A 121,896-nucleotide genomic window follows, 5' to 3' on the forward strand; every position below is an offset into this window, starting at 1 on the left:
GCAATTATCATTTTCCTATTGAAAATATTGCACATTACCAATCTCTTCCACTTGTGGACGCTTCCATGTGAATGATGATCAGGCCTCAACCTTTTCTTATGAATTCCTTGTGTGTCTTTTAATGTGAAAAATATCATACTATAGAGACTCCTTTATTCCTTAAATACATTTTTTGGAGTTGGTTCACACTTTTACTCTTTGGCCCCATGAAAGTTGTGCAGGTTGCTTTGACCATAGTTATGCTTCGCTTAACAGCAATACAAAAATAAAATAAAATGAACCTACTAAGGTTATTGTGTACAGGCCTATAACGTATGGCTGACATCATTTGGAGAGATGAGGCACATGACAATGGCAACCAAGTACTGTATCAAAGTAAATACTTACTCAGCCTTTAAAGTACAGCACAGAGCAATCAGCGGGGTATTTACAGTACAGAGCAATCAGTGGGGTATTTACACCTGCTTTTCAGGTATTAAAAAAATAATAATCAGCCACTTCTGGGGGGCGTGGCTTGGAGGGGGTGTGGCCTAGACGCTCATGGAGTAGGCAGCAGACCTCTTGAGTTCCTCACATATATCCTGATCTGCTGCCGAAGTGGACCCTTTTTCCTTACAACGGGTGTGAGAGACCCTGCCTGCTATTTTGTACCCCCGCTGGTGGAATATTGCGACCTCCTGGAGGCTGGATTGGGGGAGACGGGAACTGCGACCTACATCTCTGCCGAACCCTGGACACCACTGACCTCCGTTGGTACTGGCGATGCTCCACTCCGGCGCTGCCTCCCTGACATGGGCACTTTTAGTGTATACTGTCCAACTCTGCAATACGCATTCTGCAGGACGTGTGCACTGTCACTGATTGAGATGATAGGGGAGTCACATTTTGACCTGTTTAAATATTAGGTCTGAGACCACTACCCCCCGATGTATCCTTGATATTATATCCTGTAACTAAAGGAGGGGGGGGGGGGGGAGTTAGATAATTTATCACTGTTTAGGAAGCTAGTAGGGTAGGACATGGGATCCAGGTACGCCTCAGTTGGGGGAGGGTTGTACAGGGTGGGGGGTTTATGGGAGGTTTGATTTGGGCTTATGGGGGAATTATTTTATTAGAGATACTGGGTTTAGGTTTCCCGACAGTAGACTACCTTTCTGATGTGCTTCTTATATATAGTGTTGCGGTACCATTTATAATAATACTCTGTGACTATGACCTATTCTTCTATATAGGTGTGTGTGCCCAGATGGGGCCTTCGGGTTACTACGCTATATCCTTAGAAGTGGAGGAAGTCGGTATTGTCTAATTTGTCTTTATTCATATATCACCCAGTGTATGTTTAAGATATTACTTATCACTATGCGACATTTGTTTCTTATGTCTCTGTCGGGGTTTTTGTAAGATTGTTTACATGTTTTGAAAATAAAATATACTCAATTAAAAAAAAAAATCATCCACTTCTACTTTGTGTAGACTATACTGTAGCTGCAAAATTACTAACACAAATTGACATCAATAGATTAGGGCAGTGTTTTTCAACCACTGTGCCGTGGCACACTAGTGTGCCTTGAGCTGTTCCCAAGTGTGCCCCCAGATCTAGAGATGCCCAAACCAGTTTACAGCCACCACCAGTTCAACTGTTATTTACTGGTCTTTTCTTTTCATTTAAAGATCCAATGTATTTTATTTTTGTTACCTGTGTGGACCAGTGTGATTTATTTTATATGGGGGCCAATAGGTTTGTTTTTTCCTGTGGGGGCCAATGCGTTTTGCCCTGTGGGGATCTCATGGTGTGCCTTGGCAATTTTAAAATCGTATTTAGTGTGCCGCAAGGTAAAAAGGTTGAAAATCACTGGATTAGGGTTATGGGGAAAGGAGGGTACTGTAAGCTTACAAAACAAATCTGGGTACTTGTGAGTTATCTGGGCGCCCGATTTTTGATCGTATACGCATCGCATCGCGTCGCATCGTGTGTTAACCAAATGGCATGCGATGCGACGCGACGAGATCACCACCCGAACCCGATTTTACATCGGGTACCATCTAATCTGATCACGTCGCATCGCATGTTAACCACATGGCATGCGATGCGATGCGACAGCACCCGATTTTAGCAGGGCAAAACCCCCAAAAAGTGACACAATGCCAATCCCATCCCCATTGTTAACGCCACTCCACTATCAATGTGAACCCGAAGCGTGGCGAGCGCAGCGAGCCCGCGAGGGGCAGCGGTACGTGTCCTCCGACCTTTTCATGCCCTACTATCCACTAGGGCGTGGAGTGAGAATAGAATAGTGTGGCGAGCGCAGCGAGCCACCGAGCCCGAAGCGTGGCGAGCGCAGCGAGCCCCGCGAGGGGACACGGATACCTGTGAAGCCCATGAAAGTATGCGCTCACCTGTGAAGGTATCCGTGTCCCCTCGCGGGGCTCGCTGCGCTCGCCACGCTTCGGGCTCGGTGCCTCGCTGCGCTCGCCACACTATTCTATTCTCACTCCACGCCCTAGTGGATAGTAGGGCATGAAAAGGTCGGAGGACGCGTACCGCCGCCCCTTGCGGACTCGCTGCGCTCGCCACGCTTCGGGTTCACGTTGATAGTGGAGTGGTTGTGAACATCCAATATCATTCATCAATATCATTCATATCTGACACATTAAGGACAACTGAATTTAAGGGAATAACTGTGTAATTAACATATCTCAGAAATAAATTATAATAACAATCAAAACATAGCACACAATAATTAATCACCGTAATTATTTATCTAGCAAAGTGAGCGCATGTAAAATGCGGTTAAATGCGCTGTCTCCCGCCAGGCACTTTCGCCACACAAACTCCTGCATGTAAGAGTCCAGGTGATGGCGGGCTGTGCCCCGCTGGCGTTTGTTCCGCCATTTTGCACAACCCCACAGTCTTTCGATGTTCTGGGTGTGTGCACCAGTGTCTGGGTCCACAAAATTGTAGCGATGGTTGACTCTCAGGTGACTGTAACCAGCCCGCTCCAGTTCTGGAGTTTTGTATGCCCGCCAGCAATCGCTGACAATTGTGCTTCCAGGCGCGATGTGCTCCACAATTGCATTGATCAGAGTTGTCGCATCTCGCTTGGCAACTGGTAGCATAAAGCAGTCCCCTGTTTCCCGGCACACTCCTCCAAACACCCACTGCTGTGGGAGAACTCTGCCGACATTGGCTTGTCTTTTCGCAAAGAGTGTCTCATCCACTTCCACTATTTTCCCTGGTCCACCAATCTGGCGTTGAGGCTGGGACATCAGGTCGCATTGACATGCCTCCCGCATCAATGCATTATAGAAGATTGTACTTTTATTACAGATTTTCAAATTCTTTGTACAAAACTCTATAGAAGTGAGTTCATCACACCAACAGTATATGAAGCGCAGTATTGTCATAAACGGCAGCCTGCATCCGGGGTAGAATAGCGAGGCCCGCAGACTCTGCTTTTTCCCGCAACTTTTTATGTAGCAGCGCCATTTGCGCTCTTTTATAGACAGGCGCATAGGGTGGCCATTTGGACATGTGGCTGTAGATGGAAGCAGCCCTTTGTCCTGCAGGAATTGAACTGTATCTTCTTCAGTTTTAGGGAGGCTGAAGATACCGTCCACCAAAGCCATATTGGGAAATAGGGTGTAAGGGGCAAAATTTCACCTCACAAATAGTCTGAGACACACCAACACTGGAAATCACCTGTTCTCTCCTCTCAAAACTACCTCACACTGATTTTCTGCCAGATGTGGCAGAGGGCGGGTTTAAAAATGGGCGGGAAGTGTTAAAATCGCGTCGCGTCGCATCGCATCCCATTGTATACCATACAATAAGCATACGATGCGACGCGATACGATGCGATGGCAAATCGCGTTGCATCGTATGCTTATTGTAATGACATTCAATTACCACATCGGGCGCCCGGATAACTCACAAGTACCCAAATCTGACTAGTGACATGGAAACAAAGAATTTGATTTGACGATAAGAACCTCTTGTCTGAACCTTTTACCATTTTGGTAACATCAACACTATTTGTTCCTAGCAATAATACAAATAATACTGCTTATTTTAACCCTTATGAATGATATTGTTTATAATATAATTTATTGTGTCTGCTCAATATTATTAATGATGTGAGCTCCTGCATATTGTTTACAACCCCCATGTCTTCTGTATATACAGCTCAATTTGACTATGGGGGGAATTTACTAAAGGAAATTTGTAAAAAAATAGGTGTATTTGTATCCAGAAATACACTTATTTTTGACATTTACTATCCCGAAAATACGGCAATTCGTATTCGTATTGATGTGCTATCTATACAAATACGAACTGCCGTATTTTCGGGATAATAAATGTAAAAAATAAGTGTATTTCTGGATACAATTTTACAAATTTCCTTTAGTAAATTCCCCCCTATATGTCAACAACTGCATGTTCAGCGTGGGGCCGGTGATGTCACTGAGGGATATCATTCAGTGTGTACGTCGTTCAACCCGGGAAATCAAGGCGAAATCCTAGCGAATTCAGTATAGTTTGTATGCACCTTTTAGTTCTTTGTAATGATATTCTTATGCTTATCCCCAGAATATTTATCTTGCTGCACTGTCTTATCCTCTCCCACCTATGATGGGAAGCTACAGATGAGCATCTCACGCGCACTCATGTCCCAGTCTCTCGGCAGCTGGGCGGTGGGTTTTGGGGGCAGCAGTGGGGACCGGCGATGATGGCGGGGAAGTGGCGTGGAGCTCTGTCACATTGGGGCGCACAAGTGCTGGCGGGGACTGGCAATGGAATCGCCAGCTCCTGCAAGAATGAGCGGCGCTACATCTGTACACCACCAGTAGCGTAAGTATAAATTGAGCCCCCCCCCCCCCACGCCCACGCAAAATAAAGTCCACCCTCCCCCCCAGCCCTGCCGTAGCCACGCTTCTTACTGCCGCCACTGGGTCTGTGGCCGGGACCCGCAGATCTAATTGTCTGTGGTCCCGGTTCTCCTCCTGGCTGGTTCCTGCTAATGAAAATGACCCTCACAAAATGGCTGCCCCTAACAGCAGACCATTTTTGAGAATGCTAGAGGAGGCCGCCACCAGCAGCAGGGCAGCACATCAATAGCCCCGCAGACTCCCGGCGCCCACACTTAAGCAGCGCCTCCCTGCAACCGCAGGGTTTGCAGGGCTATTGTTACGCCACTGTATACCACTTATCTGCTACCCTTTCTGTAAGGTAATTTTTCCTCACATTTCCTCCAGTCTCAGTGCATGTCCTTGTGTTCTAGTTCTTCTCTTCCTTTCAACAATGTTGCCTTCTTGGACCTTGATATATTTGAAAGTTTCTATCATGCCCCCTCTTTCCCTTTCCCTGCTCCAAACTATACATATTAAGATACATCCTTATCCATATGTCCAGTTCACTAAAACATATGTTTGCTATATATAGCCTTTTATTAAGCATATCAACTTCTACACTCATGATATGGAAAGGAATCTATATATACATTGAATGTAATCTTACCCCTTCTCTAAAATGTTGGCATCAACAATTCATTTGCTGAATCCTTACCTTGGAGTGCAAATTCAGCAGCAGATAATAACCGGAGAGGAAAAAGGCAAGAAAACACAATGAATATTTTACGTAGAGGAGTTGGCTTCCTCTAATTCCAGACGCATCAGTGCTTTATTTGCTATGTTGCGTGGAATAGAACTCTTTGAGGACATGACTATATGACTTACATCTCTCGGTGGATGTAAATGACAGGACTCAGGTTTATCTCTCATCATTCACATGAAATCTGATTGCTGCAGAGGCACGTGGGAGATTGGATCTGCCAGCAGCGCTAAGGAGTAAAAATGAACTACTGAAACTGAGCTATTCTTTATAGAGGTATTACTGGGAAAGTTAATTTATTAAACCACATACATGATAAGTGTGCAGTAGATTCTAACAGCCCACTATTAAATGGATTTTAAATTGCCCTTGTCAATCTCTAGTTATTGGTGAGATCAGGGCATGTTTTGGCACTCTCATCCTACTGCATGATGGAACATGGGGTATATACATTATTTCATCAATTCATTTTGATTTGAAAATAAAGTAATGAAAGAGAGGTTGATGTGATATCTTTCTTTTGGTCTTTGGCATCTGCTTTGTTTAATTATTTGATTTGTTTTTTTCCAATGTGATCAAGGCCATCACAACTTTCAAATTATATGCGGGGTAGTGTAATGGGCCCTACACACGTAACGATATAAAGGCATTTTCTGAGCAATGTTACTTAATTTAACTATATCGCTCGAAAATTCCCAGCATGCTGGATAAATTAAGTTAATTGATGGGGTCGCTGGGGTCAGGGCCAGTGTTCTCAGCGGAGAACCTCAGATCGCTCAGCACACAGCGCGGGCACATTGCTGTGTGCTAAGCGATCTTGCTGAGCTTTCTGAGCAACCTAGCATCGCTCAGAACGGTAAGCAAATTCCCTGCATGTGTAGGACCCATACCAGTGGAGGATCACAATATAGGGGGATTTAATGGGTGTGAAAAAAAAGGTTGGTAGCCTGGGGCTTTAACACCAGGGGCTATTAATTTTTTCTCCCTGGTAATAAATATTTTTGGCATCAATACATAACGTCCTGGATAAGCTCCCCGACCTATGTGTTAATGGACAGCATCCGAAAATAGGCAATTTATCTGGGATTTCTTTTTGGATCTGCTCAGACCATACCCAGAAATCCCAGTTTACTGTGTGTTGCCTTCCAGGAGGATAATTAATTCCAGGGGGATCAAGTAGCCCACAGTAAATTAATGCAAATATAAGATCTTCTACAGTCCATTGGCATGTAAATGCTGTTTATAACTACAAAGCAGCATTTGCAGATGACTACTTCACTTCTGGTATGAAGGTGGCAATAATTTTAAGTGCAAAGGATCGACTGAGACATGATTGTGACACATACAAATTTAGGCCATACACCTAATAAATATGGAGTTACTTGCTTTTCTGCTTTACTTACCAACATGAATCATGTATGGGCATAAACACCCAGAACAGAAATAAATGCAGGTAATATAGTTCTACTAAGTTGACCTAATGAAGTCAATACACAACATGTTGAGTGAAGCTAATACACCGACCTAGCTACTCCTGTTCCAAAATTCCAGCAACCTGTTGGTACTGTAGCTATAATGGTCAGGAAATTGGCCATGTATAACAGTGTCGGAACTTACGAGTGGTTGGCCCAGGTGCAAAACTAAATTTTTTGGCCCTCCTCTTCCACTCCGAACCAAGTTCACAATATACCACACAGCAGTGGGTGTCAGAAGTGGGCCCCTTAGTCTTCACGGGCCCCGGTGCAATGCACCTGCTGCACCAATGGTAGTTCCGCCTTGATGTATAACCCTTCCTGCCTGGAGTAACTCTAGACCTACTGTAATTTATGATTGGACGCAACGGCCTTTTGAATTTTAATCTTCTAGACTTCGGAATGCTATTGCCAGCAAGTGAAAGTCATAGATGCCCGCCGGAGTTATACCAAAATATATTGTTTTTCCTCAGCACACTGAGGGCCTGATTCAGACCTGTACGCTAGGCTGCGTATGTTCAAATGATTTTTCTTCCCTTGAGCTGCATGCGAGGGGATGTGTTCTCAAACAAATCTCCTTGCATGTTACACAGGGGAAGCAGGCGGCACTGGTGGGGGGAGTAGGTGTTTGTTGGGATGGTGGGAGGTGCTTACCCGCTCACTAGGCAGTGAAAGAATGCAGCTTAGCGGGTGGGTCTGAATCAGGCCCTATGTTGGCGATAAACTCAAGAACTACTCTAACAAGTTGGATCAGTGTTTAACTGAGTTGTTCCTTGAGATCCTGTGAGTCGTTGGGTTCTGTGCACAGAGGGAACTAATAACGTTTGGCCAAGGCCTTCATGCTGCTGACTGCAGTGATGCTGACATGGGTGGTGGCCATTTTGTAGTTTCTGGTTGCTTAAGGTCCTGACATGAACAGTCTCCTTTCAGGATTCTGAGCAGTCAGCCAGAAGCTGAAAGATGGCCACTGTCATAATATGTGACCAGGAAGTAAAACACTGCTATACTCTAAGTATATTTCTGTCACAAGGTGGGATGTATTAATATACATCGTCGCCCTTCGCCATGCCCCCGCCGTGATGCCAGCGCATATGTACTAACATATGCGGCTGGCATCGCGGTGCGATGACAGAGGCCCCCCGCGATACCTGTAATGTGGTCTTAGGGGGTCTCCGTCAGCATCTGGGAGCCTGCTTCTCCCCTGCAGCCAGGACAGCTCAGCGTTGCTGTCCCCGGCACCTCCTTTTCCCCCTTCCGGGGTCCAGGAGGACCTGGAAGAAGGTAAGCCCAAGGGAGGGGGAGAGGGGGGGTTGGTGAGGCGGCAGGGTTGCAGTGGAGGCGGCGAAAAGAAGCCCAAAGGTGGCGATACCCTGCCCGGCAATATCGGTGCGGCCGGGTAATAGTACATAGGAAAATGCGGTAAAACGGGGGTCTATATACCGGAATTAGGCATATTTCTTCCATGATTTGTTCCTTAACTTTAATATAATATTATAATAATATATATTACTGTTTGACATCTTTTTACTGTATGTACTCTATTTTGAAAGAGTTGAAATAAATAAACATTTTTAAAATATTTTTGAACTGTTTGAGCCCCTCAATACGGATGCGCTGGATAATTTGTACTGTATGAGGCAATATGGCTGCTGGCCATAGAGTCAGCACTGCAATGAGTTCCCTCAGCACACTGCATCCCGTGGCACTGACTGGAGCCCATTTGCCCAATATCAGAGCTTTCATGCAACAGAGATAGATGTCACATCCTCACCGTACACACCTGTTACATAGACATAGAATACATAGACCTTTCCCTCAGATTTTCTCCTTAACTAATATTGTAGACAATTTATGCCCCTTCTGTAGAACTAGGCGAATTGCCGGTTGGTTCGCTAAATTGACTCATGTGCTAACTTTGAGGATCTCTGCTCCTGACCATTTGCTTGGTGAGTGGTTCTAAATCCCGGCGGTCGGAATCCCAGCGTTCAAAATCCAGATGCCGAAATCCCGACAAGGAGGGGATGTGGATCGCCACCCCCCCCCTTGCGGGCTCGCTGCGCTCACCACGCAGCGGGCCCCGTGCCTAGCTATGTTCGGCACACTAATTTATTCTCCCTCCATGGGTGTCGTGGACACCCATAGAGGGAGAGAGTGTCGGGATTTTGGCGGTCGGGATTTCGGCGTCGGGATTTTGAACGCTGGGATTCCGACCACTTGTGCTAGTTACTGTATTAATGCTTAAGAGGGTGGGACAACCAGTAGTGGAGCCCATGGACAACAACTATCAGGTACATATCTAATTCCATCAAGGCTTATGACTCCAGAAATATAACTTACCATTTCTATATGTTCTGTATAGTGGCTTCTTACATCGCTGTCTTGAGCAGAGCTAGGAGGCTTTCTCATCTGGTCATACAGTACAGGAGCCAATCTGAATGACAGTAACATACAGTGCTCAACCTGAATGGCCGGGTCTGATGTGACATTACGATGACTGAATAATCACATGGTTGGATTGAACCCTTACCCTCCTTGGCATGTATACGTTTGGGATGTCGGCTGTCAGGAATCTGACGGGTGTCGGGATTCCAGTGTCGGTCTTCTGACTGCCGGTATTCCATCTCTCGGGATGCCCACTACATTTCTTTTAGAAGGTTCTGCTCATAACCACATAAACTTATCCATTCCTGCAGCATGGGGTTACATTCCTGATTCAGACCTGTTTGCACGGCTGTGAATATGCACGGTGGCTGATTATCAATACACTTTGCATGCGTAGGGTTTGCAGTCCTGCAATGCAATCCTGCTCCTGTTTCTATATGAATGTCATTTGCAAGATGATTGACAGGAAGAAGCATCTGGGGATGGAAAACGCCCATTTAGTGGGAAAATGCAGATTTGCCGGAAAAAATGCTGGGAGTGTCAGGCAAAAAAACACTAGGCATTCCCAAGCATTTTAGGGGAGGGTGTGTGATGTCAGTAGCAGGCTGGATACGTATGTCTATTTTAATTGCAGCTGCCTGCCCTAATGTTCCTTTGTACTGTTATTACTGCAGTTATATATAATCCGCTTCTGATGTCCATATAGCAGAACAGATAAAGGGCAAATACATCATTCACTAGCTGTAATTTGGAAGACTATTTATTGCTATTGTCACTGTTCCCACCCATGATTTCCCCTATCCATCCTATTACGTATGTTTATCTATTAAGTTATAAATCATTGTCGCTGTGAATATATAGGCTTAAGGTGCGCACACATCTGCAGGTTCCATCTCCAAATATTCCATTCTGCCATCTGGATGTGCCAATCAGCTGTCAGCAATAATTGCACGCTGTTGGCGATTGGGGATATTAATCATGTAAACATTGGACTGGGTGATCAGGATTTTTTCAAGTTTTAATATCCCCAATCGCCTGTCTCGACCATCAGGTGATTGAGGGTTTGCCCCAATACAATGCTGATGTATGGGCACCTTTAGTCGCCAGAATTGTTCCATTTTGCACAATGGACTGCATTATGTATTAATTGACAGTGGAAAATGCAGGGTTTTTAGAGGGGGGTTTCCAAATGTAATCCAAAATCTCCCATTCTGCATTGGAGTAAGAATGGCAATCTAGGGTAAAGGTAACAGCCCTAAAAATTGGTCTTTTTATACACTGGATACTGTATGAAATAGAGTATTAATATTTAACAGTGCAGATAGTCTATAGTATAGGCTGTTTCAAATATTTTAATAAAATAAGTGCATACCTCCCAACTTCTGGGTTGACGAAATAGGGATACTCGCGCGGCGAAAAGGGGGTGGGCGTATGCAAATGAGGGTGTGGCTTATGCTAATTAGCCGCAACCTCATTTTCATACGAGAATAGATAGTGTGCGCATGCGCACAGCGTCTATTCTATTAGATTGGGGGGGTCTCCCAACTGCCACCCCCCGCAGCGGGACAATGCCTGCCGTGGGTGGGACAGCGGGACAGGACCCGAAAATCGGGACTGTCCCGCTGTAATCGTGACAGTTGGGAGGTATGTAAGTGGTCAGGAAAAGGATAAACATATCATAATAAATAAATACACAAACATTATAGAACCAGTACGGCACATTTTAAGCTCACAATCTTGCACGTCATGGTAAGGCTCCTGTCTTCCTCCTGACAGCTGCTCTCTGGTCCATTGCGATGTTTGAGGGCTCAGATCCACACATTCAGTAAATGTGATAGAAGAAACTGGTACACTGGGCATGTGCAGTAGCTCTGCTCTGTCCCTTACACTGCATAATGTGGTGGCAGCTCTATTGGTCATATTATATATCAGTGCTATTGTTGTTGCCTTATAATTTAAGGCACTTGCCAAAAAGCTCTCTAACATGACACCATGAGCAGGACAATGGGAATAAGCACCTAAATTGCTATAAAGCATCTCTCTGTGGATTGTTAAGATTCACGACAACCTGCGTCCGTTTTCATCAAAACGGACCGACTGCTTTTAAAGTCAGCTCCATTCGGTCGATCTGCCTCTTCAATGCTGTCGGGAGTGACAGCATTGAATAGGCACCCTGCCACTATTTCCCCTGTTGGAAATAGTGGCGGGGATTAAATCTCTCTCTCTCTTTCTCCCCCCCCCCCCTCTCTCTCCCCATGGTAACCAATCAGATTCTGTCTAACATGTTCTAGGCTCCAATAGATTAATGATAAGGCAACATATCTTCTTTTCAATTTTATAAGCTTTAGTAAATTTGCCTCTATCTATCCATCCATCTACTGTATCTATCAATCCAGATGTGGCTCATGAAGGTTGACAGACCTTAAGTCGACACATGAAAAAGGTCAATATGACTTAGGTTGACAGGGTCAAAAGATTGAAAATGGTTTTTCACATTTTTTTTGTCCTGAACGTTGACACAGTCAAAATGGACACCTAAAAAGTGCACTGTGTCCCCTCACATGCTTCGCGCTTGGTACCTCACTATGCTTGGCACATTATTATATTCTCCATCCACACCCTAATGGATGGTAGATCAGGAAATACTGTCTGTCGGTACTAAGGTGAACTATGAGGTGAACTACCGCCTGTGACCACTAGAGACCACTCGTCAGACTAAATTTCACTGATCTATTTCAAACTTGCTGGATATGGAGAGAGGGAGCTGTGAAGACAGAGATTGGAGTTAGGAGCAGATAGGGACTGGGGGTGGGTGGAGATTTTGTGGGTGAAAAACGGTCACAGCGCCAAGTGAAAGTAAAAACTGTAACAGCTCAAAATGAAAGTACCTTGCAGAAGCCATCATGTTTATGTTCCGGAATAAAGTCAGGGACGTGAGCATCACGTCTGAAACTGTCAATAACTAAATTAAGTTTGTCGCTATGGAATAGACAAACATTGAGTTGAAATAACGGTGGCAGGTATTTATTACCAATGGATGGATGTCAGCAGCAGAGATGACCTCATTTGGGCTGATGGTGATGACAAATAATAGACCTGAGCAGGGGTTAAAGTGAGGGGGAACGGGGTGGAACTGAGTTCCACCACCTTTAATGGTAGGGGGAACTGAGTTCCACCTCTATCACAGTCCTGAACAGTAATTCCAACAGAAAAGCCTGTCCCAGCGGCTTCATCATCTAACATGGTGTATGTAATGTAAAGTGAAGATGAACAACTGTGGACATTATGGGGGAAATTTACTAAGATGAATTTGTGAAATAAAGTCGTATTCGTACATTGTCGTTTTCGTATTTTCTTAATTTACTAAGTTGAAAAAACGTAGATTCATATAAGGCGTAATGTCGTCTTAATAAACGTATTAATGTTGGATTCGTATTTATAAATACGAATATGAATGTCTACGAATGACTAGACTACACTATCGATAGAATACGCCTTTTTTTAACATTGGATAACCGTATTTTCTAACAAGTCGTAAAACGGACATATACGAATAAATACCTACGATTCGTAAACCAAATACGAAAAAAATACACGTTCTTTTTGGAGGTGTATTTGGAAGTGTATTTCACCTGCTTTAATTGGACACATGTTTTTTTAGTTAGAAATTAGTTCACAGACAATTACAGTATAATCACAAATGTGTGCCTTATAAAAGGGAAATAAGCACCTACACACTTCCCAGCTTCTAACATGGCAGACTTTGTACATTATGCGAGTCTTTCAGTGTGGGCTTTCAGACAGCTGATGTCCTGTCAGTGGCAACAAAGAAGATGCCGCCGTCATTTTTGATCAGCAGGTACAGCAGGTGTCCCAGAGGCTACATAGGCCTCGTTGATTTAGAGAGCGTTTGTGCTTAGACGCATTGCCGGATTATGTGGTTATACAGATGTTCCGGCTTAATTGTAACAACATTCTCTGTCTGTATGATCTCATTAGACTGGAGCTAGATCCTGTGGCAGGACTCTCATGCGCTGTCTCAGGCTTGCACAAACTGTTGGCTGTGTTGTACTTTCTGTCGTCCGGCAGTTTTCAACATGTCACTGGCAGAGGCATTGGCATATCTCAGCCCACACTGTCCAGGTACATAACCCAGGTGCTTCAAGCCCTTGAGCCGCATATAGATGCTTCAATCTGCTTCCCAAGCCAGGAGACAGAGTGGCATGATGTTAGGGTAGCATTCCATCGCATTGCACGCATGCCCAATGTGCTTGGTGTAATTAAGGGGGCACCCCGGCACCGTTGTCCATCACTTCTATGCTGCGGAGCTCTGCTTAGTTCAATTTCCTGAGGTAACTGCGCAGCAGCCGTTACCTGCTGTGTCCTTTTATTAACTTTTCCTCGAGATCCACTCTGCCCGCGAGCTGAACAACTTTGTTAAATTAGTGTTAAACACCACAAGTTCTGTTCCCCTCCAGACGGGGCATTTGAACTGACCCTAATGTTAGTTTGTTCTGGGTAGTTCAGTCCATTCTCCTCCGGTGGGGATCCACAGTCTATTATTTACTAAAATATATTCTACTCCCTATAAGTCTGTGTTGCCCTCCATGTAGGATGCCCTCCATGAAGGCATATAGTTATCAACCTAACATACCCTTAACTTCCCCTATGGGGATAGCATATAGTTCAAACTAATTACAGTATCTTACATTAAGGATACTTGGTATGGCATTATATTCCCATAGTCCACTTTATACACATAGACATTTTAAGACACTCCATTCCTACTATATATGAGATTATCACATTTTACACAGGTGGAATCTTGCGTGTCCTCATGCAATTTACTATGTACATTGCAAACATCAAAATCATCACTACATGTATATATATTGAACATTACAAATCATTACATACTTTTGAATCAAAGAGAGTTTACATTTTCATCATAAACCATTTTTCCTTTTAAGCAATTCTGATCAGTCTCTGAATCGGAGGGGTTTCACCCCTCTGGTACTTCTGACTGGCCAGGCTGACTCTTGCTCTGAATTGACTTCCTTGTCAACCAAGTAAGGTTTAAATGAACGCAATGTATCTGAGGCCACAGCATCACTGGCAAGGGGGGGCGTTACTGCGTTGTCTCTGATAGGTGGAGTTGCACCATTCATGAAAAGCAACAGGTCCATGGGGTCTTGCAAAAAGCAGTCCAAACTTGACTAAAGATTCTCTGTCTCTGGATGATCTACTTCTGTGACGTTTGGTTCCATGCTGGCTCGGCACAGTTTAAGGTTATTACAATGTATCATCTTTACAGGGCCACCATCTTCTCCTTCCTTCCTTATCCCATACACGACAGTCTCTGTGGAAGGTACTGTAAATTAACAACTTCATACGGTGTGACTTCCCAGATAGGGTCTAGTTTGCTGCTTCGATGATTATTTTTCTTTAGAACTCGATCTCCCACTTTTAGTGATTCGGCTTGGGCATTTTGATTATAATCTCTTTCCCGGCGATCATGAACTGCTTTCATTTTCTTGGTGACTATTTCTTTGGCGAGATCAATCCTGTGCCTGTGTTCAGTTACCCAATCAGTTTGAGATGGAATTGGGCTCTCCGTTATAGCATTGATTTCTAGCTCTGCGGGTAATTTTCCTTTTCTCCCAAAAAGACAGTAGTAAAGTGTATGTCCCGTTGAAGCATGTTCTAAGTTATTATACAAAAACATGAATTCAGGCAGTAAGGAGTGCCAATTCTACTGTTGAGCCAAGGGCACGGCACGCAGCATTCCCAGCAAAGTCTGATTAGCCCTCTCACATAGTCCATTGCATTGTGGGTGATAGGGCGTAGTTCATATCTTTTTATACCCGTATGTAGTACAAAGTTCTCTGAACAATAGTGAATAAAATGCTGGGCCCTGATCAGTAAGCACTGCTCTGGAAACCCGTAAGGATGGATATAGTTCTTTAGGAACGTGTCTGCTGTGGCTTTAGCGGTCAGATCCCGGACTGGCACAGTCACCATAAACTTTGAGTAGTGGTCTACCATCTTCAAGTCATATTGATAACCTGCATGGCTCGGCCCCAATTTGACGTTATCCAATGTCACAATTTCCAACGGGAAGTTACTGTGAATGGGATGTAATGCTGCTTTTTGACTTGGTTGCACATTTTTATTAACTGCACACTTCTCAATCCAATTTTCAACATCCTTATGCAACCCTACCCAGAAGAAATTCTTTCTGATAGCATCCTGTTTTCTTCGTCCCAAAATGCCCAAATCTTTCATGGTAAGCTTGCAGGATCAGAGTTTGTTGTTCTAATGGAACAAGTATTTGATGCAGGTGGTCATGTGTACAAGGATCAATACTACTTTTAACCAAGACCCGTTTACGAAGCTTATTCGGTCTCTGTACCTCAATAGTTGAACCAATTCTGTAGGAAATCTTTGCTGCTCCTCTCTGCTGGGGAATTTTTGTGAGACGATGAAACTTTTAAATTGCTGCAGCACATTACTTTTGGCTTGTAATTCTTTTCAGTTCCATTCTTGGTGGCCAGGTGCATTCTCCTGTACAGCCGAAAGAATAATTTCGGTGTCTTGGAGACTAACTGTGTGTTGCTTGATGGGCATGGGCCCAAATAAGGGAATCTAAACTTCTTCCCATTGGTCTTCCTTCTCTGGATAATCTTTACATTTCTCTGTCACTGCCCATATTAAAGCCAATAATTCTAGTTTGAAGGCACTATAGGTCTTCCTCAAGCCCCTGCTAGCATAAGCTCTGACCCTTTCTTTGCCATCTTGATCTTGTGCCAGAACAGCACCTAATCCTAGGTTGCTGGCGTCGGTGTAGACTTTGAATGGGAGATCGTAATTTGGATATGCCAACAAGGGGGCCTCAATAAGTAAATTCTTTAATTTCTTGTCTGCTACTCCAATCAACGACGGCATTCCCTCTAACTTCCTTTCCAGATACACTTCTCAAGAGTTCATGCAGGGGGGTGGCAATCTTCGCAAATCCAACTATTAATCGCCGATAATACCCCACAAACCCCAAATATTTGACAGTGACTGGTGTGGGCCATTCTCAGACTGCTTTTATTTTTTCAGGGTCTGCTGTCACTCCCTCAGAGGTGACGATATGTCCAAGGTATTCAACACTTGTTTTAAGGAGATGACATTTCAAAGGTTTTAGCTTGAACCCGTACTCTGCAAGCCGTTCTTCCACCTTCTTTAAGGTGGTGAAGGTGTTGTTCATAGCTGCTGGAAAAGACTATAATGTCATCTAAGTGGGATGCAGTCAAAATCCTGACGGTCAAAATCCCGAATGGGTCATAATACCGACAAGGACAAAATCCCGACAAGGACAAAATCCCGACAAGGACAAAATCCCGACAAGAACAAAATCCCGACATTTAAAATCCCGACATATAGAATGTACAGGTGAAACAGTCAACATGACTTTCCGTCGACAGGTCGCAAGGTCGACATGTTTTTTTTTCACTGTTTGTTGACCGGACATGTGCAGACAGGCGGTATTTCATGCCCTACCATCCACTAGGGCATGGTGGGAGAATAACATAGTGTGCCCGAAGCATTGCGAGCGAAGTGAGCGATACGAGTGGCTGCGGTTCACTTCCAACTGCGTCCATGTTGACTGTGTCAACATTCGGTCAAAAAACAGTGAAAAAACCCATGTCGAGGGAAAGTCATGTTGACTGTTTCACCTGGTTCAATAGGATAATATTCAGAGGACTCCTTGCAAAGGATATGGTGACAGTATACCCCACTTAAACACTCAGATTTGCAGCAGAGGGAAAGTCCAGCATGTATCAATTGACACGTCAGCTCTGAAGTTTTAGCCCACCTTGCAGGCACCAGTAGGTGTATGGCAGAGGTAACCGCTGAGCCCAGCACAGGAACAGGTCTATAGATGCCTCGCAGCCAGCCTAGAGACAGGCAAGCAAGATGGCGCCCGCCCCTCCATGCGGCCTGAGCGGCACGTCTCAAGCGAGGCGATTTAATTTCTGTATCTATGACATCTTAAAAATTTACTTCATAAACTTGTGGTAGGGCTTGGAATCTTGATACCTTAAGTGGCGGATTCAGGGGGGGCACCCAGGCACGTGCCCCCCCCTGTAGCTGAGGACCAGGGCTTTCCAACGAGCCCAGCCCCGTGTCTCTAGACCCCCGGGAACCGGAGATATCGCCTGGCAAAGCTGTAACGTTTTTTTTCCATAGGATATTATGGGACCCGGCTGCCAGTTCCCCCCCCCCCCCTGGCATCACAGAAGCTTGTGGTTGATCTCATTCTATTCCAAATCGCTGGGCCGTCAATATGATACCAGGCTGGTCCATATCGGTCGATCGGTTCAGAGATATTGCGTGTAAACCGATTTTATTATTATTTTTTTTTTTTATGTAATTTCATGGCTGTTCATGTACTTTGAGGGCAGATTACTCTGGAACCAAAGTTCCAGTTTCACTGGACCAAAATCATTCAAAGCCCACTCAAAAGTTCTTCAATATGATACTTGTCTCATGTAAATGGGTCAGTTGGTTCTAAAGATATAGCCGCTTAAATGAGATAACTGGTTAAAGGGGGCGGAGGGGTGGTTTTCTCTCCCCCTCACACCAGAAAATGCAGGAACAGGGCTGGTGTAAAAGGGGCCAACCTGGGAATGCATTTTCTGGTGTGAAAGGGGTATTATTTCAAATAGCTGGGACCTGCAGTGCTCTGAATACAGCCAGGCTCTGCCACTGTCAGTGGATTTCACTTCTGCCTGGCGACAGCTGTCCCCCATTTACCGTGAGCATGTATTCCCCCTTGGCAATGAGCATGTAATCCCACATGGCAACGAGCATGGAACCTCTGGCAATGAGCATGGAACCCTTGGCAATGAGCATGTAGATAAGCAGCACTTATGTAGCATAATTTTTAATAGGCATTATGGTGTTTGGCATAATACATAATGGGCATAATGCGTGTAACTTAACGTGTAATGGACATTATGGTGTAAATGTTTAATGCGCGCCTAGTATTTTGTTGCATAATGTGTAGAAGTTGTATATGGTGTTGTACACTACACTAAAGGACATGCCCCCTGTTGAGTGGCCACACCCCCTTTTCCGGAGCGCGCCTTAGGCGCGCGCACAACTACATCCTTCACTTTTGTTGCCATGGTGGGCCTGCGCACTTTAAATGCCAGGGCCTATTTTTAATCCCATTCCCACCCTCTCTCTGCTTCTCTCTTAGCATGTACACTGGCACCACTAACACCGCCCCTCCCCCACCTATACCCTCTTTTATCATGGTGCCCCCCCGTCATTTTATCCTGGATCCGCCCCTGGATACCTTGACAGAATGATTATGGGGATGTAATACCCTTACTGGAACTCTTTCTTGTATCACAGTTACCAAAGCTCTGGCCACTACGAACTGTTCAGCCCAAGCTTTATGTCTCCTTTGGATGATGGCATCATAGTCTCTTCCTCTTGGCCCGATTCTAGTCTTCCACCACAATACAGTTTCTGAATTAGCTTTTCTGCAATACGGACACGTCCAATTTCCCCTCTGTTATCAGCGAACGTTTGTTGACTCTGTAAGAAGCGGATAGTCTGTTGCAGGGGTCGTCGCTCAGTGAGATTTCTAGTAGATAACTTGTTGGAGGGCACTAATTAATTCCTCTGGGCAATTCTTTAGGACATTCATACCAATAATTATTGGTGGCAACCATTGGTCTTTGACGGCTGTAATTAAGCATCCCTGACTGAGGAGTCGAGCTTGTCCTATTTCAATCTTAGCCTCCCAATATCCACAACATTCAATGCTTTGTCCATTGCTTGCTAATAGATTCAGCCAAGCCGGTGGTGGGGCTATGATGTTATCCTCTCGCCAGTGCTTAGTAAACTCATCCCATTGAATTGTAGTCACTTGTGACCCAGTATCCAACAACGCTGCTAGGTTAACTCCATTTACTTTGATTTCGATGATGGGGCAACACCCAACAAATGTTGGCATCCATTCCTGTGATGTGGGGCCTTCTACTGAAGAGTCTCCCGTAGGTTGGTCCCTGCCCTCGGGATTTCTTCATTTAAATGTTCTGCGCTTTGGCAAATTCGCTCTATATGCCCATTTCTCTGGCAACGCCTGCAGATGGGTCTTCCTTGCTTATTAAATTTGTCCGTAGGAAGTTGACAAGAGCTCCATGAAGCGCCTCTCCCTGCATTTCCATAAAATGGTTCTCTACCCATCCGCCAGGATCTCTGTGGTGTCTGCGTCTCTTTTAATGTTCTCAATTCTCTACATACTGTAGATCAGTCATTCCTTGTGTCAATTCAGCAATTTGCCCTTTCATTTCTTTGATGGAGTATTTGGAGGCAGTGGATTGAATTTGCTGAAGAGTGGTTTAACAGGTACATTTATATTTCCTTTTTTGGTTTATCGCCTAAAACTTTCACTATCAACTCTCTGAAGGCCGCAAACCTTATAGGTGATTCTTGATGATGTAACATCTTTAACTGCCCTTTGGTATTTGCATCGTAGATTCTGTAGAGGAATTGATTTGGTAAAGTTTCATCTTCTTCAATCAGTTCCCTTGGGGCACACAACTTAATATCTTGCAATGCCTCCTGGAATTCTACTGCATATTCTCGTAGTGTTTCATGGAATAGAACTGGGTTTTAAGTTCTGATAAAGTCTTAGCATTGAACACTTTTGCTAACTTGTTCAATATATCTGTTGCCGATTTCTTTTGACTTTCTGGCCACGACTTCACTTCTCTTTTAGCAAATCCTTTCAGTTGAGCCAATAGTATCTCTATCTGTTGACTTTCATTTAATTCATATACCCGGAACAAGGTTTCAATTTGGTCCCTAAAGTCGAGGAACACAAGTTCTGTCTGTGTTGCCCTCCATGAAGGCATATAGTTATCAACCCAACATACCCTTAACTTCCCCTATGGGGATAGCATATAGTTCAAAGTTATTACAGTATCTTACATTAAGGATACTTGGTATGGCATCATATGCCCATAGTCCACTTTATGCACATAGACATTTAAAGACACTCCATCCCTACTGTATAGGAGATTATCACATATATACACTCTTTTGCAGCAGGCCATATGACTACCAGGCCACTGGAGGGCGGTACTGAGCCGCCGAGGTACCAAAGAGAGGTACCAGAAAGCAGGGAGCAGGTGAGTCTGTAATCCTCCCTCTCCCCTCCCTGACCCCCATCCTGATCCTGCCCGTTAATCAATGGTGCCCCCCCCCCCCCCCCCGTGGCGCGCCGCCCGCTGGGGAGATTTCAGCACGACAGTATCACCCGCCACAGTATCGCCCACCCCCCGTGCCGCATCGCAGTATTGTGTGTCCAAACAGCACTGCTGTTGCTATGGGATACAACAACCATTGTGTCCACAGAATACATTCAAGACACATGCAAAATCACCAAATTATGCTACAATGATGTTAATTAAACACTGCATAAGAAAATGCTGCCTCAAACATCCATAACAATTACGTGGATAAATGACCAAAGTTAAAAAAAAATATAATTATATTTAGGTCCGAACCACACTCTAAACAGGAAATGTGAGTATGTCCATACATTTTAGCCTTCACATTACACAAATTCATCACCCACAACTGGAGACTAACCATAATCCAACCACTTACAATTAATGTTGGTAACAATAGTTGATTAAGTGCTAATTTACACACACATTAATGATACATTTTTTTAGATGTTTTAAAAAGCATAATGTGTACTATAAATAGCCAGTAGTCTGCCTATGTAAAGGAACTAAAATGAACACACTTCACCCAAACATGATAATTACTGGTTAAGCAGTGAGGGCCCACATGAAAAGTGCTAAAATGGAGAGTGATAAAACAACCCACACATAAATGTTATGTTACAGGCTGTGTTTGTAAATTACCAGGTGAAACCTGATTGACGAGTGGTTTGTCTCTCAATATTTTTTCACTTTTCAAGCCTAAGTACATCTCCACCATAACATGTATAGTTATTTCAGCAACATGATCATGACAATTGTAAAAAAAAAACATTATCCTGTATACAGTCACTGGGTTAGCAGCACCTATGTGGAGACGCATTATGGGCCTTATTCTAGTTCACTCTTAGAGGCAAATTCCTTCTTAGCTGGACAAAACCATGTGCACTGCAGGGGGGCAGATGTAACATGTGCAGAGAGATTTAGCTTTGGGTGAGTTATTTTGTTTGTGCAGAGAAAATACTGACTGCTTTATTTTTACACTGCAATATAGATCTCACTTTGAAGAAAACACCCACCCAAATCTAATTCTCTCTGCACATGTTACATCTGCCCCACCTGCAGTGTACATGGTTTTGTCCAGCTAAGAAGGAATTTGCCTCTAAGAGTGAACTAGAATAAGGCCCCAGGTGAACAGTGGAAGGAGCATTTACATGACTGTGACCTTTGGGGTTTGCATTGTTTGTGCACACCAAATCTATGTTATTGGGTTGTAATGCAAACAGTGTGTGCTTTACAATAACCCACTCCACTAAACATGTTTGCATTACATGTTAGTCCCTTCACATGTCAACATAATGCTTGTGTCGACAATATGTCTGAATAGAAATAATTAATCAGAATCCAAAAACATGTGACCTTTACAGCATGTCTACATTACATTGATCATAAAAAGGTTGTCTGGCTCATCGCTGACTAAACAATGCTAGTTAAGTATGATTAAACATAACATTTATGTGGAGTTCGCAATTGATAAAATCAACAATACTGACCAGCATGTCGGGCATCAGAATCAATAACACCAGGGGGATTGATGACTTCCTTTGGGATTATCAATGGAGGAGGGTACAGTATCCCCATACTTTCAATGGTGCTTTGCTTACTTTGACAGTTTCTCCTTGACCAGCCGCCTAATGTCATAGAAACGCTTCCGGCAGTTCTCCAGGTCCTGGACAAGGGTGCCCTCCACATTAACGGCTTCTACTGCTCGGTGCCAGATTTGGGCCTTCCGTGCTGCAGACATTGGGCGCAAAAAGAGCTGCTGCTTATACTTTAGAATAGTGCGCACAAGTGCAGAGCTCTCAGCAGCGGTGAACATCGGCATCTTCTTCTTCTTTGGTGCCTTCTCTTTACCATGCTTAGAGCCAGCAGGGGTGCCAACAGCCACATCATCATCATCATCCTCACCCTCCACATCCTCAGCCACAAATTCCTCCTCCTCCTCCACCATCACATCAGCCACCTCCTTGATCAACCAGTGCCGTCTTTCCCATTGGGCACAGTTGCCCGGGGGCCCTAGGACCTAGGGGCCCCCGGCCCAGCCCAATGGGAAAGATGGTGGCCGGGGTCCGGGAATCCGCTCACCCTCGCTGGGGGATCCGGGCAGGGGGATCAGGGCGGTGGCGGTAGCTAGAAGCCTGATTCGGCGAAGCTCTATTTGCCGGCGGGGCGGGAAGCACTGTTGCATTTGAATAGACTGACCGGACGCTGATTGGCTGAATTCAGAAAATCAGCATCCGGCCAGTCTTTGAAAAGGCAACAGCGCTTCCCACCCCGCCGGCAAATAGCGCTTCACCTCCTAGCTAGCAGTGAATTTAATTTCGGGGGTCCGTGTGCCGGGGTTCTGATCACCCTCACTGAGTAATCCGGCAGGGGGATCAGGGCATCGGTGGCGGTAGCTAGGAGCCCGAAGCGGCGAAGCGCTATTTGCCGGCAGGGGGTGCGAGAAGCGCTGCTGCATTTAAAATGACTGGCTGAATGCTGATTGGCTGAATTCAGCCAATCAGCATCCGGCCAGTCTTTTCAAATTCAACAGCGCTTCAGTTCCCGCCCCCGCCCCCGCCGACAAATAGTGCTTCGCCGCTTCGGGCTCCTAGCTACCGCCACCGCCGCCCTGATCCCCTTCCCCAGCGAGGATGGTCGGATTCCCGCCACCCGGCCACCATCTTTCCCATTAGCGCTATTTGCCGGTGGGGCGGGAAGCGCTGCTGCATTTGAAAAGACTGGCCGAACGCTGATTGGCTGAATTCAGCCAATCAGCGTCTGGCCAGTCTTTTCAAATGCAACAGCGCTTCCCGCCCCGCCAGTTAATAGCGCTTTGCCACTTCAGGGCAGGCTCCTAGCTACCGCCGCTGCCCTGATCCCGCTGCCCGGATCCCCCAGCGAAGATGATCGGATCCCCGGCCGCCGGAAGCTGACTGGCTGCCGCACGGAGCCAGAGAGGTGAGGGTTGGGGAGGTGACTGTGGGCTCCTGGGCAAACTAATTTGGGGGGGGGGGTCCAGTGAACTAGGTTGCCCAGGGGCCCTTCCTAATGTTAAGACGGCCCTGTGATCAACATCACCCATCTCCACAAGACTCCCACCACTATCAGACATTACAAATAATGACTAACAACACAAAAAAAAACCCACTACAAAACACACTCCTCACACACACACACACACACACACACACAAACACTCACAAATATAGGTGGGATTGGTTAAAGAATTTTAGTATATTTATTGTATACAATGATAAAATACTGTAAACACTGTTACAATCAATTGAAAAAATCCATTAAAACTCTCTGCTTTGATCCCAATGATAATGACTGGCTGGTTTTTATGTCCTCATCCAAGTCCACTTAATTATAGCAATCAGTTTAGATATTGCATCTCACCATATGTTTGAAAAGGGTGTCCGGCTAAGGTCCCACAGAAGTCCTCACTGGTGTGCGGTGTGCATAGATGGTACCAGGCCGCTGGAGTTACTCACTTGGACCTTTTCTGATGCCTTCCCTTGGATCTGAAGAATGGTGTCCCCTTTGCAGAGGAGTGCTGGTTTTGGATTGCACCCTAATTAGGGTCTTTGCGGATATCTGGATGGGTTCTTTTATGCCAGGATGCAGTGAAGTGTCTGGATCATGCAGGTGGTCTTTTAAAAGGCCAAACACTGACGCGTTTCGCTGTGTTAAATCAGCTTTTTCAAGGTGGGACTTCTGTGGGACCTTAGCCGGACACCCTTTTCAAACATATGGTGAGATGCAATATTCAAACTGATTGCTATAATTAAGTGGACTTGGATGAGGACATAAAAACCAGCCAGTCATTATCATTGGGATCAAAGCAGAGAGTGGTCATATATATATATATATATATATATATATATATATATATATATATATATATATATAGATAAAGGAAATAGCCGGCACTCCAAAACAGCCGTACATCAGTTGCGGTGCCTTCCGATATTCAGTGAATAAATAGCAACAGTTCAGCCAGCGGCACTCGCATATAACAAAAACACTGACTCAGCGAGCTCAGTTGAATGACATGTTTCGGTTTTATTAACCGTCCTCAGATACAACAAAATAACAAAGAAAGCTTACCTTTATAACTGTGCTCAAAAACCATCACCACCCACACCATGCTGGATACCGGAAGTTCACTGTGTCTCAGCAGAAACCTTCCAGACAATCCAGGGAAACACCAGATCATAGCATAAACATTCCATCAGTCTGTGTGTTAAAGTGACAGGACGTATTAAAATATGCAACCAGTGACAGAACATAAATGACAGCTCAACACTGATACACAAAGATATAATCATATGGCAGTACATCCATTAATGCTAATAAGAAGAACTCAGAAAAAATCAGAAAAAGTAATTTCAGAAAAAGCAATTATAGTTCACATATTCATTCAGACCCAGCGGTGCCACTGTTTTTAACCGGTGAATCCACCGTTGTTCCTTCTGTAGAAGGAGCCTGTCACGGTCACCTCCTCGCCTGGTTTCACTCACTTGATCGATAATAAGATAGCGCAAGCTAGCTAAATTGTGCTTGCAAGCTACAAAGTGTTTGGCAACGGGTTGGTCTACCACCTTACCCTCCAGGGCTAGTTTGATGGCACTCCTGTGCTGTGCCATCCGATCACGTAGTTGGCAGATTGTTTTGCCAATATAATACAAGCTGCACAGGCAAATTATGCAGTATATCACATATTTACTCGTGCATGTGTAAACTTGTGTTAACTTGATCCTATGGCCCTGGTGCGGGTGGACAATGTAGTCTTGGGTAAGTAAGTGGTTACAGGTTGTGCATCCCAGGCATTTATAATTTCCTGGTTTTTTAGTTAAAAAGTGGCTCACTGTGGGTGTCACAAAGTCTTATACATCAGTGTGTACCAATAAGTCACGGAGATTGCGACCCCTGGTATAACAGGGCAGCAATTTGCGTCGACTGAACCCTTGCAGGTCAGGATCAGAGGTTATTACAGGCCAGACTTGTTTGGCCATCGATGTTATAATTGAAGATTCAGTGGAATAATTATTGATCCACGTAATAGCATCTTTATTCTGTTCTGACAATCTCCTGGCTCCATGCTTAGGTTGTAGTAGGGCTTTGTTTGTGGCGACTTGCAGCATTTTCTTCGAATAACCCTTTTCTAGAAATTTGTGCTCCATCAGGTCGAGTTGCTTATTCTCTTCTGCTGGATCGCTACAAATGCGGTGTACCCTCAGGTATTGAGAATAGGGTAACCCCTTTTTAAGGGGTACTGGGTGATGACTGGAGTATGACAGCAGACTGTTGCAGTCCGTGGGTTTACTATACAGTGAGGTTACAAATTGACCTTGTGATATAGAGACCTGAACGTCCAAAAATTGAATACATTCAGCCTGAATGTTGAATGTGAATTTAATATTGTCATCAGCAGCATTAATCTTTTGCATCATCTCCTCCAATTGTTCTTTAGACCCCCGCCATAAGAAGAAGATGTCATCGATAAATCTGGTAAAGAGTTCAATGTTCTTACTGTGCTCATTCTTGAAGAATAAATTCTCCTCCACCAAAAACATGAACGCATTAGCGTATGTCGGCGCTACCGCAGCGCCCATAGCACACCCCAGTACTTGTAGAAAATATGATCTATCGAAGATAAAATAGTTCCGTTCTAGAACAAGGCGTGACAAGGTCAAGAAAAATGAGACAGCAGGACCCTCGTACATGGGGTTGTTGTCAAGCAGCGTCCCGACAGCCTGTATACCTCTTTCATGAGGTATGTTGGTGTAAAGGCTGATTACATCTGCAGTACACAGCCAGGTACCAGGTGTTATCTGACCGTGCAACCTCAATTTTTCTAGGAAGGATGTCGTATCTTTAAGATATGTTGGTCTAGCTTGGACCGGTGGCTGCAGGTAAAAGTCCAAATATTTGGCAATTTTATAGTATAACGAGTCCCTCGCGGACACTATAGGTCTGCCCGGGGGTTTCAGGCTATTCTTATGGAGTTTTGGCAAACTATAAATAACAGGTACTCTAGGGTGGTTTTCAAAAAGGGCCATTTTAACCGATTCAGTAATAACTCCATTATTTTCCGCATCCTGAAGAGTGGTCCATAATTCAGATGAGAATTTCTTGGTGGGGTCACCTTCTAGCTTGGTATAAACAAGGGGGTCTCTTAGCTGGCGATAAATTTCATCCTTGTAATCCTGAATGTCTTGTATCACTATAGCCCCGCCTTTGTCAGCGGGGCGAATAGTGATATCTTTATAGGATGCCAGATTTTTCAAAGCCAGAGCTTCCACTTTAGAAAGATTATGTACCACTTTACTAGGTTTCTTTTCACACTTCTCAATTGTATTCGTGACAGTACGTGTAAATGACCGTATGGCAGGATTAAGTGACACGGGGTCAAATGTAGATTTTGCCTTAACTGGACATGTGGGATTTACAGCCGGCTGGGTAGGGTGCTTGTCAAAAAATTCTTTGAGTCGTAGTTGACGATTCAGACGGGCAAGATCAATTTTGCTCCGCAGACCATCATGTGGGTTGGTAGGCACGAAACTTAAACCTTTAGAGAGTATGTTTGTCTCATCATCCGTAAGGTTTCTGGAGGAGAGATTGATTATCTGATGTTTTTCCTTGTGCCTCTTTTTCCCTTGCCTTTCACATTGGCCTCCTCTTCGGGTATATCTGAATCGGTTAAAATGGCCCTTTTTGAAAACCACCCTAGAGTACCTGTTATTTATAGTTTGCCAAAACTCCATAAGAATAGCCTGAAACCCCCGGGCAGACCTATAGTGTCCGCGAGGGACTCGTTATACTATAAAATTGCCAAATATTTGGACTTTTACCTGCAGCCACCGGTCCAAGCTAGACCAACATATCTTAAAGATACGACATCCTTCCTAGAAAAATTGAGGTTGCACGGTCAGATAACACCTGGTACCTGGCTGTGTACTGCAGATGTAATCAGCCTTTACACCAACATACCTCATGAAAGAGGTATACAGGCTGTCGGGACGCTGCTTGACAACAACCCCATGTACGAGGGTCCTGCTGTCTCATTTTTCTTGACCTTGTTACGCCTTGTTCTAGAACGGAACTATTTTATCTTCGATAGATCATATTTTCTACAAGTACTGGGGTGTGCTATGGGCGCTGCGGTAGCGCCGACATACGCTAATGCGTTCATGTTTTTGGTGGAGGAGAATTTATTCTTCAAGAATGAGCACAGTAAGAACATTGAACTCTTTACCAGATTTATCGATGACATCTTCTTCTTATGGCGGGGGTCTAAAGAACAATTGGAGGAGATGATGCAAAAGATTAATGCTGCTGATGACAATATTAAATTCACATTCAACATTCAGGCTGAATGTATTCAATTTTTGGACGTTCAGGTCTCTATATCACAAGGTCAATTTGTAACCTCACTGTATAGTAAACCCACGGACTGCAACAGTCTGCTGTCATACTCCAGTCATCACCCAGTACCCCTTAAAAAGGGGTTACCCTATTCTCAATACCTGAGGGTACACCGCATTTGTAGCGATCCAGCAGAAGAGAATAAGCAACTCGACCTGATGGAGCACAAATTTCTAGAAAAGGGTTATTCGAAGAAAATGCTGCAAGTCGCCAGAAACAAAGCCCTACTACAACCTAAGCATGGAGCCAGGAGATTGTCAGAACAGAATAAAGATGCTATTACGTGGATCAATAATTATTCCACTGAATCTTCAATTATAACATCGATGGCCAAACAAGTCTGGCCTGTAATAACCTCTGATTCTGACCTGCAAGGGTTCAGTCGACGCAAATTGCTGCCCTGTTATACCAGGGGTCGCAATCTCCGTGACTTATTGGTACACACTGATGTATCAGACTTTGTGACACCCACAGTGAGCCACTTTTTAACTAAAAAACCAGGAAATTATAAATGCCTGGGATGCACAACCTGTAACCACTTACTTACCCAAGACTACATTGTCCACCCGCACCAGGGCCATAGGATCAAGTTAACACAAGTTTACACATGCACGAGTAAATATGTGATATACTGCATAATTTGCCCGTGCAGCTTGTATTATATTGGCAAAACAATCTGCCAACTACGTGATCGGATGGCACAGCACAGGAGTGCCATCAAACTAGCCCTGGAGGGTAAGGTGGTAGACCAACCCGTTGCCAAACACTTTGTAGCTTGCAAGCACAATTTAGCTAGCTTGCGCTATCTTATTATCGATCAAGTGAGTGAAACCAGGCGAGGAGGTGACCGTGACAGGCTCCTTCTACAGAAGGAACAACGGTGGATTCACCGGTTAAAAACAGTGGCACCGCTGGGTCTGAATGAATATGTGAACTATAATTGCTTTTTCTGAAATTACTTTTTCTGATTTTTTCTGAGTTCTTCTTATTAGCATTAATGGATGTACTGCCATATGATTATATCTTTGTGTATCAGTGTTGAGCTGTCATTTATGTTCTGTCACTGGTTGCATATTTTAATACGTCCTGTCACTTTAACACACAGACTGATGGAATGTTTATGCTATGATCTGGTGTTTCCCTGGATTGTCTGGAAGGTTTCTGCTGAGACACAGTGAACTTCCGGTATCCAGCATGGTGTGGGTGGTGATGGTTTTTGAGCACAGTTATAAAGGTAAGCTTTCTTTGTTATTTTGTTGTATCTGAGGACGGTTAATAAAACCGAAACATGTCATTCAACTGAGCTCGCTGAGTCAGTGTTTTTGTTATATGCGAGTGCCGCTGGCTGAACTGTTGCTATATATATATATATATATATATATATATATATATATATATATATATATATATATATATATATATATTTATTTATTTTTTTAATGTATTTTTTTCAATTGATTGTAACAGTGTTTACAGTATTTTATCATTGTATACAATAAATGTACTAAAATTCTTTAACCAATCCCACCCATTACATTATTATATATTAGCGCTGCTCTTTTATATGTTTTTTGTCTATTGTCTAATCGTGGTGGCTCACTATAGCCACATTTGAGCAGCTGCTGACCCAAGCACATCTGAGAGGCAACACATAGTAGCGCCCGGTAAACCATACCCATTGGTAAAAACAATCTTGTACTCACAAATATAGACTTGGGGACAAAAATCAAAAACACAGACTACTATAATGAAACAAACTTTAAAATGTACAAGACAAACAATAGCACAAGACAACTTACACAACAATACACACTCACCAATCAATTAACAAATTCACCTCTCCTTAACACTCTCCACAGCAACACTCTCCTCCACACTCCAAACTACACCCACGAGGAGTTTGGGCGCGTCCACGACTTATATATGGCCTCTGAGAACCCTCCCAAGTTGAAAAAGCACACACCAATCACGATTCTGGTTTCATTTTCGTAGTGACGCATGTGTTTAAAAATACAAATTTTCGTATTTTTAAACATGCCGATTCGTACTGTTTCTTGCAAAAAAGTAATAGTTTAGTACGTCATTCGTATTTAACCATACGAAAATACGACAAAACGACCGCGTAACTACGACTCCATACGCCATCGAAAAACAACAATACGACACCTTATTTATTAACAGTTTCTTATATAGCGCAGCAGATTCCGTTGCGCTTTACAATAGTAGACAGTGATAAAACAAACTGGGTAAAAACAGACAGACTTGGAGGTAGGAGTAAATTACCCTCCGGAACACGAATTTTAATACAACATGAACATGAGTAATCATTCGTAATCGCTCGGATTTGGAATACGAATACGACTTTTTCTATTCGGATGCTTAGTAAATTCCCCCCTATGTGTATAAGGGGCATTACTGATTGATGTAATATGAATCAAGGGCACTACATGCAGTGTAATGTGTATTGGATTGTGCTACCGTGTGTTGTGGGACCATTATCCCTTTATGGGTGGTAGGGCACAAATTCCCTGGCACTGGTCTAGGCTCTGCCTAATGAGGGGGGGGGGGGGGGGGGAATCGGTGTTAGGGGAACGGATCAAAATCGACACAATCAAAAGATCAACATGGAAAAGGTTGAGATGGAAAAATGTTGACATGAGTTTTTCACAGTGTTTGGGCCAGATGTAGCAAGCTTCAAAAAGTAATAAAATGATAAAAGTGATAAACAGCCAGTCAATCAGCTCCTAACTGGCATGTTATAGGCTGGATTTGAAAAATCACAGGTAGAAGCTGATTGGCTGGTTGTTTATCACTCTCCACTTTATCACTGCACTCGCCATGCTTCAGGCACAGTGCCTTGCTGCGCTACAGTAACTCTGCCACTTGGATGGTAAAGTATGAAGCCGTTTTGTTTTTATAAAAATCACGAAAAATGTATGATAACCTTTTCTTGTATGGACCCTTTCATCGCATCAACCTTTTGTCCTTGTCAACCTAATGTATGTCAACTTCTTCATGTGTCAACCTTTTGACACAATTTGACTGTCAACCTACACACTGTCGACTGTTTGACTTGATACCCTACCCCAGCTGGCAAATGTCAAGTGCAAAGACATGTTCTGTGTCTTTGCTCCTTAACACAAAACATACATAGTCCATACTGACTATATAGTCCAAATCGAATCGAAAATGACACTGAATCAAAGAGTGTTAGCTGCATTCGATGCAAAAATAGATGTGGCAGGCAAGTCTATTTCTGCTTTGATCTGCCAGCTAGAAAAAAACTCCATGCTGCTCATTGCAGCATCCCCCCTCCCTCCCCCTCGCACTGTCCTCCCGCCATCCCTACCTCCCTCCCCCTCGCACTGTCCTCCCGCCATTCCTACCTCCCTCCTGGCTGATGCTGTAGATATTGAATCGGTATCAACGGACAGTGGGTCGGGCTGTGTGTACATGGCATTATTGACAAGTTCCAGGTGATGAGACAATATTTGTTGTAACAAGAAATATTTATAGTTACAGTAAAAAGTTCAGGATGGGAATCCTCATTATTTAATGTGGAGTTTGCCATGAACTCCGGTCAGTGTTCTTCGCTCCATACAACAAACAGTTTTTTGGTGTGAGGTCAAGAATGTACTCAATGGATGAAAGATTTAAAACATTTATTACTGAGGGAGTGAGCTCTGAAAATACCTCAGTTTGGGTCTCCAGAAACAGGGTTCCCCATTGGGTGACGCACCTGCCGGATATTGGCAATATTATCAACCGCTGTTTCAGCCGCAGTATCATTGAGCCATATCCAAGCAGGCTTTGGGGGGGAATTGGTGTTACTTTCTGGACTAAGCAGGAGCGAGAGCAATCATATCCAGCATGGTAATAAGGGCTGGAGGGAAGCATTTCTTCAGCACCGGTGGAGGAGAATCAGTAAGATGGTTTCATCTAAAACAGATGATATAAAAACTTTCATTAAAGAATCATAAGATTGCACTTAAATAACTAAAGGCACCCATACACTTATACAATATGGTCCTTCTTCACATTGTTTTGACTTATCGGGCCAATAAATCATGTAAAAAGTAGAATATTGTATGAGTTTTACCTCTGTCTCATTTCTTATGTGCAGCCCCGTGTGCATCGGGTCGGACCGAGAGATCACCATGGCTACCACAAGGATTTGTTGGATCCTGTGGTAGTCAGTGGCATTACATACAATACATCATAGGCAAAAGGAGTGCATATGGTATCATTCCACACCTAATTCTTATACTGCATACCTGAGACTGCCTCACACTAAACGCTCTGCTCTCTACTGCTTCCTTCTATTCCTTCTCCTCCTCCTGTTCCTTCTCTTATTGCCTGATAAGTACAATGTAAATGCAATTCCCTATTTGCTCCTACACACCAGCGCTCATTGCTCATCACTGCCCCGTAAACACTGGGGAAAGGGGGGGGGGTTTGAGCTAAAAATGTAGCTCAAAAGACAAAAATGGGCGACTTTCAGCTCAAAATCACTCAGTGTTTACGGGCCTTTATCTCACTGGTTAGTCTATGTATTAAGTCATATGCCAAAATCCATTACCTGACCCATAGCAAGTCTGATCTGTCAGGCAAAAACACATTTGTATTGCTAGGAGAATAATACTTACAAGGCAGATCTTTAGCCTCGGCTAGGGAGGGTTCATCATCCCTCTTTCTCTTGTTCCCTGTTATTGCAGAATGGACATTGCATATTATAAATTAGATTTATTTAATTAATTGTATCCTTAGCACAGGAATTTCTGTATGAAAGTGTAAATACAGATTTATAAGTTGCTGCTATTGGTTCCATGTTGAAGGCTAAGCCATGAACCAGGGATTGATCTCCTATGGATGAGGGCAGCCGGTCCATCTCCTGCCAGGGTGCGATATCACCGGATTTGGATGAATCGGCCCATGAAATCGGCCCAAATTGCACATGTAGACATCCCATCCGACCTGATGCGCGGTCCCGTGCACATCGGATCGGAGTGGGGAGGTCGGGCGGGCTGCACATAAGATTTGCTAAATCTTATATGCAGCCCAGAGCCGTGCTGGGGACAGCAGCGGGCTGGGGGATGCCGGCTACCAGAGAGCTGGGTGGCGGGAGCAGGGGAGGCAGCGGAGGGAACGCACATTAGTTTACACTGGGCCACTATTTTTAGGATTTTTTGTAGACCAAACATATGGCATTATTAAATTAACAAGAGGAGAGAATGGTTTACAAGTATCTCTCCGTGAAAGCAAAAAACTATACCTTAACCAACTGTAGAATGTTGTGGAGATTAATATTTTGAAGAAAGCCACCAAGACCAAATAAGGTTAAACTTGAATTCAGCCTTATGAGTAATATATAAATATCTCTCATGCTGCACTGTAGCATTGACCAAGGAAATCCAGGCCTTAAAATCAGGAGCAGAAGAAGCCATCCAAAGTCTAGCTATGCAGACTTTAGCCAATGTACACAGATTAACTGCAGATATGATTATCCAGGACATCATTACCAGACACCCCAAGGCAACAAAACCTCGGTGTTAATTTACATAGGGGAATTCCTGTAACAGTTATTGCGTGACGCACTTGATTCCAAAAGGGTTTCACCACCGGACAATCCCATAATAAATGCCAGAATGTTCCCGAATTACCTTTACATTTAGGGCATGTATCAGAAGCACTTTCACCAAATTTTACCAATCTAGCTGGAGTTAGATAAGTTCTATGTAGAATAAACAGTTGAATATGCTGAAATCTAATCGAAGCAGTAGATTCGTGAGGACAAGCAAGTGCCTCATTCCATTCATTCTCAGACAACCTACCCACCTCCAATTCCTAGTTTTGCTGCAGATTTGGTAAGTCATAGTTATGATGGTATGATTGAAGGAACTTGTATAAGCATGGGAGAGCACATTTAGAGCCTATTTGTAAGAGGAATGTTTTGAGAGGAGAGTGTCGAATAACAGGAGGGCCTTGAGGAAATTGTGAAGACAAGGCGTGACGAAGTTGTAGATATCTGAAGAAATACATACAGTGGGAGCCACTGCTATCTATCTCTATAATAGGATTTAGGGGCAGATTTATTAAGCTTGGAGAAGAGATAAACTGGAGATAAAGCGGAGAAAAGGTAAAAGGAGATAAAGCACCAGCCAATCAGCTGTGTTTGAAAAAGACAGTTGGGAGTTGATTGGCTGGTGCTTTATCTCCTTTTACCTTTTCTCTGCTTTATCTCCAGTTTATCTCTTCTCCAAGCTTAATAAATCTGCCCCTAAGTGAGCAATTGGATTACTCTGCTAATCCCCTACTCTATTATTGTATTGCAGCTGAAAACAATAGGATAGCCATGGTGAGCCACGGTGAGCCATGGCCTAAGGAAGATAGATGAGATGGGCTCCTACTGTAGATGAAAAATTAAACTCATTTGTCAACTGAGTAAAAGATTTTAAAACTCCATCCTGATATTGCTGACCCACAGATACCACTCCCCATTCACCACACACCACTCTAGGCTTAAGGGAGGAAAGTTTTGAGAATTTAAGAGAATTCCATAAAGCAGTGTCTGGGTTGACATCCCGAAACTTTAATAAAACATGTATAGCTCTCCAAATTTTCAGGGCCTGAATAATAAGTGGTAAAGACTTATGAGAAAAGGTGAAGGGGTGTATGTCCATGTTTTAGTTCAGAAACCAGAAGGCTCAGAAGGGAATCTTGAGTACAATCCTGAAGCCATAATCGTAAATGAGTCAACTGAGTCGCATAATAATATAACGTAAAATTAGGAAGGGCCAGGCCACCAGACGCTTTGGATCTAGTAAGTACATCTAACTGTATGCGAGGCCTCTTATTCATCCAGATCAGAGAAGAAATCATACTATTGAGTTTCTGAAAAATTGAATTACGGAGATAAATTGGGTCCTGAATTTTGGTTGTACTATTATTTTAATTAAATTAACTCTTCCAGTAAGTGTCAGAGGAAGTTTACGCCACGACCTAATCTTATCCTTCAAATAGGAGAAAAGAGGCATAAAATTCAATGGGGCAAATTCCTGTATGTTGTTAGACACCCACACACCCAAGTATTTAAATGAGTTAACACACCATAAAGGGAGAATAATATGTAGTGTGACAGGGGGCTGTCCCTTGAGGGGAAGGATAGAAGACTTGGCCCAACTGATAGTAAGACTAGAGTATTTCCCACATTTTTTTATCGTCTGAAGAACCCCCGGCATGGAAACGGAATAATCTTTAAGAAAAAGCAAAATGTCGTCTGCATACAGTGCAACAGTATCAACCCGATTATTTAGTTGAAGGCCAGAAATTTCTGGATGTGCCCAGAGAAGGCATGCCAATGGTTCAACAGCCAAAGCAAAAAGGGCAGGAGACATTGGGCAACCCTGCTGAGTACCACAAGAGAGAGAAAATGGAGCGGAAATGTAACCATTTACTGATAAACGTGCAGTGGGTTTAAAATAAAGTAATTGGACCCATTTAAAAAAAAAATTGTCCTATTCCCATAAATCGCATAACCTCCCAAAGGAATGGCCACTTCACTGAATCAAAGGCTTTTGCCGCATCCATTGATACAATAACAGAGGAGGACTTATCCCCGTGAGAGGCCTGAAGATGTGAATAAAGACGTCTAATATTAACTGAAGTTGATTGCCCCGGCATAAAGCCAGTCTGATCTGGATGTATCACCTTAGTTATAACCTTATGTAGGCGTATTGACAACATTTTGGCCAGAATCTTCACATCGGTGGGAATCAGAGAAATTGGGCAATAGGCATCAGGAAGTTTAGGGTCTTTCCCAGGCTTGGGTATCACGTTTTTTACAGCCTCTGACAGAATCTGAAAACCTACCATGCTCTTTCAAGCTATTAAAAAGATCTAGAAACTTAGGGACAAACAATTTAGCATGCTTCTTATATACCTCCAGTGGAATGCCATCAGAGCCAGGAGCTTTACCATCAGGGAAATAATAAATTGCAAATTCAACTTCTTCCAAAGTAAATGGGGCATCTAAAAAGGATCGATCGTCTTGAGACAAACAGGGAAGGGCAGCAGTCATTACATAGGACAACGGATCATTCTCAGTGCAGGACAACTTTGAGGTATAAATAGATTTATAAAAAGAAAGAAAGGTATCTGCAATGTCAGGAATAGTTGAGACCGTTATACCAGTCAGTCGTAACAAGTTCAGTAACAGTCGTGCATGGTCGATCGGAGTGAACCAAATAACTACCTGTTTTATCTGCATAAGTATAATGTGAGCGAGACTGAATCAGGTGCCATTGGGTAACTGTCAGTGAGATGAGCTGTCCAGTCATCCTGTGAGGTCAACCATTTAATAAGGGTTTCCTCCAAACCATCCCTTAAATACGTTTTTAAGGAAAGAAAATAAATAAAATATAACTTTTATTCTTTATATCTAAAATGGCGACATATAAAAACACATAACATACATGGGTAAATGACAAGGTAAGGATATAAAAAAGGAAATAAATCCTTACTTGGTGAACCCCAAAATCCTTCGATATTGATGCTGATATAGACTGAATTGGATCAGTGCATTTAATAGATTGTGTCCCTTTCACTGTCAATACTATTAGTGAATCAATCTCGTGGCCTCTTATTGCTGGTGGATATCGGCATCCAGTTGGGGGTCGCAGTCAAAATTGTGACAATGCGAATCTTATTCCAACAAAACCGTGTATTCAACCCTAGTACTGATGTACAATTAACGGGCACCAGCTATATGTAGATTCTGGACCGGTAGGCTATCAGGACCGGGATTGAGGAAGATCGTGGTCAAACTCTGACACCACGACTTCTTCCCGATAATCAATTTTCTGGCCAGAAAACAACTTTATTAATGCACTTTTCACAATTCTATATAATAATGTACTCGGTGTGTCCCTACTGTGTGGGTCCCCATATGATTAGAAACACTACAAACTGATCTTTGCCCTTTTGCTCTCCTACAAACTGAAGCTCCCTAGAATCTGAGGTGCGGTTTCCTCAGAGAAAAAAAATACATATACAGTACACACTTGAGAGTGCTGTTTGTGCAGAGCAAATGGTGTTTTTATAAAAAAAGCTAAAATTAATATTTCAAAATTATTTTATTTTAAATAAAAGCATAGATATAATAAAACAAAGACAATTCTATGAACAAAACGGCAAATTACAATATATATATATATATATATATATATATATATATATATATATATATATATATAATCAGGTTGGGGGGGGAGGCTGGACTGCACACCCTAGCTACTAATAATGGGATGTGCTAACTGAGACTTTACAACATAGAAACAGACTAAAAGGTGCACCATACACCATTTACATTTTTATATATGATAATATGAAATTCTTGGCATAGTATTGGCCAATAGAATGAGCCTACCATACCTATCTTTTCACTTTTAACAATTAACACCAAGCTGCCATTTTCTCACTTTCCTAACACTGATACTACACTTCACTTTTATTTTTATACTAACACTCTAAAACATTGAGATGTTGTTTCCCAGGACGATGCCATACCTCAAACTTAAATGGCTGTAAGGCCAAAAACAAATGAGTCACACGAGAAGTAACCTCTTTGTTCCTGTGCATCCACTGCAAGGGTGCATGGTCAGTCACCAAGCAGAAATATCGTGCCAACAAATAATCCTTTAAGGACGGCCAGCTCCATTTAATCACCAAGCACTCCTGCTCTACAGTTGAGTACTTGCGCTCTCTGGGCAGTCATTTATGGATAAAGTAAAAGACAGTCATCTACTACCTCTTGGGAAATGATTGCCCCTAATCCTGTCCCAGAAGCTTGGGCCTCGATTTTAGCGGCCGCCCGTCAGACCTACCGGACACTCCGATGTGGCAGAAGCTCCTCTCCCTTCCTCTCCGCGATCCTTGGACATACCAACACCCAGGATGGGCACTGGATGACCCACTGGTGGGCCTGCATGCTCCAGTGTTCCTCCCAGCAAGGCTGCTTCTTATTGCTCACCTCCAACACAGCAGCGGCCATCTTGCCTACAGCACTCTCAGGAAATTACAGGAGAATGGAGATGTACTTGGCCTGATCCAGAACATTCACCGCTTTTCTGTCCTAGCTGCGGAGGCCCCCTAAGCCTGCTGTACCTCATATACACAGAACTTCAACAATTACGGTTTGTTGTATATTCATTATTACTGTTTTTGTTGCTGGTTTACATCATTGCTCCCTAAATGTGCAAGATCCCCCTCCAGTGGTCATATACAGACACTACTTCACTAATACAAATTCCTTGTATACTATTGTGCTCTATAAAGATCACCCTAGCTGTGGTTATCAGTTTTTCCTCCTCCCCAGCTGTCCACCACTGTGGCCCCAAGCAAACGATGACTGGGCCCCATGTAAGTGCTCCTCTTCCACCATGTGACCTTTGTCTTCCTCTTCATACACACTGCTCTTTTCATATGTAATCTCTAACAGCTTTCTTATCTAATGGGCAAAACAGAGAAGGGCTCTAAAAGTAAGGCTCCCCTTTAGACAACCCCTCTCAACAGAATTCACACTCCTATTTATCCATCCCACATTCCGCAGACTCTGCTGAAGTGCCACCTGGGGCTATTGTCACTGTCCCTTCCACCATGGCTGTCGCGCCTTCATCCGGTGATGCCTACAACCACTTGTTCCAGCTGAGAGGTGAAATTGCGGAGATTCTCTCCCATGTTAAGTCGTCCAAGCTAGACATGCAGGCCCTGGAATCCAGGCTTCATGATTCTTTGCAAAATCAGATATCTGTAGTTCAGGCTGACATCACTCATCTGGGCTCCTGTGTAGTTACGTTAGAAGAGAACACTCTTGGTTATCTCACCTTCATGAGATAATTAATGAGATGATTTCCAATCAGTCCCTGGATGTGAGGGCAATACAAAACAAACTAGATGATTTGGACAATAGAGGGCTCAGAAACAATATACAAGACCATGGCCTCCCAGAACATATTTCTCCTTGCTATTTGTATGCTCTTAACAATATTTTCAGTTAAATGCTGGACTTACACCAGAATTACTCCATTAAATTTGGCCGACCCCACAGCCATGCATCCGAGAGGTTCAGTGACTAATCGCCCCAAAGATGTAAACTGCCTGGGACAATACTTCTGACTAAAAAAGGACATTATATAGAAGGTCCCCAAATTTAGAAGGTGTGGAATTTGGTGGCACCCATCTACAGATCTACCAGGACCTCTCGTGGCGTATGCTCCAGCAGTGCAGGCTGCTGAAACCCCTCACGGAAGCGCTTTGAAGGAAGGAAATGAAATACAGATCGTGATTTCCGCTGTCCCTTCGGATCTCCCATGAAAGCCGGTCCTTTGCTCTCAAAGATCCCTCATACCTCCTGGGCTTCTGTTCAGCATTAGGCCTAGACTAGGGGTAGCCAACTTCAGTCTTCGAGAGCTACCAACAGTTAATATTTTCCAGGTCTCCTCAGAGAATCAAGCGAAGTAATTAGCTCCACTTGTGGATCATTTATAATGTGTCAGTCAGTAAGGAGTGCACCTGTGCCCCAGATAGGTGATCTATAAATCATGAACTGTTGGTAGCTCTCGAGGAGTTGGCTACCACTGGCCTAGACTCTATAAATCTACCCAACTGGCAGGACCTCTCCCTTCCCACCATGATGCCTCCAAACCTTCCGAGAAGACCTCATTGGGAACAAGTCACCAATCCCAAGAAGAAGACTAGGGCTACAGACTCCCCTTGCGAGGCACACCCCCTGTGAACTACGGCTGGTCTGCCATAAGTTTTCACTTTCTCGCTGCAATTTTTCATACACTTTTTATGGCTTTTTTTGTTGTTGATAGAGATGACTGTTTCCACCTGAGGTATTTGTGGATTGTGAATTTGTGGATATTTGGGCATTGCCTGCTGCCTATATTGGCCTCTGCCGGAAATCCACTTAGGTCTCAACACTATCCATTTCTCTAGCTCCTTTTTGCTTGGGTCCCTGCTCGACCAGACAATCGACCTGAAAGAGCACTCCTATGGATCTTGATATCTCCCTGTTCTCTTATTGGAGTAATTTCTTTTAATTTATTTAAGTTTTCCCCTTACTCTTGTCACATTTAGTGCTAATAAATATAGTAGCTGTCATTGCGCTTATATATTTATTTGGTACTTATGTAATATCTGGGCTCCAGTTTTTCTTATGAGACCGCGTCCCCTCGCCACGCTTCGGGCACTGTGGCTCGCTGCGCTCGCCACACTATATAAAATCAACTCCATGCGTAGTTGGATAGCAGGGGTATGAAAAAATGGGGTGCATTTAACATGGGAGCCCAGATAATACATAAGTACCATTTATTTTATTTGTGGTTCAAGATTTGCACTGTGTTTCTATACATAACTTTTCATTTAATTTTTTTCTTAGGTTGAAGAAGTCATTGCCCCCTAGTGTGCCCCCCTGCTGCAATTTTTTGCCATGACATGGGTACTCTGATAGTCCTTATTTTTGTCCGGATGCAGTTATTCATGTTCTCATAATGTTTGTTTGTATTTTCAATTGTATTCTGCTTTTTATGTGATGTTTGTTTTTTTTTCCCCTCCTTCGCAGCTATTTTTTTTCTTGTTCTTTTCTTTCCGTCCCTAGATCCTGTCTCCTAATTTTCTTCTTTTCCCCATCTCACCCTTCCTATGGCTGTCTCCCTTAGAATATTCTCAAATAAAGCTATAGGGTTAAATGTTCCAGAAAAACAGGCTGAGGCCCTCCATTCTTTTTTTTTTTTTATGCTGGAAGCGTTGATATTGTCTAAGAGACTCACTTTCGGTACTCAGACACAGCACCCCAACTTCGCAACCACTTTTTCCCAACAGCCTTCTATTGCAACTATACACAATCCAAATCAAAGCGAGTGTCAATTCTCTTTGCTAAACATATACCTGTGTCTGATGTAGTGGTCCATAGGCTGGAGGAGGGGAAGTGCCTACTTGTTAAATGTACTTTGTCTAACCAAGTTTTCACCATTGTCAATATTTACGCCCCAAACCAGGGTCAACCAGCTTTTCTTGAGAAGAGGTTTGAGAAGATTTATTTTCTGGAGGAAGGGGTCCTGGTGGTTGGCAGAGACTTGAATTGGGCCCTAGACCACTGCCTGGATGTTTCTTCTGGTTCCTCCTTCCCTAAATGCACAACTCGCAAGGTAAGATGACTGCTCCACACTCACCAGCTGCCCGACGTTTGCCATGTTCTTCACCCCACAGAAAGGGACTATATCAATTTCTCCCACCCCCATCAGTCCTATTCTATAAAAAGACTCTTTATTATTAGATCATACACATCTCCAATTCTTTGGAGAGGTCTCTATAGGTCTTATGACTTGGTCCGACCATGCCCCAATTATACTTGATCTGTCCCTGGAAACCTCTACCACGCATAGTTGATATTAGTGTTTCAATAAATCTACTTAGCAACCCCTATTGCAAATTCCAACTTGAAGAGGAAATGGAGGGATATGTTGAGTGTAACGTGACCTCTGATGTTTCACAGCTCACAATTTGGGAGGCGCATAAATGTGTATTGAGGGGGAAGTGCATCCAACTGGATTCTTTCTTGAAAAAGCAGAGTGTGGGCCAGATTGAAAACCTTTACAGAGATAGTGTCTCTAGAAATCTCCCATAAATCATCCCTCTCTTCTGATACCTACATCGAACTCCCTGCCAATCGTTCAGCCTCTATTAAAGATGGTGCAGGCCAGGCTTTCCATAAAACCAGTGGGATTGCAGAGGCATTCTGTACTTATTACTCCTCCCAATACATCCCCCCCCCCCCCCGCACAGAAAGCTTTCCCAATACTATCAGTAAATGGCGGGCTATTGGTGACTAACTAAGATAGGGTTCCCCAGGCTTGCTGCACTTGATATTGAAGAACTGGAGAAGCCTTTTACTATGCTCGAACCGAAGGAGTCTACAAGATCTTCCCCTGCCAAGAAGAGTCCCGGCCCTGTTGGCTTCATCATTACCTACTACAACGTCTTTACAGACAAGTTGCTTCCTTTACTATTAGAGGCCTTTAACATGGTCTCTGATCAGTCCCCTTTCTCTAGCTGGTCATTAGAAGCCCACATCACTGTCGTTTTTCTTGAATGCGTATCACCGTGATTTTTGGGGGACAAAATATAGTTTTTACTGTCAGGGTTGACTGTTTTAAAGCCATCATCAATGCCAATGCTTTTTCTAGTCTTGCCACAAAACTTGCATTGGTTTACAAGCACCGCATACTGTGGAACCCTAGGGTTGCAGATTTATGTGGATCTACAAGTTACTACATCTGGCCTCAGGTCTCCAAGGACCAAATCCACCAATCACAAACACCAAAGTCTATATGACAAAGGCAATGTACTGTATGTATATATAATACTCACACACCCACACTTCAAGCTCTTGTATAGTAAAGTAGCTCAGATGCAATGCAAAAAGTGTGAAACAGAAACATGTATAATACTAATTTATTATTAAATTACATAACAAAGCTTTCTTTATTACAGACAGGAATTGCACATAAGGTGCAGAAATGAGAAAATAATTACAAGAGCAATAAAATATAATTAGTTTCAATGAGCTATTTGTAAAGCAAAATAAGAAAGTGCCATTAGAAGGGAAAAGTTATATACAGGTGGGTGCTTTGGGTTTGGATATCCTTCAATAAAGGTCATCACTTTACACTGTTGAATAAATTAGAGTTCTCACATTCTCAAGGAGAGCACACATACAGAAAAAACAGACTAATCTCTGGATTACGTGGGATGTCAGATATCCATACACATATTAAGAGGTTCTTCACCTACACTTACACACATACATAAAAGGAAAAACAAGCATCACTCTAGGAACTTCAATAACCATTAAAACAGGCGGTGTTTAAGGAGTTACTAAACACCACCTGGTTATTGAAGTCCTGGAGTATTGCCCATTTTTGTTTGTGCATTTATGGTGTGCATTATACCTGGGAGGGCACCAAGGCCAGGATCTGACACGGGAAGGATGTAGACAGACAAGTGACAACCATTCAAGTTCAACTAACCAATAAAAATACTTAGTTGGGAAACCAAATTTAAGAAAGTGGAAGAATTTTTTTTATGTATTTCAACTAAAAGCCTTTAAAACATTAACACAAATGGATTTTAAGTCTTGTGGACCACAGAACAGTCATCAGGAACAGGACTGAACCGTCGGTACTCATGGCACAGACTTCCAATGCAGCTTAATACATTAATTGGTCCATCCAGTATTTAAAGTCCGTTAGATTACTGATATTGGAACACTGAGGACCATACAGTCAGTACTGAGTTTTTTTTCTATCTAATACCGTGTGTGTGTGTGTGTGTGTGTGTGTGTGTGTGTGTGTGTGGTGCTCCAACAGGGAGGATCCTGACTGCCAGCTCGCTACAGGTTCTGTTCTCCCTCTATGGGGGTCATGGACCCCCCACAAGGGAGAATAGCGCCTGTGAGCCAGGATCCCCCTGTCGGCACATCATCCGGCACCTGTGTGCGTATGTGCATATTATAAATATATGTTGGAGAACTTCTATTCAAACAATCCACACCAGTCATGGGCATTTATTCTTTTTTGAAAAACATAGAAGGTTAAAATAAACCACACACACACACACGCAGATTGGAGTTCCTCTTTGACAGCCTCCAGCTGTTTTTTTTCAATAAGAAAACAGTCTCCTGCACAGAGTGGTAGTAGCCATTTTGTTGGCTGAACATGAGAAAGCATACCATCCACTCTGTACGAACAAGTGAATTCACAGGCTGCATTCTCCATATTGGTTCAGTTTAAGACAGATGGATCTTAAATAATAGACTACACCAGGGCCAGACAATCTGTCAATCTTCTTGAATTTAACTCTTAAGGCATGCAGACAGTTATTAGAAGTATTTCTGTAGTTCTGCTTACCATGGGAATTACAGCCAAATCACACATGCAGACGCCCTCTGTATCCAGGCAGAAATAAATCAGCTCACTAATATCCTTTCATTGTTGCAAAGTGTCACGTCAGGGTAAACTTGAAGTTGTAAGACTTGATGATCCACCCCCCTCATTCGCCAGTTTGGAGGTTTTGGTGACAGGACATCTTTAGTTGCCTATTTTTAAAAATCAGTGCTAGGTATTTACAAACCCAATTATCACCAGACTGACAGAACAGGAAGTGTAATTTAAAGCACAGCTAATAAAAATTGATTTCTCCTGCATTCCAATTACATTTTTTTACAGCTCGGTAGAAAGCTCTTAAACTTTCCTCTATAGAAATAATCGGCTAAATGTGTTAAGAATCTGGGCACTATGCTGCAGTGCACACACAATTAGCAGGGTGTGTGCTCTGATGGACCATTCTGAAGCCTCAGTGTGTTTAATGTTACAGAATATTGTATGTACAGTCGGGATTAATAATGAGTAATTGAGGGGGGTTACAAAGCAAAAACAAGCCAAACAAATAATTGAAGATCATGTTTCATATACATGTGCAAATTCTCTGCTGGCATTCTTGACATGAAGCAGCAGTGTCTGTACCTGTGACAGACGACACTGTATGCCTGGCAGAGGGGCTCATTGTTACATATTAAAACCAAAATCGCAGAGTGATTGTTTCCTTTTTTAAATTGAATAGATTTCATTTGTTTTTACCTTTATTGGTAACAGCAGCTAATTTAATTTATTTGCATATTTTGAAATAAGGGCTAAGTAATTGTTAATGGGAAAAATTATAATTTATTTGTCTCAATTAAAAAAACGTAGATCTATAATAATATTTTTTCTTATGTAAACCACTGCCAAACAAACTGTTTATAATATATTATAGCTGCCTTTACCGCAACATTAAAGGGGACCTAAACCAAACAAGATGTACTTTTCCCAGGTTCCCAAAATATATATGAAGTTTACGTACTATTACATAGAATAAGGCCAACACATTACCTAAACACAGTATGGGGAGACATTTTGTGCCTCTGTGAAGTCTAGTTCAACCTACAAAATGGCTGAGATGTTGACAGATGTTCGAACACATTATTTTATATTATGTGTAACTCCGTTATAGACACAGTAAGACCTGTCCCTTGTAGCTACCAACAGTATATGCATCCAGATTGACAGACAGCCATGTCCAGCATGTATAAGAAAAGATGCTTCCTTAATCAGTCTTATTTCAAATATTTTACTTTATCTGTGAACGTTACTTGTAGCTATCAGAAAATGATGTATTGGTCCTTTCAAGGCTTCTGATAAGACCCCTATTAATCCCTCGCTATTAATCAGATTCAGTATGGATACAGAGAAGAGTTAAGAGGACGACGAGTATGTACAGCTACGGGCCAGCACGTGGATACTGCCAGCACCAAAGATTGCCAATATAAAATATGAATTATTTCTGTAATACACCCAACTCCCTTATGTACAGGTGGTGCGTAAAGAACTGCAACTCTCTGGTCTTTCCACTCGGATGTTGCTGCTCCTCCGGTGTGCAGCAGAGTCTGTGTTGGCTGTCAGTGAAAAGCATAGAGCAGCAGCAGGATAGTGCAAATGCCGATAACAGAGCCCAGGATGAGCGAATCCCGGCGCTTCCTCAGGTTAATCCTCTGGATAAGACTGTTTACTGCAGGAAAACGGTCTGTAAGAATTCATTAAGGACAGGAACGAGCAGCATTAGAAGTACATTACAGAAATCTGTATATTACTGTATACTACATCATCATGTATGTCTAATGAAGCACAGTGGTTCATGTCCTAAGCAATTTTGTGCCCATCATTACACACTTGCCGATATATTACTTGCATAGCGGACGAATGATAGATCATCTGCACCATTGACAAGTATCAGCACAAATGCATGGGTGCCCAGACTCTTATACCAGCCACAGGAACTGCAGATAATTGCATTACTACATGTTCCTGCAGCCAGGCATGTTTTCACAGCAGACTGGCTAATGTGTATGCAAAAAGTGCAGACTGTGCAGTATCCCTACACGTGTGGTAGCGGGATGTGTGGCAAGGCTGAGTACTGTGTACGGACTTTAGCTCTTATATAAAAATGTTGGCTGCACAGTGGAATCTGTATGGAGATGCGATTATTCTATTGGGAGCATAAACTAATGTACATAGCAAAACTAGTACATATATCAGTGATGGGTTATTGTAATCATAATCTTGGATAATATATACACAGATGCCATTAACTGTGTTCATAAGGTGCAAATATGGATAACGATCCCTAAATATCCCTGACTCTTCCCCTAACCATTTGTCTATGCATCCTATGTCATATAGTGGTCTATTTAATGCTTCAATCTTTCTCTGATTGGGCCAAATGTATTAAGCCTTAACAAGAGATAGAGTGGAGAGTGATAAAGGACCAGCCAATCTGCCCACTTTATCCCTTGTTAAGGCTTAATACATGTGGTCCATTATTACATAAAGGGAACCTGATTAAACCAATGTAAATGGGTTTACTCTTGTCCAGCACTGCATGGCCATAAACCGCCCAGACCAGATGCAGACATAGTTCCCAATGCTGGCTAGTTAATAGCAGAGCATTAGGTGTCACAGACGCATACTTTTTTAAAAGCAATTTCTGCAGATGTTATTTTATTATGAATTGAACTTTCTAACAATTAAAAATGTAAAATGTGTCAAAAAAATTTGGGTAGACTAAGGAACACACCAGCTATTTTAAAAACAAGTAGCTATAAGATTTCGAAGTGTTATAGAGAGCACTATAGTACCATACTTCTGAGTTTGAATGAACAATGATTTCTCTTCCATCCTGACATAAGGCCATAGCTATACAACTAGTAACCGATCACATGATGTTATACATAAGGATACTGGCCAAGGTATTCATCCGGCTCTGTATGGATTTCAAAAATCCCCTCTGTGACGTCATATTTTCTTTAGTAGCCATTGCAATACTGAAAAAACACAAAAATAATTTTATTTATTCATTGATTTTGACAGGCTTATGCAATTAAATCCTCAGAAAAGTGACTGAATGTTTACATAATGCTTACAAAACAAACTACATGCAATAGATACATTTTTTTTTACTGTAACACAAATATTTTAATAAATAATACAAGATAAAAGCTACATTAAAATGTGGTCAGACTGGGGTCATTCAGGTGCGATCAAAGTTGCGGTCACTGCGGGATCCTTGAGCAGCAGGAAGCGTCTACTACAAGCAGACCCATGCCGCGGCAGTAGTGATCCGACCCGCATTCAAAGTACCCATCATGGTGCTATGCAAGCGACCTATTGCAGAAGTCAGGAAACCTCTGTCTTAGGATGCAGATCCCTGGCCTCTTCCCATCCCATAAACTGCTGCAGCATGCCTTGTTTTTTTCCAAATAATGCCTGTCATCATCACCAACCCCAAAATGGATTCAGAGTGGCATTCACTGACAGTCCGATTGCTGGCCTACATCGAACACCACAGCCACATGCGGTACCTTGCAATGATGAGCATACCTGAATAACCCCCTAGATGTGAATTCAAGACTTTCCAAGAATGAAAGCATTATAGAAAAGTGCATAGGGATTCGCACACATCTGTGTTCACACAGAGGTGATACCAATGCTTTATTAGTAATAATATGGAGGGACAAGTAAAGTATACTGGTTGGTCAGACAAATTTGATAAACCACTTTGATTTAACAAAAAGGCAGCAGGAAGGATGTGCCTGACCATCTTCATCTGACTGTGATGCATATTTATGTGGTGATGTCAGCAAAGTTTGAAAAAGTGGCTACAAAGATGTCAAGGAGGTAAATAGGAGCCTGCTTTGCATCAATCAACAGTAACATTTGACTTTGAACAAAATTTAAAAGCATGCAAATAACTGCTTATTTACATGTTTTTGGCTTCAGTTTTAACCCTAATTTTATTTGAAGCAACCGATTCTTTAGGACAGTAAAAATATCCAGAAGCGCAATGCATTGAATAAGGGTAACAATCATTCTTAAAATTACTGAATGTATGAGCCATATAGAAAAAAATGTTTGTAGTCCAGTTTATAAATGACACTGCTTGACAATCGATACATAGAATTTAAACATAAGCAAAATGATATAGCTATTTCTAACATGCTGTACTCAGCTTAAGGCCATGCCACAGCAATAGAAGTCAGACACTGCCATGTCAAGAACTGCCAATAACGGAAGCCAGTCTCTTCCACTGTAATAAATGACCTAAATCAAATGTGTTCTAACTCCTCTCACTGGCCAGCATTTTTCTCCCAGCAAATCTCTGCAGTGTCCCCAGACTCATTACAGCAGTTATCATTCTAGCTGAACAGGTCTGCCCAGCTCCGAGATCAGAGTGCTGCTGGGTTATGTAAAGAGCGCCCCAGAGACACAATTATAAAACCTCATTAGGAATATATCCCGGGAACGAGTGCTTTTAACATCTGAAAAGCAGAGCTCAATAACTAAGGCAGGCAAAAGTGTGTAGCTTTCAAGTCTGTACATTAGGAAAGAGGATCGCTTTACATTCTCTCTAAAAAATAACAAGTTAAACCTTACATCAAAAAGAAGATGTCAAAGAAAGATGTGCTTTTGTGTAGTCTGGGAGAGTAACGGCATTGGAGAGCATAACTAATAAGCAGAGGCAGATGGGAAGAATGCCAGTCCGTGTTATTGGGTAACTAGAGTACAAATTATGTCTGACCATTTAGCATCCTATTATCTTGCCATTTGGGAATCTTTGAAAAAAATTAAACTACCACACATTTTCTGCCATAGTTGCTAATGATCAATTAGCTAATGTGATCATTGTGGTGTTTGATGAATGGAAGTTAAAAGGTCATTGTAGACTGAGTAATGAATGCCCAAAATGGACAATTTAAGTGAAGGGTGCCTACACACGGGGCAATTTTTCACCATTGTCTATGCCAGTGGTTCTCAACCCTGGTCCTCAAGTACCCCCAACTATGCACGTTTTCCAGGTCACCCAGCAGGTGCACTTATTATTCAGACACATTTTAAAAGATCCACATGTGGAGCTAATTATGTCACTTGTGATTGTGTGTGGAGACCTGGAAAATGTGCACTGTTGGGGGTACTTGAGGACCGAGGTTGGGAACCACTGTTCTAAGCCATCTGACTAGATCACTTCGAGTGATACACGGATCACTCCATAAGTATGCCCCCCCTTCCCGAGCACCGGCGAGGTGCTGTCGCCGACCTAGATCATTCAAGCATGCAGTATAAATCTAGTTAGATCTCCCGGCTAGCACAGATCGCCCGGCACACATTGCTGGTGTATTAAATAGTACTTCGCTCAGCACACATCGCTATTGTATAGCATAATACCTCACTCAGCACACATTGCTGGTGTATAGCATAACACCTCACTCCGCACACATTGCTGGTGTATAGCATGTGTGTCAGCAATGTGTGCTGCGCAATCTGTGCTAAACTACATAGATCAGCACGGGGCTGAAGTCATCCAATGTGTAGGCCCCTTTACACATGTGAAGGCCAGATCAGTTTCCGTTTATATGTTTTAAGACATACTGTATGGAGAAGATCCAATTCTGTACCCAAACCCCACGGTGTATATGTTGCTGGACACTTCTCTGGGTCACAGCTAATGTGGAAAATGACATTTCCGTCTGTGGCTAATTCCATATTTAAAACTTCCCTTGTTAACAAAAAATGTACATCTGTAACAAACCTTCCCATTATATAGAACTGCAATATTGTGTAGATCAGGGTACAGTACTTCTGTTTGAGCCACTGCCACCATATAATATACTGTGATGTAAAGGGCAACTCAAGGGTCTATGAAAAATTGCAGGTTGATCACCATGCTAGAAGCAAAGGACACAGCAGAGCTATGAGGCACAACAAGCCACGTGCCTCAGTGACGTTACTAGGGAATGGATAAATGGCCATATCTAGGGTGTACATGTAACAAGAGCACCTCGCATCTGTACAGTTACCTCACATTAACATCTACTACCAGATCTACACGGAAGACCTTTTAAAACAAATGTTACATTGCAGTATACATGGAAGTACTATCCCTAACTGGTCATTGCTCTCTTTCATATTAATGAAAAATGTAATACTAAAACATATTTAATAAAACTTCCACAAAAATCATTTGGATTCCACAACAGTGAATTGTAACTGTGGGTGACTGCATCTACCTGTTATACTGATGTGATGTGAAGTGCTATGGAAAGGCTCTTACACCTATAAATCATTTATACCACTAGTAGAACATGCACGCCAGTAGGAGATTTATGAAGCAGACAGATCTCGTGGTTAGAAATGAACAAATCTACAAGGTCATTTATCACACGTTGCTCCTGTGTTGGTGCTTTTATACAGATCACTGAAATGCAAGGCGACTTCCCATATCCATCCGATCTTCAAGTAGAGGGATGCCCTTATTTCTTAGAACACAGACAGAGCACAAGAGAACTTTATGTTTTTGGGACTCTCTCATGGTTAGAACTCTTGCTTTATCTAAACCAGGCATGTCCAACGTTGGCCCTCCAGATGTTGTGAAACTACACATCCCAGCATGCTATGCCACAGTTTTGCTATTAGAGAATGCTAAAACTATTGCAAAGCAGGTACTTGTGTATTTTGGCGGCGCCCATCGCATCGCATACCATAACGCATACGATGGTATGCGATGCGACGCGATATCGTACGACGGTGCACGATGGCATACAATTTTGAAATTGTATGCCATTGTACATGGCATACGATGCGATGCGATTAAACATTGTATAAGCACCCTAATGGGTGCTTACAATGTTAAATGCACCCCCACGCCACCCCCCCACTATAAACGTGAACCCGAAGCGTGGCGAGCGCAGCGAGCCCGCGAGGGGCGGCGGTACGCGTCCTACGACCTTTTCATACCCCCACTATCCACGTCGGCGTGGAGTTGAGAATAGAATAGTGTGGCGAGCACAGCGAGCCACCGAGCCCGGAGCGTGGCGAGCCCCGCGAGGGGGCGCGGATACCTGTGAAGCCCGCGAAGGGACGCGTTTACCTGTGAAGGTATCGGCGTGCGCTCGCCACGCTTCGGGCTCGGTGGCTCGCTGCGCTCGCCACACTATTCTATTCTCAACTCCACACCGACGTGGATAGTGGGGGTATGAAAAGGTCGTAGGACGCATACCGCTGCGCTCGCCACGCTTCGGGTTCACGTTTATAGTGGGGGGGGTGGCGTGGGGGTGCATTTAACATTGTGCTTATACGATTTTTGATCGTATAGGGGGTCAAAATCGCGTCGCATCGCATGCCATCGGGTGCATGGCATACGATGCGATGCGATCCGTTCATCGTACGACGGACATCGGGGGCGCCGCCAAAATACACAAGTACCGCAAAGCATGCTGGGATGTGTAGTGTCAAAACATCTGGAGGGCCAACGTTGGACATGCCTGATCTAAACATTTAGAGGTGTCCTCGCACATCATGGCAGAAGTTTTGCCCTGAGACACTGGTAGGGCCAGGCCTCTGTTTTTTTGCAGAAAATTTGCCTTAAGGTGCATACACCAATTCCAATTTTGACTATATACTCAAAATGGGAGAAAAGTTAGCACAAATTGCAGTTATGATGCCTGTCCCTGTGGGATCGGAATCACAAGAAAAAAACAGACTGTGCAGGAAAGCCACTTTTGACTATATTGTATCCAGTCTAGTGTTCTAGTATAGACAAAATCGGCCAGAGTCAAAAACTCAAGTAAATATAGTCAAGATTGTATGGTTCTGGGCTCTGGGGAGTTCAAAAGAATTGCATGGTAAAAATCGTCCGTAGCCAAAATCTCACCATGTGTATGCACTTATACTCGCAATGTGATGGACTAATTAGATATGAAACACTGTATACAAATATATATCATACATATATATGATAGCCAGCCATGTCCCGTTAAGGCTTCTTAGACATGGCCCAGGGCTATCCCCCACACCCCTGGGCAGTGAGTGCGGAGTTGATAGCTCAAATAATAATATAATTTACAGTGCGACTAGAGTAGCTAGAAAGTCTGCCCATCATGGTGGGACTTGGGAGAACTACAGGTACCAGCATGTGAGACATTGGAATACAAATAGCAGTAAAGGAAACATTAAAATAAATGGTACTTGTTTAGTTTCACGGCGGCAGCATGACCACCGGCTAATTCCAGGTTGTGCGCTCACTAAATCTAAAATAGACTAACTTAACTCCATGCCAATGTGGATAGTTCAAACCCCCACTATCCACGTTGGCATGGAGTTAATTTTAGATAGCGTGGCAAGCCACCGAGCCCCGCATGGGGACTCATACGCACGGCAATGCCTCCGCCGTAAAACTAAACAAGTACCAAATAAATGATTGGCTACCGATGCCGGCATTTCAGCTCGCAACCCCATGTAGCTAAGCCTGACCATAATAAGTGCAATCAGAAGCATCAATTACACCGCTTTAACACCAGAAATGCAGAGACCAATCCGGGAACTAAATTCATAGGACATTCCCAGGTTGGTCCCCGTTTACACATGCTTTTGAAGCAGGGACATCCCAGGTTGGCACCTTTCATACTGAACCTGGGATGACCCTGCATTTCTATGAGAATGTCATTAGAAATGGACTTTTGTAAGCCATTGAGGTCATTAGAGAGAGGGAGGGGAAAGGGGTAGAGGGAGAGAGGGAGGGGGGCCTTTGCAGACATTGCAGGCTTTCAGGGGAAAAAATAGCTCTGCTGGGGTATGTTGTGCCACAGAGCTTGCACATTGTCTTCCTGTATACTGTGTGATTGCCAATGCAGACATTGCAGGCGTTCAGGGGGTTAAAAAGCATTGCTGGGGTCTGTTGGGTCACAGAGCTTGCACAGTGTCTTCCTGTACGCTGTGTGAGGCCTCTAAGCTCCTCTGGAAATCCACAACAGGAAGTTGCCCTGCATAGCCAATCAGCATCAGCAGAGGCAACACGGGAAGGAGGGACATGTCCCTGCACCTTTCATACCAGCCAATTACCCTGGTCCCTGGATCAACCCTGGTAGCTAGCTGGATTTTGGCCCTGGACCCTTTCACACCAGCACTAGTCCAGGGACCAACCCGGGAATTTTGGCTGGTATGAAAGGGGTATTATTTATATTGCCCTGCAATCTCCCCTCACTTTAGATTGGAGACCGGGGGGGTTGATAAAACATTGAATTCCCCCCATAATCTATTGTTATCCATGTTGAGGTTTCTCTTTGCACTACTATTAACTTATGTTTTGCCTAGGTTTATACTATTCTTTGTAAAAACATTGCACTGAAACAGCGTAAACCTTGTCAAGGGTTAATGATTATTATACAGTAAAAATAAATAAGCAAATTTGTATACTGTTTAAAAAAAAGTGCTTTTACCTTATAGTTTCTTCTATGAGACGATCGGAACTACAGAAAAAGAAAATGTAGAGATAAGTATGTAAAAAATACCAACTGAATCAAATAACAACCAAAATATGTGAACAGCAAATTGGTGAACCCAGACCATCACTAAAATGTAGTTATTTGAGATATGAACGTATAAAACGTACATTCATTTGTATAACCTTTCCCAAATACTACACATTTCTTTTTAATCATTTAAAAAAATATTCTCTACATTACATTCAAAGCTAGAAAGATGCACAATATTTGTTTATACTATTACATAGGTTATAAGCATCTATAATTCCAGAAGACATAGGAATTAGCACACGTTATGACACTGGAATACATAGATAACAAATGGCATTTCATGATATGGTATAACCAATTATGTAGGGTGAATTACACATACGCACACACACTGTATACCCTGGTCTACTGGACAACATTGTTTGGCAAGAAAGATTTTTAGAACAAAGATTATTATGTAAATGAAAAAGTGCACGAAACACATTGGCGCTGAAGCCCCGGCATCCCCACCACCAGCTGCTTCCATCTCCCGCGCCCCCGTGATACAGACATCGCGGCGACATCAAGCCGCATCTAGTGGCCGAAAAAAACATCATATGAAAGGACAGCCAACAAGGCTGAGGAATACCGCTCAGTAGGGTAAGGCAGGGACAGTGGTGAACCGGGAGTTTTTTCACACTCTCCCAAAAAATAAAAATAAATAAAAGCGTGTAAACATTATCAATTTTTTTTATCCACAGGTGTTCACTCATTACTATCTATCTGCTTATTTATTTTATTTCCACCATCTCATTAATTATTTTTACCTTTCCTCTTTCAATAGAACTAATCTTTCATTTGTATATACATATTTAGCTTTTGTACCAAGGGCTCTTATCTCACCAAATAAATATTATGTAAATGCGCACAAAAAATAAATGGTGGCTAATCTGTGAGAGGCTGCACATTTAGCAGCGCTCTCTATCCTAGAAGAATAAGCACTCACCATGCTTCAGGCATGGTGCCTTACTTAGCACACTGTTATAATCTAACTCCATGCCCACTTGGATAGTAAATCAGTTTAAAAATCATCAGAAGATGTCACCATGCTTCAAAATGATCTTGCAATTCTAGATGAGTGGGCAAAAAAATGGAAGATAAGGTTCAATGTAGATAAATGTAAGGTTATGCACCTTGGGAGACACAACCAGTGTGCAAGTTACAACCTTAGCGGAGAGGAACTGGGTAATTCCATACTTGAAAAGGATCTAGGAGTCCAAATAGACAGCAAACTAGGATGTAGTGCCCATTGTAATGTAGCTACAAAAAAGGCCAACAAAATTCTGGCATGTATTAAGAGGGGAATGGAAACTAGGGACTCAAGGGTAATTATGCCACTGTATAAAGCATTGGTGAGACCTCACCTCGAGTACGGAGTACAGTTCTGGGCCCCACACTATAAAAAGGACATCATAGAATTATGAGGCGAGCAACAAAGCTTATTAGGGGAATGGAGAATTTAAGCTACGGGGAGAGATTTAGCAATTTGGGACTATTTACATTAGAAAAGAGACGTTTAAGGGGGGACATGCTCAACATGTACAAGTACTGTATCTCAAGGGCCAATATAAGGAACTGTCACACACCCTCTTTTCTACTAGAAAGGAATCTAGGACACGAGGGCATGAGTATAGATTAGAAGAAAAAAGATTTCATTCAGCTAGTAGAAAGAATTTCTTTACGTCAGAACAGTCAAACTCTGGAACTCTCTTCCCAGAGATGTGGTAACGGCTGGCTCATTAAATGCGTTCAAGGCAAAGTTGGACAAACATTTACTGGAGAAAAACATCCATGGGTACAAATAAGAAATATAATTTGTCTGTAAAATACCAGAACCTACCAAATCAGCAATGGATATCTCTATACCAGGTGGAACTAGATGGACGCAAGTCTTTTTTCAGCCTTACCTACTATGTAACTATGTTGACATTTTGAGTGTTGACCATGTACACAGGGCAGCCGAGAGGGGGGGGGGGGGAGCGGGCACTAATTACCCGGGCTCAGGCTTGCTGGAGGGGCCAGGCAGGGACCCTGATCCAACCCTACCCTTCCCCCTCTGTCCCTTTCGGGTAGCAACAGCAGCACATATTTCTACAGCATGTGCTGTGCGTGTGTGCTGCTGCTGAGATTACAGTTTTAAATCACCCTCCTATAAACATTTTGGGGGGGGGTGGCCTAAGTGCGGGAGGTGCCCACACCCCCGCACTTAGGCCATGCCCCCAAAATTTTACCGGGGCCCGCCATTCCTCTCGGCTGCCCTGCATGTACAATTGTACAGGTCAACCTTCTGTCATTGTCGACCTATGGTATGTAGCCCATTCTTAGGTGTCGACCAATAGTGGTCGACCTAGACTTTGTCGACGACCCAGGGACTTAATACAGAGGGAATATCTGAACTGACTGGCCAGTGTTTCCAGCAACAATAAAAAGGTAAATCTAGACAACTGTGGGATCTGAGCCCAGTAAGCCATTTCCTTGCCCTTTGCAAGCTGGGACAGAAGTTATTTTTCCCTTTTGGGTCACCTATCTTATTGGGGAAGTTGTATGGATTTGTTAAATTCTTTTGATACCTGAAGAAATTATAGCTATAACCAATTACTGTGGTCATGCTGAAGCATAGCCAGAAGTCTGTGCAAGTACAAAAGCCTTCTGGAGAAATGCAGTGAGCCAGATGTTTTGCTGACAGTAACCAATGTGCTAATCTCTGCACCACACACTTGCCAGATGCTACGGTGTCACCATTAATCACCCATATAAACCTTCTCCATTTCAGATATAAGCCATTTCCTAGTTGTTTTCTACAAGTGAGACAAGACAATGTGATGGACATTTAAAAATGACAGTGCAGTGATATTTAATGACTGCATCACCTTTATTGTAGTGATGCAGGCAAATAAATACACTTCTATACTTAAATGTAAGAACCACTAAACATGAATACAATAATCATGAAGACTGCTGATTTGTAATCTTGCTAATCAAGTGCTGGGAGGTTTTACCAGATCTGATAAACTACATAGAATCTTCCACAGAATAGATAAAGATGGTGCTTACCAGGGAGCTGAAAACAAACAATTATCACCCCATGCATACCACTGCACACGAGCTCCAAATGGCTACTTATACCCCTTTTACACCAAAAACCCTGGTCGGACCCTGGTCTTTGAACACTGGTGTTTCCAGGGTCAGACCCTGCTTCATACCCCATTTACACAGTAATTCGACCTGGGTCAAACCAGGGTATGCACCATTTACACTGTACCTGGGTCAGCCCTGCCTTTTATTGTGGATGTCATTACAAGGGGACTTGTATAAAGAAACATATTAATCAAGCAGAATGTAAACGCATATATATATATATATATTATTATTATTATATTATACACACACACATTATACATCAGCAGCAGAAGTGTCCAGAGCAGTTACCTGGAGGCAGGTGTCCTGGAGGAGGCCATGTTACACGGGGGTGATCCTGGGGCTCACAGCTGTGATGTGGCTCTCACCCACATCACAGCTGTGAGCAAGGTGGGGAGGGATTGTGCCCGTGGACCCCAGAGGAGTGAGGGAGAGACTGCCAACGTGGGCTGGGGAGGAGTGTGGGGAATAGGAAGACTGCAGGCATGGGCGGGAGGTGAGGATGGGCATTATTGCGGATGGGACGGACTCAGAAGAGGCTGATGCCGGGCTGTGCTTGGGAGCAGAAGCGCACTGTGCCTGGCTCCCCTGCACACCTTACACAGCAGCGAGTAGGCTGTGTATATTCCAATGGGCGCCGCGTAATGGCGCAGCTCAGGTTGTAAGCCAGTGAGCCGAGCGGGCAGCGCCACTGACATCTGTGTCGCATCTGACCGTGACTGCTGCTGTAACTCCCCCTGCAGCCGCCACTGATAGCCCATTCGCCGCAGGGACCCCGCGGCTGCAAGGGGGGGGGAGTTACAGAAGGAGCCGCGGCCAGCATCCCCTTCGTCACCCCCCTCAGCAGCCGCAGATGCCCCCCTCCTCCCACAGCAGAGGGGACACTGACAGCTTCCCACTCTGCGCGCCGTGCACAGACCCGCTGTGGGTGCCTTAACCCGCAGCGGGACCATTTACACCAGTCACTACACGGGTCCTGACCGTGGTTGAGGACCCGTGTAAATGGACACGGCTTGACCCCATTTACACCACCGCAGATCCGGGTCTGACCCGCCACTGACCCGGATTTTTCGGCGGTGTAAAAGGGGTATAATGTGCCGGTTTTGACAGGAACACTTCTTTGTATTCAGGGCCATGCACATGAATATTATGGACGAGCAGCTGCTCATAAACCTCTAAACACAAAGAAGAATGCAACCCATCATGATGGTGCAAAAACTGGACTGCAGAATAATGGCGGCGAGTATTATGAAGTGATTAATCAGGATTTACACTTTTCAGATCAGATGGATGTTTGACTGTGGTGATTGCCAGAATAACGTCTGTTGCCAGATTGTACAGTACCTACAAGTAAACCATGGAGGCGGTGACTAGGGTGGCCAATCCTGGTATCAATGACATGTCAGGATGTGCCCTAAAATCACCGGGATTTGAATCAGATTGGCCTGCGCATAAGCAATATAATGCCAAGCAACATCTGAGCACCCACCTAGACGCTGCCTGGCTACTCCTGCCCGCCGGCTGTGTGGCTCTGCGCAGCATGATGTGGTAGTCGGAGGTCTCGCTGCGCAGACCCCAGCCACAACACTTCCACCACAACAGTTTCATGCACTGCACCAAACCACCTCTGTCCCTCCCCAATGATTTCCTCCCACCGGCCTTGTCTGCTGCCTGTCACTTCAGGCCAGCCAAATGTAAGATACTGCAAATATATTTTTTCAATTGTGGATTACAATAAGTCTCAATGGCACCTAAAAATAGGGAGTGTTTCCCCCAAACCCTCCCACCAAAAAAAAAGCTTCTGTTGACCATTGTCAACCGCCGAGCTTTATCTGTCAACTTTTGTATCCGAATGAATCAGCAATACAGGACAATTTACTTCATTAGGTCTCAAATTGCACTAGGAATTATGGCATCTCATTACCAAAGCAAACACCAAAATCCTTCTGCATGAGTGTGTTTAAATGGTCTCCTAGGCCAGCAGCAGGTAGGTCCCTCCTATGTCATTAGCTATGCAGCCCTTTTGCAAGGCAGTGAAAGTAGGCATTACTGAAAGTCATTAACATTAACCGCAATGATTCCAGCCATGCCAGGAACAAATCTAATGGATTCACTTACTCCTCTAAAGAAAAGGAATTAACATATGCAACAGCAGCATTAGGAACGCCGTGCCGCTTACAATCTGCACTTAACCTACGGGTGATCAGACGTTTTCCGAAACAATCCACCCTAGTCATCAGAATCATGCACAATGAATCACGGCTTTTATTGAAAGCAGCGCAGTTAAAGTTTAAAAACAGGGAATGGTAAATATAAAAGCCTAAAGGAAAGTTTCCTAAGGTTTCTGTTTCTACAAATAACAAAAAGCAATTACTGCTCTAATTAAAGAAAAAAAAAATAAGCTAACCAGTAACCAACATAAAATGGATGTATTTTAGAAGGCCACCAGTAAAGAACAGAACTTTAAATAGCACTGTGTTTGCAATAGGCAACAACCAATAATCCGGATGATCAGATCACTTTTTTTTTTTCCTGATCAGATCGAAAATCTGAAATTAGTAAAAAAGAAGTACACGCTAAATGGTCATCACATGTCCCATTTGCACAGCCAGAGGGGGCCAAGGTGCCGGATTAGCATAATAGGGTCAACTTGCAGACACAAAGTAGTATATAGAAGTTTTATGTAGTGGTTAAAATGAGAAACAATCTGACCTTCCGTGACATTTCATAGTGCGTATTGTATATGCGAGAACGTTTCTGCAAAAATGTCACCTACAGATGTGTCCTTATATACATCATTGCTAGAGTCACACCAAACAGCCCCTCTCTCTCGGCGTGCTTGGTCTGAAGAGACAGACTGCTAGCATCCGGCGTCCTAGGAGTCTTCCATTGCTCAGCAGTCTGTGTTGGAATGTTACACCACTCTCGCCCTTCTGCCTCTGGGCACTCTGTTTATGCTGTTGTCCATGCTGCTGATCATTTTTTCCAGAAACAGTATATGCCGTCATTGCCTTTGTGATATCCCAAATAACTGGCTACTGCGGTCACTGGCGGCCACCAACAATTTGACCCTCTTAAAGTCTGTGAGCTCAGATGTGATTCAATAACGCCTGCACAGAACAATGATGACCGAACAACTGAGACCTTCAACATCCGTTATGGCTTTTAAAAGTTGAGACAATCACAAACAGGTGTCTTACCTTTAAAAGCCATGAGCTAGTTGGCAGGTGAGCTCGAAATCAGTTTAGCTACATTAAACATAGAAACATAGAATTTGACGGCAGATAAGAACCATTTGGGCCATCTAGTCTGACCCTTTTTTTAATCCTTCAGGTAATCTCAACCCTTTTTAATCCTTATTTCTTTGTAAGGATATTCATATGCCTATCCCAAGCATGTTTAAATTGTTCTACTGTCTTAGCCTCTACCACCTCTGATGGGAGGCTATTCCACTTATCCACTACCCTTTCTATGAAGTAATTTTTTCTAACATTTCCCCTGAACCTACCTCCCTCCAGTTTAAGTGCATGTCCTCGTGTTCTATTACTTCATTTCCTTCGAAGAAAAATGTCCCTCCTGTACCTTGTTAAAACCCTTCATATATTTGAAGATTTCTATAATGTCCCCCCCCCCTTTCCCTTCTCTGCTCCAAACTATACATGTTAAGATCTTTTAGTCTTTCCAGGTAAGTTTTGTGATGTAGGCCATGCACCATTTTAGTTGCCCTTCTTTGTACACTCTCTAATGTATTTATATCCTTCTGAAGATATGGTCTCCAGAACTGGACACAGTATTCCAGATGAGGCCGTACCAATGACCTATAAAGTGGCATTATTACGTCTTTTTTTCTGCTACTGATTCCTCTCCCTATGCAACCAAGCATCTGACTAGCCTTTCTCATTGTGACAGCAATTGCCAGGTTCTTAAGAGTCTGGTTGTTATAGTAGGACTTGCAGTGAATTGGAGTAGCTTGGCGATGGGCTGCAAGCTTAAGCACATTAATCATTAAAACCCCATTATTTATTTGATTGTGTGTTAAGGGGAGTTTACCATGGTGAGCATTGAGCCATCTGCTTCTTTATGTGGTCACAGACCACTGCACTCCAACCTAGGAATGGTGAGTGCGGCGGGATTATTTATATATTATTTGTAATAAAACAAAACATCTCCACACTCAGATACCATTGCATAAAATAGAAACACTTCACTTCCTATCCTTACCCTATTACAATAAAGCAATTTAGCAATTAAAGCACTAAATGGAAAGCCAGTCAGGTTTAAACTTTAATGGAAGGAGTACATTTAACCCTCATTTCCACAGTTGACACATAAATGGACCAACACTTAAGAGCAAGGCAGAGCTAATTTGATTTCTGGTAAAATTCAGCACATATTCTAACTTGCTAGCAGCACTGCACTATTATGGAACATTTCCAAATATGAAAGAAAACAAAAAGAAAAAAAAAATGACAGACTGAAGTGACGGCTCAGGGCTTTAACACTTCACAGGGCCCCACCTCAAGCAGATGGCCGCAGTTTGGAAGCACAGTTAGGTTGGCATGTAGATTAGCAATGCAGCATTCTATTGAAGTAATAAATGTTATGTGTTTGCTGGCAAACCTAGTAAAAAATAAAACAAAGCAAAATAAGCTCTTGATAAAAAGGAGCGACTTAAAGACCTTAAAATCGAAAAAAAAAATCTTAATTTACCAAATAGTGGTACAGGTTGAGTATCCTGTATCCAAAATCCGTGTTTTTTTTTTTTTTATAGAGCAAACCACAGAAAAAAGTAATGTCCTATAATATAGGTGCAACAGTAGTTATTAAAAATGATCTTTTGTTAGACAATGATAAAGATCTTTTTTATACTTATCACGTCTCCCGGCGGGCTTCAGGATCCTCTTCAGCGGCATCTCCGGTCCCAGGGGGGCATCGCGCCGGTGACACCACCGCCGCGCCTGCAAACTCGCGCAATGCACCCCTGGGACCGCTGAAGAGGATCCTGAAGGCAGCCATGGGACCAAATCGGAGCACCACCAGGGGACCAGGTAAGTATATTCAAAAAAAAAAATTCCCAAAACCGGAAAAATCCCCTATCCCAAATGCTCGTGGTCCCGAGCATTTTGGATAAGGGACACTCAACCTGTACAGTGGATATTTTTTTTAAATATCTTTACTCCTTAATACATAAAAACCAACCTATACTACAGAGCAGATTCAATTGCTCTTCACCCTGGCATCATTAGATGGAGCCAAATAGGACAATCCAATTGTTGCTCCATTCAAGTGTGTAGGCAGCCAGGGAGACATTTCAGTTTGTAGCATCCTGAGATACAAGATGAAATGTGCTAAAATGCAGTGGTTTGGGCACTCACATGAGTTTAAGCACCCAAACTAGTACTTTAACACAGTCATCATGTCCCTCTTATGAAAAAATAGTTACTAAATGGAAATATGCAAAGAAATAAGGTTTTCATTGCTGGAATAATGTTCACATTTTACCAAGAACGTGAAATAAACCCAAAAGTGTATAATCTTTTAACAAGGCCGACTGAAGTAGGATGTGAAGTACTAAGGAAAAAGGCAAGTAATTACTAAATGTCTATTTTAGGGATGTAATCTAATTACTAACAACAAAGTCTAAAATTTCTAAAACGGTCTGTCTTTAGAATGCGATCTCAATCTTTCTTCAGCAATATCTATGGGTGAAGAGGTTAGAACATACGCGGCCACAGGGAAATTGCTTCGGCTTGCATCAAATGGGTAATTTCTAAGGGAGGCAGAAAAGATTGAAGCCTGAAGAAATCATGCTTGTTCTCATTTGTCTGCAATACAGGGAATGTTGAGGATAAAACAAATGCTTGGGAAACATGAAAGGACGCAGCCTACATGCATTCGTTTTACGTAAACATGTTCATAATTAGGTAGTAGCGCTCTTTCCCCTGAGCTTTAAGCTTCATTAGTACACAGATCCCGAGCAGAAGAAATATATTTTCACTTTTCCTCTTTGTCAACTTTGCTCCCAGTCAAATAAACAAAAGCATTATGAATACAAGAAGTATACAACATGGCTGATCAGTAAATGTTTAATTTGCAAGGCAGCTACAGTACCATTAGTCTGGAAAGATAACAGGTTTTTCACATTCAATAAAACACTCATTACTCAATGTGTACCTGCACTCGACATCTCATACATCAGCATCCATCCATACATACATACATACATACATGAACCTCATTTAGACTTGATGGTAATGTGAGAATTTGCAGTGGACTGCAGGATGAAAGCAGCCGCTCAGACAGAAAGTAACCGCCCCTTGCTAAATTGCAAGATAATTGCGTATGGATCCCTAAATGTTATCATCATGCCAATCCATACGCAATTCCTTAACCATCAAAGTTTTTGCCATCTGTCCAAATATAAGCAACTCTGAGGCTTCCATTAATCTGTGACTTTGACAGGGTTGAAGTGGTCATCGCTGACGTCACAGACCCTCATAATAACTGCCCGGTCACACCTGCAGTTTTCAAGATTCAAATGAAAAACAGCAGGTTTCCACACTAAAATGCCGGCTTCCTGTCAGTCATAGTCCAGCCACATTGCATTTACGATCCATAAGCATTTCCAGTCACTAATTGCAGGCAAGAGATTTTAAATATCCCATTCAAATCAATCTGCTGATTGGCTGAGAGAGCAGGCTGTCACCCACTGATTACAATGGGAGTTTTGAAATCTGCCCGCAGCTAGTGCCGCTTCTTTCGCACCGGCACCCCTGTGCTGCCTATTCAGTCGGCACTTCTGCCAACACACTGAGGATAATGCTTGCACTCCTGCACTGCCGACGTCACCTGTGCAGTCGCGCAATGCACTGCTGGGAACGCTGACACCAGAAGAGGCTTCAGAAGGAAAGTTGAGGCAACGGGGGCTTAATACTTTAGAAATGATAGCAATCTATCGGTGCGTGATCGGCTGATAGATCACGATCGACTGTTTGGCCAGCCCTGACATACTGTAGCCAACCTGCTCAATATCCCACACTGTATCCGACCGCACTGCATCCCGCATTATGGGCCCGATTCTGGTTCACTCGCAAAAGCAAACTCCTTCTTTAATGGACAAAACCATGGGCACTGCAGGTAGGGCAGATGTAAGATGTGCAGAGAGAGTTAGATTTGGGTGAGTTATTTTGTTTCTGTGCAGGGTAAATACGAACGGCTTTATTTTTACACTGCAATAGAGTGGGACTGCAATAGATCAGTTTGAAGTACAAACTCCACCCAAATCTAATTCTCTCTACAAAGGATACATCTGCCCCACCTGCAGTGCACATGGTATTGTCCATTAAAGGAGGAGTTTGCCAAAGGTATTTAAATACATACATGGTGGGAAATAAGAATTTTACATTTTACAAAAAAATCTGTTTTCACATTACCTCAGACCTTTATAGGTGACATAAAATATGAATGAAGATGGGGAAACATGTCTTTTTTTTGGGGGGGGGGGGGGGGGGGTGAGTACTCTATCAAGCTGAAATTGAGATGAGCTACAGTATTTTGTATTTGGGCCATGAAGCTTTACAGACTCCACAATGAAATTATAGCGTACTGCGAACCTGGTTGAAATGCTGGGTTGCTTGACCCGGGTTATTCAGATTGCACCTCGACCTGGCAATAACCCAGGATATTTGTGCCACGTAAAAGGGGTATAAGTGAGGCCTGAAAATAAACCAATGGCATATTGTAGGTGTGAACATTATTTGTGGGTTTGGAAATTAAGAAGCTGTACTTATTTTGCTTCAAAACACAGCTTTTGTTTTAAAGAATTGTTAGTAAAAAAATGTTTTCCTCAGAACCCTAAATAGGGAGTATCATGATTGGACACCATTCTGATGACAACTGTACATAATATTGCATTGATAAATAACTGCAAATGGTAGTTTATTGGGTACTGTTTACCTAGAACGGCGCCCATCGCGGGCATCGCATGCCATTGTAATGGCATGCGATGCGACCAATGCGATGCCCGCGATTTTACATAGAAATGCATGTTAAAATGTAAATCGCGTCGGTCCCATCGCATGCGGCCAAAAAAAAAAATCGCATGCGATGCGTCCGACACGATTACCGCGATTTTACATAGGGAACAATGTTAAATGGCCCACAGACCCCAAATAGCCACCCTGAAGTGTGAAATGCCCCCCCCCCCCCCAATTGTTAACGCCACCCCACGATCAACGTCAACCCGAAGCGTGGCGAGCGCAGCGAGCCCGCGCGGGGCGGCGGTACGCGTCCTCCGACCTTTTCACACCCCCACTAACCACGTCGGCGTGGAGTTGAGAATATAAAGTGTGGCGAGCGCAGTGAGCCACCGAGCCCGAAGCGTGGCGAGGGGACGCGGATACCTGTGAAGGTATCCGCGTCCGCTCGCCACGCTTCGGACTCGGTGGCTCGCTGCGCTCACCACACTTTCTGTTTTCAACTCCACGCCGATGTGGATAGTGGGGGTATGAAAAGGTCGGAGGACGCGTACCGCTGCGCTCGCCACGCTTCAGGTTGACGTTGATCGTGGGGTGGCGTTAACAATTGGGGGGGGGGGCATTTCACACTTCAGGGTGGCTATTTGGGGTCTGTGGGCCATTTAACATTGTTCCCTATGTAAAATCTCGGTAATCGCGACCGACGCGATTTTTTACCTTGCGATGCCCAAGATGAAAATCGTGGGCGCCGTTCTAGGTAAACAGTACAGTTTGCCCCATGTGTAGTATGTAGAAATCTTGGGTCAAAAGGATATTCCAACAACCCCTTCACCGCAGGGATGCTGCTAAAGGTAAAGATGGCATTTGATAAGTCAAGCAACGAAAGACTCTGGATCCATAAACCCCATTTATAATATTTAGGCTCCATGTATTGTAAATGTCTTCCCAGGAAAGGGAATGTTTGTACTAACCTGGCGAATTAGCCCAGAATCAAAAGGTACTGTAAGTACTTCACTAATATCTGGGATTGGACAAGGCCTGGCTTGTGTATCCCCAAACAGGTAGTTTATTGACCCCAGGGGGTCTTTCTTACCCAGACCAGATTCCCCTCAGCTAGCTAAAACCTTGTCAGTATTGTGTTTGATAAGCCCTAATTGCTCAGCTTTAAAGAAATGGGGAAAGTAAATAGCCAGCCCCTGTGCATATGACCAGGAGACCCCATGTGACAGTTGTTACACCTTTGTAAAGGGTTTAAAATTCCTTAGGTGGGTACTGTGAGAGGGTGCAGTTTGGGTTCTTAAATACATCACACACAGACAGCAAGTGGTTCATTGTCATGGAATGGATCAGCTCACCAGAGGTGGGTTATTAGTTTCCTATATTATTTTTATTGAAACCGTTTTTACTGTACTTGTGACTTTTACCAATATATATTGTAACCTTTTTCCTGTAACATAAGCTTGAAGTATTTAACTTGAATTCAATTTCCATAATTTAGTTCTGGTGTTGGTTGTTATCCACCCAAGTCTCTGAAAAAGTGCTATTATAATATTAATAATTTTGTGTGCAGGCAGTAGCCATTAGACTGCCTTGGAGTAGATCCTAAAACTCACTATTAGTGGTTGGTGGCGATGATTGTGTTGGAATAAACACACTCTCTGGTATTCAGTAACCCTGTCACATGGCAGGGATTCGCAGATTGGCGTATCTGGGGAATCACCATGCCTAAGATTGTGACAGGGAGCATTTAAATGTATGGTGTGTTAAGATTCATAAATTTGCAGTTTGAGCTGCTTTCAGCTCAAAAGCCACCCAGTTTGTATGGGCGATGGGCGCTGATGCGCTGTCCCGCATCATTGCTGGTCGCCGCTCATCTGCTGGTATTACCAGCAGATGAGCAATGGGATCAGTGGTGTAGCAATAGCCCCCCAGGGCCCGCGGTTGCGGGGAGGCGCTGTATAGGTGTGGGCTCCGGGGTCTGCTGCGCTATTGTAATGCCGGTGCCACTGCCGGGAGCTCACCTGTGATCGGAGCCCGGGAACCGCAGAAGATTTTTATGGGGTCCCTGCTCCCATCCCCTCCTGGCTTGTGCTTCTAATCTAAACGGACTATCACAAAATGTGTTAGAAGTGCACTTCAAAAACTGTTTTTTATGATATTCAATGAAAATAAATATAGCGTCCTCTTATGGAAAGCCATCCACCACTGCGAAAATCACTCAGCGGTTTTCAGCCCAGCGATTTTCCCCATCATCACTATGCATACATGCTGGGCAAAAACACCCAGTGTGTATGCACCTTGAATCTTCAATATCGCTCAACAGCCAACCTGTGAAAGCAAATGTATAGTAAACGTGATCAGCTAGTTTCCCGTGTAATACGTACCAACCCTCCAAACTAAAAGTATAAGACTCTAGCATGGACTTGTTTACTTGCTCCAGTAGCAGAATACATCTCCATAGCTACTATTGCAGCCCTAATCTTTCATTTCAACTGCATAAAGCCGCTGCCTGAATAACTGGTTATGTCTTGAGATAGATCTACATTTCTCTTTTTCCTTCAAAGTGGTGTCAGCAATATGCCCTATAACAACATTTTAATCATGTACAATCTGAAAGTCAAGACTTTGACAGATTTTTGAATAGAGCCCTCTCAATTGCACAATCCATCAGTTTCCAAGAACACAATATAAACTAAAAATTGAACAGCAATATATGTAAATGTAATTGACTGGTCTGGTCGTAAATCATGAGAACTGATGTGATAAAAAGCCACTACGCCATAAAAGTTTGTAAAGCATCTGACGGAAATGATTTAGACTCAGTGGAAATTCTCTATTCTACACAATACAAGATACTCCCCTGTAGCAATACAGACACAAGGAAAGACATAGGGGTATAATCAATGCCCTGATGGTGAGCTATAGTCCGCGAGAAGTGCTGATAGCTCGCTGTCAGTGTACTCAACTCACTCCTCTTTACTCGTTGTTTCCACCTCACCTGTTCCCTGAGGTGAGGTGGAAACGGTAAGTGTGGCCATTAAAACGGCGGTGCTCGCCACAAAATGCGGCGGACTCGCTGCATTTGCCGTGAACTTTACCGTTTAAGTGGATCCTCTCATGACAAGGATTTTGGGCTGCACATTGAATACGGCGAGGGGGCTTGGCGGTGAGAAAACCAAAACCCCTATCGCCAAAGGCATCGAATAACACCCAGAACATTTATACGGGTCCACCCTTAGGTGTGTGAGTAAAATAATAAAGAATTTAAAGTGATGCAAATAGTATGATAAAAATAATATTTTAGGAATGGTCAAGGGAATTATCAAATAATTGATTAAGATTAGTGGTTTGTGAATGCTCTGCTGTTACTGAATGGTGTGGTCTTTGTTGCTCAGGCTTAAATCAAGCTATATTGTGGTTGCTGGTATTTTATGTTGTATGAAATATGGGAAGCCTTTCTGAGTTCTTAGAGCAGTATTTGATCATTTTAGGATGCCTCATTGCAAATGTTTATTTTGTAAACATGAACAAAAGTGTATGTTGCTTATGTGTGTGAGGCATGCTCGGTTTCTGTTATTTTAATTTAATAGTTTTCATTTGTCTATAAGGTTGTCCAGATACATTTTGGGAGTAGCAACACAACGAAGTGTATTTAATACGTTCCACATAGCTGGATATTTTAGCGTCTATGAGTAAATTGATTCAATTTATTAATTATTAGATTTATTTATTGCTAAAAATTCAGTGGTTCCCAAACTGTGTGCCGTGACTCCTTGGGGTGCCTCGGGTTGGTGGTAGAAGACCAACAAATAATTTCTGGTCAATTATTTATGGACAAAACCAGTTCTGGTGACTGCCAGTCATAAAATGTGTGTACAAACAGAACCCTTTACAATATAAATGAACCTTAGGATCACATACAGTATAAACACAAATCAATTCATTTTATATATTTTTTCTATATTTTTTTGGCCTTGGGGTGCAGTGAAAAAAAACTCTTGTACTCTAGGGTGCCGTGATTTAAAAAAGATTGGGAACCCCTGGCTAAATGTGTATGTTGTATGCATGGTACATATCCTGCAACAGTTGTATCATTTTAGTTTCAGTGAACACTAGTTTTGGGACATAATTGCAGCCACCTCTCCATTAGACACTTTGGCAGGTATTCAATGCTGTTTGCGAGTGGTGACAGCGAGCAGGGCTTCCTGCTCGCTGTCACCACTCACCCTGACAGCATTCAACACACCCTCCGCATACGCCAATTCCCCCTCGCTCCGTTTTTTTAACGAGGGAGAATTGGCGGATGCGGCTCCAGAAGCAGCGAGACCCGCGGCTAAAAAATGCGGGTTTTCTGCAGCAGCCACGGGTCTCGCTGTTTTGGGGAATTCTCGCCATCCTGCGACGGCGAGGATTTCCCCAGAACGTTGACTAGAGCGAGCGGCCGGCGCGGGGGTTAAACAGCGAGGATTGCTGGTTTTCTGCAATCCTCGCTGTTTAACCCCCTCGCCAGCAGCTCGCTGCAGCATTGAATACCCACCAATGTGTTAATGTTTTTGGTGAATAGGCTTTCTGGATCTTTGTGCATATCTGTTTAAGCACTAGTAAGGTTCTGGGACTGAAGGGGGGGGGGGCATCGACACCCTGCATGCAAGGGACTTGATCATGGCCTGTAAGAACATTATCTTGCACCAGACATGTCCAAAGTAAGGCCCGGGGGCCAATTGCGGCCCGTTCTGTCATTTCAAGTGGTCCGCAGCCTCCAGCTGGAAGCGGGCAGAGCATCAGATGTGGGAAGCACAGCACAGGACACTAAAGGTGGGGCCCCAGCGACCGCGCCTTTACCTTGCTGTCTGCTGCAGTGAGGAGGTGCCGGCCGCCACAGAAAGAAGCAACTGTCCCTCCTGGAGAGGGTCAGATTCTGAGGTATGCAGTATGTTTGTACCACACAGTCTATGTAAGTTCTGTATATGGGTGTCCGGAGGGACTCCTGTGGGGCTGTGTATATGGGTGTTCTGGGGGACTCAGTGATGCAGAGCTGTGTGTGTATCAGTGTGCTGGGGGAGGCTGCTCAGCGGTGCAGTGCTGTGTGTGTGTATCAGTGTGCTGGAGGGGGCTCATTTGTGCAATGCTGTGTGTGTGTGTGTGTGTGTCTCAGTGTAAATATTTTTTGCACACACAGTGCCTGTTTATAGTTTGTCTGGTATCTGGCTCCTACACTTTCATCCCGACTCCTAGTTTTAAATAAAAATTGTCGAGCCCTGATCCAGACAGTACAACATCCAGAAACCCTGGAGAACAACAGAAACTGGGTATAACATGATTGGCATGTCCACTAATTTGATAAATCACAGCCTTTAAAATTAGTGATCGCATCCACAAACTGTATTGTTTGTACAACACAGAGGAGTCCGGTAACATATGCTATAATAATAACCTCACATTTCCTATTTGCTTTAGGCAGCACTTGTTGAGCCAACTATGACTAAGCATGGGAATAAACCACTTTAATGAAATGCTCATATTACAATTTACTGTTAAGGTAATTATTCTGATATATGAGAGCTTCCACTTTATTCATAATGTGCTACAGTGAGTCCAGTTGCTGTATTCTAGCCTCTGCCTTGGTTGATAACACAAGCAAAATGCAATTTAGTTTCTCTTTAGGTTAGGGAGGGTGTATAGAATACTTCTTTCACATCACCAAAAGAACCCGGAATGTTGCCAGGTCGACCCGGGTCAAGGTGCAGTGGGAAAGCATAAAACCTTATAACCCGGATCACCCAACGTGACTTTTTGACCGGGGTTATAAGAAGGGTTAAAGACGGATCGTTCTCTGTAAAATGGGCGACCTGGGTTTAATGTGAATGTGCCGGACCTGGGTTTCCGAAGGGGTACAAGCAGCAGCAGTGAACTAGTAAAGAATAGGCATGCTGCAGAGAGACTGGATTATGCTAATAAGAGAAGTGAAATAATTCATACAAAGTGACATTTTGCGAATAAATTAGAACATATGCAATAAATGTCATGGGGATTAAGGTTGCACAAGCAGACCTAGAGAAACATTGAGAACGCAAGATATGGTTACAATTTAACTCTATAGGACCTGAAATTAAATTGCAGTGAAAATTTAACACAAATTATAGAAAGAAAAAAATATATATATTTTTACAGCGTAAAAGGTAGGTTTCACAAACAAGTTATGATGAAAGCCAGCTCTTATTATTATTATTATTATTATTATTATTATTATCTTATATGGTGCCACAAGGATTCCGCAGCACCTGACAATATATAGATGAGCAAAAAAAACAAGAAAATAACGATTTACAGTATAAATGCAAATTAGGACAAGTACATGGTAAATAAAAGACACTGACGCAATTATAAAAGTGGCAGAGATATATTCTTAGAAAAGCATGTGAGGAGAGGGCTCCTATCCTCAAGCCACCTATCAACTTCTCATGAGCCTTCCTTTAGGGCAGGGGTGTCCAAACTTTTTGCGACAAGGGCCAGATTTGGTGAAGTGTAAATGTGTGGGGGCCGACCATTCAGCCTGACATTCTTTGAATCATTAATCACACAGAATGGTCCCCCACTCTGCCCCCAATCACTATTTCCCCAGCCTGCCCCCATTCACTGCATGTCCCCCATCCTGCTCCTCCTACACTGTATGTCCTCCATTCACTGTATATTCCCCACTCTGCACCCATTCACTCTGTCCCCCAGCCTGCCCCCTTCTCTTAATGTCCATCAGTGCCTCCATTCATTGTATGTCCCCAAGCCTGACCCTGCTTCACTGTATAACTCCCATTCACTATGTACCCTACTCTGCCCCCATTTACTGTATGTCCCCAGCCTGCCCCTGCTCCCCATTCTCTGAATGGCCATCACTGCCTCCATTCACTGTATGTCCCCCAGCTTGACCCTCCTTCACTGTATGCCCCCCACTCTGCCCCCTCCCTTCTCTGTATGTTTCCCAGCCCCTTGTGTGAGCCAGAGGAGGAGAGGCAAAACAGGCACTGCAAGGACAGGAGATGCTTGGGCTCCCCCTGCTGCCCTCCTCCGCTCTACATGTTACGGGCGCAAACTTCCCCCTTGCTGCCCCCCTCCTCAAACACTGCTGTCACTGTCATTGTGGAGTAGGGTGATATACAACTGCAGCTGCAGGGGTAGGAAGCCAAACAAATCTGACTCTGGCGGCCGGCACCTCCTCACTGCAGCAGACAGCAAGGTAAAGGCGCGCTCGCCGGGGCCCCACCTTTGGTGTCCTGTGCTTTGCTTCCCACATCTGATGCTCTGCCCGCTTCCATCTGAAGGCTGCGGGCCGCTTGAAATGACAGCACAGGCCGCAATTGGCCCCCAGGCCTGACTTTAGACATGCCTGCATTAGGGGGTCATTCTGATTAATTTGCTCCCCCTGTGCCTTTACACGGGGGAGCGGTGTTTTGTTTCTGCGCATAACCATTTATGCGCATGTCAGGCTCTGTTTACGAATGGAAATGGCGACTTGCATTTTCACCGGCCCGTTGGCGCACAGCAGTGCAGGCAGGGAGCTGCAGGCATGGATTGTGCTCATGGGAACCCGCATCCCATGAAAACGCTGGGTGCTCCCATGGAAATTCAGGTGGGGGGGTGGTGTGCCAGGGGAGGGTGGTTGATGTCACATGACGTCAGTCGCCCACCCTGTCTTCGGCGGAATGGCAACAAATATAAGTCAGTCTCTACTGGCTTATATTTGCTTAGCCTGAAGAAATCATTAAATGGTCGGCGTCCATCGAATGATTTTGGGGCCGCACACAAGGCTGCGAATGGAGCTCTATGAAAAACATCCATTTGCATGCCTGCGGGCAAAATCTGTGAGCGAGTGGGGGGCAGGCGTTCGTGCAGGCAGGGTTTAGTTGCCTCACAAAGCTGCAAAATTTGCCGCTTTGTGAGTCAACCAGAGTGACCTCTTTAGAGAAAGAACAATAATAACAGGACCTGCAGACATCAGGCTTAATCCAACAACATGCAAACACAGGCAATGGCATTCGCCCCAGATTTGTGGATGTTTGTAAAGACCCCCATACAATATGCGATTTGGGCCCGATTCGGATGAATCGGGACGTGAAATGATCCCAAATCGCATGTTTTGACACCCTGTCCGACCCGATGAGCGGTCCTGTGCGCATCGGAGTCGGGCAGTCGCACCGGCTGCGCATAAGATTTCCTAAATCTTATGTACAGTCCAGTCTGGGCAGGGTCAGTGGGCGGGGGACGCCGGGGAACTGCAGGGTGAGCGGACAAATAGTCAGCAGGTGGGGGACGGCATGGGGAGAGGCTGGGAGCGGACACATAGGCAGCGGGCGGGACGCCGGTGAACCGGCGAGGGGAAAAGCTCACATGCTGGGCAGGAGGACCAAGCAGGCAGCCGCAGTGTCATTGAAAAAAAAAAAACTCCAATACAAACGAATGGGCAGCCAGTGATTGGCTGAGAGCTCTCTCAGCCAATCAGCAATTGGCTGAGAGAGCTCTCAGCCAATCACTGGCTGCCCATTCATTTGTATCGGGTTTTTCTTACTTGAAGCTGCGGCTGCCTGCCTGTCCTCCAGCCCAGCACGTGAGCTTTCCCCCCCGCCCGCTGCCTATGTGTCCGCTCCCAGCCTCTCCCCATGCCCGGCTCACCGACGTCCCCCGCCTGCTGACTATTTGTCAGCTCACCCACCCGGCTCTCCCCCTGCAGCTCCCCGGTAGTTGCATATGATAAATCTCATGCAATTTATCATATGCATAACTTGGCACATCAAGTGCCTAATCATGTCTCCCCTCCTGGGGAGCTGCAGGGGAAATCAAGTCCGACTTGTCCCTAGGACAAGTCGGACTAATGCATGGGGGCCTTAAGCCTATGGGGCAGTGAACAAAGATTTGCAAGTCTGTACCATAAACACAGCAGTTACTTATACCCGCAAGTTAATTGCACTTAATTGGATGGACCCAATTATGTATGTACTGAATTACTACTAATAAAATAAGGTGGATCTTCCTTCCAAGGATTGCCACCATCATATTTTATGTATATACAGTAGACATTTTGAACCACATGGATCTTAACATATCACAGGCGAACATATACTGTAAGCATAACTTTTAAAGCATAAATTGCTCGCCTTGGTTTTGAGCCAATTTCACACTGACATTGCGGTCTTTTTGAATTTTCTTTGTACCTGCATTCCACTTATGGGGTATACGGATTCAGTATTGAATCCCGGCGGTCGGGATCCCGGCGTTCAGAATCCCGACGCCGGAATCCCGACAGCCGAAATGCCGACAAGGGGGGGACGTGGATCGCCCCCCCTTGCGGGCTCGCTGCGCTCGCCACGCAGCAGGGATTCTGAACGCCGGGATCCCAAACACCGGGATCTTAACTGCATCCCGGGTATACACATGGGGCAATTTTTGCATGTTTTCTAAGCGATCTGTAGAGATAGTTTAGAAATTAAGCACAAACGGCTCCATGTATACAGGCCATATCAATGGCAATGTGCGCTCCCGTGCATTGCCGGCCCTGATTTTGAGTCCATGCACTAAATATCTATTCAAATCACTTAGCACACATCCCTAAGCACACGATCGCCCCGGTGTAAGCCCCATAGGACCAGTGTTTTCAAGGTATCCCCAAGAATTAGTACCATCTGTAGGTCTATTGTGATATTTAATTAAAGACCTGTGCTCCAGGTAGATGACATGGAAAACATGGCTTTTAGAAACTCTTCCTGAAGGTGCTCATACATTTATACCATATGGCCCTTTTTCAGATGTTTTCAACCAACTGATCCGATAAATTGTTTGAAAAGGTCCATATAGTATGTATTTTACCTAAAACTCTGATCGGATGCACAGTCCTAAGCACATGGGATCGGATCTGGAGCTGGTCATAGCTGCCACAAGGATTTATCGGATCCGCAGCCATTCCCGAGATCGCATACGATACATTGTATACAAAAGGAATGCATATGGTGTATCGCATATGATCCTAGCCTGGCGACTCCATGCCAAGCTATCGCATCTGAGGCTGTATGTATGGGCACCTTTAGTGTATGGGGGCCTTTTGTTTAAGGAGATTTGGAAGATCAGAGCAGAAGCTATAAGTTACTGACATGTAATGAGAAAATGTAGGTCACCTGCTAATGAACATCAGAGCCTCTCACTGTTTTGACTAACGCAGCATTTCACACAAGGCTTTTGGCTATATTGTGTACAATCTAGTGTTCTAGTGTAGTCAAAACCTCAAATAAATATAGTCAATATTGTATGGTTCTGGGTTCCGTGAAGTTCAAGGGAAGCCGCAAAGTCATATTCGTACCATGCATATTCACATCTATTGGCTTGCCTGCAGTCTATTTCTTCTTGCGAAGACGATACAACAGTGGCGTGCATCATCGCAAGCGGAATACACATACACTGTACGATTTGTGCTGAATTTTCTTCCGATTTTGACTATAAAGTCAAAATTGGAAGATAAAATCGCACTGTGTGAATGCACTTCAATGGGGCCTACACACCGTGTGATTTGATGTGTGCTATGTGATTTTGGACTGTACGGAATTCAAACCACATGCAATTTGAACTACACCCAAGTTTGACACTACAATACTAATTCATTTAAATAGTGGGCTGGTTTACAGGGTTGCGGGTGTCGCTTGCGCCTTGTGAAAGTGCACATCAGTATTGCAAGACAAATACATATGGTGCGATTTGAACTACTGTAAAAAGATCAAATTAGTACATAACAGTACATTCAAGCATAAACCTATACCTGCTATACCACTGGATCCCCTTTTTTTTAGGTTTCCACAACAAGAAATTTGCTCTATTATTTATTAACATTTATTTATATGGCAGCAGCATATTCCGTTGCATTTTACAACTGAGGGGAAAAAAGTGGATTTTGGTCTTACCTGGAAAATCCTTTTTTCTGAATCCATGGTGGACACTGGGACAGTGGGGTGTGGGTGGAGCTACAGCGACAGGCACCAAGGAGATTAAATTTCTTTGGGTGCAGCCCAGGCTCCTCCTCCTCCACGCCCCCCCTAGGCTTCAGTTGTTATAAAGCTAGCCCGGTAGGGACAGGAAGAGAAAGAGTAGAAACCATACATACTGAAGAGAATTCTTGCGATCAAGAAAAAAGGACAGAAAAAAACCCCTCTCATTGTCAGCCTTGTGCGTGAGGTGGGTGCCCAGTGTCCACCATGGATTCAGAAAAAAGGATTTTCCAGGTAAGACCAAAATCCACTTTTTTCTTTCATACTCATGGTGGACACTGGGACAGTGGGACGTCCCAAAGCTGTCCCCTCAAAGGGTGGGACGCACCTGAGCTGCACTGAGGACACGACGGCCAAAAGCAGAATCTGCTGTGGCAAACGTGTCGAATTGATAGAACTTTAGGAATGTGTGAGGCGAAGACCACGTAGCCGCTCGACACAATTGCTCTGCTGATGCCCCCTGACTGGCCGCCCAGGAGGATCCCACTGAACGAGTAGAGTGGGCCCTAATCGCAACCGGAACAGGCTTGTTTGCACTCAAATAAGCCTGCTTAATAGTTAGGCGCAGCCAGCGGGCCAGAGTCTGCTTCGAAGCCGGCCAACCACGCTTTGCCGGGTCATACAGCACGATCAGAGCTTCTGATTTGCGTAACTCTCTGGTACGACTGACATAAATCCGAAGAGCTCGAACTACATCAAGCGAGCATAACTCCGAGGAGTCCTCCGATGGAGAAAAGGCAGGAACAACAATATCCTGGTTTAAATGGAATCGTGTAACTACTTTAGGGAGAAAATCCTTCCGAGTCCTTAGAACAGCCCTATCCCTGTGAAAAATCAGGTAGGGTGAAACATGTGACAGTGCGGATAACTCCGACACACGTCGAGCAGAAGCAATTGCCAGCAAAAACAAAGTTTTCCAGGATAACCACCTTATGTCTACTGCATCTAAGGGTTCGAACGGTGAACCCTGAAGAGCTGACAGTACTAACGGTAAATCCCACGGTTGTGTGGGGGCAGAAACTGGGGGCTGAACATGTAAGACCCCCTGTAAGAACGTTTGAACAGCCATTCGTTTGGCGAGGCGTCTTTGGAAGAGTACCGAAAGCGCCGACACCTGCACCTTTAGGGATGCCAGACGCAATCCCAATTCCAGGCCCGATTGTAGAAAAGCTAAGACCCTGGAGAGCTGAAACTCCTGAGGCGACCAATTTTTCTGGTTGCACCAGGAGTAAAAAGCCCTCCACACTCTATGGTAAACCCGTGAGGATGAAGGCTTGCGTGCAGCCAACATGGTCTGAACTACTCCTGGAGCAAACCCTTTCTTCCTTAGGATCTGCTTTTCAATAGCCACGCCGTCAAAGCCAACGTCTGTAAGTCTGGATGTACGCACGGGCCTTGAGACAGCAAGTCCGACCTCTGAGGAAGAGGCCATGGAGGTTCCAGGGACAGTGCCAGCAGATCCGTGAACCAGCCTCTCCTCGGCCAGTATGGTGCCAGAAGTATAAACGTTGCTGGTTCTTGTTTGATTCTCCGGATGAGCCGCGGCAGGAGAGCCACTGGTGGAAAAACATATATCAGGGAGAAAGGCCAAGGGGCTGACAGGGCGTCTGTTAATGCTGCTCCTGGATCCCTTGAGCGAGCCCCGTACCGAGGTACCTTGTGGTTGTACCTGGACGCCATGAGGTCTATCTGGGGAAGGCCCCAGCGACCCACTATCTGATTGAATACCTCCTCGTGAAGGCTCCACTCTCCTGAATGTATGTCCTGCCTGCTTAGGAAATCGGCCTCCCAGTTTTCTATTCCTGGAATGTGAACTGCTGCTAATGCCAGAAGATGATCCTCTGCCCACTGAAGTAGAGGGAGTACCTCCCGTATTGCTGCTTTGCACTCCTGGTCCCGCCTTGGTGATTTATATATGCCACCGCCGTGGCGTTGTCCGACTGGACCTTCACCGCTTTGGACTGGACTAAGTGCTCTGCCTCCTCGAGGGCTCGGGAGATGGCCCTTATCTCCAAGATGTTTATGGGAAGCTTTGCTTCTCCCTTTGACCACCGACCCTGAAAAGAGTGTGGACCCAGGACCGCTCCCCAGCCCCTGAGGCTTGCATCTGTGGTCAGAATTTCCCACTTGTGGGCTGAGAACTGGCGACCCCTTCGCAGGTTTTCTGGGCGTAGCCACCAAGTAAGAGAGAGCCTTGTCCGAGTGGACAAGGGAAAAGTCTGAGTCTTGAGAGTCTGCTGTGAGCGGTTCCATCTCCGAAGCAGTTCCAGTTGTAGCTGCCTTGAGTGCAGCTGGCCGAACTCTACCATCTCGAAACAGGATACCAGCTTCCCCAGAATCTTCATACTGTGGTGCACTGATACCCTGTGAAGCTTCAAGAATGCTTTCAACATTACATGAAGGGAAGTGATCTTTTCTTCTGGTAGATAGACTCTTTCTGCTACTGTGTCTATCCGCGCTCCCAGGTGGATCATGTCCTGGACCGGGGTCACACTGGACTTTTTCCAATTGATGAGCCACCCGTGTGACTCCAGGAAGTTCACTGTGATCTGGAGGTGAATCAGGAGAACTTCTTGAGACTGTGCAATGATGAGTAGGTCGTCGAGATAAGGGAGGATTCGAATCCCCTGGGACCTCAGGGCCCCCGCCATCACGGCCATGATCTTTGTAAAGACCCGTGGTGCCGTGGAAAGGCCAAACGGCAACGCCGTGAACTGATAATGGCAGTTCTGGATTGCAAATCTTAGGAAAGACTGGGATTCCTCCCTTATCGGGACATGCAGATATGCATCCCTGATGTCCAGGGATGTCATAAAGTCTCCCGGTTCTAGGGCCTGGAGAATTGACCTCAGGGACTCCATCCTGAACCTGGGTACCTTTATGGACTTGTTGAGGCTTTTCAGATTGAGGATGGGCCTGTAGGAACCATCCGGTTTCCCTACCAGGAAAAGATTCGAGTAAAACCCTTTTCCCTGCTGACTGGTGGGTTCCGGCACTATGACATTCCTGTCCAGGAGGGACCGAATGGACTCGGAGAGAGCTTGTGCTCTGTCCTGGTCCTGTGGCAGGCCTGTTTTGAAAAAGCGAGCTGGGGGTCGCCCCTGGAAGGGTAGTGAATACCCCTGCAGAATTATGGTATTGACCCATCTGTCTGATGAGGTCTTCTGCCATATGTTGGAGAAATGCAGGAGGCGACCGCCCACTCGGAGATCCTGGTGGGCCGCCCCACCCTCATGCCGCGGGCTTTTCAGCCTGCTTGGGAGTCTGCCGGCGTCCTGTCCAGGATTGCCTTCCCCTTGTACTGGGGGCTCTCTTCTGCTGGGACGGTCTGGCCGAAGGCTGACCTCTAACCCTCCCCTGGGGTCGAAAGGAGCGAAAATTTACTGCCCTGCCTTTTGGAGGTGCAGATGGGAGGAACGCTGTTTTTGAAGTGGCCACTGTGGTCACTATCTTGTCCAGCTCTGGACCGAACAACACGCTCCCTGAAAATGGTAAAGCCTCTAAGGCTCTTTTAGAGTCTGCATCGGCATTCCATGTACGCAGCCAGAGGGCCCTGCGAGCCGCCACTGAGGAGGCCGAGATTCTAGAAGAGAGTGAGACAGCGTCCACTGCTGACTCCTCTAGATAAGTAGCCGCCTCTCTAATCAGGTCCACTGAGGACAGAAGTTCAGAGCGGCGTGTACCAGAAATTATGGCCTCCTGTAACTCATCAGCCCAGGAGGCTATGGCCCTCGATACCCAAGCTGAAGCCATTGCCGGGCGTGCAGAGACCCCTGCATTTATGAAAATGCCCTTTAAGCAATTTTCTATTTTTCTATCCGTGGGGTCCTTCAAAGAGGCCACTGTGGGGATAGGTAACGTGGTGGTTTTTACCAACCTAGCCACATGGGCATCCACCTGGGGAGCCAATTCCCACTTACTGCGGTCAGCCGCATTAAAGGGGAAAAAAGACAGAAGGCGCTTGGAGACTAAAAACTTTTTGTTTGGATGAGCCCAGGCCTCTGACAAAACCCCATCCAAATCAGAACTGGGAGGAAATGATGCTATCTCCTTTTTCTTCTTTTTGAAGACAGGAGCATCCGATGATGCAGGCTGATCCTCCTGTATTTTAAGAGAGGAGCGAACAGCTTTTATAAGGGCATCAACCCTTGACTGAGTCATACGGTCCTCCTTAGAGGAATCTGGCTCATCTTCATCATCATCATCCACATCATTGTCATCGGTGCCAGCCGCACCTTCCTCATCTGTATCTCCATCGTCAGTATCATGAGAAACAGGCAGAGTCCTGCGCCTACCCGGTGCCTTCAGAATAGACTGAAGAGAGTTAGACACCTGTACTAAACCTTGTACAGAAGAAGATAAACCCTGAACCCAGGTAGGTTCTGGGGCAGGTACTGAGGACCCAGCCTGTGGTGTGGTCACTTCAGAAACAGACTTGTGCGGCCTGACTGCAGCTAACTGCGTGGCTAAGTCCCTCATTGCTGTGGACAGAGTTAATGCCCAAGCTGGCTCAGTAGCTTCCTGTACAGGATGCCTGGGAGGCGAGGGTGCATTTACAGAGCAACGGTCACACAAGCCCGGGTCTGTCTGCCTCTCTGAGGAGAAATTCTCCTTGCAATTGCCACATGTGTAAGCATGCAAAACAGGAGCAGTACCCTTAGAGGGTTTTGCTGTGGGCTTCCCCTTTTGTGACATTATTATAAGTCACCAGCCCCAACACAAGTCTGACAATGACAGGCTGTCTATTCACAGACACACTGAAAAAAACACTCAAGCCCTAACCAATAAGCTAGGGTTAAGTGAAAAAATACAAGCACACAATATAACCGCTGTATCAGTGCTAAGAAAAGCTTGATATCAGCGTTAGGGGAAAGATAAAGAAGAAAACCTGATCCCAGTGTCGCGGAGCAGGAGTCTGGGTGCACTTCTCCGTCTCAGCGCTGTGCCTGTAATGGCGCGCAGACGCTGCGAAGGCGGGGAGAAGCAGAGCTGAGCGCGGGAAGCGTGATTGACAGCTCTGTATATCGGAGGCGGACGCTGGGGACGTAACCGCCTCCCCCTGGAACCCCAGTGCTATGCGCCTTAAAAAATGGCGTTCCCCATAAAACAAACACTGGTGGTCTAGCGGCCCACGGAAACGACCGGGTGCCTGCTGCCAGGACCAGCCGGGGGATGCACCCTTCCCCCGGCGGTATCGCCGCACGGCGTCCCGCTCAGCTGAGACAGGACCCGCTTACCTTCTGACTGTACGCGGCGCCCTCCGTGTGCTGTGAGGCGTCCGGTATCACGTCATAAGACTGGTGTGCCGGACTCAGTCAGGCAGGAGCAGCTGCTAAGTGGCGCTGTCTCCTGTAGGTAAAAATAATAAAAATTAAAAACAAGGGCACGGAGCCCTCTCCTTAAGTACCTGTGCCTACCGGCACCAAGGAACAACTGAAGCCTAGGGGGGGCGTGGAGGAGGAGGAGCCTGGGCTGCACCCAAAGAAATTTAATCTCCTTGGTGCCTGTCGCTGTAGCTCCACCCACACCCCACTGTCCCAGTGTCCACCATGAGTATGAAAGAAAAAAAACAATAATAAAACAAGACTGAATGTTAATGGACAGATGAATTTTAATGAATTAATTTACTTTTGAGATACTTTTAAGTGGAAGTTGGATTGCTTATATCATTCTGTAATGTAGCCTATGTTCTATAGAGTCCTCAAAAAGTTTAACAATTAGTGCCCCTTCTCTGTGTGACCCTCTGTGGGCCTTTGGATGGTACCATCCTACCTACCATCAAAGTACATGTGCTTGCATCAACATCTCCTGTCTAGGGAGTTCTCTTTCTTTCCAAACAGGAGTACTAATACCAGGCCCAGTGGCAGGTAATCTACACTGGGAACTATCTACAGCACAACATATGACAAGCAGCACTCGGCATTCAGTTGAAGACACTGCTGAGGGACTCCAATATGTTCCTCAACTGAGCGAATATTAATGGATTTGGAAACTGTAAAATGGTTCGCCATTGTTTTCTTGTACTCATGCTCAGTAACGATGGGGCTTTGAGAAGTTGGTGGCAGATTTATTAGTGTTTTTGGTCAAAAGGATTATGTTTTACAATATCCTTGTCAGGAAAAGATTAGCTGCAGAGTAAATAAGAAAAAAGAAAAAGCTTAACTCTGCAAATCTCAAACTATGAAGGAAGGTTGCGAAATGTTAATTAAATCACAATAAATAAGAATATGACACTGCAATCATTTGGTAACACTTGATGACCTCTTGATGCTGTGATGACTAGCTGTGCTAGTTGAGCCTGCCTGCCACAACAGGCTCAACTAGTGAGTTGAGGTCAATAGGATTACCCAGGAAGAGGGCAAGTTGCCATTGCAACAGCAAATCGCACCCACAACAGCGCTGCAAACAAAAATCTGTTGGACCCCTTATTGTTCTTAGTGTAGTTTCATGGTTTTCTTTTGGTTCCTATTGACTATGTATGTGAATAGCTTTCTGTTTTGTCTTAGGCTATAAACATGTATTTCAGAAGAAAACTTAACTTAAATAAAAGGTGACAAAATGACCAGTCAGCCCTGCTATTGCCTTCCATTACTAACCAAAATGTATTTTTAAGATGCCAGCTTAATAAATGCTCTGTAGTTATTTAGTAAGCAGAGTTTCGTAGCATTTGATCATTTCTCTCTATTATAAATGGCTGTGTACTATATAAATCATGTATATAGGCTTGACGGATGATATATTGTAAGGAAGCAGAATATAAATTTAGGTAATATAAACTGACAACTGGTTTGCGAGATGTAAATGAGCTGTGCAAATTATGTTATTCATCTCTAAGGCTAATGCACCCGAATAGGCAAATTTATAAATTGAAAAGGCACATGCATTCTAAACTATTAGATATACTGTCACTGCTTCAGGGGAAAAAGTACATCAAAAATATTCTTGTGCTAGATCAAAAAGTAATTAGCCCAATACCGATATACCCTAAAGTGGACAGAGGAGACATCTACATCCACCTCCTCTTGCTAAATTATAGTTTCAAACTAATAAAGGAAGAGGCCGAATCCTACATTTTAGTACGGTAACTGAACCACTACATACATCTTTTTGACATCATAAACACCTGGCATTGGAGTGCATGTTTGCATTCCCATAACGCTAGTGGAAACTTTCTGCACTTGGGAATTTTACCCTAGAGAAGTCAACATTTATATATTGTGTTTCCCTTTGTATAGTAGGCAGTCCAAACATAAGGGGCCAGAACTGTGTTCTACCCACTCTGTCGCCAATCGCGGCGGGGTTCCCACGTGAAAAGAACACAATGCTTATAAAGCCTGCTACAAGCATTAAAATAGAGGGGTAGATGTATGAAGCAGTGATATGGGAGAAGTGATAAAGTGCCTGGTACTTTGGGCCTTATTTTGAATCATTTGGTCATCCATGCGGTCAGCACTGTGGGCGGTGTCTGATGGACTTGCAAGGCTGCAAATCAATCAGAATAAGGCCCTTTATCACTGGCCAATCAGCTACTAACAGTCCCTTTTTAAACCCAGCCTGTAACTTAACAGTCAGGAGCTGATTGGCCAGTGACATAGTACCAGGCACTTTATCACTTCTCCTCCCTTATCACTGCTTCATACATCTACCCGAGAATGTGTGGCTGGTTTCCTCAGGCAGGAATACATATATGCAGAAAGCGGCTGTGTTTCATTTACCTAAAGTGTTACATAAGTATATGACACCTATTTCCTGTTTGTAGGGGGATGTGGTCAGTAAATCAACAAAAAAAAAAAAACATTCTCAATAGGTCAACCAGTAATGGTCAACAGGCAAAAGTTCGACACATGAAAAAAAAAAAAAAAGTCGACATACAAAAGTTTCAACTTGGACAAGGTCTACCTGAAATAAAAATAGGTCAACCTGAGTTTTTCAGAATTTATCAAAAACATTTTTACCATCCATGGGGTCATAGTGGGAGAATAAAATAGTGCACAAAGCACGGCAAGTGCAGCGAGCCATGCGAGGGGACACGGTACAAATACGGTGTACATGTTGTCCTGCAAAAAAAAATGTTAAACTCATGTCGAGCTTTGTCTCTAGTCAGCCTTTTCCCTGTCAACCCTATGACTCCTACCCTGTGTAAGTAAAGCAGAAACAGCACATAAATGCGTCTGCAACAAACCATGTTGCCATTCAACTTTTTTTTCCGTGCAGGTTAATACTGGCTGCTTTTGCATGTGGCCCACACATTTTAGACAACTTTATTTTAACACTGCAATTTATATTTTGATTTGAACACACCCCCACCTAAATCTAACTCACTCTCTGCATGTTACATCTACTCCAACTGCAGTGCGACATGGTTTTGGCCAGTTGCTTGCTTTACTTACAAACATGATTTAAGGCCCAAAGCCAACTTACAGTAGCAACTAAGTGGGCATACCTCCCAACTGTCCCAATTTTCACAGGACCGTTCCTTTTTTTGGTATGGAGACAGGGCTGGGGGCATGTCAGCAGCTTACCAAGCACTGGCCATGCCCCCCTAGCGGAGAAAGTGGGGGCGCGGGGTCATGGGAGTGAGGTCACACCCCAAAATCTCAGGCGCGCGCAGAAGTCCTGATTTGCACATTTCAGATGTTGGGAGGTATATGTGGAGCAGCTACAACTAGCTAAATATTGTTTTCAGTTATTTGGGAGCAGGACCATCATAAAGACCCCAATTTACAAATTAAATCTTTAAATGCCAATGAAATGCTATTAGAATTCTGGCACTAGTGCAGGGGTTGCCAACCCATCGCACGCAAGCTACTGGAAGCTCGCCACAGCTGCATCTTATACATTGGCAAAAAGCAAGTAATTTTAAATTAATCAGAAGCTATACTGTGGGGCATATTGTGTGGGGGCATTGTGGTGTCGGGCGCATTTCGGCGTCGGGCATATTGTGTCAGGGGCATTGCGGTATGGGGCATATTGTGTCGGGGCCATTATGTTTTGAACCACATTGTGTCAGGGGCATTGAGGTGTGTGTCATATCGTGTCAGGAGAATTTTAGTGTGGTATAATGTGAAACCTCAGGAGGTTAAATCTGTCTCTGGTATCTCACACCTGAATAAGGTTGGATACCACTGACTAGTGTATCAGTTAAACCATTAATATTCACTCTATTCTAGTGAATATCACATTGGTCTGTTGAGATGCAAACACCCCACTCTTGGCAGCAGTACACGGTATATGTACCCAAGAAGTAATAACTGTATGTGTGACATAAGGATTGCATATGGAGAGATCTGTCCATCAACAGCCAACACAATCCATGAAATGGACTTTACTGGGCAGCAATTGGGAGGGGACCATACAATCAGATAGAACTCACCCATCTCATGGGAGTGTCAGCCAACTTCATTCATAATGTGCGTACACAGAAGGGACGTCTGTGTCAGACAGATATGGGCCTAGTGTAGGTTCTGGCTCTATTGGTGGTGGCTGTAGTAATAAGTGTAGGAACCGAGGGCGGGATAGGTTTCCAATTTCTATATTAAAAGGCAAATAGTACTCAGACAGCCTCTGTCATAAGGTGTAATGTATATGGTTCTGTTTATATAGATCAGGCCCACTTGGCTCAGACCAGGGGCCAGCACGGAGTCATTACTATTGGACAGAGGATGCAAACAGCATTTAATTACTGCCTATGACGGAGCGAATGTATGTATCAGTCATCACGTTATTGTCCCTTTGAGCCTCTTGCTTTGTATATTTTGTTGCAGGAGCTTCTCCTGGGATAGGACACTTGTCACTTTGATGTTGTCACTAGAATCTAGATAATAGATGCCTTTAATTTAGCAGAAATACAGAGACCTTTGTAAAACGCCAACCAAACCTGGCAAGGTACAGTAGTAGTGGTACACTTACAAAAAGGGCACTATTATAACAATTGGGCTAAATTTATTTCTTGAAGTATCAAGTGGAAGAACAGTAAAATAAATAGGATTCTAAAACTAAAATTACTAAATTTTGACCTTAAAAAAAAAAGCATATATTTATTTTGTTATGTATACTGTACCAGCGTCATTCCATAGAGAACAAAGATAGATGTTTTTTTAATCTGATAGTGCACAAAAGTGCAGTTGGACTGAGCACAACTGCTGCTTACTCTGCAATCCGACCTAATCATATGTAAGGTGTGGTCGGTATATACTGTATAGCAGAGACTAGTGCTTCTAGAACACAACTGCATTGCCTCTACTCTTGCATACAATTCTGCTTTTAGCCTCCCCTCTCTCTGGTTCTGTTCTTTAGATTATCCCACTCGTTATATCTAGACTAAAATGCAGCTATAACAAATAAAATAGTCAAGCTGCACGTGTTTGGTACCTCAACACAAATACAAAATTTGTATAAATGTATTCCAGATGACAATTTGTACGCAAACCAAAATGTAGAATTGCATGAAGATTACATTCTTTATGCAAATAAGTTCTGGAGTGCAGCTTCATTCTTGACGATTTATAAATGTAATGAAAAAAGTAATGGAATAAAAAACATGGGGGTGTATTTAATGCTGCTGGCGAGATGTCACAGCTCGCCCTGTCAGTATTCAACTGACCCCCTGCATACGTCGACTCCCCCCTTGCTACGTTTTTGGAGCGAGGGGGAATCTGTGTATGTGGCCACTAAAACATCGAGACTCGCGGCTAAATGCAGCGGGCTCCCAGCATTAGCTGTGAGCATCGCTGTTTGGGGGAATCCTCACTGTCCTGTGACAATGAGGATTCCCCCGGAAGGTAGAATAGGGTGAGCGGCCAGCGCAGGGGTTAAACAGCAAGGATCAATTGTTTTCTGCATTCCCTGCCGATTAAACCACTCGCCGGCCACATTGAATACAGGCCATGGAGGTATACAGATCTGGGGACATGGAGGTGTATATACTTTGTAGAGCAGCAGCTTCTACTTCTATGTAGGGCTGCTGTCCTTCAGTGGAAGATGCATTCTGTCCTCCGCTAGAACTAAGGAGAAAATGCACACCTCACTGCCTTTGATATCTCCACGTCTAGGAATATGCTCTACTTAAGAATTCAATGACAGAGGAACAGATGCTTGTATAACATGAAATAGTATTACTAGCGTCTGTTACCATAAATTCTCCTCTGAAACACGATGGTATAAAGTATGGCTGAGTCTCAGTGGGGAAGTACACCATTGCTTAGGATTCACTTCAGCTACTTCAAATTAACAATCTGCATTTTAATTACCTGGAAATGCTTTCAGAGCATTCCTGCCTGAATTGTGGAACTGCTGAATTGATCTTGTGTACAAGACATTGAGACGGTAATATTCTGACACAGGCACACTGCCCCCTGGAGTTAGAATGAGAAAACTGCAGTTCCTCATCAAATCTAAAACCCAGATCAAGCAGTGGTGGTTTCCAATGGTTATACAAGTGCATATCATTACATACTATCATTGAAAAAAAAAAAAAATGGGAAGAAAACTACAATGGTAGATTTGTAAAATGCATCACTATCCCAAGTCTCATTAAATAATGATATGCCAAAACTTTTCTCTATCGGTGGAAAATTGATCCCAACTAGCACAACTTAACACAGAAGCTATTCAACGGTGGAAAAACCATCCCCATTTTAACAGATATTTCCTATGTTCTATGCATTTTGGAGACAAATGCTTTTCAGCTTACCATCCCATTGGAACAGGGTTTCTGCAGACTTTTGTCCAGAAACTATATTATGTTTTGTTCGAGAAATTTCCAGTAGTATCAGCATCCCTGGATGTTTCCCTGCTGTAGGTTGACCCCATCAACCTACCAAAACTTTTTTATTTCTGAAACTTAAGGATGTTATGGAGTATTATGAATATAGTGATTAATGGATTGTTCTGTAAACTTGTGTGCCTTTTGGTTGAAGCTAGGTGCTTGCTCAAATTGGAATGACACACACTGTACAAGAACTAGTTAAAAGCCAGTCAAAATTACATCTTCTGCAATGTACTTTCACTTTTAGGGCAGTATTCAATGAGAATACTCGGCATGACGCTGTATTCCAGTGGGCTGGAGCATACGCTGCCAGCCCTCCCCGTCACCGTATTCAATGCAGCAGGGGCACGCTGCCCCTGGCGGCGATACTTAACCCCGCAGGGAGCTGGGGGGACGGCGGCAGGCAGGGAGATGGAAGCCTCCCTGCCTGCACCAGACACTGTGGGGAGAGCTAGCAGGGGACGCAGGTAGGGAGCCGCTTGCACTGCTCCCGATCGTGCATATGTAATAATCGGGAGCAGTGAATATATGAATATCTAATGAGCAGCTCTCGGCCCCCTGCTGGCTGTTATGTGTAAAAAAAAACACCTAATTTTAAATTAAATATATATTCATGTGCTGTAAGCACATGAATAAAAATAGCATGCCCCTTCACATAATCAAAGTACTGATTTTTTTTTTACACAAAAAAAAAAAAAAAAAAAAAAAAACTTTATTTTAAAATGTTCACATTCCAGTTCACCATAAAAAGATGGCGATTGCTACACGGTGACACAGCGAAAATCACTTAGAAAGCAATTTGCCATCTGATCTCTCACGGCGATTCACATTGAGAAACCCATTGAAAAACCACAGCGAATTGCGGTGACTATCAGACGGCGAATTCACTGTTCGCCGTCGGCGAATATTGCAAGTTGAATAGGGTGAATCACTTTTTCAGTAATAAGATTTACCTTAGAGCACGAAAATAGCACACATTCGCCGTAGAACATGGCGAATCAGCCTCATTGAATACTGCCCTTAGTGGGGACCATTTTTACATTCACTTTGAGCTTTACAAAAGAAGTAATTTGGTCTGTCAAGTGGCCGCTAATGGTCAGTGGTGGTACTTCACTTCATATCGGTGAGGAGTCGTTAGCCTTTTACAGGTTGAGTGTCCCTTATCCAAACTGCTCGGAACAACGAGCATTTCGGATAAAGAATTTTTATGGTTTTTGAATTGTTTATTTTTTACATACTTATCTGGTCCCCAGGCGTCCATGGCAGCCTTCAGCGGTCCCAGTGGTTCAGTGCACAAGTTTGCAGGCGCCCGCGCAATGCACTCCTGTGACCGCTGAAGACGTCGAAGAAGATACTGATGGACATCAGGGGACTTGGTAAGTATGAAAAAGGGTCAGGGGGGGATTTTTAAAAAAAATCAGAAATATTCTAAAAAGATCTCCGGATACGAGAGACTTTACCTGTATTTATATAGATGCTATCTTCCAGATAAAACACTGCAAATTCATTTGCTGTTTCTAAAAGTTATGGGCTTACTGGAAACTATCCCAATGTGTCTAAAGAAAAACAGAACTGGTGATATTGGGGCATGTTCGGTAAAAGAAAGACACATGGGATATTGCTCACTGCGTTGAATCCAAGAGCAATACTCTGCGTTTTACACAGCTTGTTTTATGGGACATATGTTGAAGAAAGTTGATAATATGCTGCTGTTCCAATACAGTGAAATGGTTTTGCATGAAGTACATTAAAGAGGCTGCAAATTTTTGATGACCTATTTCTTTTGATGTAACCCCTTTTCTTATAATGCATCTATTCTTAAACCTGCTGAAAATGTGTTTTTCTGTAGAACACGAAGCCTTTGCCCTGCGTACCTTGCTGCTAGATCAGCCTATTGAGCATTAGATCATTATCAGAAGCAATTAGGCCCTAGAAAGCTACAATCCATACCGCACATTTTAACCCCTTCTGTGTCAGTTCCCCATTTCATCTTACCTTCTGAGGTGCTCATGTTCTTTCAGAAACAGCTCTGTTCGCCTGTTGTTAACACCGGAGCCTGTTTTGTACGATCTGTCATGGGAATAGATAACAGAGTTTATCTTCAGATATCTGCAAGATTGTCATATAACCGGTTAGTATTATTTATTGCAGCAAGACGGAGGAAGATGCAGAACAGAGTTAAATTTCTCTGTCATTGTACCCCTTATTTTAGATCGTATATTTGTAGTTTTTCAATAAATATATCCCAAGCGTCCAGTTACAGAAGAGAATGATGACATGGCAGCACTAATTGCTCAGGGATAGGAGAGAACACATAACATACAGCAAGAAAGGAATAAAGGGGCTACGAATCCGCAGAAAAGTAAATGGTACTTGTGTAATATCATGGCGCCCATGCCAGAGAATCGCATTGCACGCGAATCGCATGCAATTCGATCCGCGATGCGATTTAGCACAGCCCCACTATCCACATCAGCCCGAAAAGTGGCGAGCCCCGCGAAGTGACGAGGTACGCATCCTCCTGACCTGTTCATACCTCCACTATCCATGTGGAGTTGATTTTATAAGTGTGGCAAACGCAGTGAGCCACCGAGCCCGAAGCGTGGCAAGCACAGCGTGCCCTGCAAGGGGGCGTGGGTTACTTGATGTGTATTCCGCGTGCGCTCGCCGTGCTTCAGGCTCATTTTCCGTGTCTGCTCGCCACGCTTCAGGCTCGGTGGCTTACTGCGTTCGCCACACTTTATATAATCAACTCCACGCCGACGTGGATAGTGGGGGTATGAACAGGTCGGAAGGATGCGTACCACATCTGCTCGCCACGCTTTGAGCTGACGTGGATAGTGGGGGTGTGGCAAATCGCATAGCGGATAAGACCGCATGAAATTTGCATGCAATTTCAGGCATGGGTGCCGTGATATTACACAAGTACCAAGTAAACAATCCAGCAAAGGGGGCAGGTTAAGAGGATGAGGAAATTTCAGAGACAAGGTAAATTGTGAAGTTTGTAGTATAAACTGTATATCATCAGTGGTGCAACCTATAGGATGCTAAAGTACTGAATATCTTTATAATACAGTCAGATAATGGCTGAGAGCCAACACTTTACACAAAGTTATTTAAATAGTGGTAAGCAAAACGATAAAACAAAACATAAGATCTCCACTATTTCACTGTTTCTACTACTTGCAACGTCATAGGGTGGAATTCAGGTCCCCATGGGAGATTTCAGTGGGCTGTCCAATTCGCCCACAAGTCAGGAGTTAAGGGTTGTTGTTTTTTAACCAGCTTAAGCTCTGATCCCCGAGGGTGGTGACCAGAGATGAGCAAAAAAGTACCCCTATCACCAGATAGTTTAGTCGGTTTAAGCCGCTTTACATGGTGAACCTCAACCATAAAGAGCGAGATCTGCGCTATAAACAGGATCAATTATACATCGCTCCTGCGATCTCCCAATACTTTAGATGGGAGATCAGGTGGCTGTCATTCCCCCATTTATGTGAACATAATGTCAACACTAAGTATATTATCATTTCTATAAAGTTTGTTCCAAACCCTAGCAAAAAATGTTGACAGTAATACAATGTAGACATTGATTTAACATCAATGTCAACCAATGCAGAAATCATTGGTCACATCCTGACTCCAAACCTTTAAGAATACAGCATATTAGAATTGAAATAAAAATCTTTATTAAGAAGTACTGTATACACTAAGGGCCTTATTTTGGTTCATTCTTTCTGACAAAATCATTCTTAGATGGGCAAAACCATGTGCACTGCAGGTGGGGCAAGTGTTACTTGTGCAGAGAGAATTAGATTTGGGTGGGGTTTTACTGCAAAGTGAGATCTATATTGCAGTGTAAAAATAAAGCAGTCAGTATTTTCCCTGCACAGAAAAAAAATTACTCACCTAAATCTAATTCTCTCTGCACATGTTACATCTGCCCCCCCCTGCAGTGCACATGGTTTTGTCCATCTAAGAAGGATTTTGTCAGAAAGAATGAACCAAAATAAGGCCCCAAAACCAGACAACAATGCAAACTACCAATGTGTAAGATGAATCAGTACAACAAACGGAGACATTACCATGGGATAAAGGAGCTGCGTGAGTTCCGGGTGCCGGACGGGGTCCCGACAGTCGGGATCCTGATAGGCATTTACCCGACGGTCAAAACACCTACAGCCGGGTTCCCGACGGCCACCTGCTATTTTCCCTAGTGGGGGTCCATGACCCCCATAGAGGGAGAATAGATGGCTTGCGTAGCGAGCCACCGTGCCCGAAGCGAGGCGAGCACAGCGAGCCCACAAGGGGCGTGGTGAGCGCAGCAAACCCGCAAGGGGCTTAGTTGCGCTCACCATGCTGTCCGGGTCTGGCCAGTCGGGATCCCGACTGTCAGACCCCTGTACCACACCGGTGAGGTCCTCCGGACCTCCTGCTTTTCACGACAGTTCATAAGCCTGACTCTCTCATTGCTATATTTACAAATCAGCCACTGCTAAGCAGGTTGGAGCATTCTTTTCCGCATCAAGTGGAAAGAAGCTGCCACGTTATCAGCAATGATCAATATTTGACCTTCTAAATACCTAGAACTGCTGATGTTTTAAATTCCTTTCACTGTTAACCACAGGATAACACAGACAATGAACAGCATATCCAGAGGGATATATGAGAACACAAAGAAGATGAGAACAGACTGCACAACAGCTACATTATTTTATCACTTTTGTGCCTTTTTTATTATAGCTTTAAGTCATTAGCATCTAAAAAAATATGCATAACCATTCTATTTACTGAACATTTATGCTGGGTACACACCAGCCCGATACAGCTAGTGAGCTGACGGAGCCTACAACACGCTCAGAAAATGCACCTGATGTGATCGTGATCCGATCGCGACCCGCACCCACTTCAATGGTCGTTTCTCAGATCCTACCTGCTGCAGGTAGGATCTCAGAAAAGACCTAACGACCCGCGGGGCCGCGCAACGGATCGGGATCGCATCAGAACGGCAGTGACATGGCCCATTTACATACAATCGGTCAAGACTATCTAAATTGGCTCATTTTGGGCAGAATCGTCCTGGTGTGTACCCCACATTAGATGCTTTTATATAGTAACTAATTTAGTAGTTGTATTATTTTAGCTACCTCATACGGTTCAAAAATAAATACGTATACTAAATTAGGTTACTCCATATTATTCTGCAGAAAACGGACAACACAGAAGTAACAAATTTATTTAAAAATACATGTGATAATAAAGAACAGGAACAAATGTTATTACCAGATATTTATATAGCGCCCGCATATTCCGCAGCGCTTTACAGAGAATATTTGAACATTCACATCAGTCACATCCTGCCCCAGTGGAGCTTACAATATATTCCCTACCACATGTCCAAGCACACACACACAGACACTCTAGGGCAGGGGTGTCCAAACTTTTTACAACGAGGGCCAGATTTGGTGAAGTGTAAATATGTGGGGGCCGACCATTCAGTCTGAAATTCTTTGAATCATTAATCACATCAGAATGGTCCCCAACTCTGCCCCCATTCGCTGTATGTCCCCAGACTGCCCCCATTCACTGTATGTCCCCCAGCCTGCCCCTCCTTCACTGTATGTTCCCCACTCTGCACCCATTCACTCTGTCCCCCAGCCTGCCCCCCTTCTCTTAATGTCCATCAGTGCCTCCCTTCATTGTATATCCCCAAGCCTGACCCTCCTTCACTGTATGACCCCCATTCACACTGCCCCCGTCCCCAAACACTGCTGTCACTGTGATTGTGGAGTAGGGTGATATACGATTGCAGCAGCAGGGGTAGGACGCCAAACGCATATGACTGTGGCAGCCGGCACCTCCTCACTGTAGCAGACAGCAAGGTAAAGGCGCGCTTGCCGGGGCCCCACCTTTAGTGTCCTGTGCTTCCCACATTTGATGCTCTGCCCGCTTACAGCCGGAGGCTGCGGGCAGCTTGAAATGACAGCACGGGTCGCAATTGGCCCCCGGGCCTGACTTCGGACATGCCTGCTCTAGGATTAATTTTGTTGGAAACCAATTAATCTACCAGCATATTTTTTTGATTGTCGGAGGAAACCGGAGTACCCGGATGAAACACACGCAAGCAGGGGGAGAATATACAAACTCTGCACAGTTAGCGCCATGATGGGGATCGAACCCATGACCTCAGTGCTATGAGGCAGTAATGCTAATCATTACACCATCCGTACTGCCGTACTAAAAAAAACAGTAAGCCGCAATCTGCAATGATCACTTACACACAAGCAGATTGTCTCTAACCTCATTTGTGACTTACTCAATATCTTTTCGTACAGATCCCAAGAGGTCTTCTCTTTCTCGGATTGCCTGGAAATTGGCTTTTGTTTTGTGAAATTCATGTGTGTAATCCTGCAAATCAACATTCATATCTATTAATAAATAGAGAGCATTACTTGTTATTAGCAAGCTAACAGATACCAGTAACCTGATAAATATGTAATAAGGCATCAAGGAATTATGGGACTTTTACTGCATAGTAGGGATACCACAGAACCTGAGCCATTACCTCTTGTTACAGTGTAATGCATATGAAAGCATCTGCTTCGTAGAGACAACCAATACAGAGACAATTTAAGGCTTTGATGTTCGACAGCAGGCACACCCTTCCATTCTCACTACCAGAATGAACAGAGGCAGGGACTGCATAGAACACTTCTGGCTGTTAGCACAGTGATGAGGAAGGGCACCGGTAACCTTCCTCAACACTTAAGAAGAGGGCCAAATCTGCTACAGCAGAGCATGGGACAAGGAGAGAAAGAAGGGACCAGAAGGGACCAGTGGGACTATTCTGGCTGACTCTGGCAAGTCCACCAAATGCAGGGCCTCTAACCCCCCACACACACCCCTTCCCCAGTGTGTGTTCCTACACAAAGGCTGCCAATCGAAACCATTCGAAAGATGTGGAAGGTGCACGCATAAACGTGACTTTCAAGTCATATACGTGCGTACTGGGAAGGAAATGGGCAGGCAGCGGAGTTCCGGTGAAGTCAGCTGCCTGCCCCTTGCGTCACGGCCTCATTAGCATGAGAACACCCATGAAACCGGTATGCTAATGAGGCTGCCCGGCCACCCCTCTTTGCCCTATCGCCGGCTGTCCTATGTGCATGCACCCGGCAAACAGACTGTTTGCCGTGGGTGCACGCACCCTGCCTCAGCACATGCGCTGAACACAGGGGGGATGGGAATGGATTAGAATAACCTCCTAGGAGTCTGACTATGCACCTTCTAGATAGGCTTATTTTCCTCTACGGATTTCAATAAGGCGTTCATTCATTTGAGGATAGCTGCCATAGAGTTGAATAGAAAAAGGACTATGGGGATTGATTATGAGGTTCATGGCGTTTAATGAGGAAGAGATCAGTTCTTGAAGAATCCTGGCTACTGAACATGAAGTAGGTGGTTGGCGGTTGGGTTAGCACTTGTAAAGCACACCCGGTATATTGGTCTACTGTTATTTCATTGACCACAGGTGGGGTACACCTTAGTAGATACTGACTCCAGGTGCCTTAAATCCATGCTACACCAACCAGGAGAGCTCAAATTGTTGCTAGAATCAAGGGTCACATTTAGGAGCCAGATGTCCTTATGGACCATTGTTATGAAGTTGGTTCTGCCAGGGTCACTGGGGGTAATTATAAAGCATAGTGCTATACTGTGTTTCTCAGCAGTGTCTCCGGTACTTGTTTCCTAGCACGGCCACAATCGTGTGGATCGTGTACCTTTAAGTTAAGGTACACGATCCACACGATGGACCCGATTTCCTTTGAAATCAGGTCCATTTTGCCGGCAAAGGTCCAATGTAAATCGGGGGCATTGCGTCGGTCGGGACCATTAACATTGGTCCCGACGCGATGCCCCCGATTTTGCCATAGGCTTCAATGTTAAAATATTTTTTAACATTGAAATCGTGAGGATCGCGTCGGTCTTGTGCCATTATAATGGCACAAGATGAGATGGACTTGATTAAGTCCATCTCACCTTTAAAAAAAATGTGAAAAATGTGAAATGGGCCAATATGACCCATTTCACATTATAGATGTCCCCGTCGTCACCCCACGATAGACGCCAACCCGAAGCGTGGCGAGCGCAGCGAGCCCGCGAGGGGCGGCGGTGCGCGTCCTCCGACCTTTTCATTCCCCTACTATCCACGTCGGCGTGGAGTTGAGAATAGAATAGTGTGGCGAGCGCAGCGAGCCCGAAGCGTGGCGAGCGCAGCGAGCCCCGCGAGGGGACGCATATAACTTCACAGGTATACGCGTGCGCTCGCCACGCTTCGGGCTCGGTGGCTCGCTGCGCTCGCCACACTATTCTATTCTCAACTCCACGCCGACGTGGATAGTAGGGGAATGAAAAGGTCGGAGGACGCGCACCGCCGCCCCTCGCGGGCTCGCTGCGCTCGCCACGCTTCGGGTTGGCGTCTATCGTGGGGTGGGGTTTACGTCGTTAAATTTGGGGGTCTAGGGAATATTTTACATTGAATCCAATGTAAAATCGGGTCCCAGGGACCCGATTTACATTTCATTCAATCAAAAAATCGTGTCGAAAATCGTGTCGGTCGCATCGCATGCGATGCGATCGACCCGATTTTTCCAACACGACCACCCCGATGTAAATCGGTGTGGCCGTGCTAGTAAACAAGTACCGTGTCTCCCCATACACTGTCATACTCCTCTCTGTGGAGAAGGAATGTATCAGATATACCAAAATGAACTCACCTATATCAGTAAAATAGGTCTTCTAGGTACAGTATGCAAATGTTGTGATAGAGCTACGTATGCAAACTGTTCTTTAATTAATGTCAGAATTACGGTTTTCAGGTTCCTTTTGCTCACTAGTATAACAAAGCCTGTATACTTGATGTACAGAATGAAACCATACAACATGTTAAATTATTGACTAACAAAAACACACTACAGCTAACATTTAATGTTAATAATAATAAAAATAAAAATAAATAAATAATATATTTAAAACATAAAATAGGTATTTCATTACCTGCAGTATATCTCGATGTCTCTGTAATGTGTGCATCAGTGCAGCATTTATGGAGGTCACACCGGCTGTGCTGCTGTATTCGGCCATTTTGTCATTAATCCCGGTAAGCTGAAACAAAGTCTCAAGTAACTAAACGCACATTTATGCAAACATGAAGCACATTTTCACAACATTACATAGAATGAGGCGGCATTATAGTCTTACACTTGACGTAAAATGCAGTTATATATAGATATGGACAGCAATATTTTACATATATTAATGATTACAGATTAACTCACCCGCTATGCCAGGCCTGGCCAACCTGTGGGTCTCCAACTGTTGTGAAAAACTACACAATCCAGCATGACTTGCCACAGTGATAGCACTCTTTCATAGCAAAACTGGCAAGGCATGCTGGGACTTGAAGTTTCACAACAGCTGGAAAGCCACATGTAGGCCAGGCTTGCCTTATACCAATTAACACACATGGCCCACTTGAAAATGTGCGCTCCACCCAAACATCTCACCCCCGTAGTGAGAAGGAAACGGCATAGCGCTGCATACATAGGGCCCTTACCAAGGCTAGACTATACGATTGTTCCATTGTAACATCAACAGCTGGGAGCAAGTGTGTATGTCTTTGCCCCCCAAGCCTCAGTATCATTGATATTCTGCAGCCATTTGGAGGTGGGGAAGGGGTTTCAGGAAATAGGGGCATGTCAGCGAGATTTTTCTAGAGGTGCCGGAGCCAGTGGCTGTGTCCTTGGAAGCAGCTTCAATGGTCTGGCAGCATGAAAACAATACCCATACTACTACTGGGGATCGCGTAGATGATCTGACGCTGCATTTTCAGACCATATAGATGCCTCCTGCAGCATTAGCATATCATTACACAGCTGTTATGTACACAGTCTCAGCAGCTGTGCAACAGCGTAAATCTCTGAATCAGGCCCATGTAGTATATGAAGGGTGAAAAGCAAATAGCTGGAGAGTTGCAATACACGGAGGTGGAATGGGTGTATGTGGCAAGGACATGTAGCTGGATACTGCATCAGAACAAAGCAAATATAAAACTTTAGTTATATGGCGCCACAGCACACTATCACAGAGCAAATTGAGTATTCAATACGGCCGGCGAGGGAGTTTAACGGCAAGGATCGTGGAAATCAAGCGACCCTCGACGTTTAACCCCCGCGCCGTCCGCTCACCGTATTCAATGTTCCGGAGGAATCATCACCATCAAAGGACAGCGAGGATTCCCCCAAACGGCGAGGTTCGCGGCTAAAGCAGGGAGCGCGCTATTTTGGCGACCGCACATGCCATTTCCATGTTTCTGTAAAAAGTTTAAACCTGACCGTGCAAGCAGTGACATCGAGCAGTCAGCACTGCTCGTAAAAAGCATTGAATACTGCCCTTAGAATTGTATACAAGAGGACAAGTACAGCATACATAGCTGCATCAGCAGAGGCCACTGAAATAAGTATCAAAGTGGCAGAAAACTGCAGGATCCTGTGCCATTTAAGAGGGTTTAAGCAATAAATGTTACGTGTCTAATATGATATTTTCCTATATATATTTTATTCATTTATTTATATGGCGTCATAATGGATTCTATGGCACTATCCGTAGGAAATAGTACATAAATTATATGTGCGCTTCAATATGAATCTGAACAGCATTAAGCAATAAAGACATTAGACAATACATGCAGTGTACAGCATTAACACCAATTACACAACAAACTGTACATTACTGTCGCTCGGAGTAGGTTTCGAAAGAACAAAAAATAGTGTAGAGAGCAAAATTTGGTTTTAAAGCACTGGCTCAACTCTGAGAAGGGCAAAACAAATGGTAGACTGAGTAGAACTTCCCTGTCACACTCCAAAAGCTTACTTGTCAGGTAAGAGGTATCTGACAAAAATGGGTGTGAGGGGCAAAATTTAGACTGTAAGCACCAATGGGATGATAACTTCCAAGTGCCCTACCAAGGGAATCTGTGACACCATACTTACTGTATATTACTGATGGTGAAGCCAGAGGTTATAGTAGAGGGGTTAGAATACAGAGCTAACAAAAACTATTTAGGAACTTATACTGAAAGAACATGAATACGAACATCTACTGCATAATGCATTGTAAAATGCTGCTACATACAAGACCATAATTGGTACAGTTTGCATGATTGATTATACAATTTGTCTGCCTTGTTTGTTTTATCAATGGCTTGCATACCTAGAATAAAGCCAACCTGGTATATTTGCGATGTAATGAATTTCAATCTTATCAAATATTTTCGAAATAATTTTAAATCTATATCAAATTAGCAAGATAGGCCAATATTGTATATAATGCTTAGCTGCAGGCGATAACTGGGGCGACTTGGTGCAGTCAGATAATTGGTATAATGAGGAGATAAAGGCCTGGAATGCATTGTCTATTGTGCGCGGGTTCAGTTCAGATGGCCATTTGGGAATTATTTGAAATAATACCGCTACAACAGCTTGCCATAGGACCACTATTGAAGCCATTATCTATAAAGGTACAGCTGACATATTGGATTCAGAATTATGGGAGATTCAGTGTGAGGAATTCAATTGTTTATCACCCCTCAATCTCCTGTCTAAAGCGAGCTAAAAACTCAACCAAAGTAATGGGTGCAACATGAAGGTCCAGCTTCAGCGCTCAAACGGGTCAATTTATGCTCAAATGGAGCAACACTTGAATTGTTGGGCACTATCTGGTGGCTACTGTGGGAAAAACAATTGAACCCGCCCCCCACCACCACCGACTCCCAGAAAAAAACAAAAAAAAAACCTGCCAGATTCATTATCTTTCTGAAAAACTCCCATGTGCACTTGCCGAAAAATAATCAAAATCATAGAAAGGATAATACTCTTCTGCAGGAGTAGAATTTATTATCACCTTGCTGGCTAGCCCTATATTTATGATGAGCTCAGGATAAATCGCTTTACTAGCTGTGAGCAAGCTTACATCTTATCCTATTTGAGACAGAAGGCTGAACACTCAGAGAAGATGAGTAATTACTTTTTACAATGATGAAAAAATAATTCCAGAAGTACTAAGATACCTCCATCACATACAAAAAAAATAAAAATATTGCATTATTCTGTGACAAATACATTGTAAACAAGTCCTTAACTTCTATATACAGTATATCCAAAGGTGTTTCGGTTTTTCCTGCCCAATTTACGATTATTCACCCAATTTATTTAAAAAATTTAAATTTAACAGCAAAATGCACAGACAGTGTAATGGTTAGCATTACTGCTTCACAGTGCTGAGGTCATGGGTTCGATTCCCACCATGGCCCTAACTGTGTGGAATTTGTATATCCTCCCCGTGCTTGCATGGGTTTCCTCCAGGTACTCCGGTTTCCTCCCACAATCCAAAATTATAAAAAGCTGGGGAGTGTGTGTGCTATATAAACAACTGGTAATAAATAAATAATTTGTAATTTAACTTTACGGACAAGACAAAAAAAATAGGGATGTAAACTTTTGTCAATCATAACTTTTAAATCTACATTTTTTTTTCCACGACTAGAAGTCGTGTGTCAGGACTTCCCTAACAAATAGATCACGTGAAACATAGAATTTGACGGCAGATAAGAACCATGTAGTCTGCCCCTTTTTTAAACATGTTACCTCAAACCATACTTCATCCTTAATGCTTTGTAAGTATATCAATATGCCTATCCCAAGCATGTTTATATTGTTCTACTGTATTTGCCTCTACCACACTTTCCCTTCTCTGCTCTAAAGTATACATATTAAGATCTTATAGTCTTTCCTGGTACGTTTTGTGATGTAGGCCCTGCACCATTTTAGTTGCCCTTCTTTGTAAAGTCTCTAATGTTTTTACATCCTTCTGGAGATATGGCCTCCAGAACTGAACACAGTACTCTAGATGAGGGACATATTACATATCACCATTTGATTGAGATACATCCAGCCCCTATTTGTTTGTTGTTGTTTTAGCCATCATGCGCTGCATACATGCTATCCTGTTAATAATGACCGGATTCGATTATTTAGATAGCTTTATGTTGCAAATGTCAACATCCAGTTGTGCATTTCAGAGAATGTTTACTCATTCAAATCCTTCACAGGTCCAGTGTGTATTTCTGGATTGTAGGAAGAAACAAGACCTACAAAACCTAGAGAAAACTAAAAAATATGGGAAGAAGCCTAAAACGACAAAAATAGTGTTTAGAAATCCATGACCCCAACGTTAAATACTTAGCCACCATACATGTCCTGATAGGCAAAGACAAGCACATGAAAAGGTTGCAAAGGAATTTCATGAATTGGATTTTTACAACAGTTATAGCACAAGATCACCTTGTCAAGCACAACAGGGAAACCACAATCTGAAAACAATTAGTATTGCTGGAATAACCTGTTACTAGTTCCAGTGTTGTACCCAGCAATCAGAATTTTGCAGCCATCACATAGCAGAAGCCAGGTTTTCAAGAAGCATCTGGTAAGGACAGATCATCCTGTACAGACTGAACCATACAAAACACACAAGTAATGGCTTTCCATACCTTTGCCAGAAGCTGTTCAATCTCAAATGCCATCGTCTCAAACATGTGATCCTGACTTGATCCATTTAAAAGCGGTGTTGTGTCTGAACTAGGGGGAAAAGAAGCACAATTAACCTTTTTTTAAATAGGTAAACATTTTATACAAAACTGATTAAATAAATGTAGTCAATTTTATTTTTTAAAGACTGTATAATTCTTAAAACTTCTAGGACAAGTGGAAGCATTGCATGTAGGAGCAATTCGGTTGCCATGGGCAACCCCATCACTTTTATATAAGTCTATACCGTGGTGTTTAGGCAGCTTCCATATCTTGCCCAATGCAGTTTTCCAAACGTCGCCATTAAAATCCAGATTATCAGAATATGCATAGGTGTGCGCAGCACATTTTATTAGGGGGAGCACCGTCAAGGGGGTATGCCTAGCACCACCTATTGGGCATGTCTAACACCAATCAGTCATGTCTACATCGCTACAATATAAAACGTCTCTCAGCCACACCATAACCTCCTGCCTACTTCAGTTTTAATCTTCTAATTACTCTGTGTAACATGCAAAAAAAGGTCAGAAACATAATATGGATGATGCAGGTATGTAGTGATATCACAGTTGTCTAGTACAATTATCAATGCAAAACACACATAATTGATTGATAGGTGATTATTTTAATGGAATACAGTTCTAAAAAGAAAAAGTCTGGTAAAAGGTATTGCTAGCGGCAGGGAGGTGTTCATAAGGGTGTACAATGCATTAGGGGGTGCCTGTGCACCCCTAAACACTCAATGTGCGCACACCTATGAGAATATCCATGCTGACACCCTACAGTATCTCCCAAAATGAATAGAAGCCTATTCTACACCCCTTGGTATTTGACTCGAAAGGTGGCTGGGAATCCTCCTTTACTATTGTGATGTGAAGGGGCTTTTTTTGTACTAGCGTGTGAGATATCCCCCCAGAGTGTGAGGGGACAAGAAACTGAAGCTTTTTCTTTTATGTTTTAATGTATTTATTGGATTATGATACATTAGAACTTTTCCTTGCAGAAACTGTAACCTATCCGATTATTGTCCATACCTGATACATGCAATTATTTATTTCTATAACTATACTTGACATTTGTATTATTTCCACTGTCTCCTGTAAATATTGTTTACTATTACTATATTTTATTATATTCAAAAAAAATAATTATATTATATATACAAATACCTCAGTAAAACTGGTTAAATCAAATCAACTGAGGTACTAGTTAAGTCACCTGTGCTCCAGCATAAATATCCTTAAGCCCCGTACACGCAGAGTGACTTTTGCTGCTGAGCGAACTAGATAAAACAGTCCGTTCAGCAGCGATGTGTGTGAAGCGATCTGTGCTAACCATTGCTTTCTTTAGAACTTGCAGACGATCCATCTAAATCTTGACTGCATGTGCTAAAGAGCTGAACAGGCAATGGCGACAAAACGAGCATTCTCACCACACGGAGTGATCCGTGCTTAATTTCTAAGCGATCTAGAAAAAAAAAACTGATCAAAAACGCCCTGTGTGTATTCCTCCTTACAACCTTCTCTCTAATAGCGGAGTTTGGGAAACTGTGACCTAATATAAAAAAAGGTCTGTCATTTATACCATTAAAACAGACCAGTGACTTTAGATATTATTTACATTTGAACTGTGCTGTTAAAGTATAAAATGTGTATGCACGCTCTACCTGAAATAAAGCATACAAAAACAGAATGCCATATATTTAAATGTTCTGACTCAAAGTCAGGCATCACACAGTGAACTGCCTGCTTTCTCATTGTATCACAGATCACTGCTGAAGAACCCTCTAAATCAGTGGTTCTCAAACTCAGTCCTCAGGACCCCACACAGTTCACATTATCCAGGTCACCCGGCAGGTGCACAGGTGCATTCATTACTCACAGATACATTTTAAATATCCACAGGTGAAGCTTATTACTTCACTTACGATTCTGTAAAACTTTCGAGGTGGGCTGCAGCATTTGTCTCTAGTAGGAGCAGCCTTCTATGCACTTTTAATTTTGGAATAAGCCAGTTGTTCCCAAACCGTGTGCCGCGGCACCCTGGGGTGCCTCAGAGCACTTGCAGGGGTGCCCTGGGATGGTGGTAGAGGACCAATTCATTTTATTTATGGTCAATGTATTAGGGAAAAGCAGTGCTTGTGGCTTCCAATCATACAATATGTGAACAAACCAAAGTGAGGAAACTTTTGGCCTAGGGGTGCCACGAAAAAATGTCTGATACTTCAGGGTGCTGTGATTCCAAAAAGTTTGGGAACCCATGAAATAAGCAAAGAAACTTTTTTTTATGTCAAAATAAAAAGCTGCAGGTACTCTTTAAATCAATTACCTGAGAAAATGGTCTGAAAAAAAGCGAACCAGAAATATTTTTTTCTTTCGATTTCTGTACAATCTATTAAAGTCATTACCAACCTCAGTCCTCAAGGTACACTTAAGCTGTGTACACACGGGGGCGATAGGGGCTGAAATTGCTGGAAATATGGTCGCAGGCGACCATATTGCCAGTGATGGGAGTGTGCCCCAGCGATAAATCGCCGGGTGCGCGCTCCCGTTTTCAGCCCCGTTCTAATCGCTGGTCGCAGGAGCTTGCTCCTGCGACCAGCTGATTACCTCTGCGGCACCGCCGGCTGAGGTTCCCTTTCATCAGCGACCATCTCTGGTTGCTGATGAAAAGGAGAAACTGAGCAATATCTTGCTCAGCCATATATTGCTAGCAATATATGGCTGAGCAATATATCTCCCCCGTGTGTACGGGGCTTTACATTTAGGAATGCCAATTCCGAGATCAGGATAGGTGGAATCCCAGGATTTAGGCCAATTTTTCCTGGGATATTGGGACTGAAACGCGCATGCACATTTCATCCCTTTCTGCCAGGCAGCACTTGTCTCAAGCACTGCCTGGAAATACATGGTGTGCAGCATGATGTTAGAGGTCACGCTGATAAAGCCACGCCCCAGTCACCCCCACACACCCTGCCCCCCACCCCCCCCCCCCCCACCCCATCCCCGTCCACCTGCCAAAGGACTGCTCTTAAGCAGTTCCCAGCACAGCGCCACATCAGGAGGCCAATCCCAGGATTCTGGGATTGACAGTTTTTCAATCCAGAATCTCTAGATTTAAAAAATGGCCTTGTATTGGCCTCCCTACTTACAGTCCTGGTTTTAGGGATATCCATGTTTGATCATAGGTGACTTATCTAGTTCCTAAGTTATTTAGATGTAACCATCTGTGCTGAGGTCTGGATAGCACTCACATCTGTACCGCTATACTTTCACACAGAATACAAAATTGCTGGGGGTGCTGGCCGGAACCTAAAAAACAAATGCCGGGACTTTCACTACTTTGTCTGAAAGTGGTATTAGTTTACCTTGAGGACAGATTTCGGGAAGGCATGATCTAGTAGGTGTTTCTAAATATTTCTCTGCACTTTGATGCATCAGACAATTTTTCGGATTAAAAATTTATCTTAATAAACGCATTTAATAAACTAACAAAAGCTTACCGTTATAAAGATGCGCAGTTAAAATATATTTCAAATACTTAAACAATTTTTAAAAAGTCACTTTATGCTAGATTCGTCATGAAGGCTTCTTTAAAATTCTTATTTGTAATGATCACACATTGATTTAGAGAATATAAATAACCTAGGGAATAGAAATACAGTAAAATACATATTAAAAATCTAAGTCATGTAAAATTTATGACTAATATAGGAGGCCAAATTAATTTCCTGTAAAGCCCAGACTTACAGCAACAATAGAAGCTGGACCTATAAGGAAGGTGCTATTAACTTGATTTGATTGTCCAAATAGTCATCATATTTATATAACCCGCATTAGAAAGGCAGGTTTTCATTTATTAACATCGAATATATTTCTGGGCTTATCCAAATTTTTATGGGGTGACATACATGACAAATGCATGTTAACAGCACCTTGAAGATATGCAAGGAGCATCAGTTGTCAAATGGTGGAGGTTCTTTTCCCCCCCCCCAATATATCCTTACAGAGTTGCACTGGAATGCAAGATGGTACTGAAGCATGGTTGATATTCTAAATTTAAAAGATTAGCAACTATTTACACTATATGATGATCAAAGCTTAAACAAAAACATCAGTTCCTGTGACAACAGTACTAGTATTGTAACTACTAAGTTAGCTTGCGAGCAGGGCCTTCCTACCACTTTGACTGTAACAAACCAATTTCTTTTATCAATGTTGTTTACAAGTGTAATGAAATTTGCTTTGCTTATTAAATACAGTGTTAATAAATAATAACTACTTATATGCTCAATATTGTCACCAATGATTCAGGAGAAAGCAAAGATAGGGCATGGATCTTACCATTATACAGTACTGTCAAGAGGAAAGTTGTAATTCAAATTCTACCAGTAATGCATAAAAGGTTTCATTTGCGATTTTAGCATGAAAGAGCACCGTGAATATGGATTAATGTCTAATAAAATAAATAAATATATTTTAAACTTTATAAACATACTGAGAATTTGTTTTATGAAATGCAAGATATTTGACTTCACAATTAAAACACCAGGTTATTGTTTGATTCCAGCTAAATGTTAACAGCTTGAAGAACTGTCTCAGTTTAGTAAAAAAAAAAAAAAAACTAAAAAAATCAAGTAGTACCTATACCTGTCGCGTCTTCCTTCTCTGGAGTTGCTATGGGTGTAGCTTGTACAGAGTTTGCTAAAAGAAACTAATTTGAGGTCTAGCTCGTTCTCCAGTTGCCTCGCCTGCTTTCTCAGGTCTGAGGGGGAATAAAAAAAAAAAAAAAAAAAGGAAGTCAAATGAAATTTGTTGCATTTTTCACCCACAGACAATATTGCAGTCAGTATAAGACAAACACATTCATACAGCAGTTTGAGGACATGTGGTAGACATATGACAATATGAAGAAAAACTGCAGATCTGTCAACATGAATCCTCATTTCCAGATACGATACAATACAATACAATGATTACATCAATAGTGTTCATTTTAGTACTCGCCATCTTTGAAAACCCATGTAGTTCCTCTTCCCTGCCTGGGGTGTTGCTGTCTGCTGTAGTGCTTCTAGCAAAGTGTGGTCTGTTTATCAGCACTGATTTGCAAACCAGACATGTACTAGAAACACCACAGCAGACAGCAACTGCATGGGTTTTCAAAGATGGCAGGTGCTAGAATGAACACTACATCAATACCTTTCAATGGCAGAGTCAAAACCATAATAAAATCCACATCTGGCCATAGGATACCCACTTAAGAGTAATTTGGTGAGTATTATTGTTCTGAGACATTCATTATCTTTAATCTAGCACATTCCCATCCTTCAATGGTAGAAAAGCATGCACCACAATTCTATAGAAAGTAGATATTTGTGGAGTAGGGTACAGCATTGAATACAAAGTAACAAGTATCTCAGGGTGCACCACCTCAATATACACGGTCACCTTTATGATTTTACATGTGGGCATACATTAGGGCAGGCATGTCCAAACAATGGCCCTTAGCTGTTGTGAAACTACAAGTCCCATCATGCCTTGCCACAGTTTTGCTATTAAGGTCCATACACACTGGGCGACAATGCCCAGGGTGTATGGACAGTGATGATCGCGTTCATCGCTGGGGGGAAAGCCGCTCAGTGCCTACACACTGAACGGCCTTCCCTTTGCCCAGCCCCGACTCCGGCAGATGGCTTTGCATAGCGCAGCGCTTTTCAAAGCCACTCATCAACTGGTATTACCAGCAGATGAGCAGCTTTACCGGCGATGATGCGGGAGCGCGCAGCAGTGCTCACCGTCAGGGCATACACCCTGGTTCCAACTGCTGTTGGGCCTTTAGGGAATACTTTAACTATGGCAAAGCATGGGATGTGTAGTTTCACAACAGCTGGAGGGCCACAGTTTGGACATGCCTGCATTAGAGCAACTTATCCCCTCAAAGAAGATGCCCACAATCCCCCATTAAGCCGACCGGTACATTGCATGCGATATAACATTCAGTCCTTTTGCATGCGGTATATTGCAAACACTTATTCCAAGGGAGGAGGAGAGAAGAAAGATATACTCTGGGTGGGGGCACCCTTACATCACAGACTGTGGTTATGCTGTTATTGCATCTGTCTAAAACATTTAAAAAAAATTATGGACATTATTAAAATATTTTATTTTGTATGATATTTAAATTCCTTGTCCTCTAAGCGCTGTGCAGAAATATGATAATAGATTTGTATCAGGCTTTTACTGCCTGATAGCTGTGGAAAGAAATACAGTTTTTATGTGAACCTGATGTGATCCTCATATATCCTAAGGTTTCTACCAATGTGCAGATACCGGTATTTTTAATCATAGGTCACATATAAAACAAAACAGAGATAATGCTTTCCGAGACAGGCATCATAGTACTGTGATGTGGGTATATGTATCCCCGCAGTGCTGGTATTTGGTGAGCAGACACAGAAAAATATATATATATATGTAGGTTGATGTGGGCTATCAGCACAAGGGTAATGTGAGGTAGGGGTCAGCTGGACAAGTCCAGCGTTTACCTTGTAACCGAAGTTAGTTCGTGCTGAGAGCCGCTAGCAGCCGCTGTGCGGTTTGTATCCTGGTCTGTCCCCATCTGTCAGCTGTGCGACGGTCACGTGTGTACACCACGTGATCGGCAGATCCCGACGTACGTTTCACTGGGCGCTTGGTCACGGGAGGTGTGTATCACTGACCAGTGCGGATAACACTCAACATTCCCTCTCCCCCTTGCCCTTACTATAAAATACTATTGCATGCGGTATATTGCATGCAATCCAGCCAAGCCTGCCCAACTCAGAAGCAATCCAACAGATTGCTTGTGCAGCTGGTGTGATTCGCAGGGTCCAGTGCGATGTGCATGGGACAGCGCAGCGCATCGCATCAGACCAGCTGTCATTCAAACAGTTTGGGCTCTTTCCTGCGATTGAATGCCGCAAATGCAGGAAAAGAGCCCAAACTGCATGTGAATTGCCTAGTGTTTAAGGTGTACCTTAAGTCCAAAAAACATTGTGTCAACCCTTTTGAATTTTACAAAAGGACAATCCCCAGGTTACAAATCCCAACCAATTAGCCAATATTATGTCCTCGTTTTTGTTGCAGATATATTATATATTGCAATAGATCTGACTGGAATGAGTATACAACAGTAGGTTACCCACTCACTACAATCTACTTACACATCATAGTTACATTTATTGTGGACCTGCATTCAATTATGTGCTCCTTATCATGCCATGTACTCAGTAGTGTTCATTCTAGCACCCTGCACCTTTCAAAACCTGTGCAGTTCCTCTTTCCTGCCTGGCGTGCTGCTCTCTGCTGCGGATCACACATCGGATGTCAACATTTTCACACTAGTGTATAGCCAGCTTTAGGCTGGGTATATACACTAATAGACATATCTGTAAACATAGCTACAGACAGCGTGTTCTCATACATGCTACCCGTCAGGACTGTTGTCACACTGGTGTGCGCATTTACATGGGCCTGTCAAGATGAGCTGTCAATCACTAGGGGCTCTTAGTGTGGGCGATTTGCGGCTGGACTGTATACCCTCCTTAAGATATATCGTCCATCTGCTGACACAAAATGTCTGAAAAACGTCATTCACAAACATATCGCTGGTACACACTATCACTTGGACCAGTGACTAATTTGCCGTTCAATTGAACCCAGCATTTCACACAGACTCCTCTAATATGCTGGGGAAATTACAGTACTTGCAAATTAAGTTTAGTACATAGTGGGGAAGTTTTCTTCTAATTGTTGATTATTGCAGCAGAGCAATAATACTTAACTAAAGCTGTGTACACACAGGGGCGATAGGGGCTGAAATCGCTGGAAATATGGTCGCAGGCGACTATATTGCCAGTGATGGGAGTGTGCCCCGGCGATCAATCGCCAGATGCGCGCTCCCGTTTTCGGCCCCGTTCTAATCGCTGGTCGCAGGAGCTTGCTCCTGCGACCAGCTGATTACCTCTGCGGCACCGCCGGCAGAGGTTCCCTTTCATCAGTGACCATCTCTGGTCGCTGATGAAAAGGAGAAACTGAGCAATATATTGCTCAGCCATATATTGCTAGCGATATATCTCCCCCGTGTGTACGGGGCTTAAGACTCTTTATTGTTAGGACCTGCACCAAAAAGTCTCATTAAAAATGGTGTGCAATCGGATTTCAGATGTGCAATGCATAGGTAGATTAGACAAAAGCTGGCTGCCTGGTTGTGAACTGTAATCTTTACCTACATTTCTTGTGAAATGTCAAGGCACAGAACCATATATAACAAACACTGCACACTGTTCACTTCCTTCACAAATGCATTATGTAACATAACAATCCACTGAAGAGCCATGAGCCATAATCTTCTACGATTACAATAGTGCTTTGTGACAGCAGGCAAATTTTGGCCAACTGTAAGCTGCTTTTGGGAGGCTGTCCCATCCCAAAAAACTGTGTTTAAGTGGTTTGGAGAATTTAAGTGTGAGATATGTTCCCTGGAAGACGAGGAGTGCTGTATCCTCCTCCTCCACCACCACCAAAAACAATGTTGATGCCATATTGGCCATAGTTGAAGTGGATGGCAGGGTTCTCAGTCAGGGAAGGAGATAGATTCCAGTAAAATGCCTGCTTGAAACTCCATGAAAAGGAGCTTTCTGCTTGCTGGGTGCCCTGTCAGCTGACTTGAGAGCAGAAGGAGGCAGTAGGAGGCACAAGCAACAGTGCTGCAACATGCTGGCCAGGTTTGATGGTGGACGCTTAAACTGCATCTGGGTGATCACCAATGGCAATGAATCCAGAAACTACATTTCTGACACATAAACCAAAACAACCCAGTCCGCCCAGCGGACCCCAGTTAAATGTGCACAGCAGCCATGGTTCTGATGTGAACACAGCATGACCAATCAGATGTGGATGTTTTTATGGCCAAGGCTGGCCATGTATCTACCATATAATATTCATGCAGCAGTGCACTGGAGAATTATATGCCAGCATACCTCTCAACATAAAAAAGGATAGTGGATAACAAGTTATCCACCAGTGTGGGGGGCGCAAAGTATATGGGTTGTGCTGCCAAGCTGCAGTGTAGGAAAGAGGGGATAGTTAGTCCCCAACTGGAAAGAAAAAAAGGCGAAGAACACTGCGCTATGTACAGTTAAATGACAGTATAAAAATTAAATATATAACAATAATTGCCAATGATGTGCCAATGGTAGGGTAAAATATCACTTTTAATGAAAATATAGGGAAGTTGAATGAGGGTTTGTTAAAAAAATATATTAGTGTTGATAATAAAAGTGATTTAAAAAGTCCAGTTCATACGGTACCGTATTTTTTTTGACCATAAGTGTATGGGTCCGTTCCTATTAGGTGTCTTCCATAGGATGTAAGAAGTGAGTCCAATGTGTCCAGATGGCAGGCTCTTTTGTGAAGAGGCAATCTCCTGGTGTATCACCTTATGTCCTGTAAAGGGCAAGTGTAGGCCTCTGAATGGGTGGCCTCAGATGGTTTTGTCCAAGGTGTCGATGGAGTTCCCTGGTGTACGGGAAGGAGGAGAAAAAGGGATGGAAGACTGGTCCGGATCCAAATAGTGGTCAATAGGGGGTTAAGAACTGGGCAAGGTTATTCCTGGTAGTCCACCAACGCGTTTCGCCAGTTCCCTGGCTTTATCAAGGTGTGTAAAGCCAGGGAACTGGCGAAACGCGTTGGTGTCCTTTACAGGACATAAGGTGATACACCAGGAGATTGCCTCTTCACAAAAGAGCCTGCCATCTGGACACATTGGACTCACTTCTCACATCCTATGGAAGACACCTAATAGGAACGGACCCATACACTTATGGTCAAAAAAAAATACGGTACCGTATGAACTGGACTTTTTAAATCACTTTTATTATCAACACTAATATATTTTTTTAACAAACCCTCATTCAACTTCCCTATATTTTCATTAAAAGTGATATTTTACCCTACCATTGGCACATCATTGGCAATTATTGTTATATATTTAATTTTTATACTGTCATTTAACTGTACATAGCGCAGTGTTCTTCGCCTTTTTTTCATACCTCTCAACATGACAACCTCCAAGAGGGACACAATGCTCTGCTCCTGGACTTTCCTCTTAATGTATGATTGCCATCACCTGTGGTGAAGCACCTTTCTTATTAGTAAACCTGTTCAACACAGGTGATGGCAATCATACATTAAGAGGAAAGTCCAGAAGTAGGTGTAGTTTGTCCCTCCTGGAATGGGTCATGTTGGGAGGTATGTGCCAGCCTATGCCTGCCATAAGTGCTGGAAGCCATTTCCAGGCAACATCCAAGAACTCACTCTTGTGGTGCTCTTCTACTTCACAACAAAGCACCTACCCACAGGTCCAGGAAAGCAGTGGATTTTCTTGCCTATGAAAGCATACATGGGATTAGTCATCTGCTGTACAGACCTGGCCTGGCCCCTTGCGACGTCTTTGTGTTCTGATAAAATCAACTTGTTTTGATTCACCAGAAACTGCAGTGGAGACCTTCATCCAGCATGTAGAAGACAGACTGGTCCAGCTACTCCACCAAGTAGTTTGAGCGCATGGTGAATACTTAGAAAATATGTAATGCTCACTATTGTAAATACAATACTTTTTTGCATCTGGAAACTTATGGAGCACACAACTCGTAAAACTAAATATAAAATACAAACATATCTTAAGTCACAGGAGAGGCCAGTGACCATTTAGGTATAACCGGCTAGTCCAACACCTCTCTCACAGGAGACAGAGCACCAGGATAGTTTCTTAATTTGTTTTAACAGTGTTTCCATAGTTAAGATAATAAAACAAACTACTCCAAACATTATCATCTCCAACTGATCACACCACCACACATTCTCTTCACTATAGATTGTTTATTGACCGATAAAGTTGCACATGACATCACCAAAACCCATGTAACATGTATAGTGTTACGTGATGTAAGCGCACAAACAAACAAACATACATACATGTATCAGATCTGGGGCCATATTAAAGGTGGACAGATTACTATATTAATACGAGCTTACACCTTTTTATGCAGGTGCTGATCTCTACCAGTCAAATACAAAACAGCCTCTATGGCAAACAGTCTTCACTGTCTCATTACAGAAATGCTTCCTTTCTACGTTACTGGGAGCACACTAGCAGCAGCTGCCGCCTGTACTGCCTCCATCCTCGGGACAGCCCCTTACAGGACCCGTTTCTCACCTTCCCAGTAGTTACTGCTCCCCGCAGCCATCTTTGTCGTCCAACGTCACCCAGTCCGGCGAGTCGCTGATAGAGAGGAAGCTAAGCAGTGCTGGAAAGCCGCTATGACGAGCCAAAGACATACGGACTGAGCGGCCGTTCAACAGTGACACCTGCCGGATAAAAACGAAATTGCTTGTGCTTATGTTTTGTTTGTTTCTCTACTGTGGTGTGGCTGTGCATGTGCAGGAAAGTATTGAAGACAAGAGCTGCTTCAGTTCGCAAGTATTGAAACCACTGTGGCTGGCTTTAGGCTAGGCAGTGGTTCACAAACATTTTCAAATAATCATGACGCCTAGAATATCAGACATATTTTTTTTACGGCATCATTAGGCCATAAGTTTCTGATTGAGTAATTAAAAAAAAAAATGTGTTTATATGTTATCCTTAAAAGGGACACACACATAGGGCGATTTGGCGCTTCCTAATCTTTGAGTCCACCGCTTGCGCTACGGAACTTACGTAGCGTACGACGAGCCGCATGGGTTATTTTCAGGGTCGACACCACCTCCTGTGTAGATGCCACGATCAATTACCTTTAGTGCGGCAATCGAAGTGAGGGGACAATCGCGATTACGTAACTGGCGTAAACTGTGACCGCAAAGATGAGGAAGTACTGGCGATTTTCACCCAATATCTAAGCGATCTGACTAGATTGCTTAGAAATTGAGTACTGATCGCTCCGTGTGTATAACCCCGGACGATGGCGATGCACGGTCCCACATGTTCCCATGTTACTTGTTTCCTAGCATGGCGCCCATCGCATCGTATACCAATACACTAAAAAAGGTATACGATGGTATGTGATGCGACGCGATATTGTACAATAAAATATTGCATTGCATTGTATGCCATACAATGGCATACGATGCGATCGTATACGATTTTTGATTGTACAAGCACCCTGATGGGTCCTTACAATGTTAAATGGCCCCCCATAGTCAACGCCACCCCCAGTATCAACGCCAACCCGAAGCGCGGCAAGCGCAGCGAGCCCGCGAGGGGCGGCGGTGCGCGTCCTCCGACCTTTTCATACCCCCACTATCCACGTTGGTGTGGAGTTGATTTTACATAGTGTGGCGAGCCCCGCGAGGAGACGCGGAATACGAGCCCGAAGCGTGGCGAGCGAACGCGCAATACATGTAAAGTAATCCGTGTCCCCTCGCGGGGCTCGCGGGGCTCGCTGCACTCGCCACACTATTTAGAAATAACTCCATGCCGACATGGATAGTGGGGGTATGAAAAGGTCGGAGGACGCGTACCGCCACCCCACGCGGGCTCGCTGTGTTCGCAACGCTTCGGGTTGGCGTAAATAGTGGGGGTGGCATTGCCAATGGGGGTGCATTTAACATTAATTGCTTGTACAATTAAAAATCAGATGGCATCGTATCGCATGCATTGCATGCCGCTATATTGCATGCGGGGGCGCCGTGCTAGGAAACAAGTACTGCTCCCATCACCAGCAGGGAAATATAGTGCTACTGTAGATCGCGGGGCTTTGTCCTGTAAACAATTTTTGCCTATAAACAAAAGGTGAAGCCTCGCTCTGTACATATCTCTACGCACACATCGCGGTGTGCATAGCAGTGCGCACAGACTCTCAGGTCGCCCAGTGTGTACAGGACTTTAGGCTGAGTTATGTGTACAGGATTCGGTTCTGATGGTTCACATAGTTTATGACTGGCAGCCATCACACTGGTTTTGCCTTTTACACTGACCGTAAATAATTTGAATTGGTCCTGGACCACCATCCCACGGCACCCAAGAAAGTGTCTGGAGGCCCCCAGGGTGCCACTGCACACCGTTTGGGAACCATTGGGCTAAGAATTATTTTTTTTGTAACATTCGTACTGTGTAAACTGGTCTTCATTCAGCTATATATACTATATCAAGCATCTGTCTCCTCCGAGGTTCCGAGACCCCTTGGCAATGAGCATTAACCCTTGGCAATTAGCATTAACCCTTGGCAATGAGCACTGGCCACCTATAGTTACTGAGATGAAAGTATATCAGTGTCATAGGGGGTGCACCGGACCACCCATTAGACCACCAACCACATAACATTTAAAGAAATGACAGCCAGGCAGAGAGAGCTGTGCACTGCCCGACTGTATAGTCTGACTCTAAGGGAATTGCTCATTGCCAAGGGGGAGTGAAACAGCTGCTGGACGCACCTATTTTATAGAAATGACAGCCGGGCAGAGAAAGCCGTGCGCTGCCAGGCTGTAGTCTAAGCAGGAGCATCGATATTTTCAGTTCTCCCGCTGGACCAGGAGCCAATAGGAGCTTGCGGTCCAGCAGCCAATCAGGAGCGGCTACCAATACCACCAATGCCGCTCCTGATTGGCTGTTGGACCACGAGCTCCTATTGGCTCGCGGTCCAGAATAGACAATGTGCTGGGCTCTTTAGGTGTAATATCACCTTAAGGCAATATTACACCTAAAGAACCCAGCAATTTGTCTATTCATAACGACATAAGTGGAGGTCATTTACATACTTACCATCATTGTATATCGACATAGGGGGTCAGTTGGAGGAATCTATACTTTAACAAATGAGAAGGTAATCACCTTACAACTGAATAAATCCTATAGATATGAGAGGTACAATTGGTGTTCCTTGTATAGGAGGTTCTACATGACAGGTGCTTACTGAAAAACAGGTGACCTATGGCACTAAGCCTAAGGGATATCAGTGCTACTACAAGAGGTATCTACTCAGTGGCGTAACAATGCAGGGTGCATGGGGTGCAGTTGCTATGGAACCCGGGGGGTTGGGGGGGGGGGGGGGGGGCACGAGGCCAAGCTAGCAATCCCCTGCACCCTTTTAAAAAATTTTAAATAGCGCTGCTGCCCCAGTGTCCTGTGCCCCCAGTTAAGTCTTCTGTATTAGAATGGAATGAAGGGGCTTGCAGGAGAATTGAAACGCAGCACTGGAGGAGTCAGTCCACTCTCTAGTGACCAGCCAGCATTGGCGCGAAATAGAAGAGCGATTGACCTGTCTGTCCAGCTGCTGGCACTGATGACATTAAAACCAGCATGGCAGCGTGCAGTGGAGAAAGGCACAGCACTGCGGAGACCTGCCAATATGCAGTTTGACAGGCACAGCAGTGCGGGTTCTTGCCGGTGCGGGGACCCTGTGGTGTGGAGCGGAAACACGGCAGTTTGGGGGGCTTAGAGGAGGTACACAGCAGCACCTTTGAGAAGGTACCCATCGGCACCTTTACTAGGTGGGGGGGGGGCAGAGGTGGCCCTAGCATATTTGATTCCCTAAGCAAGATTTTTGTTGGTGCCCCCTAGAAAATAATACCACCAAGCTTAGTATTTTATTGTTAGAAAAACACATACTAAACGCACAAAATATTACAAAAAATTGTATTTGTGCCCAAAAAATGTCAGAATCTGTACTCAATTGTCTTTAGAGAACATACAACTCCGTTATAAGTTTAATGCAGCGTCTCAATAAATATTGCAAAGTTGGCTGTAAAAAAAGGAAATTGGCATTGGTATAAAGGTCACCCCTCACCAAGCCCTTCGCAAACCATGAGAAAAATCGGTACTCTTTACCTAGCACGGCGCCCACGATTTTGATCGTGGTCATCGCAGGTAAAAAAAATCGCGGCCATCGCGGGCATTGAATGCACTAAAAAATCGGGTGCGATGCGACCGACGCGATGCCTGCAATTTCCCATAGGGAACAATGTTAAATGTCTCAATTGACCCGATTTTCCTGTTCAATGCCTCAATTGACCCGATTTTTCCATAGGAAACAGTGTTAAATGGCCCACAAATAGCAACCCTGAAGTGTGAAATGGCCCCCACAATTGTTAACGCCACCCCACGATCAACGTGAACCCGAAGCGTGGCGAGCGCAGCGAGCCCGCGAGGGGTGGCGGTATGCGTCCTACGACCTTTTCATACCCCCACTATCCACGTCGGCGTGGAGTTGAGAATAGAATAGTGTGGCGAGCGCAGCGAGCCCCGCGAGGGGACGCGGATACCTTCACAGGTAAACGCGTCCCTTTGCGGGCTTCACAGGTATCCGCTGCGCTCGCCACGCTTCAGGCTCGGTGGCTCGCTGCGCTCGCCACACTATTCTATTCTCAACTCCACGCCAACGTGGATAGTAGGGGTATGAAAAGGTCATAGGACGCTTACCGCCGCCCCTCGCGGGCTCGCTGCGCTCGCCACGCTTCGGGTTCACCTTGAAAAAGGGCTGTATCAAATAGCCTGAAACGCGTTGGTGAGAGGAGGAAGGCACAGCTGATGGTGAGACCCTATACTTTTTTTACATCTAGTAGTACTCTCTTCCCTTATCCGGATATAGGGAGAGGGTAATTGTGGTCTCATTTCATCTCTGTGCGGATACTTTTTAATCGTTGGATTTTTACTATATGTTTTTTGCATGTTGGATGGAATAAATTTCTTGTGCTGAGTATCCCATGTTTGGAGATTCTTTTTCGTGGAGGATAACATATACGGACGGCACTTAAAAGAAACCTTGCAGTGAACATAGGGCCTCATATAGAGGTGAGTGTCGATCCGAGTGTATATGATGTACAGACGTATGAATCAAGGGGATATAGAAGATTGACTACAGAGTAAAGATACCTTTGATGTGAAAATAGGGCCTTATTTTAAGGTCAGTAGATATTGGGACGTCTGATCAGTGAATATCCGAATATAGGGAAGACGTGAACTAGAGGTGCAACATAAAGAAAAAGATACCTTTATGTGAATATAGGGACCTGACTTAAGGTCAGTAAGGTCTCTAAATGGTGTCTATAGAAGAACTGAGGCTCCTAATATTCTGAGAAATCATATGCTGTGTTTATTTGACTGGTATATTTGGAGATAGCGCTGGAGTGTATATCTATTTTCTTGCTGCATGTTCTTTGGAAAACTGGTGTTCCACAGATATACATATAGCTGCAATCTTTGGCGCAACCACCTACCTGTAATCATTTGCTTACAAACTCAAGGTGCATACACACGGGGGCGATTATTGCAAATATCGCTAAAAATATGGTCGCTGAGTGACCATATTGCCAGTGATTGGAGTGTGTACCAGCGACAAATCGCCGGGTGCGCGCTCCCGTTTTCAGCTCCTGATTGGTCGCTGGTCGGAGGAGCATGCTCCTCTGACCAGCGACTTCCACTGCCTCTTCTCCCAGCAGTGTGACATTTTCATCTGCGACCATCTCTGGTCGCAGATGAAAACAGGACACTGAGCAAGATGATTGCTGAGCAATATATTGCCAGCGATCATATTGCCCCGTGTGTACGCACCTTTAGAGAACAGAAAATAATTTTCAAAAAACTTTAATGAAATCTGTTCTATTTAACAAGAAATAATTCAATAGTTCTGCTTTGTATGCAACTGGAACAAGAAAAAGAACAAAAAATGTATTTTATTTTTTTCACAGACACTCCACTGCAGAAAAGTCAATCAACATTGATCACTAGAAAGACAACATAGTTGTCATATTTGTCTTCCTGTATGTAGAAAGGCAGATATTAGAATAAAGGCCCATACACATGGGGCGTTACATGCTGAGAGATGTAGACTAGACGATTCCGTTTGAGCTTCCTGGTGGCTAGATCGCCCATACACATGTAGAAAGGTGTGTATGGGCCATTGGTGCGAGTGTTTAATATTCTTTATGAACATGCTGGTGATCTATCTAGATCTTGACTGCATATGCTGTCTGAGCGCGCAATGGCTTCACGCTGGACTGCGCATCGCTATGGGGTATACACATGGGGCAATGTTTGATTGATTTCTAAATGATTTATCAATAGATCACTTAGAAAATAGGGGAAAATCACCCAGTGTGAATGGGACGTAAGGCAGGATTTTAGGGGTATACACAGGGACCTTTTGACCTGGTTAACCTTTCCCTCGTTGACCTTTTGACCCTGTGGACCTATTGCATGTCCATCTTTTGGGGTTGACCTATTGACTATCTAGTCACTGTCTATCTAATAATACACACCTCTGTTAAACTATTTTCAACAAGTGCTTGGGAATAATATTGTGAAGTTATTGTTCTCCAGTCAGTCTGGCTCAAAGATACATACTTCTAAATGTAAAATGTACCAGCACATTGCCTTGCTTGACAATACAATATGGGGGTTATTCAGGTTGATTTGCAAGGCTGCGAATTCGCAGCCTTGCGAGTCCACCAAACCCCGCCCGGCAAATAATCTCGCCAGGCAAGTCTAAATAGTAGAAATCAAATGGCATATTGTTTTGAAATCGAATCGAATGCCAGATCTAACCGTGTGTACACACCTTAAGAATGTAATAGTGTGCCAGTTGCAGCGCAATTATATGGTGTCCATGTCGACATAGGTTGACAGACACCAAAAAATTGTGACAAACGTATGTCTACCTTATTCATGCCAAGCGTGTCCATGTCGACTTGTGTTGACTTGTGACCTGTCAATGTTGTCCTAGGGTATGTCGACCGTTATTAAGTGTTGACCCAGTCACTGTCCACCATTGGTGGTTGACCTAGTAACTGTCAACCTAGACATTGGGGGTTATTCTGGTTCACTCGCAAAGGCACAATCAATCTCTAATTGACAAAACAATATGCACTGCAGGTGGGGCAGATGTAACATTTGCAGAAAGAATTAAATTTCGCTCGTGTTTGTACTTCAAACTGGGTACTTGTGTATTATCACGGTGCCCACTAAGCTATTTGCTTAGTGGGCTATTCTGCGTAGGAAAATCACATTGCATCGCATGGGGCATTCTAAGTGCCGATGCGATCCGATTTTCCTATGTAATGTATTCAGTGCTCTTTTATTTATATTCTATAGGGTGTACAATGCCCTTAGGTATACAATAATGACATACAATGAGGTTTTAGACACCCCCCCACTATCCACGCCACCCCGAAGCGTGGCGAGCGGGAGCAGAATGCATCCTCCGACCTTTTCATACCACTATTATTCACATCGGTGTGGAGCTGATTTTATATAGTGTGGCGAGCGCAGCTAGCCAGAAGCGCCTCAACGAGCCCCTCGAGGGGACGCAGAATACATGTAAAGTAATCCACTGCGCACGCCACGCTTCTGGCTCGCCACACTATATAGAGTCAACTCCACGCCGACGTGGTTATCAGGGGTATGAAAAGGTCGGAGGATGCGTTCCGCTGCCGCTCGCCACGCTTTGGCGTGGCTTGGATAGTGGGGGGGGGATAATGGCATTGTACAGGTGCGATGCAATGCAATGCAATTCGATTCCCTGGGGCTAAGAGAACAGTGAATAAATGACATAGGAAAATCGCATCGCAGGCCGTTACAATGGCCCATGCGATGCGATTTTCCTACGGTGCCGTACAGAAGAAACTTGGGCGCCGTGATAATACACAAGTACCTCAAACTGATATCTATATTGCAGTGTAAAAATAAAGCAGACAGTATTTACCCTGCACAGAAACAATAAAACATCCACATCTAACTCTCTCTTCACATGTTACATCAGCCCCACCTGCAGTGCATGTGGTTTTGTCCATTAGAGTTTGATTGTGCCTTTGCGAGTGAACTAGAATAACCCCATTGTCTGTCATCTATACCTTAACCAGTTAAACTGAGGCATGCAGGGAGCTGAGGATGAGGTTAGTGTGCAGTGCTGGGCAGCTCTCCCTGAAGGTCTTGGTGATGTGGTCGCTTTGGGCACTAATATTAAACATCATTATGCTCGGGGGCGGTTAGTGCATTAACTAATGTGTGCAAGGTTGTTTCTATTGTCTGAAGGCAGGTGGGGTGCAGAATACAAACTGGAGAGTTTCAATGTTAGTAGGAGAAAATGTGTTATCAGATACTATACTGGAAAAATGTTGTATGCATTCCGTCAGGGCCGGACTGGCCATCTGGCATAGGCCAAATGGGCCAATTTTCTTTTTTAAGGTGTAGGCTCCACCTCCTGATTGGTACACAGAGAGAGCCGCTGGACTCGCGGTGTGTCTGTCGGCTCTCTCTCCTGTGCTCTGCTGAGGTCCAGAAGAGAGGAGGGAATCACACACACTATTCCCCTCTCTCCTGCAAGCCGGGAGAGGGCGTGTGCATGTGCGTGCCCGACAAAGGTCGCGCGTGTGCACAAATGCCAGGGCAGATTCGGAGGCCCAGTCCATCACTGCATACAGTATACACTATAAAAATGTAGTAAGCCATGCCACTGTTAAACGTGAGAGGATATTGTGGGGTGCTGTAGGTGACTGTCAGGCATGGTTTGGGGGGGGGGCAGTTTATCAGGCATAAGATATAGATTTATTGGTCTCTGTGCTGCTGCTCCATTTGCTTTTGTTTTTCCTCTTACATCTGTGGAAATATGGATAAATTACACTCAGGCCTATAATTAGTGAGAGCTGACGAGTGTTCGCAGAATGATAAATACCCATTAACTTCTCATCAGACACTATTTAGAATACACAGTAAATGGCACCTCTGCATCATTAGTCCTCATTAGTCCTAGACAAGAGTGTGAAATAAATTCTGGGCAAGATGAGAGTTGACTTAAATGATCAATATTTGAGTTCATATGTCAGCAGCTTTCTGCACAGAAGCAAATTCCTCCTAGATCTCCAAGCCGACCTCACAAGCGGCGACGGCGTCGTATCAGACAGGAATAAATCATGTTTATAGGAATTGGGATTGTTTGTTGTGCTGCTAATTTCATGAATTGGATATATAAATGCTAATATCACTTCGTACAACTTTATTCTCCTCATTTTATCGAACATTCTTATCTTTTCATATTTTCAGGGTTTTTTCAAGTATTGATCAAACTATTTTGATTTTCAGTAAAAAGTGTTTAATGCTAAAATGAATGGAAGGCAAACAATGTATAGGTCAACTGTCAATGGGTGGACATCAAAAGGTCAACATGCATAAGGCCGACATTGAAAAAAGGTTGACACAAGCAAAAGGTCAGCATCGCAATTGTCAACATACAAAACGGTTGATAGGAGCTTGGGGTCTAATGTCCATTTTAAATGTCTCCATTGCTGGCGTTGCATTGCTCCTGGGCTGTGAAGGCATTGGGCCCTCTCCTGCAGGACGCCGTCTTGCCAGTGTGGGCTCTGCTCCCTGACCTTTTTGTTACTTTTCCCATATATGCACCATACACTAAGCTGAGATAGATATATATATATATCTATTAGTGGCCTCGCATGCGATACCTCGGCTACTGTACATATGACTGGACCGCATAAAATACATCTGAATTAGGCCGTATGAACACAAAGCTCTAGAAGTATTGCTAAGCTGACCCTTGGTGGGCTAAACCCTGGATGGCAGACCAAGCAATATATATAAGCATTCAGGGTTAAGGCACAGGCCAGGGTCCTGTACAGATAGAGCCTCCTCCTCTAGCCCTT

General features: G+C 43.9%; 1 protein-coding gene across 2 annotated transcripts; it reads right to left on the reverse strand.

Moving 5' to 3' along the window:
- Positions 1-42,670: 42,670 nt before the first annotated feature.
- Positions 42,671-112,607, reverse strand: GOSR1 (golgi SNAP receptor complex member 1). Of its 2 annotated transcripts, none has more exons than XM_083172293.1 (9): positions 112,469-112,607; positions 105,862-105,976; positions 101,176-101,263; positions 96,627-96,734; positions 93,889-93,980; positions 89,568-89,642; positions 53,596-53,625; positions 47,066-47,148; positions 42,671-45,851 (listed from the first exon to the last, which is right to left on the reverse strand). In XM_083172293.1, the coding sequence occupies exons 1-9, from the start codon at positions 112,497-112,499 to the stop codon at positions 45,727-45,729; spliced, it is 747 nt and encodes a 248-aa protein (XP_083028419.1). In that variant the 5' UTR covers positions 112,500-112,607; the 3' UTR covers positions 42,671-45,726. The 2 variants fall into 2 exon arrangements, with proteins under 2 accessions (XP_083028419.1, XP_083028418.1); XM_083172292.1 differs by having other exon boundaries at positions 105,856-105,976.
- Between the last annotated feature and the right edge of the window lie 9,289 nt (positions 112,608-121,896).

The sequence above is a fragment of the Crinia signifera genome, chromosome 2, assembly GCF_055691185.1.
Source record: "Crinia signifera chromosome 2, ASM5569118v1, whole genome shotgun sequence".
NCBI lineage: Eukaryota > Metazoa > Chordata > Amphibia > Anura > Myobatrachidae > Crinia > Crinia signifera.

Coding starts and splice junctions, on each gene's coding strand:
- GOSR1 (XM_083172292.1), bottom strand. CDS start 112,499: ATGGCTGCGGGGAGCAGTAACTACTGGGAAG. Junction 105,977..112,468: donor GAGCAGTAACTACTGGGAAG/GTGAGAAACGGG, acceptor ATTCCCCCTCAG/ACCTGAGAAAGCAGGCGAGG. Junction 101,264..105,855: donor GGAAGACGCGACAGGTATAG/GTACTACTTGAT, acceptor TTTTCCCCCTAG/TTCAGACACAACACCGCTTT.